Source organism: Cricetulus griseus (assembly GCF_003668045.3).
Source record: "Cricetulus griseus strain 17A/GY chromosome 1 unlocalized genomic scaffold, alternate assembly CriGri-PICRH-1.0 chr1_1, whole genome shotgun sequence".
NCBI classification, from domain to species: Eukaryota; Metazoa; Chordata; class Mammalia; order Rodentia; family Cricetidae; genus Cricetulus; species Cricetulus griseus.
The window spans coordinates 157,590,575-157,734,753 of NW_023276807.1; the positions used below are offsets into that span (position 1 = coordinate 157,590,575).

At 45.2% G+C, this 144,179-nt stretch overlaps 1 protein-coding gene across 5 annotated transcripts; it reads left to right on the forward strand.

Moving 5' to 3' along the window:
- The first annotated feature begins 10,522 nt into the window (after positions 1-10,522).
- Shroom3 (shroom family member 3) lies at positions 10,523-114,302 on the forward strand. 5 transcript variants are annotated; one of them, XM_027388436.2, is made up of 11 exons: positions 10,553-10,673; positions 28,031-28,188; positions 73,885-74,016; positions 87,044-87,175; positions 92,133-95,346; positions 99,615-99,688; positions 102,114-102,962; positions 104,115-104,615; positions 107,256-107,406; positions 110,918-111,190; positions 113,261-114,302. In XM_027388436.2, the coding sequence occupies exons 4-11, from the start codon at positions 87,117-87,119 to the stop codon at positions 113,627-113,629; spliced, it is 5,490 nt and encodes a 1,829-aa protein (XP_027244237.1). In that variant the 5' UTR covers positions 10,553-10,673; positions 28,031-28,188; positions 73,885-74,016; positions 87,044-87,116; the 3' UTR covers positions 113,630-114,302. The 5 variants fall into 5 exon arrangements, with proteins under 5 accessions (XP_027244235.1, XP_035308448.1, XP_027244237.1 ...); XM_027388439.2 differs by lacking the exons at positions 10,553-10,673; positions 28,031-28,188 and adding exons at positions 54,661-54,856; positions 83,643-83,947; XM_027388434.2 differs by lacking the exon at positions 28,031-28,188 and having other exon boundaries at positions 10,523-10,673.
- Positions 114,303-144,179: the final 29,877 nt, after the last annotated feature.

Consider the following 144,179-nt stretch of genomic DNA (forward strand, 5'->3'; position numbering starts at 1 on the left):
CTACCAGCTGAGCCAGATCCCAGCTATGTGTATGTCCATTTTGTTGACACTGAAGCCTTTAGAACCTAGCACAATGCCTGCAATACAACAGTAAATTGTAGTTTTGAGGCAGGGGCTTCTTGTGTAGCACTAGCTAATCGAGAATTCACTCTGTAGTGAAGGCCATGAACCAGGCTTTCTTTGCACAAATGTAGGATTTTTTTTTTTTTTTCCGAGACAGGGTTTCTCTGTGTAGCTTTGGAGCCTGTCCTGGAACTAGCTCTTGTAGACCAGGTTGATCTCAAACTCACAGAGATCCGCCTGCCTCTGCCTCCCAAGTGCTGGGACTAAAGGCGTGCACCACCACCGCCTGGCAACTGTAGGATTTTTAAAGACATTTATTTTTATTATATGTGAATTGACTATTTTGCCTGTGTGTTTATATGTTTGTACTGTGTATTTGCCTGGTACCATGGAGGCCTTGGAATTACAGATGCTTAGGAGTTACCATATGGATGCTGGTATCTAAACCTAGGTCCTCTGCAAGAGCAGCAAGCACTTAGTCACTTAACCACTGAGCCATCCCTCTGGGTCCAGACTATAGAATTTTTAACTCAGCTGTTGCAAGACTTTTCAAACAGACCAAAAGTTGAGAAATTGCCAACATGATGATCTGAGATTTTTTTCTATATAATTCCTAGCTCTGTGTACGGGCCTTAGCTAGTCACCCCTTTCTGTTTGCAAATGTTAGGGTCAAATTCTTTAGGGGACACGTTTTCTCTAAAAACTTCCCTTAGACTTTCTACCAACTTTCAGTTCTTGGAAGTGGAGCTGGGAGTCTCAGGAGGGTGATGGCCTCCTGGAGTCAGGAGTGGTGGTGAGTAGGGCCCATGAGTAGCTGAAGAAGCAGTTTAAGAGGGCCCTTAAGCAGACCATTTAGAACTGTGGGTCACAGCCCAAGAGCCATTTCCTCAGGGTCTTACAGCTGACTTAGCTTTACAGTCCTAGAAACTGAACATCTGGGTCTTACAGACATACTAATAGACACCACCTGGGCAGACAATCTTTCCAAGATTTCCTTCTCTATCAGTGCTCTGGACTCTAGGGACAAGGATTTCAGAAGAATGTTGCAAACTCTGGAGAGTCAACTGCCCCAATTTCTCCCTGACTCCAGCACTTTTTCAGCTATTGGTGAATTAGTTGGATTAGCTGTTGAGTTCCAATGGGCCATTATGTGTAATTTGCAAATTGCTATAACACTTACAGGTAATTAATCCTTTAACAGATCTTGGTAGAATAGCCACTGTGTGGTAGCCATGGGGAATGGAGTGGTAAATAAGATAAGAGAGGTAGGTGTTTGTTTTCTTGGGACTTAGATTCTCATGGAGGCACAGAATTGAAAGCAAATAAACAAATGATGAAGACAACTTCAGATAGAAGAAAGAGAGAGATTGGGCAAGATGTGCTAGTGGTAGAGGAGGAAAGTGGCTGGTTTTTTGTTTTGTTTTGTTTTTTCGAGACAGGGTTTCTCTTTGTAGCTTTGTAGACCAAGCTGGCCTTGAACTCACATAGATCCACCTGCCTCTGCCTCCCGAGTGCTGGGATTAAAGGCATGTGCTACCACCACTGAGGAGGACAATGTCTGAATTGGAGCTTAAATAATGAAAGGAGCCAACCACATGGAGATGTTGGGTGTTCATGACTGCAAAAGGTCAAGAGAGGGGCTGAGATTTGGGAGCAGTCTTAGAATGCTAAAGGCCATGAAAGGATAGTGAAAGCTCTATGAACAGGAAGTGTGTGGTAGGGACTCCTAAGTGTAACACGTGGCCCTCAAAGGGTTTTAAGCAAATGAATGATACTGATATTACCCATTCTGTTTCAGGGGAATGACTCTGAGATCTCACTTTGGGAAATAGACTGTAGGAGGCTGAGTGTGGAAGCAGGGAGGGAAATCAGTTAGGAAGCAGGCACTCTAATTCAGGGAGGTGATGCTTACTTATTTGCTCTGGGATGGTGCAATGGAGATGGCCTGAAGGGATGAGATTTGGGCTGATAAGATAACTGACAAGCAGATGGGTTGAATACAGGGATTAGGGGAAAGAAGAATGGGGACCCTGGGCTTTATCTGAAAGTTCTGGATGATGATGGAACCTGGGGTTAAGATAGGAGAAACTGGAAAAGGCCTGTTTGGATTGGGCGCTCTCTCTCTCTCTCTCTCTCTCTCTCTCTCTCTCTCTCTCTCTGTGTGTGTGTGTGTGTGTGTGTGTGTGTGTGTGTGTGTGTGTGTGTGTGTGTGTGTAGCGGGGGGTGTTAGTTTAGTGCAGAATGGAGAGAGATCCTATTTAGGTATAATCTGTTTGATATACCAATCGTATGACTGTGTAGGTGGTTGCATTTGAGAATATAGAAAAAAAGATAACACTGAGATGAAAATGAGTCACCCACATGTGAGTAGCATTTAAGGTCCTGAGACTGCAGATAACCATCTGAGAAAGCAGGAGAAGATGAGAAGATCAAGCCTGGGCTCTACAGCCGGGAGACAGGGACTCAGCCAATTTAGATAAAGCCATGAGTAAGTTGGGAAAGGGAGGAAGTGTTGGGGGAGCGGTAGCATTTTGGGAGTCAAGCAAAGACCATTTCAAGAAGAAAGGCCTAGTCATCCATGACTGTGCTGCTGAGGAGGGCTGAGGTGAACACAAATCATTGACCTTGGCAATGTGGTGGTGACTGGGAAGGGCACAGCGCAGAGAACAGGAGCTGCCAACACAGGCGAGTGTGGGCAGTCTTCAGGCCTGTGCTCTCCTCATTTCACCAGCTCAGTGTTTGGCAATGGGGAAGGTCTATAGCAGCACTGCTAGAAAGACTTAGTTACAGGCTTTTAAGTGGTTGGTTCAGACTGATACACTTTGGTTGTGGGGCTTACATTGCCTTGCAGTCACCTTGATGTTTATCCATGCAACCCTAAATGTTCTTTCATGCCAGTTTCTTGGGTTTGTTCCCTGCAGCTCCACCCTGAAAGTAGAACAAGGACCAGTAAAGTAGCTCACATTCTAGAGCTCTTGGATTTACTCCTTCAGTGTCCCTGTTTCCTTCTGTGGGAATTGTCTTTTTCTGATAAGATCACATAGCTGCCTCTAAATTCCAAGTGATCCATTTGGACTTGAAAATTTGTGATGCACCTTATGCTGAAGTTAGGGGTGGGGTCTGGTCTGTATATCAAGCAAAAATATTAATTTTCTCTCTTTTCTAATCCAATGTCACATGACAAGCTTAACTCCAATTTTTTCAAATTTACTTTATTGTGTGTGTGTGTGTGTGTGTGTGTGTGTGTGTGTGTGTGTGTGTGTGTTTGTGTGTGATATGAGTATGTGCATAGGTGCCATAGTGTATATGTTGACTATATTCTCTCCTGCCACTTTGTGGGATTCAGGGATTAAACTCAGGTTGTCACCTCTACCCATAAGCATTCTCTCTCACTGTCCCTTACATACCAAGTTTAAATGACAGTATTGGGATTAGAACCCCAGCCTGGGAGCTCCAGGCCCTGGCTGGTGTCATCTTTTTTTTTTTTTTTTTTTTTTTTTTTTTTTTTTTTTGCCACAGGCAAATAGAAGCAGGGATCCAGAAAGGAAAAGTAGGCAACATTTGATCAAGTCAGCATTGGTTCAAAACTTTATAAAATTCTTCAACAGGTGGTGGTGGCACATGCCTTTAATCCCAGCACTTGGGAGGCAGAGGCAGGTGGATCTCTGCAAGTCCAGTCAGCCTAGGCTATAGAGTGAGTTCTAGGACAGTCAGGGCTATACAGAGAGACTCTGTCTTGGGGAGCGGGTGGGGGGGGATTTGATTCATTCAGTATTGGGTTAAAAAAAGCAGCAACAAAACAAAAAAAACCTTGTATGCCAACAGAAATTGCACTGAACAAATGCTAACCCTAAACCTGTAGGTTACTCAGAGTTGTCTCTGTTACCTACTTCCCACCTGCTAAAAATCTACATGAAAATTTCATATATATATATATATATATATATATATATATATATATTATATACACTGGCTCTCTGACAAGCTTTTTGGTGTTTTTCTACCTGACAGCCATGAAAACCAGTAATTGATTGGATGGATGCCTTTATGCCTGTCTCTTGTGCTGGGTGTGGCCAAAGTAAGACTACAGAGCATTTGGTGAGGAATGAAGCCAGTCAGAGGGAACCTCATCACTGAGGTTAGAAAGGCTCAGTCATGGGTGCTTGGGAAGTGCCCCAGACTGCAATTGTTTTTGTTGTTCTAATCTGAAAATGACAACATAGATCCCAGCCAAGGACATGCCGCTTTTGGCTGTGGGTGATGCAGCTTTAATTGGTACATGGAGGCATGCCTTTGGTCTTAGTCCTCGGTGTAGGGGCCAATCAGATCACTTTCAGCATTTCTCAATGGTTAGTTTCATCTTATAATTAAGTAACAGCGATCATTTCCTGGCAGCTAATGACTGGCTAGAGGAGTTAGAAGCCTCATTAAGTTTATAATTTATCAAATTCTACATTCTCCATCTGCAGTGTTGCAAAAAGAGAAAGCACCCCGGAATTCCTAGTAGTCAGGCACAATCTCCAAACAGATTTCATGTAGGTGAGTGGTAACTTCTTCAAAGGGTAACTTTAATTTCTAATTAAGAGAAAATAATTATGTATTACATAGTAGGAACAGGGAGAGTTTTGTATGATATTGAGTCGGGGGATTATGGAAGCACAGATAGGTGCATGCTCTTAAGGCTAAGTTGGAAGGTTGGTGAGCTCTTTCCTTTTTGTGATAATTCTGTCTTTCCTGAGGGTGGCCTGGGGCATCCACTAATTCTAGCAGTAGCATCTATGTGTTAAACCTGTGAAGATTTCTTGCATGCCCACTCTCTATACCAAGCATTGTTCTAAATGCTGAAAATACACTGGGAATAAGGGAAGCAAACAAGCAAAAGCCCCAGCCATTCCTATTGAGCTGGTATTCTAATCTCAAGACTCCTGTCTTTAAAATACTCTGGAAGACTGTGTTTCCCCAGGGTTGGAGAGGTCATTCGAGATAGAAGAGGACAACCCACCCCCCCCATCTTGGTTATGGTGCCTCTGTCTTTTCATGGGTGTGACCATTCCATAATCTCAACAACTTCTGCTAATTCAAGGATCACTCACTGTTGATCTGCCAGTTGGGGACTGAGACCTGCTCTTAGAGAAGGTGGAACCTCTTCTTCTGGGGAACCTATTGCTTTTGTTTTCATTTGAGGGACTGGGCAGGAGCTGTTTACAGAGGAAACAATGATAACTGATCTCTTGATGAAAATATTGGCTCCTAGAGCATGACCCAGATACAGACCTATCTCTCCGACTCTGGAAGCCTAGAATATGGAACCCTTCTCCAGTCCTTCTGTCCTGCCTGAAGGATGTCTAGAACTCCAGAGAAAAAAGAATCCTGTGCTGTTACAGCACTCCCCCCAGGGCTCCCCTTAGAGTCAGTCCTAGGAAGCCTCCAAAGATCTTTCCCTTCTATGGTCTCTTATTTCCTCGAATGAACTTAGGCATTCAGAGATACTCCCTGGCTTCTCTGACACAGGAACAAAATATACAGCAGAACTCCAGAACTCTGCTGTTTGCTTTGTACTCTCAGCTCAGCTCTGAGCTTCTGGCATGAGACTACCCTTATCTTCATATGGAACCTGCAGACATTTGCCCTGGTACGCCTTGAGAAAGTTGTCCTTCTAGTATCCCAACAGATTCTCTTGCTGATAGGCCCTCTCAACTAAGATTTGGGACTATGATGTCTTATGCTATCCAATCCAGTCCTGTGAGATGACTCCTGAAAACTCACTTTTCTCTTGGAACACTTTGTCCTGAGCAGAGTCTGGATGTGAGCACAGCACGTGGTTGGGCTCCTCTGTTTGACTGGAAGTTGTTTTCTTCTATGGGGATTCTAACACTTCAGGCTGACCTGTATTACATTGTGTGAAACACCCTGTGATGTGTATTTGAGGAAACACTCTTTTAAAACCTTTATTAGATTTCACAACACAGAGGTAATACTGGTTTAACAAACACCCCAACAAGTAGGAATCCAAGAGGAAAAAAAACCCCTGCTTTAATGGACAAATAACTACTTAATGGACATTCTGCATGGTTACTGCTACATAAAGTAGAGCTAAGGCCTTGCCCTGAAATTAATTTTTTATTCATTTTAAATCTCTGTTCCTAAAGTGCCTGGCATTACTTACCTAAGCATGTTGAACTTTTAATTCATCCCTAGATTAATGATAATCTATAATATAGGCTTTCTTTTAAACTTTTTAATATGTGTGCATGCACACAGAGTGTGCAAGTGTGTGTGTGTGTGTGTGTGTGTGTGTGTGTGTGTGTGTTTGTAGAGGCCACTTTACTTAGTGAGGTAGAGTGTCTCACTGAACCCAGAGCTCATAGATTGGGCTAGTCTAGGTAGTCAGCTTGCCCATGGGCCCCAACTCTGCACCTCTGGAGTGCTGGTGTTTCAGGCAGGCTACCATACACACCTAGATTTTTATGTGAGCTCTTTATTTTACAGTTATTATTTTCATAAAGATTTATTAGTTTTTACTTTGTGTGTGCAGTGGCCCAGCTGATCCTACATCCAAAAACAGCAGAGATGATGCAGTCATAGACCATTGCAGCCAGGATTTCTGGGTTTTCTCAGGATCCCCATGAACTCGCCCTCAACCAGCAGGAAGCAGTTTAGAAAGAATGACACCCAAATTCCAAATGTTTGTTTTCATTTAAATGGGATTGGTTATAAATGGTAATGGTCACAGTCAACCTCTTTTCAAGGAAAAAAAAGGGGGGAATAGGATATGGAGATGAATACTTTGCATTGGTATGGATTTTCATTTATTGATACAACTTTAAGGTCAATTTTGTTATATGTATATTTTTCCTCTTGTTTAGGTATTGTGTTTATACAGATCTTTTAAAATGTAATGCATAATTAAATACAGATTATATAGTCAACTATAATAGTCAAAAATTATAATTAGGTTAGTTAGGTTTTCTAGATATACAGAGATGTATTTGAGATGGATAGATATTCTTCAAACCGTTCAAAGACCTACAGAATATATAGCATTTAAATGGCTTAGGGTTTTTCTTGCCAGTGAGACACAACTGCTCCTGGCACACCAATTACATCAGAAAGGAGGATAGGCATCGAAGATAGGCATCGAAGAAACTCAATATGGAGTTTGCCTTCAACATGGCAAGATTAGCCATTTGGGCAAGAAACTGCTCTTGCCTGGACTGTTCGTTGCTGTATAAACTGGACATGCAGGACCCACAAGAAAGTGACTGCTGAACTTACAAAACAAGATGAACAGTCCTGAAGGTTCCTGCTTATACACTGGCCTATGGGCTGAAGATGGATGCCCCAACATTACAGAGGAACTTTGGATAACTGTCCAGGTAGCGAGATGCCTCTGTCAATTCTAGAGTTTATATATTATCCTCCTGTGGTCTTTGATAGAGTTGAAGACAGATAGTTATGGTTATAGTTTTCTTTAGTTATTATAAAAGATAAGTTACCCTTCTTTTTATTTAGACAGAAAAGAGGAGATGATGGGGGAAGTGCTTCTGTGTATGTGTTTGTCCTATTGGATGATAAATAAAGTACTGTTTGGCCAATGAGGCAGCAAGTTAGGTGGGACTAGGAGTCAAGGAGGATTCTGGGAAATGTAGTAGAGATCCAGGCAGGAAGTGACATAGCAGGCAGACTATATATAAGCAAGGACAAGAAGGAAGTCATTCTCTCTCTTCCTCCTGGTCTCTGCTCTGGAGTTGCCATGTGATCTGCCAGCAAGAGAGGCACAAGTGGAAGGCATCCTCGATAAGATAAGTCTTATAAAATATATAGATTTATGATAATTAAGACTGAGCTAGCAGATGAGAAATCCTAGTTATTGTCCAAGCAGCATCTTTACTTAATATAAGTCTCTGTATGTTACTTGGGACCATAACATGGCAGCAGGGCTTGGGCGGCTTGGCGGCTAGGCTTTCTTTTAAACTTTTTTTGTTTTGTTTTGTTTTTTTTGAGACAGGGTCTCTCTATAGCTTTGGCACCTATCCTGGCACTCACTCTGGAGACCAGGCTGGCCTCGAACTCACAGAGATCCACCTGCCTCTGCCTCCCCAGTGCTGGGATTAAAGGAGTGCGCCACCAATGCCCAGCTTCTTTTAAACTTTTTAATATGTGTGTGTGCACACAGTGTGCAAGTGTGTGTTTGTGTGTGTGTGTGTGTGTTGTGTGTGTGTAGAGGCCACTTTACTTAGTGAGGTAGAGTGTCTCACTGAACCCAGAGCTCATGGATTGGGCTAGTCTAGCTAGTCAGCTTGCCCAGGGACCCCAACTCTGCACCTCTGGAGTGCTGGTATTTCAGGCAGGCTACCATACACACCTAGATTTTTATGTGAGCTCTTTATTTTACATTTATTATTTTCATAAAGGTTTATTAGTTTTTACTTTATGTGTATAAATGTTTGCCTGGTTATAGGCATGTGTACTATATGCATGCCTGGTGCCTGTGGAGGCCAGAAGAGCATCAGAAATCTTAGACAATTATAAGCTGTCATGTGGGTGCTGGGTACCAAACCTAGGTCCTCTGCAAGAACAACTAGTGTTCTTAACCACAGAGCCATCTCTTAACTCCTACAATTATTGTCTCCCCCCTCTTGAACAATGATAAGCAAAACCTTTGTGGATTTTCTTTCTAAAGATTTACATTTGTTTTTCCGTGCATATGTGTATTTCTGCCATGTGTGTGCAGTGCCTGCAGATTGCCAGAAGAGGAAGGCATTGGCTCCCCTGAAGCTGGAGTTACAGGCAATTTTAAGCTGTAAGACATAGGTGCTGTGGACCATGAGCTGTAAGGCATGGGTGCTGTGAGCCAAGCCCCCTCCCACACTACAATTATTTGACAAAATATTTTAATTAAAAATAGTTTCAAAGTTTTGAATATCAAGCACAGAGCTTCATGCCTGCAAGGCAAGTACTCTAGCATCGAGCCGAATCTCCCACGCCCTTTACAATTTTTGAGAAGGATATGCTTGGGATCCCTAGAAGCTGGAAGGAACCTCAGTCTCTGGTTCCACTTGGCAATGACAGAGTTGCCAAAGGAGAAACAAACCATCGAGCCAGAAAATTCTACAGATGGGTATTACACTCAGGGGTAGGATGTTGCCTGACACCATGAATCCCTGGGTCTGACTCCCAGAGCCACATAAACGGAGCATGGTGGCACATGCCTCCCACAGCAGCTTTTGGCAGGTAGAAGCAGGAGGATTGGACATTCATTGCCACCTAATGAGTTTGAGGCCTGAGAAAATAAATCTACAGAGAATGAGAACTTGTTTATGCTTTGAGGAGGAAACCAAGCTTTGGAAGTTTTAGGAATATCGTCAGTCAAGATGTTTCAGCAGATGGCACTGGGGAACACCCTGGCACTAAGCCTGTGAGACTGCCCTGAAAGGGAGGGTGTGAGAGTCTGCACTCAGAGCTTCCCCTCAGAGTGTCTTCCCCTCCCAGGTCATGAGGTCAGGCCTGGCAGCATTTAATGAATCTCTGCCATGAGTGGCATCTGGATAGCTCATGGGAAGTAGGCACCACCACCCAGCCCTTGCTGGAATTGGAGTAAGGTGGAGCAGCTGACCACCTGTGAGAATTCCTGCTGGAGGAGGTTAGCTGGGGCACAGTCTGTTAGCAGAGACAGCATAGGAAGCCTTGGATCTCTGCTTCTATGAATCTTATTTTTAAGTGACAATATATATATATATATATGTATATACTCAGAAATAAATTCTTCAATACTATATGTTTATATTTGCATAAGATGTTAAATAGGGCCCAGTGGAGTTTTGGGGGAGGGGTAAAAGTGCTTCTTACCCTGCAGTGCTTCTTACCCTGAGTTTGATCCCTGTATCTCACAGTGGAAGAAGAGAATGTAGTCCTGAAACTTGTCCTCTGACCTCCACGTGCGTGACTATGGCCTGTGCATCACATCAAACACACAACAACAATAATGAAGTTCTAAAATGTTTAAAAGAGATTTGGGGGGAAGAGAGAACTTTCCACATACAATTGGAAAGCAGAATCCTGGAGCAGTCAGATCATGAGTGAGGTGAGTCCCAGAAACAATCTTAGCGGCTCCCTTCTTTGGCTAGCACCCCCCCCCCCATCACAGGCAGCTGGCTGTATTTACAGAGGAACAGTCTAAGGAACCCCCAATAGTCTATTGGCTGCCTTTTACTGAGTACCTGACCAAACCATGTACAACTCACTTCTCTATAGGAAACAGGCCCTAGTGTCACAAATCCCACTTGAAAATGACTCTCTGAGGCTGACTTGGGGGTCTCTTGCTTGTTGGTCATTTCCTGCCATCCCAGCCAGCCAGCTCTATTTGCTGCAAATTGGTGATGAGGCAAGGTGGCTGGGAGGCGCACCTCCCCGAGGGAGTTGTGTTGTTTTTATAACCGGTGCCAGGTCTGAGTGCAGGGTGAGTAAGCGCCTCTTCCTCCTTTGCTCCGGCTGGTCTTCCACACCAAGTCTGCCTCTTGCACTGTTCCAGACATGGTGGGGAGGAAGGGCTGCCTGGCTCTCGTGCTTCCTAGATTTGGGACCCCAAACTCAAGAAGGCAACAGAAGTTGTAAGTAAGGGCTTTGTGGGCTGTTTCCTGTTTAGTCAGTGAGGGCTCCAGGGGAAAGGGCCAACATTCACTCCCTTGCTTCCTCTGTGGCTCAAATGGAAAGTGCTGGGTTGGCACACAGTATAAAACTGAGTGTACGTACCTTCTAGTCACCTTTGGGCTAATGTGAGATGGGTGTGATGGTCTTTTCTCTAAAGGAATGTTATTTCTGGAAGTTTCTAATTTTAAAGAAACAATGCATGCTTGTTCATTCTCTTGTTTGAAAATCACCAATAATAGATTCTGACTATTTGCTTTAGGAATTGGTGTCACTGTTTCCCATTGTGCTTATGTCAATCATGTTTGCTTTGGGTTTTAGCCACTCTCTTGTGTTATGCTGCTGATGTCTTTATCAGTTGACCAATAAAGGGGACTTTTCTAGAGAGAGTCCCACAGTTCTACAGTTCATGCTCGAGGAATTTGTCTTACAATACTCTGATGGATGAAAGTAATTCTCTGGCTCTTTGGTGTGTGTGTGTGTGTGTGTGTTCGGTGTGGTTTTTCTCGTAGCTATAATATGTGGTTGTAATCTGAAAAGGTTCTATTTCTTGTTTTGTAGTAGAATTCTTTTCAAACTTATAGTTTAGCTGAAACAGCTCAGAGAGACGCTTCCAAAGGGCTTCTGCCGGTGACTCCTACTTACCTGCTGCCTGTGTCTGACTGGCCACCAGCTACAACTAGAGCTACTATTAGTACCAGCTCTATTCAAAATAGAATCTATGTTTGAGGAACCTAGTCATGCTCATTATTCAGACCTCTAGAAGCAATGTGCCAAAACCACAGAGGCAGAAAAGCCAGAAACTGTGAGGTTGGTGGACGGACCAAAAAATAAATAAATAAAAATTTCTCCTTATAGTATTGCATTACTCTTGGGTGCGTCATGCTCTCTAGCGGTGAGCTCACCAGCCCTTGCTCCATGTCTGAGCCAGTTGGCACCATTGCAATTCTATAGATAGAGAATGGGTGACGCAGCTGGCCATCAAAGCTGCCCCAAAGCCAGTGATAGGCTGGAAATGGAACTAATGCTCCGGACTGTTGGCCAGCCTATGTCTGCCTGAGAAAATGCAGCAGAGAAGGGGCAAGCCAGAGGTCAACTCACAACTGCCCAATGTTGCTCCAATTACCATTCAGAGGCCTGGAGAAATTTTTAAAAAGTGGGTTAAACCAGAGGGCTCCATGCGTATGTGGATGGGCGATAAGGAAAAAGGAAAAGGAATTTGGGAGTCCACATCCAGCAGTGGAAGAGTATGTTGGAATATTCTTATTGAGGCCATAATGCTTCCTTCAGCTATGACATATAGTGTGTTAGATAATACAGAGTCTCCTCCATAGAAGAAGATTGTCGATGAAAGCTAAAACATGAATTTAACTCACTGATGAGGTAAATACTTATTGACTACTTCCATGAAGTAGGTCCTGTGACATTCATCTTTGGATTCTCATTGGGTGTTACATGGTAGATGGGCAGAATGGCTGGTCTTATGTTCCAATGAGTGCTCATTGTCCATGAGATTTTATCTTCAAGATGCTCTTCCTGCTCTTCCTCCCTTGGGGCAGCCTGTATAACCCAGCAAACACCTCTCTTGCTCCTCCCCAGGACCACCCACTCACAGGAAGGAGAATCTCCTTAATGATGGCAAGTGAGCACAGATGGGCCTGTGTGCACTTTTACCCAGATTGAATCAGAGAAAATCTGTCAGGAAGAAGGCACACCCTTGCCAACTCATGGGAGAGGCATTTGCATGTCACAGGCTTTAACCAAGCAGGCCAACGACAGGTGTATAATTTCTGGGCCAGGCAGTCAGAACAGATCTGCCTCCACTCACTCCGTTGCTTTAGCACCTTCCATCCCTTGTCTCTCAGGCTTGCCTCCTAAGACCCCAGCTTCATCTCAGGAAGCAAGCAGCTGGAATCTAGGAAGGGCACGCCAGACACCACTATTTATTGAATGCTCTCAATGCATTGGCCTCCAACCAAATGCAGAATTAGATTACTGTACCTGACCAGTTGGTTCACATTTTAAACAAATAGGCAGATAGAGGTGAGTTAGGTAGAAGGGAAGGTGGAAATATACTCCAGGGAGAGGCCAGTGCCGGGGAAGGAAAACCGGTCAGAGCTGGTCATTTTGAGAGCCTAAGTAGGACAGGATCTTAACGTCTTTCAGATCCAGTTCTGTGTTTTTGATCAGCTAGAAGAAGGGCTAATCTGCCCGGAAGAGGAAAGATGAGTCCAGCCCTGCGTGCTTTCAATGCTGGTCTGTCTCTTTGTCATTGTTTCCATCTCTGGGCCACCAGGTGCTTTGTGCACCTCTAAAAGAGTACAACTCCTGCTGTGGCCTGGCAATTATTCTTACTCTCCCTCATTTACTGTGCTCTTTTTCTTACTTTTTATCTTTGAGACAAAGTCTTGCTATGAAGCCCTGACTGGCCTAGAACTTGCCATGTAGACCAGGCTGGCCTTAAACACTCAGGGATCCTCCTGCCTCTGCCTCTTATCTGCTGAGGTTGGGCATGGCCCACCACACTTGGCTTACTTGCTGCCATAATTTTTCCTTTTCTTCGTGGTGCTAGGGATCAAACCCAGGGCCTTAATTTGATAAACAAGAACTGTCCCTCTGAACTATGTCCCCATCCTATTCCTGTCATTATTAATACTAGTACTGGGGATCAAACCCAGGACTTCACATGTGCTAGGTGGGCACTCTACCCCTGAGCTTCATCCTCAGGTTGAGTTTTGCCTTTTAATTTAATTCTGAATTTCCAAAGCCTTACCAATGAATGCTTGTGGAATTTAATTTATGTATGTATGTGTGTGTCTGTATGTACGTGTGTATGTGTATATATGAATACATGTATATATGAATGTATGTTTGTATGTATGTATGTTTGTATGTATATGTGTATATATGTAAGCCCACAGCACAAGGATGATGGTTGTGACTGAGTGTCAAATGAGAACCAGAGCTAAGATATGAGATGCTTTAGGAAATCAAAGTAGATCTGAGTGGTCAGACAGCCTTCCTGAACACAGTATTCTGAGAGGATGGGATTTAAGAGTGGACTAGCTAGTTGTTGAAGACAGCACCTCAGAGGTGGGATTGCTCCTGTGGAGCTTGGAGGACAGGGGGCAGAGCCTGTGGCCAGCGCAGATTCCATGTTTGAAATACTCATTGTGTGTGGGAAAATGTGGCCAGCATGAGAATAGACAAAGATGCTTGGGATGTAGACTTTTGGCAGAAGGAAACCATTGAAGCTGTTTCAATCAAGCCGTAAAGAGATAAAAGGAAAGTTCAAAAGAAGTGAGCCCAACGGTGCCAAGCAAGATGGGTTGGAGCATGCTGTGCCAGAGGCCAGCAGCCTGGAAGGAATGTACAGCAACATTCTGTACACCATGTGGTGGAATTCCAGACTAAATGAGAGATTCTGGGAGGCTGGGGAGATTGTGATAGAGGCATCATTTGTGTCTAGAATTTTCTCTCCCAGTGAGAAGTAAAATAACTATAGCTAAGCATTTACTCCGGGATTATTATATGGCAGCCACTGTCCTAAGCATTTCACATACAGCATCTCGAGTCATCTTCATGACTTTGAAGTTCTCCCATTACTTCCATTTGACAGATAAATCAACTGAGGCACAGAGAGATTTAGTAAATTGCCCTAGATCAGACAGTCCCTAAGATGTAGAGTTGAGTTTAAACAGGATGTAAGGCTGTGCAGGTCCAAGTCTTAACCACAAATACTCACTTGAACAGGTTTGTGGGAAGATTTACGATATGATGAAAGCAATTCTAAACTCGATGCATGTTATCACCACTTAGGAAGGAGATCAGAGGGGCATTTCCATACCAGCCTACCTGTCATTGTTATTAATTACCTACTCCAGCTAAGGAGATCAGCATCCTCTGGAGTTTAAAATCTAATAGGGTGATATGTTTTTGCCTCTGCCTGTATGTGTGGGGGGGTTGAGGGTGTGGTCTCTCTCTCTCTCTCTCTCTCTCTCTCTCTCTCTCTCTCTCTCTCTCTGTGTGTGTGTGTGTGTGTGTGTGTGTGTGTGTGTGTGTGTGTGTGTGCGCGCGCGCGTGCATGTGGACAGATGCCCACATTAGGTGAATTCCTCAATCTCTCTGAGATTGTTCACTGATCCTGCAGCTCACTGATTCAGTTAGGCTGGTGGATGTCCAGCAAGCCCTAGGGATTCTCTTCTCTCTGCCTCCCCAGAACTGAGGTTATCAGGTGTGTGCCAATGCAGTCAGTTTTTTACATGGGCACCCGGGATCCGAACTCAGGTCTTCAAATGGGTATAACAAGCACTTTGCCAGCCGAGCCATTTCCCCAGCTCATTTGTCTTTTAAACATTGATTTAAGAAAAAAAAAAGAAGAGTAATATTCAGCATGAAATTCAGATTTTACAGACATAATGGATGTATAGAGTTGGTGTTCCATGTGACCTCCATGGCCCCCAAATCATCATCTATTTAGAGGTAGAAATTTTCAGCCCCCCCTTTTTTGGTAGAGCCTGGTGTATTCTCAGCACTGTGTTATAGTAACCCCCTCCCTAAGGATGATCCCACTATGCTGTAGCACAGGCTTTGGTTGGACTGATTAGACTACCTTCTGCGCTGCTATGCACACCTTTCTCTTGTTTTATTTCCTTTAGAACCGCAGAGGATGTATGATGCCTTTGACAGGTACCCAGTTCCTTACCAATCAGCAGAGTGGTAGATCCAATGTGACCCAGACTTTTACCTTGAAGCTGCTCTTGTTTCCTTTTGTGCCTTAGATTGGACTCAAGGGGAGACCTGCTTCAGAGGGACCGGGTTTTTGGTTTCTGTCTAAATAATAGAAACTAGTGTTTGTCTAGTACTTACTTTAAGCCATCAAGTATCCCTAGCCCCATCTTACAGATGGCAAAACTGAGGCCTGGAGAAGCTAATAACCCATTTGCTTGGGGAGGTAGAACTAGTGAGTAGAAAGGCTCAACTTGAACTGGCTTCACTGACTCTAAAGAGCCTGCACATTTAGTAGAACATTGTTTCTTTATTGCTTATACAAGTCTCTTCCTGAAACTGATTAAAATGCAGTGGTTTCCATAGCAACGTGTAGAGGTCAATCGTAGAGTAAAAGTCAATAAAATGCTATTGACAAATACTAGCAGCTGAAGTGTGTGTGTGTGTGTGTGTGTGTGTGTGTGTGTGTGTGTGTGTGTGTGTTGTCTGAAGTAGCCCCACCCTTGCTACTTTGGCTTTCTGTAGCCCTCATCTAATGTCACAAGTCACAAGCCTAGAGTTTGATCCATTGCCCATCAGCATCCCAGAGGACCCATCCGTGAACCTCAGTTACCATCAATCAGTTGCTTCTCAGAGGCCCTGAATGATGGTTCCCAGAGGGACCCTGGTCCCTGTGCTGTTTGCATTCTAACTGGATAACATGATGGCCACAGAAAGGTGGAGTCGATCTGCATCCAGCAAAACCCACACAGAAATCTCCAAAGAGCCTACTGAAATAGCCAAGCCTTGGCAGAGGCAGCCATAAGGGAGCTTTAGTTTTTTGTTTTGTTTTTTGTCTAAGTGAGCTATAATGGCTAAGGACACAGCTTCATTTAAGCAATATATGTTGTCCTGTCCTTATCTGTGTGCTAGAAGAGACTGAACAAAGGCATGCAAACCCCCACTGCTTGGTTTCTAATACCATGAAGGTTTGCATTATTTCATTATACCAAATTCTGTTGCATCAAATTATTCTTCCTGAAATATGAAACACATTTTTTTTTTGTTGTTGTTCTCACCACTTCTGATACCAAATGTGGATCACTTCCATACCAAGAAATCCCTCTGTTCATGGCTCAGAGGTTTAGAACACTGACTGCTCTTCCAGAGGACCTGAGTTCAATTCCAGTCCCAGCTCACAACCATCTGTAATGAGTTCTGGTGCCCTTTTCTAAGCACCACCTGGGCATCCTTCAGTTCAACTCAATCCTGTCACCGTTTACCCAGGGTTAACAACAGATCCCCAGCTTAAGAGCTCCTTCTCTGTTACGGTTGGATATGGTGTATCCCTTATGTGGGATGGGATGTGGTAGCAATGGGACCTTTGATGGGTGGACCTTATGGGAATTGGAGAGGGCATTAGCCATGTGCCCTTGAAGACAATTTAGTTTTCTTGGTACCCTGTGGAGGTGAGTCGTTATAGACTTGAAAGACTGTCCCCTCTCCACATTTTATGGCTTCTTCTATTTCCTTGTAATCTCTTCCCCTTGTTCCCACCATGAGGCCATCATCCAAGCATATTAGGCCACCTGATCTTATACAGTTCAGCTTCTCAAACGACGAACCAAATACATCTCTTTAAAATGTATGCATCAGTGGTCCTGGAGAGATGGACGTGAAGCAAAGAACACTTGCTGTCCTTCCAAGCAACCTGGGTTTGATTCCCCATCACTCCTACACACCCCTGAGTCCTGAGCTGTTAAGGACCACCATCCTGCTCACATATAAACTAGAGTCCCCACTGCTCTCCCTGATGACAGTCCAGGTTGCCCACATTGCTCACAGACTGTGGCATCAAACTCAGGAACAGACAAGGACAGGCACTTCCCTTGCTCTGCCTACTGTCCTGCTATCAAGTGTGCTAACCGGGTTTCAGTCAGTTCTTCAAAAGGAAAACCAAGAGATTTTTCTGAAAGTTTGTTTTGAAAAACAGTCTTTTTTTTTTTTTTTTACCCCTGCCAGCTACAAAGTAGGGAGAAGAGAACTGACCATAGATTTTTCATTTGTCATATTGTGGTCCCCAACACACTTTTTGGTGATTGCTTTTATCTATTCATCTCATCTGTAATGGAGAAATTGTATATAAAAAATTACTGCTTAAGTTTTCCTAAGTACTGAGTTAAGACACTGACTGATGTGACAAATGCCAGGGCTTCTTAAAAGAAAGATATGGAACACTGTGGCATGTCCTTTACATGGGTAGCTCTTTGAAGTGGTTGGAGTTGTATTTCTGTGAATTTTTTGCCTCTTGCTTTGAAAGGGCCCAGTCCTTCTCCTTTACCACAGGACATGCCAGCCACTCCAGACCCGCACTAGCTTTGTAACTCCAGAAGTGCAAATGAACTGATGGAGTGGGGATTACCTCAGCCGCTTTCTTCAGCTAGAACAGTGGCCTTGTGTGTACGATAGATTTGATTATGCCCTTCACAGCAATTTCTCTGGAGAGGGCAGCATATGTCAGGGGGCGTGTATAAAGACAAGGAGAATACCTTGACACACTTGTATCTTTTTTATTTCTTAAAGGTGAGATCTCATGTGGTCCAGGTTGGTTTCAAACTTGCTATGTAGCCAAGGATGACCTTGAATTTCTAACCCTCCTGCTTCCAGCTCCCACATGCCCCACCATACCCATTTTTATAACTTTATGTAGTTCTATGAATTGAACCCCCAGCCTTGTGCATTCAAGGCAAACATTCTACTAATGGAATTACATCTCCAGCCCCAACCCCCAACTTGCATCATTTTCTGAAAAGCATGTATGTGATGAGGGAATCTGTATAGGAGAACATTACAGAAAATTATTACCTGTAAGGAAACCACTGTTAACCAATAGTGTTGGCCGGGGTGTCACATGCCTTTAATCCCAGCACTCGGGAGGCAGAGGCTGTCAGATCTTTGTGAGTTCGAGGCCAGCCTGGTCTCCAGAGCCACTGCCAGGATAGGCTCCAAAGCTACACAGAGAAACTCTGTCTCGAAAAACAAACAAACAAACAAACAAAAAACCCACAGTGTCTGTTAGTCATTCACTGAATCTAAATTTAAAAGAAAAGGACAAAATCTTAAAGGCAAGTGAATTTGAAATAAAGGCTAACTAATTATACAAGGGAATGTGTTGCATGAGAGTGGGTATATGTAATTATACAGTAATTATGCTGGAAAAATAATCACATGCCATCAGCTACTTAAATATTTCACTGGGGAAAATGAATCTATCCTGAGCTGCCACCCCTTCTGATCTCCAAGACCCATGCTGACTTTGTAAAATGTGACATGATTTCTTCTTAGAAGTGATGACCTTTTCTTGGCCAATTAAAAGACACTGCTTTGAGGGATTGGAACCCGTGCCCAGGGGGATAAAAGGAAATTGAAACTTCTCTTAGACTGAGCTAATGATGCCAGGAGCAGTTGAGATTTAAAAAAAAAAAAAGAACAAAGTCAGTTTTAAAAAGATTTCCCCAATCAAAGAGCTGCTCTCTCTCACTCTCTCTCAAACACCAGGGGAAAGCAGAGCCATTTCCAACAGGAGCATTCATTTATCTGGCTCTCTCCCTGTCACTCTTTCCTTCCCTTCCACCCTCCTTCTCTCTCTCTCTCTCTCTCTCTCTCTCTCTCTCTCTCTCTCTCTGTGTGTGTGTGTGTGTGTGTGGTCACTGTGACTATAATTACTGCCTTGGCAAGCTGTACACTCTTTAGTGTTCTTGTTACAGCCATTTGTCTGAGGTCTGCTTGGGCACAGACCTCAGTCTGGAGACTATAGATCCTGTAGGACTCTCTTCCTAGCTTGCAGATTCTCACTATGTATTCACGTGGCCTTCCCTAGATAGAAGAAGCATTGGAGGAGTTGTGGGGCTTAGCTCTGAGGTTTATGTCATTCATTCATTCATTCATTCATTCATTCATTCATGCATGCATGCATGCATGCATTCTTTTGTTGCTGGAGATCCTAGCCAGTGCTTTCATGTCTGCTGGGCAAGTAATCTCCTAGTGAGCTACAGCCTCAGTCCAAGTGTGTTTTCTTACAAGTGCACTAATCATTCTGATTGGGGCCCCATCTTCGTGATCTCATATAACTTTCTTCTGTATGTGTACACACATACATACACAGGTGTAGATGCATGCAGAGGCCAGAGGGCAACCTCAGGGGTCATCCCTCAGGTGCCATTCACATTTTTTTTTCTTTTTGAGTCGGTCTCCCACTTGTCTGGAACTTGACAAGTAGGTTAGGCTGCTGGGCCGCTGAGTCCCCAAAATTTGTCTGTGCTTCCCCATCATTGAGTTTATAAATGCTCTCAATCACCATGTTTTCCCCCCTTTTTGTTTTACATGGGTTCTGAGGATCAAATTCGGATCTTTGTGTGTTAAAGTTATCTTCCTAGCTTGGTTCCTTCCCTTGGTTAACTATTAGAGCCTCTTTTCTCCAAATATAGATGCAGTGGGAGTTAGGGGTATACACATTTAGTTAATAAGACCATCCCACAATAGAGCAGTCAGTCTAGAACTCCTGGACTTGCCAGAGGGATGTGTTTCCTGTACACTTGCATGACAACAGAAATGCCTTGAGTAGGCAGCTGGCAAGTAGCCAAGGCTAGTGCTGTGTTTTCTGCTTATCTGTAAATTCATTAGTTGTCCAAGCCAGAGCATCACAGCATAGCTTCTTCACTACAGATTTGCTGGAACTCCCTCAGGGTCAGGTTAATGGGGACCAAGAGGAATTCTCCACCATTAGCCACAGCTTCAGAGCACTCGATGTCCACCTAGCAAATCAGGCACTGGCAAAAGGAATTGACACATCCGACTCTACTGTCTCCTAACTTCCGCCTGGTTGTGGTGGCAGCATCTGTCTTGGTCATTCGTATTTGTACCAGGACTCTGAGCTACCAGACAGGACTCAGCATGCCACATGCCAGCTTGGGAATCCTAGGATGAGATGACTATTCTAGGATGAAAAGGTGCACAGCCACTGTGTGCCTGTGTATGTTAAGCAAAGACAAATTCCTCCCATGCTGCCATTTGGTTTGAACACTTCAATAGTTTGAGCTAGGTTAACAGACACCGGGCTTCTCAGACAAGAAAGATGACTCTGTGAGAAGCTAGAGATGGTTGGGTGGATAAGAAGGCAATCGGGGAAAGGCTAAAGATAACCAGCAGACACTGATCATAAATCTGCCACAAGGTTCAGGCAGGGGGTCACGAAGATGGATTAGAGGCAGGGGTCACTGTGGTGGCTTTAGAACTTAGGTCCTCATTCTGACACCTCTGATCATCCTCCTTCACCATTATGCTTTATTTTATTTTTTGGCCCCAAATATTGAGAGGTTGAATATGCACAGTTGAAAACAGTAGCTGACTGCTGTAGCACGTGTGACCGGTGACATAGTATTGTGGCTGTGAGGTCCTTGAGAAGTAGGTCAGCATCCTTTGCCACAGGCTCTGCTTACCTGTATTGTGTCACATGGCCAGTACAATTTGCCCAGCAGCTTGCCAGTTTTAATTTTTGTGGTCTCCTATGGTCCCAGGAGGTGAGGCCTTCCTGGAGAGAGGTATCAGGTTGTGAGTTTATGCAGGATATGAAACACATTTGAATTTTTCTTTGCATATTTTACATATCCAACTGTATCAACTGAAAAGCTAACTTCTTGACCCACATGGTCCAGGTGTTCTGAAGGGTTGTACTGGGAAGCAAACATGAAGCAAAATATTGGGGGATGAGGGATGTAAATATCAATAACACACACACACACACACACACACACACACACACACACACACACACACACGAAAGAGGGGTAGAAGGAGGTTAGAAGACAGGGTCATGCACCACACTCTACTAATTCTGAATAGAACTTTTCTTTTTTTTTTAAGTGTTACTTATAACCCCTCCCCTCCTTGGGTCTGATGCTGGGAAAAGAGCTAATACTATGCAGAGTAGTTCAACAAACTTAAAAACATTACCATACTATCTGGCTTCTCTTTACTCTGGCTGTCATTTCTACTGCTATGCCACTGAGCTGCTGGGCTTAGGAACCCTATATTGTGGATTTTCCATCTGCCAGACTCTACTCTAGAACTGAATTTTAGTGGGTTGTTGAGACAGGGTCTCACTATGTAGCCCTGGCTGTCCTGAAGTTCAGTATATATACCACTATGGCCTTGAACTTACAGAGATCCATCTGCCTCTGCCTCCTGAGTGCTAGGATTAAGGGCGTGGGACACCACACTGGGCTAGAACTGATATTTTCAGTGTGGGCATCATTAACATCTTAGGCTGGGTAGGTCTTTGTTGTGTGGGAACAAGGTCTGCCCCAGGTATTACAGGTTACTTAGGAGTGTCTCTAATTTCTATCCAATAGATGCCACTCCAACTGTGACAAGCCAAGTGTTTCCAGATGTGTGCAGAACACCACATAGAATCAAAATTGCCCCTGGCTGCAAACCACTATTAGAGACACATGAATATTGGTGATGGGACATCATATGTGAAAAAATCATGGGCCAGAGAATCCTATTGATTTCATTCCTGTTTTTGTTTATTGAGCCTTTGTTATGTGCCATGAATTGTGCTGGCAGATGGGGATTTAAGGGTGAATAAATCATTGTTTTTACTGAAAGACAAGAGTCATAAGTCAGCAAATTATCAACCAGTGAGGTTAATGAAAAGAAACAGTCCCCTGCAGAGGGACTGGGGATATGTGTTTTTCATGGTCAAGGGCAGGGAGTTGCTTGGAAGCAGCTGCTAGGGACATGAAAGGTTTCCTGGACTTGCTGAGCTTGCAGTGAATCTGAAAAGATAAAACGTGGGTGGAGGCTAGAACACTGGTGATTCCGAGGGAGTGTGGAAGCATAAGATAGAAACAAAGGGACTGGAGAGATGGCTCAGAGGTTAAGAGCACCCACTGCTCTTCCAGAGGTCCTGAGTTCAATTCCCAGCAACCACATGGTGGCTCACAATCATCCGTTATGAGATCTGGTACTTCTGGTGTGCAGATATGCATGGAAGCAGAATGTTGTATACATAATAAATAAATAAAATCTTTTTTAAAAAGATACAAACGAAATTAAGAAGCCTGGAGTGTATTAAGAGCTGTGTAGGGGCAGTCAGGAGAGGGGGCAGTTGACTTTGTGTGTCACTCTGTACTTAATTCCAGACCAGCTGTTCTTAACCTTTCTTATCCTGTGACCCTTTAATACAGTTCCTCATGTTGTGGTGACACCCAACCATAACATTGTTTTCGTTGCTACTTCATGACTGTAATTTTGCTACCATTATGAATCTTACCATTATGAATCTTTTTTTTTTTTTTTTTTTTTTTTGGTTTTTTGAGACAAAGCTCTGTGTAGCTTTGGAGCCTATCCTGGCAGTGGCTCTGGAGACCAGGCTGTCCTTGAACTCACAGAGATCTGCCTGCCTCTGCCTCCTGAGTGCTGGGATTAAAGGCGAGCACCACCAACGCCCGGCTACCATTATGAATCTTAATGTAAATGTTTTTGGAGGCACGGGGTCGAAATCCACAGGTTGAGAACCACTGTTCTAGACAGTGAGAGACCACAGGAGGGGCTCAGGTGAGAGTGTGCATATTTTTATTAAAACCAACTGCTTGAATGAGTACACAGAGAATGAGTGTAAGGGACACAAGGGCCGAAATAGGGATACCATCTAAGAGGCCAAGGGTTAATGAGGACTTGAAGTAGAGTGATGGAAGAGAGTCAAGAAATATTTTATAGAGTAAAAGGAAAGCGTGACACTGTGGCTATAGGAGATGAGAAGGAGCAAAGGTTAAAGGTGAGTGCCTCTCTAGTTGGCATCAGGTGCCACTGTCATTGTCTTGCCTGTGGGAAATGCCCAGTGCGTTTAGCCATTGTTGATGGTAGCACATCAACTTATCACCACTTTACAAATGAGAAAATCAAGGCTCTGGCTAGAAAGATGGCTCAGGGGTTAAGAGCACTGGCTGCTGCTCTTCCAGAGTTTCTGAGTTCAATTCCCAGCAACCACATGGTGGCTCACAACCATCTGTAATGGGATCTGATGTCCTCTTCTGGCCTGCAGGCTTACATGCAGACAGAGTACTCAGACCAAAAAAGAAAAGAAAAAAATGAATAAAATGGAGCTCAGAGGAGAAAGGTAGCTAGCACACATTGCCACAGCAGTGGCAGCTTTCTCTGATCACCTGACTTCCAGGTCCTGGTAGGTGCTTTGACTGAGTATGGTGGGTGCTGGTAGAAAGATGAGTCCATTCAGAAGGAAAAGTAGCCATGGATATGGTTGGCTGTTATGCTCGTCAGGTACCCAGTCATTACAGAAAGGAGAGACACGATTTTAATGAAAATGATGCCAATGTATTTACATATCTTTTTTCCTGTGTTCTATATCAGAGAGAGCAAATAGCTTGCCAAGCATTATATGCAAATATCACCCATGTGAGCTGTAGCTCCAGCTTCTTCTCAGGTTCTGTAGGAACAAGTGAAGGCTTGAGGCCCCTTTGTGCATTGTTCTGCTTCTATATTTAAATGTTCTCCTGGTCTCTTTAGACGCAGAGCCTGGGGCAGAGTTGTAATAAACACTTGCCAAATGATTCAGCAGTTTATGTAAGATTTTAGCCTCAACATTAAATCTTTGGCCAACAAGCTAACTTGTAGTTCTATTGTCCAAAGATATTAATAGAACTAGAACCAGGAATGACCAATAGGAAGGAAAAAGGGTAGAAAGTACTGGGTGGAAGGTAGAAACACGTGAGTGTGGTTAAGATAAACACAGATCCCTCTGAGACTTCCCTCTAAGGTTGTTCATTTAACCTTACCTTCTCCAAATCTCGACTTCAAAGCTCCTAGAATAATCAGGATATCACAATGCAGGATTTACTTATATATTTAGAAAGTATTCCAAAAGACCAGTTAAGCCTGTCTGACAGTGGCAGTGACAGGGCTCTTGTTGGAAAACTGAAGAATGATTATAGCCTGTGACCCGGGACAACTAAAGAATTGTCAGGGAATGTCGCTGGTGTTTATGACTGAGACCCACCTTCCTTCTCACTGGGCCTGGATGGAAGATTTAGAGCGCTCCAACTCCCAGCAGCTGCTTACATGTTAGCTGTGCATTCGAGGCTCTGACTCAGAAGCGAACACACAGGCTCAGCCGTGTACTCTCAGCTCACACAGACCACACTGCTGAATTGCTTGTCATCCGGATGGGACTTAATCTGGACTCAAGATTCCCGGAAGAGTGAATGCACCAGAAAGCTTGTAGGCAGTCCACTCATCTCCCGTCCCTGCTGCTCTGCTTGGGTTCTGGCTGCAGGGAAGTTGCGAGAGTACTTCTGATATATCTATGATACCAGAGTCCTCTCACCATCCCCAAGGCAGGGCTTGCTACTGATGTCTTCCTTAGTAACTACGACTGGGCAATAGCTTGGCTTTAATCATATTGAGCATACTCAGTTTAGTTTTTAAAAACCTGATTATTCCTTTTAAAATGTATCTTATCTAAACTTAACTCTAGGTAACCAGAATATTTTTCACTCGTGCCTGGATACTAGATATCTCTCCAGGTTAAACTGATATTCCCCTCTGTTTCTGTTTGGGTAACTTCCCCTCAGCCCTCTCCAGTTAGTTGCATGGTGCCTCCTAAATCCATCTCAGTCTGTTGAAACATGACTGTCTGTGGAAAATCTTACAGCGTCTTTGGGAGCAGAAAGGACCTGTGTTCACTGTAGTGTGTCCAGGGAGGGACACTAGTAGGCTGTCAAAGAATGCTAGGACTATTTGGAGGACATCTTCATCATAGGGGTGTGTCTACGGCTAGAGTCCTTTAAATGCTTCTGATCTAGACTCAGGGACCAAGCCTTAACAAACCACCAGATGGGACTTGACACTATTCATTATCACCACTGTGTAATGGAAAAGACACTTTTTCTTGCTGGGCCTCAGTGTCCCTATATCTTAGTTTGCTTCCTATTGCTACGATAAAGACAATGACCAAAATAAACTTGGGGAAGAAAGGGTTTATTTGGCTCACACTTCTCAGTCACAGTCCATCATGGAGGAAACTCAGGGCAGGAATCTGGTGGTGGGAATTGAAGCGGATGCCGTAGGGGAACACTATCTACTGGCTTGTTCTCCTTAGCTGGCTCAGGGGTAGCACTGCCAACACTGGGCTGGGCCCTCACACATCAATCATTAATCAAGAAAATGCACCATAGACTTGCCCACAGGCCAATCTGATTAAGGCGTTTTCTCAGTTGAGGTTCCTCTTCCCTGATGATCCAAGCTTGTGCCAAGTTGACAGGAAAACCAGCATACTTCATATGAAAAGGAAGAAAGGACATAACAGCTTTTTACTCAAGAGTTTTGAGAAGTCTCAGGGTTCCTGGCATGTGATAGATAGAAGTTTGCTCTCTCTCTCTCTCTCTCTCTCTCTCTCTCTCTCTCTCTCTCTCTCTCAGGATTTCACCGTGTAACTCAGACTGTCCTGGAAATCAATACATAGGTCAGGCTGGCCTCCAACTCTCAGAAGCCCACCTGCCTCTCTGTCTTCTGGGTGCTGAGATTAAAGACACACACCATCACACTCAGCAAGAAGTATGCATTTATGTAGTGCTATTGAAGAGAGAGCTCAGTCTCGATACCAGCATAAACATACATACATACATACAAACTTCACAAAATAATCTTGGGCATTGTCTGTGAGGCAAAATCATGCTGTGTGGAAGAATCAATATTTAAAGTCAGAGAACCTGGTTTGATTTTCTTTGTGATTTTCTCCTGATGAGTGGCATTCATGCTTACGTATTCATTGTGCTCATAGCCATTTGCTTTCACTTGTCCTGAATAAGCATCTCAGTTACTGCCTCCTTTTCCATCACTTGCTTTTGGTTGAGAGCCCGTACTGCTGTCTTAAAGTCACAAGGATTGAGTGTGTAGCTAATCAAGGTCCCCTTGGAGTTCAGGTTCTGTTTCAGTGGTGCAACAGTGACATCCATTGGCCTGTTTACTAATTGGAGAAGAAAGCTGTTTGACTGTTGGGCTTCTGGATACAGAAATATGAGGAGCACTTGGGAGCCCCAGGGGCAACAGGGGATTTAAGGCCGTCAAGCTGGTGGCCAGCACAGCCTCTGGTCCCCTGCAGCCTGGGCTGGTTTCAGGACCCTTTCCCAATGATGTGGTATCAGGACAAGTGCCACCTGTCTTCTCTCTGGTCCTGTGGGAGTTTTCCCTTTCTGTGAACTTTAACACTTCACTGGGTTGCAGGCAGCCAGTTTGGGTTCCACATACTGAACACACCAGCAAGGGTAATTCCCTTTACTTCTGGATCTTTCCACAGTGATAAAGTTGATGCCAACACTTGCTTTTATGGCTACCAATGGCTTTTCCATACAACTTACAATAAATCCCCACAATCCTGTAAACATTGTTGTGGGAGTTTAGCATCCATCAAACTAAGGACGGGAAGTGGACTGTCAAATGACAGAGCTCAGTAACTTACATTCACTGCCCCAGAAGGAAGGAACCCAGTCATCACAGACACTTGGGCAACAGAGGTTCCCTGAGGAGAAGACGGAATGATGAGATCAAACGAAGAAGACTTACTGGGTGGAAATGAGCCAGCAGTGAGCAAGTGCTCTCAGGTAGATGGTAAGGTGTAGTAGTACTGGTTTTCATCTCCATGGAGACCAGAACAGAAAAGACCAAGACTAAAATTGTTTATTTTTACCTACTAAGCATTGGGTTACTCAAGAAAGCAAGGAAAGATGCTGAAGTGATGGCTCATAAGTTAGTGCATTCAGAGGTCTCAAGTTCAGTTCCTAGCCAGGAGGCTCACAACTGTGCCAATAACGCTAGTTTCGGGGAGTCAATACCCTCTGGTCTCCACAGACACCCAGACACACATGGCAAACACTGGGGCACACACACACACACATACACACACACACACACACACACACACACACACACACACACACACACACACACACAGAGAGAGAGAGAGAGATAGAGAGAGAGAGAGAGAGAGACTTTTAAAACAATTTTAAGATGAAAGATTAACAACAAACAAGACAAAGTGTGTCCTGAAGACCTCTGGTCCAGTGAGTTCTAGAGAGCTAAGCAGTAACTTCTAACAATGTGTTGTTACAAGTGTTAGTCCTTCATGGATGTGCAGAACACCCTTTCTGTTCCACCTCTGTGGGGGTGGGGTGGGGCAGGGAGAAACCAAGTGAGGAGTCTCAGTCCAACTCAAAGGCAAATTATCAAACATCTCTCAATTTCAAAACCAGGCATGTGGTAATACTGACGCATCAGACACATCACATTTACACATGGAAACAAGACCCAGGGACTCAATTTCACATTGTGTCATTTCATAATAAATCTTTTTTTTTTTTTTGGAAAGGATTAGAGAATTTGTAACAGCTAATAATTTGTAACTATTGGTGATACATGAAGCCAGACCCGCCACTGACTCACTTAATAAAACTTTTTTGGATGATCCTTTGGATTAAACAACAACAAAAAGTGACTCATCTGAGGAGAGATCTCATTCATATTCCCTTCCTCCTAGGCTGCCACCTAATAGGGGAATTTCCCCAGCGAGCTGTCTTATTCAATTGTCTCTTTTTCCTTGTCGATACCCATGGCCCATCCTGCAACCCACCTCCTTTCCCTGGTGACTTCATCCTCATGAGAACTCACTGGAAAGGGTCCCATGCACCACTCCTGGTGAGTATGGAGCTTCTGAGGACAGTGTCTAAAAGTTTGCCCAAGACACCTGGCTAAGTATCAGGGCCAGGAATTCTTTCCTTCCTGCCATGCAGCTACTTGGGCTTCTGTAGGGAAACTGGAGTGCACAATTTAAAACCTCACTTGTCTTAGTGGTGGTTGTTTTGGTTTAGAAACTGCTGGGTTAGATAAATAAGAGTTTAACCTGAGGTTCTTGTCTGTGTTTAAGATCCCTACATAAACACCTGAGTGGAAACCAGATAAACCCTGGGAAGCTGTTGTGGGCTTTGGGAAGCCTCTTACAAAGTGAGAAAAGATAAGTTCAGGGCTAGCCAGAAAGTAGATGTTTTTGCATGTGAGAGGCTAGAATATATAGTGTTGAATTCCTTTTCCAACTTACTTAGAACTAGTTCTATTGACAGGTAATTTACAATCTGAAATGTTTGTACCTTCGTCCTTACAAATGAATATCTATCTACCCATCTGTGTAGTCTGATCACTGACAAGATGTAGACCATGTTCATCTCCCCAGATGGACGCCTAAGGTGTCCACGGTCCTCATTCATTTCACCCTAGAAATACTTTTACCTAGTCTAGAAGAGCAGCCTCTTCTTCTTTCTCCTCTTCTCAAATGCTGGGAGTCTTGGTATGTGCCACCATGTGTGGTCTATGAGGTTCTTGGGATTGAACCAGTCTTGGTGGATGTAGGTAAGCACTCTAGCATCCCAGCCACGCCCTCAGTCTCTCTGAACTTCGTTAAATGAAATAGCACTCTCCTGTCTTGTGTGTTTTCCACTCACCCTTCATTATTTCTGAACTTCAATCATGTGTTTGTTCATAGTTCATTGTTGTTCATTCTCCTATTGATGAACATGAGACCCGTGGCCAGTTTGGGGCAATTATGAATATTAGTGAACAAATCTTTTATAGATACATGTTTTCATTTCTCTTAAGTAAATACCTGCAAATGAAATGGGGAACCATGGGGCAGATATAGGTTTGACTATAAGAAACTTCAATTCCATCTTCTGAAGTGCTCAGATCACTTTATAAACTAGTTTCTGTTTTCCCACAATCTTTTCAACTATTGGCAGTTGTATTCCTTTTCTGTTACTGTAAAGAATTCTACCACAGACAGGGTGTCTGAAAGCAGCAGACATGTGCAAGCAAGCTAACACTTCTAGGCTAGAAATCACTGTGATTCAGTTACGGCTCTGGCTCTCAAAAAGCTGAAATCAAAGTGTACATTGAGCTGGTTCCTACCTGGAGAATCTAAAGTAGAATCTACTTCCAAACCTATTCAAGTTGTTGGTTGAGTTCCACTTTTACAGTTGTTGGGGAAAGTCTCCATCTTTTTACTGGCTGTTATCAAGGCTAACTCTGCTCCCAGAGTCAGCCTGCACTGCCCCCGAGCCTGTAAGATACACCCTGACCCTCCCTGCTTAGAATACTGACTTCTGCAGCCAGCTGGAAAATGAAAGATTTGCTTTTCAAATGGTATGCCTAGTTAGGCCAGACCCGCCTAGACAATCTTTACATCTACTTGTCGTTAGTGTTTATTTACTCATTTGGTGGGGATGAGGACACAGCATACACTCTCTGGAATCTTCTTTTTTGTTGAGAGAGGGTTTCTCTCATTTCCACCACTGTGCTATGTCCTCCAAGCTCAGGGGCCTAGGTTGCTTCTGGACAAGTTCTACTCAATTCCCCAACAACCCTCCCCTCATTCCTGCACCCTGCATCTTGCCACAAACACTCTTCCACTGAGTTCTACCCTCAGTCTGTAATTCCCCATCCTGGCAGTACCTAAATTGGTGTTGTGTTGGACAAGTATGGGCCAGGAATCTTGGCGCCATCTTTAGAATTTGGCACAACAGCATATATGTGCACTTTAACACCAACACCGCCTGCTGCTAACAGTTGCTCTTAAAGCTTAGGAATTCTGTCCAGATTGACTGTCTCTTATCTAAAGTGCTTGGGACCTGTCATGGTTTCATATTTTGGAACATTTGGATTTACATAGCAGATACCTTGAGGACCCAATAAATAATTCATTTATATTTCATATATACCTGTCATGAGACTGGGTATGCAATTTTCTACTTGTGTCATAGGACTTGTGTCATGTTGGTGGTCAGAACGTTTTGAATTTTGAAGCATTTCAGATTTTAAGAATTTTGGAGTAAGGATTTTCAACCTGAATATCTTCCTTCCCTAAGAACCATAAATATCTTGGTTTCAAGAATTATTTCTTACCATTTTTTTTGTTTGTTTCTTGCCTTTAATAATTCCTCATTTAAAGTTCACTAGTGTTGGAGATGGAGAGACGGCTCAGGGTTCAGCACTTTGGTTGCTCTTCCAGAGGACCTGGGTTTGGTTCCCAGCACCCATATGGCAGCTCACAAACATGTGTAACTTCAGTTCCAGGGGATCCTATGCCCTCTTCTGGCCTCTGTGGGTGCACAGGCCTGTGCATGTGGTGCATGTGGTGCATGTGGTGCATGTGCGTGCGCGCGAGCGCGCGCACACACACACACACACACACACACACACACACACACACACATTTTTTAAAGTTCATTAGTGTAATGGTCTTTTCCAACACAAGTTAATGATGATTAGAAAATGTTTAAGTGATTTGACCTAAATGACTTATGTTATTTTCTTGTATGTCTTTTTTTTTTTTTTTTTTTTTTCTTTCTTTTGGTTTTTCGAGACAGGGTTTCTCTGTGTAGCTTTGGAGCCTGTCCTGGCACTTGCTCTGGAGACCAGGCTGGCCTCGAACTCACAGAGATCTGCCTGCCTCTGCCTCCCAAGTGCTGGGATTAAAGGCATGTGTCACCAATGCCCTTCTTGTATGTCTTATAACTGGTTACAATTTTTTTTTTTTTTTGAGGCAGGTCTTAGGGGTCTTGCTTTGTAACCCTGGCTCTCCTGGAACTCACTGTGTAAATCAGGCCTGCTTTGAACTGCATGGGTTCTCCTGTCTCTGCCTCTTGGGTTCTGGGATTACAGGTGTGAGCCATCACATCTGGCTCTGGAAGCTGGTACTTCAACTTGGTAACCAGGATAAGAGAATTTAAAGTTGAAAAGTTCTCAGGTCGATCAAGTGAGAGTCAGAGGAGTTAGTGCTGAAAACCATGTTTCTAGATTCCTGGCTAGAATGTCATCTGCTGTCTTCAGAGGCCCTTTATTGTAAGGCATCTGCCCCTGATCCTTTGCTGACCTCTAGTTGTTGACTTAAGTCAATCTTTAAGTCTCTGGCAATCTAGGAGATACTGACAATCACACATAGATTATAGTATCTTCCCGAGTTACAAAGAAAAAAATGTTCAACTGGCTCAATGTATTCTAGCAAAGTTTATCTTTATCAGCTTAAAATGAACCGGGGCGGGAGGAGGCACTGGGGTGTGACAGGCCCCTGCTCAGTTGATAAAATCTTGGGAGTGAGTGTCCATTCTGTGTGTGACTTGTGTAGGATCGAGGGGCTCTGCACCTTTGTGACAGTCTTTGTAAGCCTTAATTTTCACAATAAATCCCAGAGGAGTAGGCTGTGAAGTCACAGAACCTGATGAGCCTTGACTAGTGTGCAGGCTCTCAGTGGTAGGTCTACGCCAGGCACTGTTTGGCCCAGACAGCAGTTTGGGTTTTATTGAGTTTTGTCCATCTCCTTTCCTGGTGTTGTCTCCTTCCCTCCCCTCTTATCTCCTCACTTCCTCTTTTATTTATTTATTTATTTATTTATTTATTTATTTATTTATTTAATTTTTTCTTTTTGAGCCGGTCTCACTATGTAACACCAGTTGGACTACAACTTACTAAGCAGACCAGGCTGGCCTAGAACTCATAGAGATCCACCTGTCTCTGTGCCACTAAATCTGGCCTCCTCCTTCTCCTCTACCTCCTCCTCCTTCTCCTCCTCCTCCTCCTCCTCCTCTTCTTCTTCCTTTTTTTTTTTTTAAAATTGGGACGTTTTATTGGGGGAAGGAAGGGAGAGAGAGACAGAGACAGAGATAGAGACAGAGACCTGTCTGCCTCTTCAGAGGACAGTGGAAAGAGCCCTCCTGTTCTTAAAGCCATCCTTCAGGTCATGAGTTACTTCTTTTTTGTGTGTTGGGTGGGGAGGGGCAGGGTGTTCAGCTCAGGCTGCCTTTGAGCTGGCGAGCCTCCTGCCTCCCATTATAAAAGCACTCAGGAGGCAGAGGCAGGTGGGTCTCTGTGAGCTTGAGGCCAGACAGGACTACGGGTGTGTATGCCACCATGCCTGCTTACATCATTGTTTTTAGTGGAATTATTTTCAAACCATGTTTTTTGTTGTTGTTGTTGTTTGTTTTAATGTGTATAAATGTTTCCCCTGCCTGTGTGTCTGTGTACCAGGTGCCTAAGAGGCCAGAGAGGACATTGGCTCCTTAGGAACTGGAGTCACAGATAGTTGTGAGCCACTGTGTGGGTGCTGGGAATCAAACCTGGGTCCTCTGCAAGAGCAGCCAGTGATCTGAACCACTAAGCCATCTCTCCCTTCCCAGCTGAATTAATTTTTAATATTTAATACTGAGAGGATAGAAAGTGAGAAAAGGAGGTCTTAAGGGAGAACTGGAGAGGGATAAAAAGAGGGTGACAGAATACATGTGACATGAGAGCCGAGGGGGGCTCCCTGGAGAATGAAGAGGGCCAGCAGGAGAAGGCAGGAGGATGACGGATAGGACCGGCGGAGTGGGGGTGGGGGTGTCAAGAAAAACAAAGTATATATGGACTTGCTATAATAAGACCCATTACTTTGTATGTCAGTTTTACAAAGAATAAAAAACCAATAGCACTGAGAAATAATAAAAAAATTTAACACTTGAATATGGAAGTATTAAAAACAAACAAACAAACAAAAAGCTGTCAATTGTAAACCATAAACCACCCTTTATAAAAGCACTCAGGAGGCAGAGGCAGGTGCTCTGTGAGCTCTGTGAGCTCAAGGCCAGCTTGGTCTACAGAGTGAGTTCCAAGACAGGCTCCATAGCTATACAGAGAAACCCTGTCTCAAAAAACCAAAACTGAGGGGAAAAAAAGACCTTACTGGCTGGGGAAATGGCTCAGCAGTTAAGAATGCTTGCTGTGCAAGAAGGAAGACCAGAGTTCAAATCCTGAGAACCCACTTAGAAAGCTGGGCATAGATAGCCATTTGCATGCTCATAACCCCAGCACTGGGGGGGGGGGGGAGGGTAAATGGAACAGAAACAGGAAGATCATAGGGGCTCAGTGCCTGCCAGCCTATCTCCAGTTCAGTGGCAGGCCTTGCCTCAAAAGAATAAGGTGGACATTGCTCCTCATACAACACACACACACACACTTTTCAGTTGTGGTAAACAAACAAGCACACTCATTTATATACTCACATGAATCTTACTGTAAATATGGCAGTTTGTAAAAAAGGTTATAAAAAAAAAAATAAATGAAGCCCAGTATACACCTTCACTCCCAGCACTAGGGAGGCAGAGGCAAGAGGATCTCTGTGAGTTCAAGGCCAGCCTGGTCTACATAGCGAGCTCCAGGGTAGTCAGGACTATGTAGAGACCCTGTCTCAAAACAACCACACAAAAAGAAAACACATTTAAAATGTACACTATGCTTATAAATATGCAAAGTTATAAAAAAGAGAAAATAAAAAGTGAAGCAGATGTGTTATAGAGAAGAGATTGTGGGAGACTTTACAGTTCATTTTGTTCCTTGTTGACATGTTTCCTACACTAAAATCAAACCCCCCCAAATGAAGACATTCCAGTGATCCATCACCCCCTGGTGTGTTTCTGCCCCAAAGCTCCTACTCCTCTGTAGTCTACCTCCTGTGCTGATTTGAGACACCTTGTCCAAATAGTTTCTTATCTGGCCTATGTACCCGAGCATGCTTGGCTCCCATTTCCTGGCAGCTGTAGATAGCAGGCCAGGTTTACACAGTGGGTGAGCTGCATGGGATTCTTGTAGTTATCAGCATTCCTATAACTTCAGAGAATACCCTTTTTCTCATGGACTAGCTTATTCAAAAATGTATGATTTAAAAGCATATTCTTATTATTGTGTATCTTTCTGAAATAGGTGAGTGTGTGCATGCTGGGGGGTCAGAGGACAAATTTTTCTTTTTCTTTCTTCCTTTTTCTTTCTTTTTTTTTTCTTTTTGGTTTTTCAAGACAGGGTTTCTCTGTGTAGCCTTAGCTGTCCTGGAACTGGCTCTGTAGAAACAGACTGGCCTCGAACTCACAGAGATCTGACTGTCTCTGTCTTCCTAGTGTAGGAATTAAAGGTGCCTGGCCCAGCTCAGAGGATAGCTTTTGGGAGTCATTTTGTCCTTCCTCATGCGTTCTGTGGATCCAACACAGACTGCTTGGTAAACACTTTGGACTACTGAGCCATCTTGCTGCCTCAGAAAGTAAAGAAAACATTTTGTATTTTTAAAGTCAGATTACTTGGAAGAGGCAGTTTGCCAGACAATGTGAGCCACACATTGTCAGAACCTTTGTATCATTTCTGTGAGGTTGTTTCTGATTGGTGACTCTTCTTCAGTTTATGTAGCCAGAATATATAGTTGACTGACAGTTGTGACTCCCAATCAAATAATCTTATTTTTATTTTAACACTCGTTATTGATCACATTTTTGTGTGTATGGGTGTTTTGCCTGCATATATGTAAGTGACCACATGCCAGGTGTCTACAATGGCCAAAAGTGGACATTGGATCTCCTGGAACTGGAGTTATGAGTGGTTGTGAGAAGTGGGTGCTGAGAAGCAAACCCAGGTCCTCTGTAAGAGCAGCCAGTGTTCATAGCCTTCCAGCCACCACTCCAGCCCCCAGTCTGTTTCTTTTGCCTCCCTGTAAGGATCCTAACAAAACTTTCAAGGGTAACAATGTCTGTGCTATTATTAAATGATTAATGACAATGGTGATGCCTAGAATCCATTCTCAGGAATTATTGTTCAGTTGATTTGGAGTCATTGCTGAGATTCTGTGATCTTTGCTTTTGTTTGTTTAATTGTAGTTAAAAGAAACACATGAATAAATACACATAACATTAGTTACTGACCCAGCCAATTTTAACTGGACAGTTCAGTACTGTCAAGTATTTTTGACCATTTACCTAGTATGTGCAAGGCCCTGGGTTTCATCTCCACACTGTCAAAACTAAGTCTATTCATAGTGTTTTGCATTAGGAATGGATCTCCAGTGTCTTACCTTGCAAGACTGAAACTTCATGCGAACTAAAAACCAACTCTAGCTCTATACATGCAATAGTCTTCCCACTTCCCCTGTCCCAGGACTCCCAACTAAGTCTTGTTTTAAAGGCTATTTTAAATGAGCCCAAACTGAAAACCATTGACCAGTATCCCCACCCTAAACAAATTCTAGGCTTTTCTAGTTGTTGTTTGGTTACTATAGTTGCCAATGCCATTCAAAATTAGGCAGGATAAATTTATTGCCCACATAATAACACAGGACTGGACTGCATGTGTTCTTGAGCAATAACAGTCTTCTGCCACGGGCCTCAAATGGAGGAATCATTTCAACTTGGCAGCAATCCTACCTGAGAGGCGCTTATTCATGCCACACTCAGCCAATGTGACCAGACGGGCATCCAGGCAAGTTCGGTTCAATTTCCTATCTCCCTACTTTTGATAGCTTATGTTTAATTTCTTGACCCACCTTCCATACCAGTTACAGGTGTGGCATCTGGGCAGGTGTACCAGGAAGCTGTGGCATTCCTGGAGCACCCTGGACCTAGGTATGGTCTTGTCAGGAGAACCAGCCACTTGGAGGAGAGAAGGTGCTGGAAGGCCCAACTGTACATTGCTATCCCAGGTGTGGTGACCCTTGCCTGTGTGTCCTGTAGACTTCTTGCTTTGTGTTCCATCTACAACAGTTCAACTGTGTTTACTAGTGTTTATGGCTATTGAAGCTTGCCGAGTTTATTATCTTAATTCCTCCCATGTGTTATCAGTTTTCCTGAGTCTGATAGAATAGCTACATTGCCCTGTTCTGGTGTTTTCCCAAAAATTGTCTGTTTTGTCCATGTGTAAAAAAGAGCAGTTTTTTTTTTGTTTTTGTTTTTGTCCCCCCCCCCCCAGACAGGGTTTCTCTGTGGCTTTGGAGGCTGTCCTGGAACTAGCTCTTGTAGACCAGGCTGGTCTTGAACTCACAGAGATCCACCTGCTCTACCTCCTAAGTGCTGGGACTAAAGGCATGCACCACCACTGCCTGGCTTTTGTTTTGTTTTTTTGAGATGCTTGGGCCTTGCTTATATCCTTCCTTTATAACACAAAATTCAAAACTTTTCCATGTTCCTTGCTGGGATAGTCTTTCTCTTTGCCATCAGGTGTGACAGCCTGACTCCATGTCATCCCTTCGATCTCTGATAAGTGCTGTCCCGAAATCCTGCACTATCAGCGCTGACCTGCCTGACCCTGCATATTACAGAAAACTTAAAGTGCACTGTGAAGTTCCAGTTAGACATTTTTATCACAGAACCAAACAGAGCCGGGTCAGAGCGTGACCCCATGGATTATGGGGAAAGAAGAGAAATGTTGGGCTGAAGCAGTCAATGATTTAAAGGGACATGTTCAAAGACCTCCAAAAAAAAAATGTGCCGTGTTCTTTATTGTCTGTGTAGCATTCAGAAATTCAGTGACACCTAGTGTTTCTTCAAGTTAGAGAAGGTTCTGGGCTCACACAGTGTAGCTGAAGATTTATGTGATTGTGTATTATAAAGATGGTTTGTGTATTTCAGCTTGCCTGAGTTAAAGATCTGCCCTCTCCTCATTTTATAGTTTTTATTGGCATAGTGATGGATTTCATAAAGTACTTTGGCTTTATTTACCTCATTAATTCTTTACTTTTACTGTGTGTGTGTGTGTGTGTGTGTGTGTGTGTGTGTGTGTGTCTGCATTCGTGTGCACGCATTGCACATGCATACAACAACAGAGTACATGTGGAGGCTGGAACACAGTCATGTGAACTCCAGGTATTGAACTCAGGTTGTCAGCAAACACCATGACTAAAGGGGACGATAAGGTTTATTTTATCTTTTAACTCCCAGGTCACAGTCCTGAGGGAAGTGAACGGGGCAGGAACTAAAGCGGAGTCTATGGGGGGAATCCTGCTTATTAGCTTGCTCCTCATAGCTTGCTCATGGTTCACTCTGCTGCTTTCTTATACACTCTGCCCAGGGATGGGAGAGCCCAGGGATGGGAGCGGATGGGCCCTCTCATATCAACTGTTAATCAAGAAAATGCCCTACAGGTTTGCCTACAGGCCCATCTGTTAGAGACATCTTCTTAGCTGAAGTCCCCTCTTCCCAGATCAACCTAGTTTGTGTCAAGTTGACAAAAACAAAAACAAAACAAAAAACTAACTAGCACAGCTATCCTGACAGACCCTCATCAATTTATGATGTACAGTGGCCTATTAGTGTGAATGAGCCTTGAGGGTGTTACTGTAAATGAAACACTCCAATCTTACCAAAACAGATACTGTTTGATCCCATTTGTACATATACTCAAAGAAGTCAGGGCCAGCCAAGTAGAATAGTAGTTGGTGAGGGCGGGACATGGAAGGATTTAAGGACTGCTTAATGGGCAAGAGAGTTGCAAGATAAAAAGAATTGTGTGGCAGAATGTTGGCCAAGGGACAGCCCTTTGAATGCACTTCCTGCCCCTGAACTGTTATTAAGGTACACTTTGTTATTTATACCCACCACAATTTATGAAAAGGAAGAGCTGTGTACATGGCAGATGTTATAATTGCCAGGTAAACCAAAATGATCATTTAATAGGAAGTTATATGAATTTCTTCTGTAGTCAGATTCACAGAGAATCATAGTGCCACACAGCGTTGCTATGACTATGTCCAAGAAGGGGATCATAACGTAGAACTGACTGCTCAAACTGACGGCACAGGTTTGTCAGGTATTGTGAGGACGCTAACAGAAGGCTCCAAGACCACGCTGGCACCACTGGCTGTGCCCACCCAGGTGTCACAAGTGACTGTGTCACACTGATGTCATTTTCCCCATCACAGCTCTTCCTCTGTTGCACCTAGCTCCATAAATTTGGCATCCTGTTTCTTAAGCTAAAAATCTGGGCCTCCTCCTTGACCCTTTCTTCTGTTCTCAGTCAAATTTAACAGACTCTCTCTGCCTGACCACTTACAGACAAGCACATAAATGTAAAAGGCCACATTACTCACAACAGACAAAAGATGGGGACAACCAAGCCGTATTACATCAGTTGGTAAATATATGAAACCAATGTTGTACATCAATACAATGGGACACTATTCAACAATAAAAAGGAACAGGCTATTGATGATTGCTTTACAACATGGATGAGTCTCAAAGACATACTTAGTGAAAGGCAGCCACTTGAAAGTCTATTTTGTGTGGTTTTGTTTCTTTGAAAGACCTAGAAAAGACAAATCTGTGGAGTTGAAGAGAGGTTTTGTCGATAACTTGGGGCTGAAGGTGGAAGCAAGAATGGGGATGAGAAATTTCAGGGTGATGAAATTATCCTAACATTGGAATATGGTGATGGCTGCAAAATGCTATTAATTTATGGGGAAATTTGATTCATGTACTTTTAAGAAGATCATGTTATCTAGAAAAGGTTTTTGATACTTCATATTGAATCATACAGACGTCTAAGGACAGATGCACCAAGGGATATGGCTGTTTAAATGGCTAAGGCAGACTGGCAGGCCCTGTCCTTTGCACCTCTCCTCTTTTTCACCCCTTCTGTAGCAGTCCTTTAACCCTGGCCTCAGCTGAGCTCAGCCATTCAACTGTTCGTTTTTGCTCAGCAAATATTCAAGAGGTACCTGTGTGCTAGGTATGAGTACTAGAAGCCTAGCCCCAAGTTAAGTGTGAAAACCAGACACAAACAACAAAAGTGGACACCAGGTGACAGATCACTGGCCTAGTGGAGTTTACATTCCAAGCACAAGGCCACCATCACCTCCAGGCTGTACTCTGTGTCCCAACCGCCTTCTGACCCCTGGCCTTGCTCATCTCCATCAGTGGCCTCTATAAAGTAATCCTGTCCCTCTGCTTAAAGACTTCTAATGGCTTCCAGCTGCCTTCAGGATAGACTTCTCACTCCATAGTAGGACCTGGGAGGACTCCTTGCTCAGGGCCTGCCAGGCCTTTGTGCCACCAGCTCTGTCACATCCTCCTTCATCTGTGGTGTCTTCCCTTCTCTGGACCACCTACCTGTCTTCTCTCAATCTCCCACAGAGTCTGTAATTTCACTATAAAAGGGTGTCATTCATTCACTCCAGGTTTCTGGGAATCAATCATTCAGTCCAGGCCTCTGGGTGTCATTCATTCAGTCCAGGTGAGGAGGCCTTCTTCCAGTCTGCTGGCCAAGATTCCATCGCAGAGCACCCTGACAGAGTAGTCAATGAAACATGCCCGGAAGATAAATTTATATACATAAAGACATAGCCAGAGCCAGGGCAAGTGTGGTGGCCCATGCCTTTGGTCCCTTGCACTTGGGAAGAGGCAGAGGCAGAGGCAGGTGGATCTCTGAGTTTGAAGCCAGCCTGCTCTACAGAGAGAGAGTTCTAGTACAGCCAGGGCTACACAGTGCAACCTTGTCTTGAAAAACCAAAAATTTTAGCACTTGGGAGTCGGCAGCAGGAAAATTGTGTGTTTGAGGCTAGCCTGGGTTATATAGACTCTGACTCAACATCAAAACAAAGGAGAAGGAAGGACAGAAAAATGGGAAGGATGGAGGGCGGGGTCTATTGTAATATACTTTAGAAAGAGGAAAAAAAGAAAAAACACCAAAAAAATTTATCTTTAGTATGGAAGCCTCCACAGCTGTATTTTTTAAGATTTACTTTGATTTTTTTCTATTTTTTAAAATGTATTTTGTGTGTCCAGGTGTATGCCATGTGGGTACAGGTGCCCCTGGAGGCCAGAAGAAGGCATCAGATCTCTCTGGAGCTGGAGTTACAAGTTTATAAGTTGCCCAACCTGGGTACTGGGCCCTCTGAAGTAGCAAGCACTCTTAACCACTGAGCCATCTCTCTAGCCCCCAACTGTATGTTTTTAAAGTTCTAAGTTCCTTTCACTCTGTACCATTCTATTACCCCAAGCTGGGTGACAGACATTTTAACTCCACGACTGATTTGGGTAAGGACAAAGAACACAAGTCACACGCACGTTTCATGGGTAGCACATGGGCACTTGCGCCCCCTCCTGTAAAAAAGTTGCTTTGGTTTCACTTTCCTTAATTTTTAAAATTTATTTACATGTGTAAGTAATTGCCTGCATGTATGTCTGTGCACTGCAGAAATGTGTGGCATATGTGGAGGCCAAAAGAGCTGTTGGAACTGGAGTGCGGATGGTTGTGAGCTGCCAAGTAGGTGCTGGGAACTGAATCCAGCTCTTCCTCGGGGAAGAGCAGCCAGTGCTCTTAACTGCTGAGCCACCTCTCCAGTCCTTGGTTTCATTATTCTTCATAAGGGAGTAAGTTTCAGTGTGTGGAGAAGAATATCCTTGGCATGAAGTGGAGCTTGTCACATACCTCATGAACATTGCCTTCATCTTAGAATTCACAGAGCTAAAGGAAGCATTAGTTAGAACGTTTGCTGCCTGTCCCTTCAGCCATCTCCAAAAGAAAAATAACTCCAAATTGGGCCAGACTGAAAAACAAATCCTTCCCAGCATTACAGTAGACTATAGAAACTGCTCAGCTCCCCACTATACTGGCATGGGGTGGGATGGGTGCAGAGAGAAGGCTTAGGGAGCAGGGAGTTGGAGTCCTTCCTCCACTCTTGCTCATTGGAATGACTATGCTCCCTGGGTCACTGAGAGACTTTTAAGTTGGAATCACATAGCAGGAACTTAATATAGACTAGTATCTCAGTTTTCAGAAACTTCCTCCATTCTGCACGAGTAACGTTAAAAATTCCTTATTGGCCAGGGGTTGAGTGACAAGGTTCCCAAGAAGACGGTTGTCAGCTCTCCCTTCTGTTTCTGTAAACTCATGTCTTTCTGTGTTTCCCTGCTTTGTCTACATATAAAGAAGACTATTTTAATGTAACCACTATGCTCCAGGCTAGAAGGCTGGAAGTTGGATGGGAGTGTGGTCGGTTTATAGCCCAGTAGCAGGATATCATGAAGGAACTGGGCTATTTCCTTTTTCCTTATTTCTTGTTCTTTCTTTTTAAGATGAAAATAGTTTTTAATTGTGGTGAAGCATATAGAATACATGTGTAAAACAGATCAAGATTTTCTATTCACTGTGTAACTCCAGTTGCCTGATTTATTGTCATTGTAAAATTAGTTTAAAAGATGGACTTTTAAAATCTGTATAATGTCCTCAACTTTTTATGTGTTAGGAAGTAAAGGTTTTTAAGTGTGTGTGTGTGTGTGTGTGTGTGTGTGTGTGTGTGTGGAGGGGTGAGTGTGTGGAGGGGTGAGTGTGTATGTGTGTGAGGGGTAGAGGGGTAGATGGGTGAGTGTGTGTGTGTGTATGAAGAGATACCTATTTCCAGTAACACTGATTACTTACTATATTTCTCTAGGTTATTGTTTTGTTTCATTGTTTGCCTACCACATATTTTTTAGATATTGAGGGAGGCAGAAATCCAGCAGCCTCTTGGTCTCTCTTTAACACAGCACTATATGGAAGTGTCTGCTAACTGTGAAGAAGAAGAACCTCCCTACTTAGCTAGAGTGCCTATGAGGATTCTGGAACACATTTCCTTCTCTCCCCACCCCCACCCTACTCCAGCCCTCCCAGCCCTCTGCTCTCCGAAACTGTTACACACCGGTCTCCAGGCTATGGCTCATACCAGCAGCTGCCAGGGGCCCCACTTGGGTTGGCTCCAGTTTCCTGAAGTCTGGCAGTCAGTTAATAAGGAAACCAAGGCTGTAAATCACTGGCTCAGACAGTTCCTTCTGGGAAGCTTCAAGGCCTGTCATGGTTTTTCATTCCTACACATGGGAAAGAGACCAGTGCTCCCTCAGACACAAACGTGACTATGGACCAAAGCAGAGTCTTCAGACACAAGTATGACTATACACCAGAGATAAACATGGTGGGTGTGGATAGGGGCGGGAGGGATGAACAAAGCGAGCTAAGCAAAGACTGAGACATGCCCTATTTAGAAAGAGTGGGAATCTTACGCTAGATTAAACAAAAAAAAGTTCATAATCTGGCAATTGTTGTATGGATAGGAGAATTCTCAGCTGACAATTAGTGAAACAGGATTTTCACCTTAAACAGATTTTAAAGCATTATTTGCCTGGTGAAGTTGGAAGTTTTAAATCTCCAACAGAACATTTGCCGGGGTTCCATTCTAGATAAGTAAGCACACTCGATCCCTTCCTTGAAGGGGCTCACTGTGACGGTGTCAAGGCCATGGGGACATACTGCAGTAGAGCGGGCAGACAGGGACAGACAGACTGAGGAACAAAGTGACATGATCCTGAGGCTCTTTAGTGTCAAGAAGGGATTAGGGCCGACAATGGCTCATCAGGCAAAGGCATTGATGACCTGAGTTAAATCTCCAGGACCCACGCGGTGGAAAGAGAACCAAGTCCCTCACATTTCCTCTGACCTCCACATACATGCTGCGGCAGACATGTGTGGCCCCATCCCCCAAGAAATGTTGAAAAAGAAGGGGTTGGACAGCAAAGGTAAAGAACATTCAGAGACCCTGCTCAAAATCCAAGTCGTTCTCAGTAACCTGAACAGTGAGTAGTAGCACCTTTGAGACAGAGTTCTGCAGTTCATCTGATTAGGAATTCAGGATGGCCATATAACTTAGTTCACGACTCAAAAAAAAAAAAAAAAATGGCTAGAGCAGGTGAGGAGAAATCTCGAAAGAATGAGGGGGGACAAAGAGGGCAACCTGTGCTTGCAAAAGCGAGGCAACGGGGCTTTGTTTGGTGATGTGGGAAACTTTTTTTCTAAAGACAGACCTCAGACTGGCTTCTAACAAGAAGTTGTATGTTCTGTTTCGTTTGTTTTGCAGTGCTGGGAACGAAACCCAAGGCCTAGGCTTGCTGCTAATTGTTCTCTTATTGAGCTGTCCTCCTTGCATGGGCTGTGGGAACCTTAATTCAACTCTACCTACATGTGCTGTATACCATGGGGCATCAGGGATGGATGGGGTGGATTCCCTGTTTTCAGAACACTGTGTGTGTGTGTGTGTGTGTGTGTGTGTGTGTGTGTGTGTGTGTGTGGGTGTGTGTGTGTAGCATTTTATGAGTATGGGTATTTTGTCAGTGTTGAGTTCTCTGGAACCGTAGTTACAGACGGTTGTCACCATCATGTGGGTGCCTGACACTGGGTCCTCTGCAAGAGCAACACGAATTCTTAATGGCTGAGCCATTGCCAAACCCCAAGAGACTTTTGTGTGAATTGTATCAGTATGCTTATCGGTGCCTTTCTGAATATTCCAAGGTTTTTTTTTTCAGTAAGAACCAGAGAAGTGCCTCTGAGAAAGGAACACACGCAGAACCTAGGAAATCGGCTAGTATTTTCATAGTGGAGACTGGGGTAGGGAAACACAAGTCAGGCAGGTAATCTAGAAACCAGGGAATGCTGGCAAATTGTAACCATCTGTGTCATTAAAGGTCCCTTGAAAGCTGTCCCCTGTAGCTGCACTAATGTAGATGGAATCAGGCAAAGTGCCCTGCACTTGGGAGGAGGCATTGCTGTTTAAGAGGAATAGATTATGGGTTCTACTCATCTCCCGTTAGATTTGTAAGTAAAATGGTTTATATATAGTTTTCTTTTGATGTTCTTGTTAGCTGTGGTCTTTGCCTACAGAGAAAAAAGGATGTGTCCACCTGACTCCTCCCTCTAAGAGATGGACACACTTTGTCCACTCATTGAAATGATTTCACTTACAACATCTCTTGAGTTTTTTTGGTTACCCAGGCTGGTGTGGGAAAAGCCTGGATTTGGAACTAGCATTCCTGTTCTCCCCTCTTCACTGATGGACTTCCAAGTTACTTTTGTTAGACCCCCGGAAAACTCAGGTATCTGGGGTCCCAGGCCACGACCTCGGTCACCCCAATCACCAGGCAGATTCGAGAGCTTGCTGCAAACTGCATGAGAATTTAACGAGCTAACCCCATGTTAGCTCAGGTCTTTCACCCACCCACCATGGTGGATGGCTAGCAAAGACAGCTCAAACCGCTGCATACAAATCTTTATAGGGTAGTGTAAGGGGAGTGTCTAGGGGTATGCACAGGCTCAGGATTGGTGTGCCTCCAGGCTTGGAGGGCTTGCCCTGTGTTGATTGGCCAACTGGTTGTTATGGCCCATAGGCCCTCCCAGGGTGGTTGCTATTCTCTGTGAGTCATTGCTGTGCGCTTGTCCGTAAAGTACACTCAGGGTCGTAAAGCATAGCACCACCAGCTAACTTCTGATTGGTTCCTTGTCACGAGGCAGGCATCTGACTTTCTAGTGTCTAGAACAAGGTCAGACAAGCACGTGTTTGGCCGTTATGGCTGCCGAAAGGGGAGCTGGTCCCTTCACTTTAAGCTGGCCTTTGTTTTCTTCTGTAAAATGGGACTGGTGGTTGCTACCTTTAGGTATTATTGTACAGACTGGACGTCAAGTATACAGAGCTTGGGCTTTGTATATGTGAACACAGTCAGTCACCTTTCTGAGCATGTCTGTCTGTTGTTGTCCTGATTTCTCCCATGAGGCAATGGCAATCAAGAGCCAGTTAGATCTGCTTGAGCATCTGTGACCTTTTTGACTCCAGCCAACATAAGCACCCTTTGGATGCCTCCCAAATGTGCTGGCTACAAGAACTTAAAAAAAAAAAAATTCTCTACCACTTTATCTTCTGGTTCCTGGGCAAGAGCGCTAAGGTATGCGGAATAACACTGACATCCGGCTTGGAAGTGGAACAGTTTCCTGGACACCTACAAGGAGAAAGTTGAGCCTAAGAACAAATAAGCTGGGAAGTAGAGAAAGACTGTGGCCAGAATCTGCATATGAAAGTATAGAGTAAGCTGTGATATGAAACAGATGAAAGGGATCCTGGGAGATGACTCCAGGAAGAGTCACTGCCAGGGCCAGCTAGAATCCCTTTTAGAGGCTCATTGCCTGCAGGTGTTGGAAGAATAGGGGCAGTGCTTTGGCTCCTTAAAGAAACCGGGACTGCCCCAAGGGTGCCGCATCCAGTTCTTCTGTTTTGTGTTTGAAAGGCAAAGTAGCTAACCCTTTAAGACCAGCAAGGATGGCAGCTTGCTGGTGGAAAGTTTTTATTTTCAAGCATAAATATTAGAGTTTACAAATGAAGTAGGTGGTAAAAACCTGATTTCACCCCTTTCGAATCAGGGATGCAGTCCATTCCACACCTCAGCTGCGATCAGTCATCACAGTCACTTTCCTCTCTAAAGTCCAAATTTGCTTTACCCCAGAAACTTTTCTTTTTAATAAAAATCTCTCTCTTGAAGTTATTTTTTCCTCACTGTGGAGGTATCCTTAAAGCACTGATCTTGAATGGCAACAATGCTGGTGGCCTTTACGTTTAAAGTGTGTCTGCATCCAAGACTTCATACATGGGAGTAAGAAAGGAAGTATAATGGGGTATATGTCTTGATGCTAAGAAAAGTAACAACAGGTCTTTTGTGAAAAGCCCAGGGTCCTGACAGGATGGAAGGATATGAAAGGCCAAATCTCTGACCACACTTCTTTTAACACGTAGCTGGTTTGCTGTTGTTATTTTGTGTAGTTCTGAAGTAATTGTTGGTGCCTTCGATGAGTCAGGGAAACAGTGAGTCACAGGTCTGCAGGCAGTGGGGAAACATGATACTTTTAGTCATTAGGACAGATATCTATAGGTCATTTTGTTATTTATCATGCCAGCTTGCCAAAGAATCACCTGCCTCCACTTTCTCCTTATATATCAAATGAGATTAGATTCAGACACCCCAGCCTGGCTTCACAACTTGTACCTACTGCCTCGGAGGCAAGCTGGTGATTTCCAATCCAGGGCACCTCCTGGCCCAGGCTTCTGTCTGTCATTCAGCTTATCTCTTGTACTGTCTTCCCACCTAGTGATCAGGCAGGTGCTCACACAGGGACACAGAACAGTAGGTCTTCAAATTAGCCAACTGGAATCGGGCCCATGGTGTTGCAACAGTACCCATCACATACACTGTTTCTCATCATTCCACAGATGACAAAGGACAACAGCAACTTACATAGTATCTCATTATCAGATTAGGTGTTAATTATGAGACATCTAGAGCTGAGCATGTCTAAGAGAAGATGTGTGGAGGTTATATGCAAAGATCATGCATTTTACACATGGGCTTGAATAGCCACAGTTTCAGACTGGCAGAGGGGTGGGAGCAGGAGAAACCTGTCCTCAGATATACCAAATGACAACCATGCCTGTTAAAAAAATGGGTGGAAAACCAATGACAGTTGTCACGGTTATTTTACCTATAAATCAGCATGTTGCCCTTCCTCCCCAAACCTATCCGGATCTTTATTTATGTCCTAAGAAGCCTGAATATTTTTCTGGGGAAAAAAATCAGAGAGTCTCAGTGGTTAAGGGCACTGGCTGCTCTTCCAGAGGATCCAGGTTCAAGTCCCAGCACCCACATGGCAACTCACACCCATCTGTAACTCTGGTTCCAGGGCTTCTGACACCCTCACGAAGACATACATGCAGGCACTACACCAATGAACATAAAAATAAGTTATGTATTTTTTAAAAATAGAAAATTTACAGTCCACACAAAAAAACATATCCCCCAAAAGACTTCAGTCTTCAAGTCTTCTAGGCATCAACAGTTAAAAATCTTCACTGGCAGGGGCAGCTGGGGTTTTGAACACTGTCTGGCTTGATCCTGTCCAGCCCTACACACTCCGCCTCCTGCTCCCCTGTGCTCACTCTCCCTACAAGGATGTAGCAGGATCTGAATGCACTTCGGTTGAACCCATGCTGTTAAGGACCTGTCACTGGTGTAGTCTTACTTTGCAAGGTCTTGGGCCAGCTGCACTGTCACCTAGGTCATATGCCTTTTCAGAGTCAGGGCCCTTCACATACCAAGAGCACTTCACCTTCCTCCAAGGGCTGCTGACTCTCATGGGAGGTGGCAGCTGGGAGGTGTTCTCATCAACACTGCTAAGAGCTTCAAGGTTGAAAAGGAAAAACACTTTCTCCAGCACAAACCAGCAGAATCAGTACCAGCTGGTGAGAGTTAGTTGTCTGAACTGCAGCTAGACTTCTACCTCTGGCTAATGACATCACACAGTGGGTTTTCATTCTTGAGATTTTACAGGGGGAAGAACGTTTACGTGGATACCATGAGTTGGATATAATAATTCCTCAACACAATCATCATTCTCTCCCCATAAAAATGCAATGATTTTAAGGCTAAAAGGAGCTAAGAGTAAACTATGCATTTGCTTTATACCAAGAACTGTTCTAAGTGTGCTAAGTGTGTGTGCACACTCCCCCCCCCCCGTGAAGTATCAGATTTAAGACACCAACAGCTGTGTGGGTCAGATCAATGCTAAGCTCCTGCCTCACAGTTGAGGCAAGCTACTTCCTCACTTCACTTGAGGGAAGTGACAAGTCTAAGATCACCTAGTAAAGGACTGCAGCCAGGGCTCCAATTGTCTGTGCTGTTTCTGGAGTCTACACTCTGAGCTGGCTCTGCTGGAATGTGATTCTACCTTAGTGGCAAAGGCCTAGGGCCAAGGTTAATGAACCCATCATTTCCTATTGGGCCTGTTCCCCGTATGCAGCAATAGGACTTCTACCACAGCCAGCCATGACACTGGGACAAAGGTTTCAGTGATCTGAATCCCGCTGATGGCATGAAGGCCATCACTGTCCACCAACTGTCTCTCTGAGTCTGTTGATCACATACCCTTTTCCTAGTTACTTACACTACCCCGTTGACCCATGATGCTGTTTGATGCTCTGGCCTCCAGACTTTCAGGACATCTCTTAACAGCCCTGGGAATATTTCCCGGACACAAACATTCTCTCCAACTTACTACATACAGACACAGAACTGTAAGGCAAGATAACCATAGCTATGTTTTTGAACTTGCAGATACCAGATACACTGGGGAAGCCCTTTGATTGTTTGCTGGGTACAAATCATGAGCCACTGGCATATCAGAATAGAAAGTTTCTTTTCTAAAACCTGAGCAGTTTGCTTTGGGAGATCTCATTTAGATAAGAGACAGACACTCATTAGCAGCTAACTCAGGGGCTGGTCTAGCCTCTAGCAACTCTGTTCAAAGGAGCCTGGACAAAGTTTAGATGTCTTTGTCTCCCTCTCACCCACTACCGTGTGTGTGTGTGTGTGTGTGTGTGTGTGTGTGTGTGTGTGTGTGTGTGTGTGTGTGTGTGTGTTGCAGAGGGAGTGAGAGGATATACCTCTGGTCTCTGGGCTGCTGTCTCCCCATGCGCATGCTCCCAGCTGGGACAGTGGTGTCTCCTACCTCCTCATACTGACCAGACCTCTGACCAGGCTGTGCCTGTTCTAAATCACTAGGTAGTAGGATGGTGGGAAGGGTGAGCTCTCCCCAGCCCAGGTACCCCAGGCACACATTTTGCTGGCTTCCACTCAATGTTCAACAGAGCCTCCAGCCAGGACTCCCTCTGTTCCCTGAGGCTCTCCTTGCCCTTCTGTGTTAGTTCTAAAAAGTTATGTCTGTTGTGGAAGAAAAAACATGCCTCTGACCACAGAAGTGGTCCTCAACCTTCCCAATGCTGTGGCCCTTTGGGTTCCTCATGTTTTGGTGACCCCAACCATAAAATTATTTTTGTTGCTACTTCATAACTGTAATTTTGCTACTATTGTGAATTGTAATGTAAATATCTGATATGTGACCCCTGTGAAAGGGTCATTCGACCCCCAAAGGGGTCACGACCCACAGGTTGAGAGCTCCTGAACTAGAGGATTCTTCTACAGCTTCTATGGGTTGTGATGATTCATCCTTGCTTTGCCAGAGAATGGCACCAGATGGGAGGAAGGTGGGGCTACCAGGAATCCAATAGAGGGAATCAGAACAACCTAGCTCTCTTCCTCTAAAAACACACACTCAATGATTACCCAATATAATCGTCGTCATAAGCCAGGGGAGGTATAACTTATTCCTATTTTTCAGGGAAAAGCTGAGCTTTGGTGAGATATGGTTACCTTGCCCTCAGCTGACATGTACTACATGCTCCAACCGCTCCGTCTGCTTTATCTCTGGATATCTCTTTATCTCTTTATCCTCCCTCCCTTCCTTCCACATGATCAGCTGTGGAGGCCAGCCTGGCTTCACTTTGAAAGCCTTGGCCTCCTGAGTGCTGGGATCATGGACCTGTACCACTACCCACAGCTTAGAAGAACTTTCTTTAGAGGCCGGAGTTTGCCACAGAGCAGGGAGCTTCCTGAAGTAACAGCTGGCCCTTCAGCTACCTGATATATCCCAAGCAGGGACTTTGCAGATGATTAGTGAATTGAAGTAGCCAAGGATAAGAATGAGGATGAATGTGACAATTCCTCATCTTAAGCTACTCTGAAACTTCCTAAATTATATTCTGCCAACTGAAATATAAGTAGAAAGGAAATTCGAGTATTTAACTCATGTCTAGAACTTGACTCTGTCCTTATCTTGTCAGATTATTTTAGGCACTGAAGTTAGTTTCTTTCTTTTTTTTAAATTTATTTTTATTTTATGTGTATTGGTGTTTTGCCATGGATGTCGGGTCCCCTATAACTTGAATTACATACAGTTGTGAGCTGCCATGTGGGTGCTGGTAATTGAACTTGGGTCCTCTGGAAGAACAGTCAGTGCTCTTAACCACTGAGCCACCTCTCCAGCTCATGAAGTTAGTTTCTTGTGTCTAGAAGTGTGCAATGTGGTTGGCAACAAGGAAATGATAAGGCAGCACGAGTGTCATTCTATGAGGATTTTATTTTCTAGACACTGTCATCCAAAATAATGGTGGAATGGACATAAAACCCAAACTGCTGGACAGTGGTGACACTCACCTTTAATCCCAGCACTCCAGAGGCAGAGGCAGGCAGATCTCTGAGAATGAGGCCAGCCTGGTGGTCCACAGAGTGAGTTCTAGGACAGATAGAGCTGCAAAGAGAAACCCTGTTTTAAAAAAAAAACAAAAAATTAAAAATAAACCACCAAATTCTCAGAATTCCACAAACACCCCAGATAACAAATATATTCATAGGCTATGCATGTCAATGAAGTTTAGAGGTCGTAAGCTGTGATCTGTCTGTCTGTATGCATGTATGTCTGTTTCTCTGTGTGCATATCTATACCACTTTTTAAATTTTAGAAATAGGATTTCATGTATCCTAGGCTGAAGTTGTAATACAGCTGAAGATGACCTTCCTCTACTTCCTCAACCTCCTGAGTTTGGGATGATAGACACATTTGAACTACATCACCAGCCCTCAACCTCTTTGTTTTTCAGTGTTATATTTCTTAATTTATATTTTTAAACGACTGTTTAGGTTGCTTTTACTTTCTAAGATAAAGTTCAAACCTTTCAATCAAGACATCCTAGAAAGAATGCTGTCAATTCTTGTCTCCTTAGTAACTTTGGATGCTGACCTGGGTGACAGTAACTTATTAACTGCCTTCATAATGTTGACAATGACCTGTCTCTTCTGACAAGAACCATCCTTGCCTGAAACTGTCCCTTGCAGTTTACACTATCCCTTCCTCTGGTGTCATTGTGAGTTTTGTTTCCTTTGCTTCTGTTTAAAGCAGTGGGTTTTTACACAGGGTCCCAAGCTGCTCCAGCTAACCATGATTGCTGCAGCAGGGGACCATTGCGGTAACCGTGTCTGTTGCTGCCCCAGTGATGAATGAACCTTGCCTACCTAGTCCTAGCCCCCTCTTTTCTTAGGGTTCTGACCTCTACAAGAGCCTACTTAGCTCTCTGGGTTACAGCCAGGTTGCATAAAGGCCTTTATGTAGGCCCTTGTTCCTGGGGCTCCAAAGAACAGAACACCTGGAGGTGCCTTTGTAAATAGGATTTAGCCAGCTGGAGTTGAAGATGCTTTAAATAAGAGGAGAGAATTAAGGAAGGAGTGGGCTCAGAGGATTTGGTTTGAGCATTATTTAAGGGAAAGGGCAGTGCTAGAGGGACCAGGAGGAGGGGGAAAGGACAAAGAGACTCTTGCAAGTTGTAAGTATGATTGGGAGTTTCCCCCTTTATATCCACTACCTATAAAATAAGTCATTTCTTAGATTTGGAGTGGCCTTAGATGAATTTCCTCACTTTAAGCTTCCATTTCAACACCCCCCAGCCCTGCCCCCAGCTGGACTAGTGGTTTAGTTTTCACATTTTGCTGTCTCTCAAAAAATTTAAAAAAAGTTTATTGGAGTGACCATTGTACCAAAAGTTGCAGTACACTCCCATGAAACCCAAACGTCATTTCAGAAAGCAGCATATCTTTCATCTTCCTAAAACTCCCTTTATGAAGCAGCAAATTTGTATTTTGAATCTTTTTTCTTGGTTTTATGCTGTTGATACTAACTCTTACATAGTCCCTAGAATACTCAAGAGATATGGATATTGCTTTCCTGAAGTGTCAGTATTCAAAAGAGCTTGCAAATGAACGGAATTTATTGTACATCTGTGGCAAGAGAAGTGTTTTATTTTATGCTTATGCAAAAGCATGCTTAAATGTATTTCTCATATAATAACTCTTATTTGAAAAAATGGGGGGACTACATTACATTTCTAAGAATTAATGACAGCCTACTTGTCAGTAAAAATTATTTTAATATTTTTAAGGCACAACATATATTGGGGCTGGTGGGATGGGGAGTTAGCCCAGCTTCTCTGGTCATTTTTGTAAGGATTCAGTCATTATGCTGACCTTGCCCCTGTCTCCTAGCAGAATGCACTCAGGCAGTACTCTGGTCAGCCCAGGGTTCCATGACTACTAGTCTGGACCCCTTTAACGGAAAGGCCCCACCTACTTATCCCCCCCCCCACGCTGTTCTCCTGGGGCAGACAGGACTTTTCCTGTCTCCCTCTTCTCTTCTGTCCTCTCTGTTTCTTTACAGTTTTTTTTTTTTTTCTCTTTCCTTTTCCCATTTCCTTTTCTAATAAAACTTCTCACTTAAGCTCTGTCTGCCTGGCATCTTGTCGCTCCGCCTCGGTCACCCTCGACTGCCATGGAATCCACCAAGGTTCCCCACACGCTTTAACATAACAATTTTGATCTACACAGATTGCTTTCCTCCTATCTCTAAAAATACTCCACGGCTCTAAATTCAGACACAAGATAAAGTATTGTTGAAGGACCCATGGTCTGATAGAAGTCCAGGGACCACTGGTCATAGAGATGAAGTACATGGTACTGTACAGGCTGTATGGAAAGTAAGATTTGGATCCAATGTGTGTTTTGAACGGTGGGTTTAAAGTGGTGTTTCACAGAAGCATAGGGATCTGTTCCACCCTCAGCAAAGTTCCCCTGAGCCGAGCATGGTGACACAGGTCTTTAATTTCAGCACTGGGGAGGCAGAGACAGGTGATCTTCGAGTTCAAGGTCAGACGGGTCTACAGAGTGAGTTCCAGGACAGATAGGGAAACCCTGTCTCAAAAAAAACCTAAATCAAACAAACGAGAAACACCAAGAACAACACAAAAGGAGAGTTCCCCTGATCCCGAGGGCTTAGCAGAGTTGATGAGGTAAAGTCAAGAAAGGACTGTAAATGCCTGGCCTAGTTCTCTACCTAGCAATTTCTCCAACTCTATAAACTGCAAGGAGTACCTTTTCTTCAATTTTAAATTCCCTTTTAATAAATGATTTAACTTTATTTTATGTGCATTGGTCTGAAGGTGTCTGACTGCCTAAAAGAGTTGTGTGCTGCCATGTGGGTTCTGGGAATTGAACCTGGGACCTTTGGAAGAGTAGCCAGTACTCTTAACCACTGAGCCATGTCTCCAGCCCTAGAGGCCTCTTTCTAACACTGGATTCCCATAAGTCATTAGAACATGAAATAGTAACATGAGCTGTCTGCCCCTGATGCCTAGCATCAGTGTGGACAACCTGTGACCATGTGGTAATGACTACTTGTGATAGATACCACATGTAAAGGAAAAGACTTTTTTATTTTATTTTATTTTATTTATTTATTTTATTTTTTATCATTTTTATTTGAATTAGAAACAAGATTGTTTTACATGACAATCCCAGTTCCCTTCTCCTTCCCATCCTCCCCTAACACCCCCCCCCCAACTAAAACCCTACCTATCACATACCCTTTCTTCTATTCTTCACCTGACTCAACGGAAAAGACTGTTTTAGAAGAGATAATACCTTTGGAGTTGGGGGCAGGCTGTCCATGGCTTCAAAAGAGGTCTAGCTGCTAAGGCTCCTGCAGCCCATAAGGATACAACAAACAGTTAAGACAAGCATAGGCAAATGGTACCAGCTGGCCAGTAAGCACAGCTCCCAGCTGCCTCCTACCTGGTTAGCTATCTATCTTTTTTCTGTGTCTGTATGCATAGGTACTGCTATATATGTGGAACCTGGTAATTTAACAACAGTGACTCTGCTTGAGTGAGAATAGAGCCAATTGAAAGCTGTACTGTTCTGATACTCTCTGGAGGAGACATGTGAAAGCAATTAAAAGTACTCTCTGAGGGGGTAAAAACTTAGCTTCCATTGAAAGAGGCTGGGCGAGCCTTTGAAGAAAGATGAAACTGAAAATAACAGTAAGGCTTTTCTTACTGTTAACGGAGCAACCATGCCATAGGTACAGAACCAATGCAAGCGTACATAATGTTTAAAAGCGTCTAAAACATACGTATACAATGTTTAAGACGTATATAATGTTAAAGATGTGAAAAGCTGAACATAACTCTCTTTATTTAACATATGGCTGAAATAACCTTCCCGTGGTCTGGGACTATGCTCAAGGAAACTAAAAGGGGCTTGGGCGGGGGTGGGGCAGCAGCTGGACCCCATCACGGACAACCCGAATCTGTCTGGTTGACCCGCTGAAAAGAGGACCCACGGGGGGGGGGTATGTTATTTTCCTTGTAATGTGAGCTTTTTAAAAAGCTGTGAACTTTTTACCTTACTTCATCATGCTTCATTTGGTCAATTACTAACTGGATGGCGGGGCGCGGGCTCCTAGACGTTGCTACTAGTTTGCGGAGTGTGCAAAGACGACACAGCGGGGTGCGCACTGACAAGGAGAGAGGGTGGCGCGTGGGTCCCCTCACTTTTAACACCACGAGGACGGCGGGGAGCGCGACTGTGCGCTCCGGGTCTTCCAGCCTCCGGACATCTTCGGTGCCATTGACATGCAAATCCATCGCTGAGCGCGGGCCAATCGCGGGCGCTTCCTAGGGGATTACCTGGTGGCGGCGCGCCGGGAGCGCGGTCCCGTGCGCGCCCCGGGCGGGAGGCGTGGCGGTGCAGCACCCGCTGGGACGGACGGGCCCGCGCGCCGGGGACCAGCGGTGGCCGCCGCAGCCACTGCCGCCTCCGGAGCGGGAGCCGCAGCCCGAACCGCGCGCCCAAGCGCAGGGCGCGGCTGCTGCCGGTTGATGAGCGCGCGCAGCCGCCGGCGATGCTCCGTGCGCGGTGGCCGCGAGGTTTGAACTTGGCGGCGGCTGGGAGCCGCGCGGGGCCGGGAGACGATGGTGAGTGCCGGGCTCGGGGGCTCAGGCAGGGGCGGGCGGGAGACTTCCAGAAGCCCGAGCTGGAGACGGTCTCCCGGGGGAGCCCGCCAGCCAGCAGCGTGCAGGTGGCGCGCTCCGAGAGGCTGGTGACACTCTAGGCCTGGTCTTTCTCACCCGGGCCGGGGACCGGTGGGGGGTGCCGGGGGTGGGGTGGGGGTCACAGGGCTGCCACTTCAACAGGATTGCTGGTGACTGACAGCGTGAAAACGCTTCAGAAGAAATGATCTGTGAAATATTTTAATTTTGATAAATTACTTCCCACCGGGTCTCCTGCGGAGTTTAGACCGCCTGGCCTTTCTTAATGTGACTGGATTGGTCCCTAGCGGAGAGGCCCCAAAGTACTTTGAGGGGCGCGCTTGCCCTTCCCCCACCGGCTCCGGCGCCAAGGCAATGATTTCCAGGGAGTGTGTTCAGCTGTCAGGTAGCATGGAAATGAAATTGCACCTGACATTTGCTTTACTCGGTGTTGCCAGAGAGCTAAAACTTCCTCGCAGTGGGGGTGGGGTGTATTCCTCTCTTTCTCTAAAGCCTTTGGCATTAATCTCCCAGCCCCCACCCACCCAATTCTAGTGTTCCCCGGGAGCAGTTAGTTGTGTGCAGAGACTGTTGACATTTTGCTTTCGGCTGGGCACCACATACATGTAATTCCCATGGAGAGATTGTTGTGAGCTATCTAGATGCTTGGGCTTCCAAAGATCCGTGCCTTTCCTATTTCTTACTAATTTTTAAAGGCTAGTAGGATTACATTCCCAATGAAAACACCTTCTCTTCAAGTAATCTCACTAGAAGCTGGCCTAGATTTCAATTAATTTCTGTGAGTCCTTTTAAAAACTATTTTTCCCCCTATGCTTGGTTTCTCTCTGGTCATGTAAGTCTTTTAAAATTCCTTTTTCCTGATTTTAAAAGTGTTATATGGTTGTTGTGGGAAAGGATATATAAAAGAGAGAAAGAAATGTAATAATGTGAATTTGTTTCCTAAGAGCTGGTTTTTCATAGCTTCCTAGTCAGTTGAGAACTTCAGCTGTAGAATTTTCCTCCTGTAACTAATCTGTTTAGAAGCAAAAAGTAGGATTGACAAGGAAATAAATTTACTTAAAATGCTATAACCAACAATAACTCATTCACATAGTTCCCAGATTGGAATGGCGTTTATTGTGGCAATTTCTCTTGAATTGATTTTCCACATCTGCCCCTGGCAAATGGCTTCTGTTTGTACAGCCTGTTTTGTAAATACATCCCTTCACCGTTCCGGCAAAATGCCAAACACACAGCTCTTTCCAGGGCTTGTAGCTAGGCTCATAAAGTTAATATTTTTATTGGTTTCTACATCAGAACTTCCTTACCAACCCCTTGATAAAACCCTGGAGAAGGTAACTAAGGGTTGCTGTAGAGAATTTACTTCCCAGGAGACTGTAAGAATAGGATAAACATCCATCTGCCAAGGATGGCTTCAGTGTAGTACTGCCTACATAAGACAGGTCACTCACCTCTGCCAACCTTGGAGTTGAAGAATTTTAAGCAAATTTCCATTTGCAGTGACCTGGGAACAAAGGACACCAAGATTACCAAAAAAATACCTGAGCCTACCTGAGGTGATGCCTTCTTGTGAAACAAAGGTGTTTTGCTGAGAATGATTTTAGACCATGCTGTGACTTCTCAAGTCTTTTCTGTGGCTTATAGAAAATCCACCAATGGTTTAATTCTGGTCTAAGGAGTTGTAGGTCGACTACAGAGGCAATTCTGGGATTTGAAGTGAAGGGGTTGATTTATGGGAAAGAGAGGTTTTCCCTTAAATGCAGGAAGGGTGTGTCATCTTCTGTAGTGAACTTCTTAGTTATTCTTGATGAGTTACATCTGGCTGTGGTTTGTTTAAGTTACCAGTTTTTGACAGATGTGTGAAAGTCGTACATACATATGGGATGTCATGTGATATTTTGATACCTGTAAATACTGTATAATGCTCAGATCTATTCAGAAAGTTGTCATTTCATTGTAATTAAAAATTTAAGCTGGTGGTTGTAGTGCACACTTTAATATCAGCACTTGGAAGGCAGAGGCAGTCAGATCTAAAACCTAGTCTAGAGAGTGAGTTCCAGGACAGCCAGGGATATACTCAGAGAACCCCCCCCCCCAAAAAAAAAATAATAAAACACCACTATTTCCTTCTCAAAACTTATTCCCGCTTTGAATATTCTCTTGGAGCTCATGGTACATTAACCAAAACCAAGTGGGCCTGTAATGAGTGTTGGAGGACCCCAGCGGTGTTTTGGCTTTGTTTGGTTCCTTCCAGAAGGTAGAATTTCATGGCTTGCTGCTCCCCCTGCCTGCCTGTTTGACAGAAGTGTGTAATTCTAACCACTGTGTGACCTCAGCTGCGATGACACCTTCCTCCCTTTCCTGAGTATCACTTGACCAGGAGCTGCCGCTTTTCTTCCTGGAAGGTCACAGAGGGGCTCACGGTCTAGGAGGGGTCATAGCAAAAAGAAGCAGAGCTAAGTCTCTGGCCAGACAGTGTTTCACCTCTTCTGAATGAGCAGTTCCCTGGCACCTCCTACCCTGGACACTCCACCTACCCCCTCCACCCCAGACACTCCACCTAGCCCACCCCCACACTCCACAGCCTTCTGTTTGTTGTCATTTTTTTTTCTTGCATGCCTCAAACTAGCATTCTTAAGATATCATAACACCAAATAAGAAAAAAACCACAATGGCCATTTATTTATTTAGCAAACATTTACCATGTGGGAGGCATCCTAGAAACTAGGGATGGGTTCCCTACCTTCGGGGAACTCATCATATATGAAAAATAAAACATGTTAATAAGTTACTGCTATTCTATGGGAGTAGAGTTCAGGGGTTAAGAACATAAGTTTGTTGTAAAGTTAAATATATACCAACCTGTGACTCAACATATTCATGCCCAGGTATTTTTCCAAGATAGGTGAAAACCAATGTCTATTTAAAAAAAAAAAAAAAAAAGACTTGTTTTGAGTATCCATAGCAACTTTACTCATGATTGTCTACAACCGGAAATAATCATCTATCTACAAACAAGAAAGCGGATAAACTGTGTCACACCCATATAGTGGAATACTATTCAGCAAGCAACAAAAATGAGCTTCAGATACTTAGCCCTTGATGGATCTCAGAAGTTTTGTGCTAACTAAAAAGTCAGATAAAAAAGAGTACACAAGCTATTTACTTACTGTACTGTGCATTAAAACCCGGGCCTTTCACGTCCCGGACAAGCACTCTACCCCTCATCGATGTTGCTAGTTCTAACCATTGAACTAATCAATGCCAGTAGAAGTCAGTGGTTGCCCAGGAAAAGGGCTGGGCTGGAAAGAAATTAGAACTTTCCGTGGTGATGAAAAGGTTTGTGTTCTGTTCTCAGAGTCACAGAGATGTTAGTGGTCACTGAACTCTGTTGAATTGGACACAGCATTATCGAAACTAGGAGAAGGACACTCTCCCTCCACCCCTGCCTTCAGGGGTGTGAAATGCAACCTTGGACAAGAGATGCCTGGGGACATTGAACAGTACCTGCACATCTCCTTAGGCTGTGGGAGGTCAGAGCCAGATAATGATTAAAAGTATTTAGCTTGGTCTGAACTCAATGACTTGTTCATATTTCTGTGGGCTTAAAGTATGAGTGACTTACACCTTTTGTTAAAGCCACTTCATTTTCTTAAGGTTTGTAGAAGGTTTTGTAGCAACATAATGACTTACCCCCCACCCCCAGCATTACATGACTTTCATTTTAGTGAAGATCTCTTTTTGTGTCTGTTTCACTGTAAAGTTCTTGCTGGCTTGATCAGAAGATCAGAGGGGTCCACCCCCTAACCAAGATGCTATTTGCAATTGATATCCCGTGGCAAAGAGAAAAATAGTTTTGAAGTGTAATTGGTATATCAACCACACACCAGGTGGCCCCCATGCCCAGGAATTGTTGGCCAAACCAGAAGAAACACCATGCTTTTTTTCTTTTTTTCAAGTTTTGGGGGTTTTTTTTGTTTATTTTTGGTGGGTCTTTTATTTTGTGTGGAATTTTTATTTCATTTTCTATTTTTTTTTTTTTTTTTTTTTTTCTTTTTGACTTTCTGGGTTTTGGTTTTGGTTTAGTTTGTTTTTTGAGAGAGACAGAACATGAAGTAGGGTGGGTTGGGAGCTGGGAGAGGGAAAAAACAAAACAAAACAAAAATACATTTATGAATTTTTTTTACATTATATGATTTTTTTTTTTTCTTCCGAGACAGTCTAGTTTTTCATGTATTGTGTTTTGTTTCCAAAACCTCCATCTGAAACTGAAGATTTCAGGTCCCGGTTGTGTTATTTCTTCAAACATTGGATCTTACTCTGGTATCCTTTAATTATTCCTCACTAAAAATAGCAACAAAGGAGTCTTGCATAAAGGCAACTGAGTGTAGTGGAAAGGATCCCAGACTGTGCAAACGAATGGTCTGGGTTTGAATCTGAGCAGGAATGCCTCCTGGTGGCTTGGGGAATCCTTTTCCTCCTCCATCTCTGCAGGTGTGAGTCTCTTCATGTGTGAAGCAGAGATAATCATACAGAGAAGCTGTGATAAGGATTAACTGGCAACAACACACATGTCAAAAATCACCAGACAGCCACCTGGCGCACATTAATTGCTAGCCTTTACTTCCTAATGCTCACTGGCAGTAGGCTCAGTCCTACTTGGAACTGCCATTCTCTTGACCAATTTGGTCTTCCTCTCATCCTTTAAAAGTGAGGAAACCCAAGGCACAGATGAGATCAGATGGCTTGTAGAGTGCATGGAGGAACTCCGAATAAGTTCCAGTAGGTCCACCAATTTATGAACCAAAATTATAGGGATTTTGGCCTAAACTTTGTGACAGCTGTGGAGGGACTGACACCCTGCAGAAGAATGGGAAGGTAAGATGTGTCCCTCAGCGTTGTCATGGTAAGAGGAACAGCCATCTATCGACACAGAATATTCTTTCTTCCATTGGCATTTCCTCAGCTTCCAGATGGTAAAGAACCTTGACCTAAAACATCAAATAAAAATAAATCATAGTAGTAGGTTGAAAACCTTATTAATGAAGACTAAGGGGGAAGATGTCAATAAATACCATTTAGACATATCCTAGTTACTTTCTGTTGTCATAAAACACTGACCAAAACCAACTTGGGAAGGGAAGGGTTTATTTGACTTAGAGGTGCTGATCACAGTCCATATCGAAGGACGTCAGGGCAGGAACCATGGAGGAAGGCTGCCTACTGGCTTGATCTCAATGGCTTGCTCAGCTTGCTTTCTATACACATCCCAGGATCACCTGCCTATGGGTGGAACTTCCCACAGTAAGCTAGACCCGCCCACATCTATCATTAATTATGGATATGTCCCACAGACATGGCCACAGGCCAGTCTGATGAAATCTGACAGAGGCAATTCCTCAGTTGAGGTTCCCTCTTCCCCAGTGATGCTACTTTGTGTTAAATTGACAAAAAACTAACCAGCACAAAACTCTTATTATCTACCCCTACACACACACACACACACACACACACACACCTGGTTGTTGAGCTAGATACACAGAATTACTGTTTCTCCTTTATAAGGTAGAGTTCCTTGGACATCTGGTATCTCAGGGCCCACTTCCTCAACCACCTAAGAGGTCTCCACAGAAGCCACCAGAATGCAGAGTGGGTAGCTCTGATGACAGGCACACTGGGCAGAAGCTAGGTGGCCAAGGGAGGGGCCCTGTGCAAAGTGTAGTCTGTGGCTCCCTATTGGCAGGAATGTCACTGTGTGTCATCTCTGGCCACTCAAATGAGCTGTGTTATCTCAGTGCAGGTGAGTTCAATCACCTGGTTAAGTGCAGTTGAGGACACCACACTCTGAAAGGAAAAAAAAGAAATGCTGAAGAAGACCCTACAGGATTAGCAGCTGTCTGGCTGCCCTGACACCCTTGAGGCCTTGTGCCAGGCAGCTTAACTGTGGGCAGACCCTGATTCAGCCTCAGCCTCACTACAGTAGGCATGACTGCAGTTAAGAGAATGCAAGACACTTCACCATCTCCTCTAGTCTTTTCCTCTAACATTCAGCCCTTTGTGTTGGTTCCCATGGTTACCTCCTCACCACTGCCAGCAGCTGAAATGTGTGGTGTGAGGAGGCTGTCTCCCCTATGGAGCCAGGTCTGGCCGAGGCCAGTGATCCACAGCTGGATTCATGACGTGGGGTCACAGTCCATTACCTTCCCCCCCACACACACACACTTTGTCCTGGACTCTGTACTTTCCCAGCCCTGACATGTCAGGGTTGCCATAGGAGGAGACCTGTGGGCTGACGGACAGCTCCCAGGGTATGTCTTGCCCTAGCCCCTCCTGGCTCAACTGTCACTGACCTGTCTGACTTTAGTCTATGGTGATTCCTGTGTGTTAGTGCCCAGAAGGCACTGTTCTGCCCAGTCAGTCGTTTCCCTGCCTGCTTTCCTGTGGACTTTTGCCCCCAAACTGTTAGTTGACATTAATGAGACCAGGAACTGGTATCAAAGGCAGGTTTTGCTTCCAGCCTAGAAGACTGAGCAGGGCCTGGAAACCCACGAGAGAGTGGCAGCTGACAGTCACAAAGGGGAACAAAACCAGCCTAGAGTGTGTCCCTGAGCTCTCTCGGAATAGTTTGGAAGCTGTTTCAGTTGCATGTCTTGGAGCTCAGTGGTGTCTGTGGGTGGAGGTTAAACCGCCTGATAGTGAAGGGACGAAAGTGGTCAGCAAGAGCCACTATGTCCACTCACTACGTCCACTCTGCTGTGGAGGGCACTGCTGGAGGAATCCTCAGGCTCACCTAGAATGAGACACACTTTTTCTGGAGAACTTTCCACCCTATAGATGCCTAAAGAAGCCCTTGGGTCGTGGCCTGGTGGGAGAAAGTGGTTAAGGAATCCTTGGAAGCTTGTTGTAGCTTAGGCTTTCTGTTTTATCATTTCTTTGTGATCCTAAATATGTTAAATATCCCTCATTTCAGAAATACTCCCTAGATTGTTGCAAAGATTAAATTTGGTGGGCAAAAATATTGTGTAAAGCACATGGTACCAATTGTATTATTTTCAAATGACATTTGAGAATGCCATGCCAAACTGGGGCCACAGATTCATCTGTCCTGCTGTGTGTTATTTGCACCAAATGCCCCTTTGTGAAATAACTGGGTGCACACAGCTTTAATCCCAGCACACAAGAGGCAGAAGCGGGTGGCTCTCTGTGAGTTTGAAACCAGCCTGGTCTACACAGCAAGTTCTGAGCCAGCAAAGGCTTAATAATGAAATTCTATCTCAAACAAAACAAAACAAAAAAGCTTTGTGGGGGTAGAATAGGGGAACTAAATGATTGGGACCAGAGAGATCTCAGATCTTAGAGTTTGGAGGATTCTTGAATATTCAAATTGTTGAGCATATTTAACCCTAAACTCTGAAATAATAATAATAATAATAACAAGCAGAATGAATCTTGGAAACAGATGCACTTGCTGCCGCCAATGGCTTAAAAGCCATGCATGTGAGCTCCTTCCTAAAACACAGTAATCCTCTGGGGCAAAGTGAGGATTAGGCTCCACTGCAGACAAGGTGGTGAGTTCATTTTTGCTAAGATTCCTCGGCTGATGCTGAATTTCACAAGGGGTCTATTTCCTCTCAATGAATGACAACCTCCATTAACATGTAAAACATTTTGTTATTGTGTGTGTGTGTGTGTGTACATGTGCACCTGAGTGTAAGTATGTACACCATGTGTGCAGGAGACCTCTGAAATCAGAGAGGCCATTGGATCCCATGGAACTGGAGCTACTGACATATATGAGCCGCCATGTAGGTGCTGGGTATCAAACCCAGGTCCTCTGTAAGAGCATCAGCTCTCTTAACCTCTGAGCCATCTTTCCTCCAGCACACACACACACACACACACACACACACACACACACACACACACACACACACACCCCATTTACATTTTTAATGTCCACCTCACACCTTTAGGCAAGTCTAGGGTTGGGACAGCTTCTTTGCTTGTAGATGGGACAAAGAAGGATTGGCTCCTGTAAACTGTACTGGGTCCCCAGTTTCCTTCCAGAGCCCAGATCCCTCCATCTTGCTCTCCTACAGGAGAATAGGGATCTCACCCAGAGTTTGAGGTGGGAGGGACTTGACAGAAAACCTGGACCTCAACTCCTGATGTCTCTTAAGTGGTCAGGAAGTTGTATCCACTGGTTCATCCTTCCTAACTAAGGCCTGGGGCTGGAGCAGCAGCCTTAACTCCTCCAAGCTCTATCTGTATCCTTGACCTTGTCCGTTTCTTTCACGCCTCCATATATAGCATAGTATATTACCAGCTCTTTGCTGCAAAACACCCCCTTATCGCTTTGGGATTATTTATATCTCTCTCCAAATGCCATTAGGCATTCATAGTCTCTCTCCCTCTCTCCCTCTCTTCCTCTCTCCCTCTCTCCCTCTCCCCCTGCCCCTCTCCACCTTCCCTTTCTCCCTCCCGCCTTCATCCATTGTGACACCACTGTCTTAACTCCACATAGCAAGTGTCCACATCCAGCTGTCACATGTAGACCATGCTGACTGACTGCAGTTAGGACCAGGTAGATTTATCCCCCAAAAGATACATTGTTTTTCCCTTTTTTGAAAACAAAGTTGTGAGGCCCACAGAACAATGGACAGGAACTAGCAGGGCCCAAATCAGAGCATAGGTCTTTGGCTCCAAGGTCTGTGTATCTTTTCCCAGAGAGCCGGGGTCAGAAACTGGAAATTCTAGCTTAGAAGGTGCTCAGCACGAGTTGATGTCATGCATCAGATGTTGTTTTATCAGGGTTTGTCACGTATGCCCCTTTCCCAGTTTTCATTCATAGACTACTGAGAGGGAGCCTTGGACTCATCCATGACAATCTCATGCATGTGGCAAAGCAGCCCAGAACACCTAACTGACCTGGTCGATTCTGGTGGTGCAATGAGCTCCAGGTGTCTACCTGTCTCCACAGCCCCATGCTGGGATTATAGATATGCAGTGCTGCACCTGGGTTTTTGCATGAGTGATGGGGATCTGAACTCAGGCCCTCATGCTTGCACTGCAGGCATTACCAACTGAGCCATCTTGCCAGCCCTGACAGCAAGCTATTAGATCAGTATTTACTGGGTGTTATTGCTAGAAAGAGAACCATAACTACACAAGGAGGAAAAGAACCCCAGGAAGGATTAAGGCTTTTACATGGTGGTTAAGAGCATAGACCTTGCCATTTGCTAGCCTCGAGCTCTAACATACGGAGTTAATAAAGACAGCTGTCTTGTCTTGAAGAATGGTTGTGAATACTCTAGGAAGATGAGTAACAATGCCTAGCTTGGCTCACAGCACTCCATAAAGTAACTAACTACAGCTTCTGTGACAGATGCTTTGCCACCTGCTCTCCGTATGACTAGTGGGTGCAATCATATACATACACCGTGCCCAACAGAGAGCAGAGGGCTTGATTTTAGTCTCCTATATTGTATTTCCACCCGTCGGGTTTCTAAGTATATAACTGAACAATTATTTGCATAGAGGGATCATATCTGCTTGCCTCCATTGCAAGTATAACATCTGATCAATATACATTCCATGTTTGGCCCTTAGTGACTATTGGCCCAATGGATGGTTGGACTGGGTATAGAAGCAGCCAGGCTCTTAGTCTCAGAATAAACCAGCTATCTTAATACGTGTTAGGTTGTTTTCATCTGTGTGCCTAGTAAGTATTCTGAGGGCAGGAACCCACAATCTGGGCATTGTGTGTAGAAAAGGGGGATGCTGGCCCTGTTTTTCCAGGTGTAGAACAATTGACCTTGGGAGAGAGGAGTACCATTTGAATCTCAGTAACATTCCCTTTTCTCCTCCCTGAGCTTTCCCTGCAGAGAAGCTTTGGGTAGTAAGTGCTTGCCACCCCTTTTCACAGAACTTTTAGGGATGTAGTGTTCAAAGGCAATCTAAGCTAAGAGATTCCAAGACTAACTGCATGAAAACGAGCTAAGGACACACACAGCTGTGCCAACTGCATAGCTTACGAGTTGTGATCTTGAGCAAGTATCTGCCCTTCTACAATGTTGTTAAGTGGGGATAAATACTTCCTGCTGTATGTGCCTTTTGGGATTTTGGAGGCTCAATAGAAGGAGGTTTGGGAAAGTGCTTCCTGAGCTATGTTGATATTTGTGTAAGATGTACAGCATTCGGCATAGACTTGAGTGTGTCACCAGTGATGGAAGAGAGTGAAGGTTGGAGGAGCACCTTCATTTTCTCAGGAGGCATTTACCTTTCCCCAGTGACATTAGTTTACCAGAAACCCTGCTTCATTTCCACGTATTTTCAGGGGTTATTGACGTCACTGTCCCCCTTGGGGTGCTATAGGAAGTTGGTGGGAGCCTGAAGAAGTGAGGGTCCAATAAGAGGTCAGCAGCCCTTTGGGGACATGCCTTTGAAGGCCATAGTGGGACCACAGTGCCTTCCTCTTTCTTTCCCTCTCCCTTGCTATCCTTGGGCTGAGGTGTTTTACAGTGACACATGTTCCTGCCATGGCATGCTGCAGTAGACCCAAGCAACAGAGCCAAACAACCATGGTCTAAAACAGCCAAAATAAAGTCCTTTAAAAGATAGCCATAGTGACAGAAGGATAACACACCATGTGCCTGATATATGTGAGTCTCAAGAAGTTAGTATTTGTTTGACAGGTATCATTCAAAGTGCTTTATACATGTCAAACTATGTATAACTATATTTCAGCTCAGAGGCTATTATCATTCCTATTTTGTAGGGGGGGGGGAATGAGACACAAAGCTAAGTGTCCTGTCCACAGGCAAAGACCTCCCAGGTTATAGAGCCAGGTTGAGGACTCAAGCAGCTGGCTCTGGAACCCCTATTGTCCATATACATTTGAGAATCTGACACATCTGATGGTTGTCCCAGGTCCTAGGCTCTGAGTATATGAAGCTAGGGGTTACAGACCCTACTAGAGGTCCCATCAGTTTAATTATAAACCCCTGAGTAGGGGCCATTGGTTGTCTTAAGCCTTTACTTAAGGTTTGGGGAGCCAGAGGGCTTGCTGAGTAGAAAGATTGAAGTCAAGGGCTTCAGAGATGGCTCAGCGGGTAAAGATGTCTGTTGCCAAGCTTGATGACCTGAGTTCAAATCCTGGACCCATATGGTAGAAGGAAATAATGGACTCCCACAAGTTGCCCTCTGATCTTAACACACATGCACCTACACCATGGCACACACTTGCACACACACACACTTACAGTAGAAATAAATAACTTTGGGGGGCTGGAATGGCTCAGCAGTTAAGAGAACTGACTGCTCTTCCAGAGGACTGGGTTCAATTCCCAGTGCCCACATGGTAGCTCACAACTGTCTGTAACTTCAATTCCAGGGGACCTGACACCCATGGCAAAACACCAACATATATAAAATAAATATAAAAAAGAATTAAAGATGGAAGTAGATTAATACTTTTAGGAGGTTAAAAGATTGGACTAGTCATTTCATTTTTTTCCCTGTTCATCCCTTTCCCATTTTTATACAAGGTTGACACCTAGAAATGGATACGCTTATAGATTAGAAAGAATCAGAAATATTAAATGCCAATGATATAGATTATAGGCATGGATCCATTTGAAAATGTTTTCAGGGCAGTAAGAGTAAACAGCTCAAGCAAGTGGACCCAGGCCTGAGATGTGCAGAGACCTTCAACCCAGGGCTGAGGATTATTTGTGGCCCTCCTGTCACTAACCAAGCCATGAGAGCAGGGTGGGTGAGCAGAAAGACAAGGCGTTTTTAAGAGCACATCAGCGCCCGCATACAGTCAGGGGATGCAGACTGAGCTGCCTAGGTCGTAAGGAATGATTAGAAAAGCAAAAGGGAGAGTAATGAAGGGACAGAGACCCAGAAGGTTAAGCCTCAAACAGATAAGTAGCCAAGGGTCTATACTGAGAGCAGGGGGCCTTTGAGAGTGTCTGGGCTTCTTTGACTCATGGTCAGTAGCCAGAAACTGAAGAGTAGCTATGTTTAAGAACAGAAGTCTGTAAAGACCAGAAGTTCTTATGTGTCCTTTAGGCACTGCAGAGTCTAGGCCTTGTCAGTCTCCCCATCCTCCTGCTGGAGACTCTGGGAGAGAGAAAGAAGGTGCTTCCCAGGGAACCCATTGCAATGACTTGAGAACATGCTAGCCCAAGACAAATGGTCAGAGAGACATGGAGCAGAAGGAGAAGGAAAAAGTGACTTGAAACACCAAGAATGTGGCTTTTAGGAAGGAAGGCAAGCTGTCACGAAACAAGTATGCATATACAACCAACATAAACCCAAAGGGAATTCCCTGGGCTCTGAGGACAGACATAGCCCTGTATAAACATACACTGCCCACTTAATTCCTAAAAGCTTTCTGGTTGCTTCCAAACGAAGACAACAAAATTGCACCAAGGCATGCCAGCCTTATGTCAAAAGTTTTGGTCGGTTTCTGGCAATGCCACTGCTCTCTCAAGAAAGTCTGCACTGAAAGTTAGAGCTCATGGCCTAAGTAGAAAGTGACCCCCCCCAAAAAAGGGGGAAACATGTTATGAACAGGCAATACCTTAAAGAGTTTAAGGCAAAGAGCTTCATCCGAGAAGTCAACGTGCACCCACAAAAGGCCTCCTACCAAGCCCATCTTGGGTGGTGCTGATTCAAAGGAACACAGTGAAGGCAAGACCAGAAGGGAACCCTGGTTTGTTGAGCATACTGCTTGCCAAGGCAGGCAGAATACATGCAGTCCCATGCAGTGATAAGCACAGTAAAGGAAATATTGGGTACCAGGAAGGAGACCGTTCACATCATCAGATAACCAGCCCGTGAAGGGGGATGCTTGAGCTGGAACCTGAAGGCTCAGGAGCAACCAGCAAGAAATGTTTCAAGTGGACAGAAAATGTGAAGTAGGGAGCTTGGTGGGCTTGAGGAAACTTGAGAGGATCTGGGTGAGATCGGGGCTTGATGAGGTTAGAAAGGTTGAAGGATGGCCAGGAGTCAACCTAGTTGGCTCCTTGAGTCTGGGTTAAGGAGCACTTCCTCAGTGTGAGACAGAAATCAGGAGGTGACCCTGTCCACTCAGTTTAAAGGTTGTGTTGGCTGCTGCGTAGACACTAGAGTAGAGGGAACAGCAGTGGGGGAGGGGGTAAGTGGCTGGTCACAGCAGGTAAATGGAGCCTGTCCTTGGGTTGTAACAGTCCATATCCAGGAGGCATGATTCTCCCATTTACCACTGTTCTTTGCATTTAAGGACAAAATAGAAAAACTAAACTCAATATAAGCCAGGAACCAAGCAGACCCGGAGAGGCCATTTTAATAGACTTGGGTTCCCTTGTCTTCTCCTTCAGCTTCCACCATCCTTCTGTAGTTTTTACAGTGTTCAAGCAGCCATGGGAACAGAATGATCCAGAACTTTATCTTCTGGTGTTGGCTGAAGCTCATTCCAGAAAGTGGTTAATGGACGCTATTAAAATACCACACAGTAAAGCAGTCGTTGTGTGTTCATGAGTTAGGGATATTAAGGGGCAGAATGTACCCGTCCCAGGAAGCAGAGAGAGATAGGTGGTTGACCCACATTTTTTGTTGCTTAAGTATGAGGAAGAAAGATGTTACAATGGCTCACTGTAGTTGATCACAATAATTTTTAGCCCGACTCGCCCTTCTCAGGTTAGCCTGAGTCCTAGTTTATCACCCATGGTTGTGATACTGTGGCACAGAGACCAGGGAATAGCAAGAGACAATATAAAACAGTCCCCAAAAGTATCTATCTCATTAGTGTTGCAACACACTAACTTATGTTTGGGTTACAGATTGTTGAACATTTATCAGTACTTCATCCACTCAGCAGATATCGGTTGGTCATACCAGGGTTCATAGTAGGGCTGCTTATCTTGGGTTAGTAGTAAAAGATGGGCCTACAAAAGCAGGCAGGTGGAAACCCTGTGGTCATCCCCGATGTGAGCATCCACAGCTAGTGTGCTGCTCTGTGTCCTGGGAGGCAGGAGGAGTGGACTCAACCTGCTTCACTCCTACTGTGTGGGGAAAGGGGTCCTGCAGGAAGTGATTATCCAAGCTGAAGCCTGAGGAGCCAATGGGGAACTGGCTTTCAGGGACATGGCCCGGAGAGGCGGGACAGCCACACCGTTTACTTCAGTATTTCACTTGAAGATGTTTTGCTGATTTCAGGAGCTTCTACAGTGTTTATATTAGGTAAAAATATTTCCATCTGATAACTTTACATTATGGACCTGTCGTCACCCGTCTCATTCATCTAGGTTAGAAATCCTAAGGCCTGAAAATCGAGGGCATAAACAAAAGTTTTTGAAACTGCTGAGTTGAAGGGAGGAAGAGTGAATAGTTGTCTGTGGTTTCAGTCCCCAGTGAGTATAATTCCGGGTGTGGTCTGAGCCAAGACACACAGCTTCTGTGCCTCTGTGTGTTCTGGAAAGTGGGTCTTAGAAGAAAAAAAATAACCTCACTTGTTGTCTCTTTCCTAAGGAGTTCTGATAACAACTCACAACATGTGGGAAAGCCTGCACATCCTTTTGCAGGAAAGACTTGGGTCAGTCTGCCTGAGGCATGTGATACCCCATCCGACTTGTGGATGAGATCAAAGTGCCTGCAGACTGTCAATTACTGCTGTGGGAGAAGTCAGCAGTGGGTGGGGAGACGGGCGGGCGTCCTGGAGGCAGCGTGAGTGAGTTAATGCCCAGACAGAGGCCCACTGGGCAGGTAAGTGGATCCGTGTATAGATAAGACAAGGAAAGACAGAAAGATAATTCCAGGGTGCTGAGTTGGTGGGCCTCCCCAAGTGCATTCTGGCACTGTCTTCCATCCAGAGCCACTGTCACATTCCTTTTCATCAGAACATATGAATTTAAAACTGTTTATTTGTTGTCCACATTATTCCAGAAGAGTTTAAGGCAGGAGTGTAGGTGCTGGCAAATGCTTCCTGGACATTCCAGGCTGATTTCTGATGGTTTCTGATGGTGTATCTTCCAGCTCACCCACTGTGGTTCTCAGACCTCACTGTCTAGTCCCCTGAACCAGCCTAGGGCAGAAGTGTGAGGGCAGAAGTAGCAGGCAGGCTGCTATGGCATTTAATGGATACAATACCTTCCAGTCCCCCAGAGAGGAGATGGGAAAGAGACTGGAAAACCACAAGTCTGTTTTCTTGGGGGCAATTTAAATACCCTGTGGGAGTGGTCGTCAGCATTTCTGGGGTAGGAGTCATCATTTGGCAGGCTTTCCGAGATGCAGCAGGGTTTAGAGAGAGATGCGGGGGAGGGGAGCTTGTGTAGAACTTCCACCAGAACATTCCAGACTCTTTAGGTATAGATGCGGGGGTGGGGTGGGGTGGGGTGAGGTGGAGCTTCCACCATAACAGTGGCATCATCTGGAATTGCAGTCGCACATTCAGATGGTTTCATTAGTCTTTCACCCAATTGCCCTGGTCCTCCGAGATGACAAGTGGCTAACTGCCTTGGCTCTAGAGGGCAGGGTCTCAGCCCATTAAAAATCCTTAAAAGATGAGGTGATCGCATGTGCCCCGCGCATTCGTCTTTGTCACATCTACTTCCTCTTCTTGCCCTGCCATTGCTTGTGACACCCACAACCTGTGGCTCTGTCTCTAGGTGTGTCCAGGATGGGGAATGGTAAAAAAAAAAAAAAAAAAAAAAAAAGACCAGAGCTTCAGAGGGCCAGCCACTGTACAGCAAGGATGGAGCCAACAACTGCGGTTTAAGTAGAAATGAGGAAGTTATTAAATGCCACAAAGATGTTCTGAAAGGCCTGCCTGTGGTTGTTTTTCTCCAATAGAGGACACTAAGGTCTAGGGGACACCTGGAAAGGACAAGTCTAGCCCTTTGTGGCAAAGTGGATGATGCCAGTGGGTGATTCGAAGGGTGCTTTGTTTTTTGAGATTACATTTCCTTGTGTGTGTATTGGGGGGGGGGCGGGCGCATGGACAGACACGGGACAGTTAGCAGGAGTTGAATCTCTCTACCTACCATCTGTGTCCTGCAAATGGAGCTCAGGTGTCAGTCCAGCAGCTCTCCTCCTTGCTGGCTCCCTGGCTGTCGGAGTGTGATTTATGCATTCATAAAATCTTTACATTGGGGTGTTGAATGGGGAGATTCCTTTAAGTCTACTTTGCACCTCAACTTAAACCAAATGTCTGTCTGTCTGGTGTTGCGAGGGTCCTGTGAGAATTTCTAAGTGAGGGTGGCTTGAATTTGGTAGGTTTTGGCCTGTTAATTCTCACCGGCCAAGGCCCTTATAAACTAGGCTTTTTTTTTTTTTTTTTTCTTTTGGGTTGTTGTTGTTGTTGTTGTAGCTTACTTTGTGTAACCTTTGAAAAAAGCTCTACAAAGTCAGAAATGAAAATAGGGTTATTAAGCACATGCCATGTGTGGGCAGTGTACTAGACAGTTAGTATACATCATGTAGAACTTCTGGAACGACTCCCCAAGACAGGGATAATAATAATAATGGCTAATTTGCTGAGTGCTTAGTATGCCCTGGGCTCCATTCTAAATATTTTACCTGTGTTATAAAAGTGTCTCAACAACCCTATGCAAAGAGTGGCGCTTTGCATCCATTTCATAGACGTAAGAGCAGAGGTGCAGAGAGGACAATGTTACCCAGCTGCTCAGGGCTCATTGCTCGTGCTCCAGAACTGTGTTTTTAGCCCTTGTGCACAGTTCCTTATTTTGTTTTCCCTACAGCTGAGGAGCCTGAGGCCCACTGTTTACTGGCCCAGTGCCATTAATGTCACAAGTGACATAACCTCAAGCAAACCTCAGACATTAAGTTTAGAGTTCTGTTGAGTACATAGACGGAGGTAGGGCTGCATAGACGTAAGCAACTGTAGAATCCAGTTTTGCGTTGCTATAATGGAATACCTAAGGTGGGCTAACTTGATAAAGAAAAGAGTTTTATTAATCTCCCAGTTCTGGAGGCTGCAAGCCCCAAGTGGGGCAAGCCTCTTGGCTTGGTCTCTGGCAAGAGCCCTCAAGGCTACACTGTATCCTGTTGGATTGCATCATGGCTGGGAGCACAGATCAAGAACAAAAGGCTACCATGCAAAACCGGAAGGTAGATGATGTTTCAAGGGCCAAGTTTATCTGTACAACAGCCCACTCTTCCAAGGGCAGGACTATTAATGCCCCCTCCTCCCCACTATGCGATACTACATCTTATACGTCCTACTGCCCTGCAGAGGCTGTAAGTCCCTGGGAGACACCTTCAAAATTGAGCTAGGCCACCACTAAGGTAAAGAGAAACACTGTGCCTTAAGAATGGAAAACCTCAGGCTGGAGAGATGGCTCAGTGGTTGAGAGCACTGGCTGCTTTTCCAAAGGATCCTGGTTCAAGTCCCAGCACCCACATGGCAGCTCACAGCTGTCGGTAACTCCAGTTCCTGGGGACCTAACACCCATGGCAAAAATACCAATGCACATAATATAAAAATAAATAAATTTAAAAAAGAATAGAGACCCCCCAGCTGAGCCCTGAGCCCCTCCCCAGTACCCTGGGATAAAAGTTCTTTTTATTTGTGTTAGGATTCGAGAAAGATCGTTCTTTGACTTCATTCTGTGTTCCAAAATAATAGGAGGCCAGATGGCCAGGCTTAATCTCGGCAGCTGCTTGGTAATCCTTCCCTTTTGGCCAAGGCATATGCAGAGGCGGAGCAGCCTTCCCCTGCCGCTCACTCAAGCAGGCCCAGTAGTTGGATCTCAGAGGCTTAGAAAAACCCTTGAAGACAAACTGCAAATACCACTTTGAGGCTGATCAAACCTACTTCTAGGGGGCTGATGAGATGGCTCAGTGGGCCAAAACACTTGCTGCCCAGAGTTGGGTCCCAAGAATCCATGTAAAAGACCAAATGTAGGGGGGCATATCTGTAATCCCATCCCTCCTCCTGCAGGGAGAGTCTCCTGGGCTAGGTAGCCCGGAACACACAGAACAGTAGAAAGGAGAGAATCAGGTAGAAGACGAGCGATTCACCAAAGCTGTTCCTCTGACCACGGGAGCCATGGCAGGCACACACCCACACTCATTTTTTAATATACCACACACAATAATAGCAATATTAAATAAAAAATTTAAACTAGTTCAAAGCTTGAAGCAGGGAGTGTGATAAAGAGGAGACATTGAGGGCGTCAGGAAATACGCTGTTCCCATGGCAGAAGGCACTGGCAATGTGGGGCTTCATATTTTCCTCTAACTCCCTGGGAGTATGGAGGATAGGAGTTACAGGGATGGTGTTCCCCGCCTGTGGGTGGGAGGCTGGATTGAAATGGATGCACAAAAGGCTTGCCTTCCAACATGGTAGAAACTAAACAGTCTGGAATAGTTGCAGCCCAAGAGCTGTCACATGTCCCTCCTGAGCTGCCACCCACCGAGCAGAGCATGGGCCGTTGCTTCACTTGGAGATTATGCCCCTCACACAGAAGCTGAGAAATGACTTGGTTTCAGGGAAATTGCGATGATGGTTCAGATCAGTGAGTTCAATTTTTCAATTGTCTGTCAACATCGGAGTCCTAACAGTTAATGTGGCTGAGATATGGCTCAGTGGTGGAGCATTGTTCAGCATGCACAGAGCCCTGGGTTACCTTGAGGACTGCAGCGCTGGGGCCTTGTGCACGCTGGGGGAGTGTTTTTATCTCTGAGTTACACCAAAGTCTCAGGACAGCAAAATGTAAAAACAATTACTGCATCTTTCAGCGAAACAGACAGGAAGGGTAGAAGGACCTCTGTGGATTTGCTGTCTTTAGGGTGGAGAGCTTGGGGTGCAGACTGTGGATCCTGTTTCAGTTCAACTGTTTTGTTCTGGCTCCGGTCCGTGTTCATGTATTTTCCGGCGAGATTCACTTAAGCTCCTCCCGGTGAAGCCCACCACACTCAGCTGTTTATTGTCTTGTTTTTAACAGAGATGTGTGTGCAGACCCGGGCCATGTAGATCCTGGTGCCTCTAACTCCCTCAGCTCAGAGCGACTTACCTGCGGTCCCCAGCACCGGAAAGCAACATGGTCAGGAGGGGTGAAACTTCGGCTAAAGCAGAGGTAAGAAACATGGAGGTCGATGCTGAACAGTGTGGAGGAAATGACTGGCCCACCCTCAGGGTCAAAGACACAGGCTGGTGGGAGAGGAAAGGGGTTGGACAAGGGGGTCATGTAGGTTAAAGTTCACAAGCATGATAATCTTATTTGTTTTAGGCCTGAACACTCAGTCCTGAAATGATAGCAAGTGCTCTACCACTGTGCTATTAGACATGTGAATTTTGTACTTGTATAGTGGCATATGCCTTTAATTCTAGTACTTGGGAGGCAGAAGCAGGTGAATCTATGAGTTGAGGGCCAGCCTGGTCTACATTACAAGTTCTAGGGCAGCCAGGGCTAGAGAGAGAGAGAGAGAAAAAGAGAGAGAGAGAGAAATTGGATCTGTGTCAACCTAGATTTACTTGTTTGGATTTTCCTGTTTAAGATATACAAATACACATTAATGTATCTGTTATGTTTTATGTAGTAAGACAACACTTGTATTTGATGTTTACCTTAAGAGTCTTTAATATAGTCCATTTTATGAAAGATACTCGAAAATAGTTTGAACATGCCAGAGGGCCAGCGAAGCCAGCTGCCTAGAGGGTGGGGGTAGGCCAGGCACAGGCTGAGCTTCTGGGAACTATCCGGCAGGCTTGCTCCCAGCAACAGGTGGAGGCAGAAGCTCTGAGGCTGTTGCCTCTCCCTTTGGTCACCTCGTGTCTTAACAGTGCAGAGAATCAATGTAATACGGGCTGTGTGAGTGAGTCCTGTGTCACTGGCAGAGCCTAGAGGCTAGGAAGTTGTCATTTGAGCACCTGCTGCTCTAACCTGGGAAGATCCTGACACTGAGACAATTAAGGACACAGAGTTAATAGCAGATGAGAGCAAGGGAAAGGAGGACAGTTGACTGCTGTTGGGCCCTTGGAGACACTGGTAGGACTCTTGGCCACCCTGGGAGAGCAGAAAGAGCAGAGACAACAGCAGAAAGAGACAGCCTGCTGGTTTAGAGTAGGAAATCAGGCTGGGTGTGACAGCACAGGCCTTTAATCCCAGTTGGGGGGGGGGGCAGAGACGGGTGGCTTATCCGTGAGTTTCATGTCTGTTGGGCTACATAGGAGACTGTCTCTACAAGAACGGGAGAATGACAGCCGATGTTCTCTGGCCTCCACATTCATGCATGAAGACACATATATGCACGGAAAATATTTTGTGAGCAATCCTTGAAAAGCTAAACAAACCAAATGAACTTAAATATATCTGTTTGGTAGCCTAGCCATAAGTAAACCATTTTTAAATCTGGCCAGAGATGCTGGGTGCTATATTTCTGTAACCCTTGCCTCCTTGGGGAGTCCAAAAATGCATAGCTGGCAACACAGCAAGCTCCTTTGTCAAGTCACACCAGCATAGTCAGCAGTGCTGTCTGATGGAGGGAGAATGGCAGGACCAGGTGGAGAGGTAGTTTTCTTCATAAAGTCCTGAGCTTAGGGTGGGTCGAGGGGGCAGAGGTCATGGGGGGGGGGGTGCTTGTCTAGCATGATGCAGCCTGGGTCTCATTCTGAGCACTTTATAGGTTGAGCATGTTAGCATCTTAAATCCCAGCACCGAGGAGGCGGAGGCAGGAGCATCAGAAGTTCAGAGGCATTCTTAGCCTCATAGAGAACTTGAGGTTGGCCTAGGATACATAGCACCTGTCTTAAACAAAAACCGTCTTGAATTTGATTGGGTGTTGCATATATCACCACTGTTCAACTGAGGGTTCACTCTGTGTGCCTGGTCTTGTATATATGGGTGCTTTGTCTCCATAACTATAGTTACAAGGCTGTGCTGTCATACTTCCTAATCCCGTGCTCCAAGGTCACCCAACTGTGCTGTGACAAAATGCCTGCCAAAGCAGCTTAGGGAAGAAAAGCTTGTTTTGGCTCACAGTTTGAGGATGCAGCCTGCTGTGGTGGGGGAGGCCGCAATGGGGGCAGCTGTAGCTGTGGCAGCAGGAGTGGAGGAAGCTGCTCACACTGCACTGGAAGCTGAGAGAAGCGAATGTCCCTGCACAGCTCTCCTTTTCCTTTTCCTTTTTTTTTTTTTTTCTTTTTTTCTTTCCATTTTTTTAAATCCCACCGGACTGACAGTTTGGTGTAGCCCTTATTCAGGGTAGGTCTTCCTTTCTTAGTTGAACTTCTCTGGAAACACCCTCGTAGGGGTGCTAGAGGTGTATCTCCTAGGTGACTGCAAGTCCAGCCAGATGGACAGTGAGGAAGACTGAACTTAAAAAATTGGAGCGACTCTCATCCATCCAGCTATATTCATTCAGATCCTAACTCCTAACTGCTTTAGCTTTTACTTATTCTGAAATCACTGTATACTCATAAAATAGTGCTAGTAATTTCCCAAACCAGCTACCCAGTATAAAGTATAAATATACTTTTCCCTAATGTCAGTATATTTATAAACACAGGTATCAAAGTAAACTGGGCACTAGTAATTGGTAATACTACAGACATTAAGACTTTAGAAACAGCCAGGTGTTGGTGTCACACGCCTTTAATCCCAGCACTCAGGAGGCAGAGACAGGCGGATCTGAGTTCAAGACCAGGCTGGTCTACAAGAGCTAGTTCCAGGACAGCCTCCAAAGCCACAGAGAAACCCTGTCTCGGAAAAAAACAAACAAACAAACAAACAACAACAACAACAAAAAGACTTTAGAAACAGCAGATTACCAAGATTAGCCATTTTCTACCCTGCTAGCCTTTTCTGCTTAAGAATGCTACTTTGTAGTTTTCACATTTCCTTGCTCGTCTCTTAATTTGTAACACTTTGTTAGTCTTTCCTTGACTTTTGTGACTCTCACATTTTTTAAGAACAACATTTGTTTTTGGAGAGAATGACATTGTCCCCTGTGCTTGCATAGAAGTCAGAGGACAACTTGTGTGAGTTGGTTCTCTCCTTTGACTATGAGGGTCCTGAGGATCACACTCGGGTTGATGGGCAAGCACCTTGACCCACTGTGTCATCATCCCAGGCCTGAAGCCTGTGCACCCCAGGTGATAGTTGCTAGATTGTTGTTTTATCTTCACTAAAGATTAAGCCTTGGTTATCATGCCTGCTTGTCAAATGCTTTCCCTGGAAGCCTCATCCTACAGCAATGACCTTGCTGTTTTTTAAGGGAAGGGGCCAGTTATTATATAGAATGCCTTCGATTTGGAGGTGTCTGGTGTTTTCTCATGGTGAAGTAGAGACTTAGGCATTTTGGGGAGAAATACCATTCAAATGATGTGTGTCTTTTCTAGTGCCTTGCATCAGGGTTCACGTGATGGTGATGTTTCGTTACTGCTGATGGCAACTTTGGCAATTTGGTCATGGTGAGGTCCCCATGTTTCTCCACTGTGAGGAGCACTGTTTGTCCCTTTGCAATTCGTGATTACGTTGGAGAGTAATGTTGAGGCTATATGTAATGCTGTTTTTTTTCAAACTTCCTTTTCACTAACTTTAAAATCTGTTGATATTATGTATGACAACAGGAATGTTCTAGAAGCTATTCTGTATTTTCTTCATTCCTTCTACGTTTATTCATCAGAATTCTTCTGCAAGGAACTACTTTTTCTCCCCCCACCCACCTATTTTTCCAGTAATTGATTTATTTCAGCAAGGAGTTCATATTTATTTTATCTTGTGGGTGATAACCCCTAGGCTTCTGTTATTTATGTTGTTGCTTCAGATTGTCTCAGTGCTGGCCGTTTGAAGTGATTTCAGGCTGGCTGTGCTCTAATCCCATTTCTGAAACATACAAAGGCTTGAAGTACCATTATTTTGATTGTACTGGTACATAAAGCAAAAAATGATGTGCTTATCTGTGGAGTCAAACAAGTATTGAGTCAGGAGGCTACTCGTGGAGGCCAGTACCATAACTTTGAAAATTGGAAACTTCTAGGGTCACCTCATGGACCAAATACTAGAGTTCAGAATTCTACCCAGCTCCTTCTTCATTTAGCAACCCAACTTTCCTTCCTCAGTGTGCATCAGAAATCCCATTCCCCATTGTGCAACAGCAATCCTATTCCCCAGTGTGCAACAGTGGTCCTAGCACTTTGGAGGCTGAGACTGGAGAATTTTGAGTTCACGGCCACCCGAAGCTACATCCTGAGACCCTGATGCAGGGAGAGACATAGAAGGAGAGTATTTTGCCTTTGTTTGTTTGAAGTTGGGTCTTAGTATGTATCCTAGGTCAGCCTAGAACTTTTGATCCCCTGGCCTTTGCTGTGATTTCAAGTATGAACCACCACACCCAGTGGGAAGAATGGAGACTCTTTAAGATCTGTTTCCCTAAAAATCTGGGTTAGGGTAGTTAGTAATGAGTCGGTAATGAAGACAAGTTATTCTAGCTTACAACCAAGGATTTTCCACTCCAGTGCCTCCCGGTTCCTTCACCAGTTGCCACCGCCATTAGAGTAACTATCCAGGATCAAACTATATACATTCTCATACATACATACTCATACGGACACACACACACATACACACACACACACACACACACACACACACACACACACACACACACACACACACGGTGAAAGAACAAACGGCACAGACTCGCCTCCAGTGCCAGTGCTTCTGCACTTCCTAGTTCTCTCAGTGGGGCATTTTGTCCCCAGCTGCCGTCTGCCTGCTCTCCAGATAATGTGTCTCAGAGAAACTCCAATGAGACCTACAAGAGCTGATGCTTCAAAAGCAGAAGCAGTGAACATCCCTGGTTCACAAGCGGTGCTCCGCATGGGGAGGAGGCTTCCTGGCTTTCGCCTTGGATGCATCCTCCCCTGACCACAGAGTCACAGTTTGGCATTTCAAAGCGGTGTGCTGCGCACCATGATCCTGGCTCTTCCCAGGAAAAGTACTAAGGGACAGACACCCTTCTCCCCTCCGGGGGCAGGTGTTGGATTTTGATTGATCCATTTATGCAGGTGACTGAGAGGTAGAGTCCCTGCTTGCTCTGAGCTCCAGAGGTTCCTGCCCTTTAACTGCCGGCTCACCTGCTTGGGACGTGAAAGCTGCGGAGCCCCACCCCTGTGGGCGGAGCATAGCCCAGGGGGTGACTTAGCTCTCTGCCCTGCTCCTGAATTGGTACCAGATTGGCCAGAGGTTGCTCTGTGCTGCTGTGTCTCTGTTTGCCACGAGGTAAGTATACACCGCACACCGTTGGGATGAGATTCTGGAGCTTTCATTGTAGGGTTCTAACTCAAGAGCCCTTTTCTGGTGTCTTTTTGATAGTGTGTTGTATCTGGGTCTTTGCTTTCTTTTCTTGCCTCTTTTTTTGGATGGGGTGGTGGTGGTGGCTGACTGTTTGGTATTTTGTTTGTTTTTTTCCTGAGACTCTATAACCCAGGTTGTCCTGGGACTCAACTCACTGTGTAGGCCCAGCTGGCCTGAGACTCAACCATAATCATCCTACTTTTAGCTTCTCAAGAGTATCTATTTTTAAGGAAAAATAAGCAGCTACCTGTTAAGTCCAGCCTACTTCTCATTCTTATCCAACATCCTACATGCTCCAGTGTTCTGTCAGGGCTTCTGTCTGGGAATGTCTACACATGGGGCTACCCAGTTTGTCATGGCTCATCTGCCTATACTGTGTTTTTATGTCATTCAGATCAGCAAGTCATCTGTTCCTCCTTCAGGTTCCCCTGAAGCTCCCAGTGGTCTTTCAGAACTGTGCTTCCAGGAGGAGGGACTGGGCCAGGGGACCAGTTGCCAAGTTCTCAATGCTCTGTTACCAGCCAGTGTATAAAGCAAAGGAAGTTTTTTGTTGTTGTTGTTTTGTTTTGGGGTTTTTGTTTTGTTTTGTTTTGTTTTTGTTTTTTTCGAGACAGGGTTTCTCTGTGGCTTTGGAGGCTGTTCTGGAACTAGCTCTTGTAGACCAGGCCTGTCTCTAACTCACAGAGATCTGCCTGCCTCTGCCTCCTGAGTGCTGGAACTAAAGGCATGTGCTGTCACCACCCGGCGTAAAGGAAGTTTTTAAGTTTCATTTTGTCCTGCTTACCTTAGCTGCTGCTGCTGCTGCTTCTTTTTGTAGATCAAGTTTCTGATCTACATAACTTTTGTCTTTTCCTATGACAATTTCTGTTTGTCTGAAAGTGACTACTTTTTACTTTGTTATAAGAGCCTTCTTACTGTGCTATGCAGGGACAAACCCTTACTGCGCAGTGCAGGATTCGTGTTTACCTGGTATCTGAGGGGATGTTGCATGTGATTCTTACCTTTGCTCTTCCGTGGGTGGGTTTTCTCCTTCAGGTGTCTCTCAGATGTGCTAATTCAAAAAATTACTCTTATAATTGCTTTTATCATTTATGTACATTTCCAAGTATATATAATGTACATATAAGTACATATAATGTACTTTGACCATATTATCCCCGTTATCCTCTCTCATTCCCTTAGAGCCCCTCCTACTTCCATGCCTTTCTCTTTTATATATTCGTGGACCACTGCATTTAATTGGGGTTACCTTCGTGAGTATGGATGCTGGCCTTGGTTGATATTTTTCTGTTTGATTTTCTGTCGTGCAAGTTTCTGCTTCTGTGAAGCCTTTTTGGGTCTGTCCCACTTGGGTCCACTGAGCCCTGACGTGTGTTTGGGGGGGATTTCTCCCAGTCATAGTTCCAAAGATTCCTAGAGTTCCCTTTTCTTTTTCTACTCTAAGCTCCCCATGATGTGGGTACCACATCTCTGTGACTCTCAAGCTCCTTGGATGCTCTGTTCTGCTCTTGGTTTTGTTGCCCCCCCCCCTTCAGGCTTTTTCTCCTTGCTCTTAAGCCTTAAGGGGTTCTATTAAGATGCTTATAGGTTTGAGGTTCTTTTTTCAACCAGGTCCAGCCTGTGTGGGAACTCTCTCTCTCTCTCTCTCTCTCTCTCTCTCTCTCTCTCTCTCTCTCAAACTCAACAAGGGCGAGGGAGGGAACCTCTGAGTATCATCTGTCTCAATTTTAAGGAAAAGATCCAGCCCTCTCATTAGTTTTGAAGTCGTCTTTGTCCATGAAAGGACATCTATACACCACTGCACTCTGTCACCATTGAGAGCTTGGCCACTTCCTTTTCTTTCCCTTTCCTCACAGCCTTTGGGATTCTGCTTTTACCCCGTGTGATTGTGATTTTAAAACTCTGTCAATCACACTTGATGCAGTGCCTGCCTCCACCAATGCTTTGGCTCACAGTGTGCTGTGGAAAAGAACAGGTGAACGGAACTGTCTGGGTAATGTCCTAGGGCCCTGGCTGACCTGAATATTGATTTTTATTGTGATTGCAATTCATTGCCATGCCACATAAATGGTAAGAGAAAAATCTGAAGTGCGCACATTCAGAAATGCCCTGGGTGCCAGAGACCACAGGGCTGGTTTTTCAGGTTTTAGCTGGCATTCTGTCCTCTGAAAGTAAATGAGAGATCACTCCTATTATCCTCCTGAGTGGCAGGTTCTGTGTTAGCCAGCTGTGACGGTAAAATGCCTTCCCGCTTTAACATTTATTATGGAAATATTGGTAGATAAAGAAGGAATGGGAGCTGGTGTTCCAGAAGTTTCCTACTTTTCAGCTCCTCTGCCCCCAAATCTAGACTTTTTTTTGGTAGGGGGGTGGTTCCAAAAAAACTTTATTTTGATAAACTTTTTTTTCCAGTATCATTTTTAAAGAATAGATTCCTTGTAACCATTTATTAAATTGGTATTTACCTTTTTTCTTATTTCCTTATTTTCTTATTTGTATTTTCTTAAATGGGGAGAGAGACAGTGAAATAGAGAAAAGAAAAACCCAGCACCATGCATCATATATCAGATTTACTCTGCAAAGGAACTCAGCTTCTTCAGTGTTAGGGGTTTCAGATACTGTTTTTATTTAATGTAGTAGTGTTTGTTCTCTCTCTCTCTCTCTCTCTCTCTCTCTCTCTCTCTCTCTCTCTCACACACACACACACACACAGGAGGCACACACACAGGCACACACACGGGCACACACACGGGCACACATGGGCGCACACACACACACGTGTGTGTTTGTGTGTACACGAGTGCGCAATTGGACATCTATAAAACATTAATTAGCTTGAGTTTTAAATATTTTGGTTGATATTTGGGCTCCCTCAAACTTCCGGACTGACAGTCTCTGGGTTTGTACTCAAGAGATTTTCAGCTGTGATGACAGAGGGGCTCCCTACCCAACCCTGCAGGTCCCTAGGTGTGTGGGAGGATGAACCCGGTCTTCCATTTGCCCCACCAAGCTGCCCCTGCTTTGGCTGCTGGTAGATGTCCTCTGGGAAGGACCCAGGAGAACCCAAAGGGGACACAAGGCATTCCCATTCTTTACCAATATCTCAGCCTCTCCAAATTGGGAAGAATTTGCTTGTGGTTTCTGTGTGTGTCTGCCTGACTGATGGCAATCCAGTGTGGAAGCTGATTCTTCCTGTCAAAGTTCTGGCCTAGTAGGGAAGAAAATTCCAAAGTCATTACCTCTGATGCCTGAAAACGTTGGTAAAAACCAGTCCCCTTTCCTTTCTCCACAGAGTAAACCATGCCTTAGTCCATGTTCAGAGTTGAGAGAGAGACAACTGGTTTATGTTGTTCTACTATCCTATCATAGCTGTATTTGAAAGACAATCAATGGAAAATGTGAACACTACTGCAGATTATGCATACTATAGAGTTTGTATCCATTTGTCATGACTTAGGTGTGAAACTTACACCTAGGAAGATCAGTTGCTCTAATTTCTCTCTCTCTTATTCTCTCTCTCTCTCTCTCTCTCTCTCTCTCTCTCTCTCTCTCTGTGTGTGTGTGTGTGTGTGTGTGTGTGTGTCTATGTATGTCTGAGTTATGGGTAGGGAGCAGGATTTAAATATTGAGAAATAGAACATTTTGGCATCACTTACTGTTGACTTACTAAGGAAAAAAAAAAAACACAACCCATTGCTAATCCCTCTCTCTTATTGCATTATTTTGTGTTAGTCCATAAACACATTTCAGGATGGAGGGTGAGGAGGAATAAACTACATAGCAGGGAAAGAAATATGGAGATAAAGTGGGTTAGTGTGGTAAACACAGCACAAGGAAAGAGTATTACCTTTTCCGCTAATTTGTGGTGTCAGTCATTGTCTGGCTGCTAACAGACTTCACTCTTATGATTCAGTCCGAAAAGCCATGTCCCCAGGGTACATTGTGAGTGTGACTTTTAAAAAGAATGTCCCCTTTCAGAAAGGACTATATGCTACTCTGAGGTTGTATTACCTTAATAAATACCATTCTTCCCAGCAGTCCACCTCTTTGGTTGTTTTGGTCAAGTTTGAGGTGGAACCCTGGGCTTTGTGCATACTAGATTGGCTCTGTAACAGTGGCCACACACTCACACCTTTCACAGAATGGGATGCTGGGAAAGGATGCATAAGAAATTAACCATTGTGATCAGTACTGGGGGAGAGAAATGGAATCTGGAGGGCAAGGCTGCACACTGGTTTATTTTTTTCTTAATTATGTGATTTATTGTCTATTCAAAAGAATACTTAAAATGAATATGGGGAGATGCAAATTATTTGTTAAGTTTAGTTATAAATCCACATATAAGTAAGGTAGTCTTTGTATTAATGTGAATACATTTTTATATGTGTCCATTTTTAAAACAGATGAAGAAATAGCTGGCTACAGTGGCATACACCTTGGGACCGAGGCAGGGGAAATAATTTGAATCAGTGAGTTTGGAGTCCTCTAGGCAAGATAGTAGAATGCATCTGAAAACAACACAAAGTAGAAGAGGAAAATTATCAGCGTCACACAAGAAGAACCTTAGCTTATGGTGTTCAGCAGGGGTATCATGAAGACCTCAACCGAAGGCTGCACTGTTCTTTCTGACAGACAACCCAATACATCGTTGTCATGAATTACTTCCCTGTGGTCAGAATGTGGAGTGTTTTGGTGGACTTTGTCTTCTGTGAGTAGATGGGTCAGTCAAAGGGCTAAGACTATGGTCACGTTGATTCTGTGGTGCTAGCAGTCTGAGTCTGATTGTGCCTTGTACATGTGACTAGTGTCTGCTTGACAGCTGTACCTAGAAGGCCATGGCAGCCCAGTCGGCAGCTCATGGGGAGCCCAGCAACAGACACCCTCCAGTGCTCACTTTCTAAGCTACAGTTGTCACCTTCTCCATTTATCTAACATATAACAGTCCTCTGAGGTCATCTGGAGGCCACTCCACCTCTGAGTCTTGGCTCCAGACCCCATTCAAGTGAACTTGATGCTTGTGTTCAGATGTCTTCAGAATTTCACGTGATCTGAATCCACACCATTGGCTCTTCTGGCCCTGGCTGTGGCCATACTCTTGTTTTGAATGTTCCAAACTTATTCTTACCTCAAGGACTTGGCATCATTTGTTCTTTCTTTACTAAACATCACCCACAACATACACACACTCTTATCCTGGCTGGTAAAATTCATTCACTGTGCTATTGGCAGTATCTTCCTAAAACTTCAGATTTGAGCATGCCTTCACCCCGCCTAAGGTTCTTGATCCTTAACCATCTTTGGAGCTGAGTGGGTACAGCTCATTACAGTGAGGAAGGCATGGAAGGAAGACCAGCTCTTGTTCTTGGTCTGAGGACATGAGGAAGCTGCTTGTTACTTAGGTACCTGTCACGAGCAGAGATCTCAGGCCAGAAGTGAGGCTGGCTACAATTACCCCTCAAGGTCCATCCCATAGCAACCCACTTTCTCTGACTGTCTCTTGAAGGTCCCACAGCCTCTCAACAATACCATAAGCTGGGGCCGAGTGTTCAAACACGTGAGCTCAAGGAGGACATTGCACCCTCAAGCCATAACACTGGCCCACCAGTATGTCCTATTATAACCAGAAGGAAATTCAAGGTGAAAATTACTACTTACATGTACTTTAAAAAACCCAAAGCTCATAACCAGTGTTACCTGTTTCAGAAACCAGATTAGAACCCAATTTTCCTTTATTGGGCTAATGGGATGAAGGATAAAACAAGAGACCAAGAAAAGAGCAAGTATATCCGAGCTCGACCAGTACCTCTCTAGTTCCCATGAGGGTCTCTTGAGCCTTTAGGCTCCCCACTGCCCCAACACTGAGCAAGCTCTTTTAGAGGGGCAGTTGGAGAGCTGTAGGCTAGCACAGCATCTCAGCACTTGGCACTCTTGTTCCTAGTCTTCCTCGGACCTTGGACATCAAGTTCCCCAGAAAACAGGCTGCCGTTTCACCCCAGTTACTCAAGATGGCTTGGCTTTTGCAGCTTCATCTACAATTCCTAGATCATCACAAAGTTCCTTTAGCTTTTATATAAATTCCAGGCAGGCAGTTCTACTGTTTGGCCTCTGTTTACCCTTCTGGTTTCAGGCCATAGTCAGTGCCATAGCAACTCCCTGCCTCGCCACTGTGGCCACACTCTGCTTACTTTGACCACAGTCAAACTTTGAGACCAGTCTCTGTAATTACTTTTTAGATTTTTAAAAGATAGTTATTTGTGTGTACACCTGATAGAGGAGGCACATGGCTCAGTCGAAGGTCAGAGGACAACTTTGTGGAGTTGTTTCTCTTTTTCAACCTTCATGTGGGTTCCAGGGATCAAACTCAGATTGCCAGCCTTGCACAGAAGTGTTTGCCATCTGGCCGGCAAACTTTATACTTATTGACTCTTGATACTACATAAATGATCTTAGAGCTGGAAGGATGGTTGGGTCAATATTTCCTCCTACCCATTCCCATCTCTGCCATCGTCCACCCTCAACTTCTTTCTCCCTGTTTTTGCCCTTCCTTGTAGGTAGATCTGTCTGACAGGCTTGACTGTCTGACCTCTATTCTATCAATTCATTAACAGCAAATTAGTTATGTCATAATAACTGATATTAATATTTATTGACATGTGACTATGGATCAGCTCTATTATATAATTTTAGTCTCAAAAATCAGATTAAAATGACTTGAGCCTCTGACTAGTTTCTCCAGGTTTTAGGTGTGCAGAAGCTTATGGACAGGAAGTGACTTCCACAGTTGGTTAACAACAGAGTCTGGCTGGGAATAAAGTCTCCAGGCACCTGGTCTAGTAGTATTCTGGTATGCCTAACAAATGGAAGTTCACTGTTATCATTGGATTGGGTTTTCCTTTCCATTACAGACGCTAATTTATGCACATAGATGAGAAATGGTTAAGCTTTTAGGGCTCAAGTGCAAGTATGAAGGGTTGGGATAAGTTCCATCATTATTTTCATCTTATCAAGTTTCTATATCCTGAATTGTTTCTGAACTACAGAAATGTTCATTCCCCTGCGGTCTCATAGTTCAGAAGTTGTCAGCATGAGATGCCTGGAGGATCACTTCACTCTTTTGCCAAAAATATTGCACAGCAACTGTCCCATGACTGTCTTTTGTAGTCCCTGACTGCTCCCTGAACTCATTTTCAGTCTGAAGGACACCCACTTTTTCCCTTTGGCTCCATCAGATCTGTGTGTTTTAAGGGTGGATGCTTAAAAGTTGAAGTCACCGATGTAAAAATGAGAAAGTCTTTTGGAGAACATTTTGTTCTCGAGACCGTGGTGTAGAACATTCATTGTCAATGTAGGGCAGCCTCTGACTTTCATGCAGTTCTTACCCAGACAGTGCAACAGCAGCGCCGTCCACCCAGAGCACTTGAAAACCCCCAGGAAGCTTTTCAGGATGCTTCTACACAAAGTCCCTTGGGAAATAGGAAGGAATTTTGCTGTTCCTGTTTTTCTTTAAATCTGGAGGTCTGGAAAGAGCAAGGCAACTATGTTCTTACATTCAGAAGGCTTAAAAATGCCAACATGTAGGAAGCCTAAATAAAGTTATACTATGTGGTCTGAAGTGATGTGAGACTAAGATGTAAACTGGGGTGTCTGCTGAGCTGAGGGCACAGTGATCAGAGGAGAAGTAAGCAATGCTTGCATCTGTGATCCCTTGGGGCCCACGTCTCCGGGCCCCTTAGCCACTTTGCTCATGAGGGGACTCGGCTGAGATGCTGCTGATGCTGAAGGGTCCCCTCCTGTGTCTCCACAGATGCAGTGAACCTGCCGCTCGTCCTCACTCGTGGCACACAACCAAATGTGGAGAGAACCAGCCTGATGCCAGCATGATGCAGATATCTCAGGGCACGATGGGCCCTCCTTGGCACCAAAGCTACCATTCCAGGTGAGTAGCTACGGCTGGCTACAAGGCTTTCTCTCCTTCAAAGGTCATGTTCTCCCCCCAAATGTCTTTTTTCCTCATCCTCTTAAAATGTTAACCATGTGGGTGACTCATCCTTCATCACTTCCTGAGCTAGACTGTTGAGAGAAGGCTAGAAATAGTTTGATCATGGCTGGTCATTTGAGATATTTATGGAACGAACCATTCCCAGTCAGCTGTTTCCCATTATCTATTATAATCCCATATTTAAAAATTTGACAGATTTCTTTCCTGGGTGCTTCAATATCCTGTCTGCACAATTCAGCTGAATTGAAGATATTGCTTATATTTAAATGGTCTACTTAATTTTTCTCCTCTGTCAAAGCAATTTATCTTGCTTGGCCCTGCAGCAGAAACAACTGAGATGGAGAATTTCTCAGAGATAGGTGATTTCACGAAGTCCCTTCAGTTCCCTCTTCTGCATGCAGTACTATTTTAAAAAATATAGAAGTTGCCGGGCAGTGGTGACACACGTCTTTAATTCCCAGCATCCGGGAGGCAGATGCAGGCCAGTCTCTTGAGTTTGAGGCCAACCTTGTCTACAGAGCTACTTCCAGGACAGCCTGGTCAAGGCTGCACAAAGAAAGTCTGCCTTGAAACAAACCCTCCTCCCCTAAAAAAAAGAATACAGAAGTTTACCCTGTTTTGCAGAACAAGAGGCTGAAGTATGCATGAATTAGTCTGTGTATGTGGAGAAGACAGAGCTATATGCAGGTTCTGCATATAGCTGCTAGGTTACACTTGTGCTCTAGTGACTCTGCTGCTGTTCAGGTTGTTCAAGAATGAACAGAGCCGCCTGGCGGTGGTGACTCACACCTTTAGTTCCAGCACTCGGGAGGCAGAGGCAGGCAGATCTCTGTGAGTTCAAGACCAGCCTGGTCTACAAGAGCTAGTTTCAGGACAGCCTCCAGAGCCACAGAGAAACCCTGTCTCAAAAAACAGCAACAACAAAGATTGAACAGAACCTCCACGAGTGCCAAATCCGAAGGGGTTTATTCCAGAAATTGGGCCTTACACATCTGAGAAGAGCTGGGAAAAGGGGATCCAAACCCAGACCCTCAGGCATCCTGAAGAAAAGACTTAAGTCAGGATTACCCACCCCAACTGCATGCACAAGCTAGATCCTGAGGAGTCAGGCTCTACATAGTATTGTCATCACTTGAGTCGTGCAGAGATGGGGCATTTCAAACCTACATAAAAATGAGATGCAGGCAGTGTGTTAAGGAGAGCCACTAGGAGGCTTCTGGAAGGATTATTTAACAGATGGTGGCTGCACTTTGGGGGGAGGGTAGGACTCATTTAGAGCCCTTACAGATCCAGATTTGCTCAAAGGCAAATGGTAGAGTAAGCATCAGGCCACAGGAAGAAGTGATTCCTAGTTACTTCCTATAGGCCCTCCTTCCCCTTTTTGTAGGTTTCCCAGTCTCTCTCTCTTGTGGGGGGAACGGGGGTGGGGTTGTTCTGAGACAGGGTTTCTCTGTATAACAGTCCTAGCCTGGAACTCACAGAGATCCACCTGCTTCTGCCTGCCAAGTGCTAGAATTCAAGACATGCACCACCACACCTGATGTCCTTCTAGTCTCTTAAAGTTCATACCATCTGAGCTGTATGTTTCGGAGAGTGGGTTTCCTCACAACACACCCTCTCCACAAAGGACACTTGATTTACAGAACTGTCATGTGTCAGGGCTTTGTAGTGTGAGCACCTGATGGCTTGAGGTTTTGGGTGTGACCTTGGTGTCACTCTCACTCCTCACCTGCTCATGAGCAGGCACACACTTTGTTTCTGGCTTCCCTTTCTCTGACATGAAACTAATGACACCTATGTCACTGGGTCATTGTGAGCATTAACTAAAGGAATGCATGCAACTCCTAGTGCACAGGAAACATTCCATACGTGACGACTATAATAAGAGGCTGAAGACACAGTGGTCTGTGAGACCTGCTAAATTTAGCATAAAGCAGAACACATGAATGCCACTGAGTGGCAGAATCCTTTATAACCTCCCAGCACCCCACCTCCATCTTAGCTTTCTTAGGAAGCCCCAAATCTGAGGTCATACTGTGACCTAAGGAATATATTGACCCTATAGCAGAAATCAGACCCTTGTAGTCAGTGTGTGGGACACCCTGCTTACAGGGACTGTGGTGGGCTCCACAGGCCTCAGGAGTGGTGGCATCAAAATTCAGTAGTGTTCCGAAGGCCACACTGCCTCTCTCCCCTTGTCCTAGCTCCAGTAGGGGGTTAGAGAGGTTGAACTGTGCTTGTACTGTGTCTGCCTCCTGGTCCTTAGATGCTGACATAGCTATTGAGCCAAAAGCACTGTGGCAATAGGAGAAAAACAAGTACAGATTACCCGGAATGCTGCAAGTCCATGTGCCCTCTCCCACCTTGGTCCAGGCACACCTCTGCAACTCTGTCACAGGACATTCCCTCCCTCTCAGTCTACTCAGTCTCATAATGGCAGCTGCAGCTGAGAAAGAACTGCTGGTGGGTCCCTAGGTTCACAGTGGCATCTGATGATCTAGGGTGCCAGGTTGGTTGGCTGGCTTCCCTCTGATGGCTTGAATTTAGTTTTCCAATCCCAATTTTATGTCTGTGTTCAAGGATCTTTTTCTCTTGAAAGCAGGAGAGTGAGGAGAGGGGAGGAGCAGGAGGGACAGAGGCAGTGAGGGCAGTCAGTTTTAACTGTTTTGTGAGTACGGCTGGATTTGGAATTGCCCTGAAACTTGATGTTGGCTGCTTTCTGCCAGGCCCGTGCCACTTTCTCTCTGCTGTCTTATGAAAGTGCCACCGAGTGGTTCTAAAGTATTAGAAGAGACTGTGAGGACACGGGGTCTCTCTGAAAAGAGGCTGAAGGAGCACTATCAAAACACTAACATACAGGACTCACTGAGAGACCGGTTCACCTGGCAAATGCGAGCACCCCCATGCCTCAGGTGGTCTTAGTGCTGGGCATGCTTTCTGAGGAAGATAATGAAATGCTTCACCTTATAATACTGTTTTCCAAAGAGTCTTCCATGAAATGAAAGTTCCTTATGTATTCCTTGGCTGAAAGTTTCTGGAGTCAAATAGGTTTAGAAAACTTTGCTTCGTGTCTTTCCCCTTTGGAACAACAGATGAACAATAGTTTATGGAGGACTCAGAAGTCTAGCCGTAAACAAACTTGTTTAACTTTAGCCCAGTGTTTTACAAACAGATTTGATTGTTTTAGGAATTAAGGCTCTGTGATTACACATCAGGAAAATTTTCATGTACTTGTCTTGTGCTTTTCACAATGTATGTTTTGAGCATTTAAAAATTATTATTATTTTTTTGGCTGGGTGGTGGTGGCATAAGCCTTTAATCCCAGCACTTGGGAGGAAGGTAAATCAGTTCTTACTTAGGCATTTCATTTTTAGATGAGTAGAGACTGGAGCATTTATAATAGTGAATCACACTGTTTACCATAAGGAGATTGCTGATTGATTCTTGTTTATTTAATATGGCTTCTCCATAGGTATATAGTTTTCTTTTCTTTTCTTTTTGGTTCCTCACATATGCTAGGCAAGACTCTACCACCAATCTATACATCGTGTGTGTGTGTGTGTGTGTTTGGCTTTTTGAAACAGGGTTTCTCTGTGTGGCAGTCCTGGAACTTGATTTGTAGACCAAGCTGGCCTTGAACTCACAGAAATCTACCTGCCTTTGCCTCTCAAGTGCTGGGATTAAAGGCATGCTCCACCACCGCCCAGTTCCCCAAATATATTTCATAGCAAATTTTTATTTGATGTATGTAGGTATTTTGTCTGCATGTACATCTGTGTACCTCATACATGTATAATGTATGGCTGCCAAGGCTGCCATGGCCAAAAGACGGAATCAGATCTCTTGGGATTGGAGACCGTTGTGAGCTGTCATGTGTGTGCTAAGAATCAAACCCAGCTGGTGCTGTTAACTACTGAGCCATCTCTCCAGCTCTTTATAGTCAATTATTAGAACAGTTTTAAGACCATAGCAAAATTGAATGGAAACTATAACGATTTACTCCCTGGTCCCCACACGTGCATGTTAGACTCTCTGATTATCTAACAAAAACACTTTTTTTTTTTTTTTTGAGGCAGCTCTCTGGGGTACAAAGGGCCAATATTGAGACTCTTTCCTCCCCAACCCAGAGGAGCTTAGTAATACAAAGGTCTTGCTCTTCTGAATGCACACTGAGGATGGCTTTGGTGTTGGAATCCCAGCCTAAAGGACCTCCTGTGGCTAAGACTTCCTTCCCAGCTTCACTTTCTCTCCCTTTCCTTCTCTTCTCATTGGCCTTTTCTGGCTCTAATGTCTCCTCCTGTATTTCTCCTTTCAGCTTTGTGTTTAGCTTCTCCCCACAAACAAATTGTCCCTCCCAGTGTTGAGATTCAGGAAGGTTGCCAACGCCTAGCTTTTGACTCCTTAAAAAGGAAAGATATTAACTAAAATCATACGCATGTGTTCCCCAAGTCCCCCAGCCCTTCACATGCCTGTTTGCTTACTAAGCTTTTCTCGATCTCCTGCACAAGGATCTATAATAGACAGAAAATGTTCTCCTCTGCCATTCTTCCTTCTCTTCAGTTTTCCCCCACTCACCACCTTCATTTCTGGGCATGTGCAAAATGTCACTTACAATGCAGCAAGTCACTGCAGTGTGCTGCCTGTGCCTAAGGCCACCCCTTTCTTCTAGTAAGCCTGAGTGATTAATTAGAGGCTCATAAGGCTACATACAGCATTGGGCAGTTGATCCTAGTGACGACACAGGGATCACAACAAGCCCCAAATAAGGCCCTTTTGACCCACCCTTCCGAAAATGGAACATCTTGCATAAGAGCGAATTTATAAGCTGAGCCCTGTGTCTGTGAGCCCACTAACCTCCTCAGCCGACTGACTGCTCTGTCTCTTGTTCTCCCAGCTCTTCTACAAGTGACCTCTCCAACTATGACCATGCTTATCTGAGGCAGAGCCCTGACCAGTGCAGCTCCCAGGGGAGCATGGAAAGCCTGGAGCCTAGCGGTGGATACCCAGCCTGCCATCTCCTTTCTCCTGCTAAGTCCATGAGCAGCCTCGACCAGCTTGGCCACCTCCATAATAAAAGAGACTCAGCGTATAGCTCCTTCTCTACAAGCTCTAGCATTCTAGAGTACCCACCCCCTGGTGGCTCTGGCCAAGAACGTTCAGGTTCCACAGACATGATTTCTGCTCGAGGTGGCCTCCTAGAAGGGATGAGACAAGCAGACATTCGCTATGTCAAGACAGTCTATGATACCCGGAGGGGAGTATCGTCAGAGTATGAGGTGAACCCTTCAGCCTTGCTTCTTCAAGGTAGGGATGCCCACGTGTCAGCAGGTATTCAGGGCTGTGCTAAATGGCACAGCGTTCCTCGGGGCAAGGGAGCACCCTCCCCACCTTGGAGCCAGCAGTGCCCCAGCTCTTCAGATACTGCCACTGACAACCTGCCTCATAAAGTGGGTGCACCCATGCCCCCCACTCGGAGTGACAGTTATGCAGCCTTCCGGCATCGCGAGCGTCCCAGCTCCTGGTCCAGCCTTGATCAGAAGAGGTTCTGCCGACCTCCGACAAACTCCTCAGGCTCCTTGAAAACCCCGCTCATTGAGGAACAGCTGCATACAGTCCCAGAGAGGAGTCCAGAGAACAGCCCCCCAGTGAAACCTAAGCACAGTTATACCCAGAAGATGCAGCCTGGCCAACCCCTACTGCCCACTGGCATCTATCCGGTACCCTCTCCAGAGCCACACTTTGCCCAGGTGCCTCAGCCTTCTGTGAGTAGTAATGGTACAGTCTACCCTGCACTGGTCAAAGAGAGTGGATATGCAGCTGCTCAGGGAGCTTGTAACAAGATGGCTACCTTAGATGAGAATGGGAACCAAAACGAAGCTAACAGGCCTGGGTTTGCCATCTGTCAGCCCCAAGAGCATGAATTGGTGACCCCAGGGGAGAGAAATCCAGAACCCACCGCCAAATATGTCCCCTACAAAGTCCACTTTTCTTCAGTGCCTGAAGATGAAGATTCCTCCCTGAAGAGACACGTCACACCTCTCCAAGGCAACAGCCCATATCCCAGTGAGAGAAAGAACACCCATGGCAGCAGACCTTGCTCGAATCACCACAGCCTCTCATCTCCTCAGGCCCAGGTCTTGCACGCGGGAGATGACAGGAGGCCTTCCAGGCTCCTTCAGCCCTTTGACGTTCAGGAAGATCACAACGCCAACCCCAGGCAGAAACTGGAGAGGGAAGGTCTAGGCCAGAGCCAGTCAGGCAACTTTGGCAGGACCAAGTCGGCCTTCTCCTCTCTCCAGAACATTCCAGAGAGTCTAAGAAGACAAAGCAGCCTCGAGCTCGGAGGAGATGCCCAGGAGGGTTACCCAGGTGGCAGGCCCGCCTGTGCCCTCAACGCCAACGTGGAAGAGCCTGGCGGGAAAGCCGGGCCCGACCACAGGAGCTACCAGGACAGGCCCAGTTCCCATCCAAGGCCGGAGGGGAAAATGAATACAGTCGCAGACTCTTTGCAGGGGGCAGACTCAAGGTCTGAAGAGCCCCCGGGCCCACCACTCCTGCAGACATCGGGTCTGAACCAGAGGAGGCTCAGCTCCAGCAGCAGCACCTCTGCCCCACAGTACCGGAAGCCCCACTGCTCGGTGCTGGAGAAGGTCTCCAAGATCGAAGAGCGAGAGCAAGGGCGTCACAGGCTCCCGAGCGTGGGCAGCTGCTCCACGTACGGCCTCAACTATAGGCCCCACAGGACCGGCCCGACCTCCAGCCCTAACGGCGGCGGCGACTTTGAGGATCCAAAAGTCAGCACCCACGTCTCCTCCGAGTCCACGGAGCAGCTGCGCCCCGGGGAGCAGAACTTCAAAAACGGGGAGTCCAGGCTGGAAGAGACTTCCTGCTGGCAGCCGTGTGGCCAGCCGCTGAGGAAGGCTGGGGACGGCCGGGGACCTCCTGTCCCAGGAGGCGCTGAGCCCCCGAGGCCCGACGCCCGCCTGCTCCGCAGCCAGAGCACCTTTCAGCTCTTCAGCGAGGCGGAGAGAGAAGCCTCGTGGTCGTCGGAGGACAGGCCCAGCACCCCGGAGTCACCCCTGCTGGACGCGCCCTTCAGCCGAGCCTACAGGAACAGCATCAAGGATGCCCAGTCCCGCGTCCTGGGCGCCACCTCATTTCGTCGCCGAGACCTGGAGCCGGGCACCCCGGCGACCTCGAGGCCCTGGCGCCCCCGACCGGCCTCCGCGCACGTGGGGATGCGGAGCCCCGAGGCCGCGGCACCCTTGTCCTCGTCCTCCCCGCACACCCCACGGGAGCGGCACAGCGTGACCCCGGCCGCACCCCAGGCCGCCCCACGCCGAGGTGCCCGCCGGCGCCTCACGCCCGAGCAGAAGAAGCGCTCCTACTCGGAGCCCGAGAAGATGAACGAGGTGGGGGTGTCGGAGGAGGCCGAGCCCGCGGCCTGCGGCCCACAGAGGCCCGCTCCGCCGCGCTTCTCCGGGGAGAGCACCGTGGCCGACCGGCGCCGCCTCTTCGAGCGCGACGGCAAGGCCTGCTCCAGCCTCAGCCTGTCCGGGCCCGAGCTGAAGCAGTTTCAGCAGAGCGCCCTGGCCGACTACATCCAGCGGAAGACCGGCAAGCGGCCCGCCTCCGCCGCCTGCCCTCCAGAGCCCGGGCTGCGCGAGCGCGCCCAGAGCGTCTACCTCCAGCCGGGCCCTGCTGCGGCCCCCGACGGCCCCGGCCTGGCTTCGGCCTGCAGCCTGAGCTCGCTGCGGGAGCCCGACGCGCCCCGCAAGGAGCACCCCCACCCGTCTGCAGCAGCCACGGATGCCCCGCAGGTGCCCCGAGATCGCAGCAGCTCCTTCGCCAGCGGACGCCTCGTCGGGGACCGACGACGCTGGGACCCTCAGCCCCCCAGGCAGCTGCTCAGTGGAGCGAACTGTGGACTGAGGGCCACCCAGAGACCGGACAGGGCCCCTGGTAGCAGGCCGCCTTCCTGGAGCATGGTGGCCGCCAACGCTGGGAAGTCCAAGTCAGCCGAGGACCTGCTGGAGCGCTCTGACACCCTGGCCGTCCCTGTGCATGTGAGGTCCCGGTCGTCTCCCACTGCAGACAAGAAAGGCCAGGTAGGTGCATCCAAAGCCAGCTGGCCTGGGGCTGGCCCTCCGACTCTTAGCGTTAACAGGCACTCCTAGCATCTCTCCTTTGTTCAGTTTTTCCTTTTAAATGTAGGAAAATAATATGGCTGGTTTATTTTCCTGCAGTTTTCTCGAGCTATGGGTGTGTGTGTGTGTGTGTGTGTGTGTGTGTGTGTGTGTGTGTGTGTGTGTGTGTGTGTCTTTTTAGGGATGTAGTTGTTTTATGGTTGTTTGTGGTACTGACAGTTAAACATTGCATGCGGAGCAAGTACTGTAACCATGGAGCTATACCCACCCAGCCTCTTCTACTTTTTCTTTTGAGATAGGGTCTCACTAAGGTGTCTAGGCTGGCCTGAAACTTTTCAGCCCATCTCAGAATCCCAAGTAGTTGGAACCAATCTTTGCCACCAGGTCTGGCTTTTGATATTTTATGTAGCATTCTCTCTCTCTCTCTCTCTCTCTCTCTCTCTCTCTCTCTCTCTCTCTCTCTCTCTCTCTCTGTATGTGTGTGTGTGTGAGAGAGAGAGAGAGAGAGAGAGAGAGAGAGAGAGAGAGAGGAAATATCCTATCTCCCAGTGGATTGAAACACGTGTGCATACACAACACACACACACACACACACACACACACACACACACACACACACACACACACACCCTTGTGAGAGAAAATGCTGTATCCTCCCAGGTAGTTTCTGCTCAGAACTGTCTAGGAATACTCTCTCCTCAGTGTAACTCCCACTTAAAAAAAAGTTTATAGAGGCCATTCAAAGCCTTCAGTGTTTCTTCCCAACAGGTCATTAAAATCCATGGGTACAAGATTTTTTTCAGCTAATTTTACAGCAGTAGTTTACCCATGGCAGTCCAAACAGTTTGTTCTTCTCTTCTAATACTATAAAGATGATGTGATTATATATTAAGAAAAAAAAAAAGGCCAGGTGTAGTAGCACACACCTTTATTACCACCACTCAGGAGGCAGGCACATCTCGGAGTTCAAGGCCAGCCTGGTGTACATAGTGAGTTCTAGGACACCCAAGGTTATGTAGTGTAGAAAGACCCTGTCTCTAAAAAAAAAAGAGGTTGAAAAGCATAGGCAAGAAATAAATCTTCTCATGTTTAAATGTCATTATTCTGTCTTGAGGAATTGGTTGGATGACTAAATGCTTTGTGTCGTCCGTCTCTCCCACACCCCACAATGTTTCATAAGCTGGTCACATGGGAAATAGATGCCAAGTGAGGTTTTAGTTTGTTTTGGAGAAGTGGTAAGGTTTCTTCAAATCCCAGTTAAGTACTTTGTGTTATTTGCAGAACTGTTTTTAGAAAGGTAACTGAACACAGAACAGTATTTAGATGTCCTTCTAATAAAGGGGCACCACACTTAATTGTTATTTAATTGGGGACTATGAAGCCAAGGGGGACATTCAGGATGAGAGACCTGCCTTGTGCTGCTCCTCACCGACACTCACATTCTTGAGCTGCTTCCCAGCCCAGCAGCTAGTCCTGGCCTGACTAGAGATGCTGCCGGACAACTTCCTGTGTGCTCTTCATCTTTAGCCTTTTGTGGTTAAAACAAAGCAAGGGGCTTGAGGGGAGGGTATAGGTTGGCAATAGAAAGCCAGCAGGAGCAAGGCCCTGGGTTTGGTCGCCAATACCAAAGTGTGTGGGGGGAGAGTGGACAAAATTATTCTTACTGCATAAATACTTGGGTTATGGAGTCAAGGTGAATTATGAATTTTAGAACTATACATTCAAGTTTTTGGAATTGTAAGTTTAAAGAACTCTCATCTAGGTTTTTTGTAAAGATTTAGTTAATGAAGAATTTTTCTTCTAGCTTCAGTGAACTCAAGCAAGGTAGGTAACCTTGTACAGACTGAGTTAAAACCAAAATCCTGTAGAATTCATTTCTGGCAATGTCTGAGTTTATGACACCTGCAGAATATGATTTGTTCTCACTAATCGGATGCTGGTAGTACAAGATTTTATAAGTTTTGTTGTGGGTGGGTGTGACTGTGTGTCTGTATGTGTGTTGTCTCTCTCTCTCTCTCTCTCTCTCTCTCTGTGTGTGTGTGTGTGTGTGTGTGTGACTGTGTGTGTGAGACTGTGTGTGTGACTGTGTGTGTGTGTGTGTGTGTGAGAGAGAGAGAGAGAGAGAGAGAGAGAGAGAGAGAGAGAGAGAATGTGTAGGTACTGGGTATTGAACAACTCTACAAACATCTGACAGTCCTTCTCAAAAGTCTGACAGTCAGGTACTTTTTGTCTCCAAAACAAGTCATCATGAAAATCAATTCCCCTGAGTATAGTGGTTGATAATTTGGAGGTCTGAAATGATAAATGCAAGAGGCCACTGTGTTGAACTACAAATAGCCTGAGAGCTTTGCTCCAAAGCTTGACAAGATGAGACCTCTCCCTCGATTCCTGGGTATTCTCTCCGAAACACACAGCACCATTGCTTTTTCCCCTTGTATTCCTCTTTGTTTGAAGAGTACAGTTGCAGAACAAATGACTGTTAAGGATGGTGCCAGGAACTCAGATGGGTCCTAGTCCTAGGCTACTCAGGTTAACTGTTGGCAAAAACTGGCACTCGTGTCAACAGGGAGGGTGGTGGGCATGTGGTGGGGCGAGATTTATAGGGCTGTCAACAGGGAGGGGTGGTGGGATGAAACTTAAAGGACTATAGTCAGTGCATGGAAGTCATCTTCAAGTGTTCAAACCTGATCGCACCCATTGGCTGCATTTAACCCACTGAAATTCCACAGAAAGATCTTGGGCTTTGAAGCAGTCCTGGCTTGAATCCTAGTTCCTCTGTTTAACTGTAGGCAGTGTTTGTGAGCTGCATTCACGTGATTGGTTGGTATGTACATGTGTACTTATGCATGCGTGTATATATGCAACTTTCAGTGGAAATGTCAAATAGATAATATTCCATGCAAGATACTCAGCAAAGTGTCTGGCACACTGTAATATACGTAATAAGGGAATTGTGTGATTATTAATGTCTGAGCTCCCATTCACTTCATCTGCCTGTGATCACCTTTAACTCTTGGGGAGCCGCAGTGGAGAGGAAAGACAATACTGAAAATTGAACCTAGGTCCTTATGCATGCTAGGCAAATATTCTACCATTGAACTCTATCTCCATCCAACCTCTGACTGTTTTGTTTACATGTGTATATGTTTGCAGGACGTGTGTGTGTGTGTGTGTGTGTGTGTGTGTGTGTGTGTGTGTGTGTGTGTGTGTATGCATAGAGGCCCAAAGTTAACATTGAGAATCTTTTCTTCCCCTGGGCTAGTGGTAGTTCTCAGTTGAACCCAGAGCTCATGAGTGTAACTTACCTAGGTAGCCAACTTTCTCTGGGACCCTTGTCTCTGAAGTGCTAGAATCACAGGCAGGCCACTATGACCTCTAGGGATCTGAACTCCAGCTCCCACTAAGCACTTTGTCCACTTGTTATCTCCTCAGCCAGCAACATTTGAGTCTTCATTACCTATAAGTTCCTCTTCTACCCAGTCAAAAACATGGATAAAGAATTATCCCATTAGATGAGTAAATAGTAAGTTACTAAAATTAGGTTCATATATGCATTCTCCTTTCCTACCTGTGTCTTATTACTGTAAATAATGGAAAACTGATTACGTTATCATCTATAGCAACAGTGTCTTCATCATGACCAGATAGATCACCTGGGACAGATTTTACACCATCAGTGTTGCAGTATTAACCCTTTCAAGATACTGATAGCTACTCATAGTGAAAAACAAACGAAAACTACCCTGAAAAGCCACTGATAGCACATAACAGGGAGACTTGGGAGAGTTTACTGTCTCCTATTTACAAATTAGATTTCTATTTAGAACACTTGCAAAATTGTAATTTTTCCTGTTGTCTTTCCTATTTCCCATCGCCACCTGTTGTTACTCCAAAAGTTTGACCCATGAAATTCATGTCATTATCATCATATTTGAGTATTGCAGTGGTTGTTAACTCCAGAATAATCCTTCTTGGACATCTCTTCCTTGACAAATGTTCTTGTGAGGGCAGATGCCTGCGGAAGTTCTCATGCTGACCCACTTCTAACCTTGGGGCTATCTCCTCACCAATGCCTGTTGCCAGCAGTCTTCCTGGAGCTTTGGGGACTCCTCGGGAATGTCTGTGAGAGTGCTGCCTTGGTGCCTGAGCACAGTAGGTCACCAGTATGCAGGCTCCTTCCCTGTGCTTCCTGCATCTGCCTCAGTGTTGCCCTTTTCTTGTGCTTCCAGGGTGTGCTCCTGAAAGAAGACAGTGGCTTTGGTTTTGTGAAGGACCCGTGTTGTTTGGCTGGCACTGGATCTAGGTATGTATCTTTTTGTGGCAATAGAAACAACAATGACAAAAAAAAAAAAAACCCAAAAAACAAAAACAAAAATGTTGATGAGGGTGATAAGTTGGAACCCTGTACACTGTGGGCATGTAAACTGGTGGCAGCATAGCAAACAGCATGGAGGACCCTGAAAGCATTAAACAACTGAGCCAGCATACGATCCACCAATAGCAGGCCTGTGTCTGTATCCCAAACTGAGCCAGCATACAATCCACCAATAGCAGGCCTGTGTCTGTATCCCAAACTGAGCCAGCATACAATCCACCAATAGCAGGCCTGAGTTTGTATCCCCAAGGATTGAAGGCCGAGTCTAAGAAAGCCTTGCGTGTGAAGTTCACAGCAGCTCTGTTTACTATTGACAGTAGTCAGAAATAGTCAAGGACTCAAGTCTCCATCAGGGGAATGACTACATAAACAGAACGTGGTAAACACAGCAAAATATTGTTCAGCCTTAAAAAGAGAAGAAATCCTATCAAATATGAACCTTGATTATATTAGCAAAATGATATTTTTACCCTAAAATTATTCCTGAGAAACAGAAAAACAGTCACCATGAAGAAGCTCAATCGAGTGAAGCACTGGACTTAAATCCTGCTTCCAAAGGGATTTAATGTTAATGTGATAAGAGAGACCAAACATAAACTAAAAATGCCCAAGTATTAGCCAGCTCCTTATCAGCTGTTGTATCTTTTTGTGTTTATAATGTATGTCTAGAGGCTTTTAAAGGGGACATCATAAACGCAGAATAGTACAGCACCCAGTAAGGAGCTAGTCTAATGCTTGACGCTCACCAAACTAACATTAAATCTCCTTGAAGGCAGGCTAGGTGGCCCGTAGAGGATGCTAAGTATTATTGTTTGGTTGGTTGCTTTTGTTTGTTTTGAGAAAGATTCTCACTCTGTAGTCTAGAAATTTGCTATTTAGACCAAAAATCTTGCCTGGACCGTTGAATCCTGCCTCAGCCTCCGTTGTGCTGGGGTTATAGGTGTGCATACCACACCCAACTAAGACATTAAATTTAAAACAGTTCCTATCCTCCAATCTGGAGAGTTGCTGGGCAGAGGAAACACCATTCTTTCGTCTGACATACACCAACAGGATACTTTCTGCCAGGTGCCAGGGATGCCAAGATGCATGAAGAGAAGGAAATATCTTTTCCAGAGGCCTTGCCTCTGAATCCACAGAGGAGTGCAGAATAGCCCATGAGAGTAGCAGGGTCCCTAGTGAAGAAACTGACTCAGTGAAGGAGGTCTGTGATGGGGAGGGAGAGCAGCTACGTCTGAGAGGGAGAAGCTCTGGGAGACTCTTTACTCAGCCATCTGTATCTAATAAAAGTAAAGGCATGCACATGGCTGCAATTCCCTGCAGCCTGCCGCTGTATTCTGTGGTATCCTTGCCTGACACTGTAATGGTTTTGTGGTGGCCTGCTACTGGGATGTATGAGAGAGTCACAGCTTCATCTGGGGCCTCCGATGGGTGAAATGAAAGGTGTCATTTGCTCTCCAGGTTCCCTTCCATGGCCAGCTGGGGAGCTACAGATACAGAATTCATAAATGACAGGATTTGCTAGAGATTGTCTTTTAATCCACACATTAACAATTGCATCACAGGTCCAGGCCAGCAGTACTCCAAACTCTTTCTCCTCTTTCCTCCCCTGCACTCTCTCCCATCCCTGTCTCTTCTGTCCCCTTCTCTCTCTCTCTCTCTCTCTCTCTCTCTCTCTCTCTCTCTCTGTGTGTGTGTTGTGTGTGTGTGTGTGTGTGTGTGTGTGTGTGTGTGTGTGTACATGTATCTGCCTCTGATTTCAATAACAAAGGTGTCAGGAGTTGTTGGTTGTTTGGTTTCCTTGGTGACTATAGATACTTAAGGCACCTCTAGGCCCTTGCTCATTGTCAGTCTCCTGCAGAGGTAACTGAATTGGCTGCTTAGGTGAGTCTCCTCCTTTTTATCTGTTTATTCATTTTTGTCTCGGGGAATGAGGACACTGAAAAACTCAGGGAACAGAGATGCTATATCAGACCTTCGGACTCAGCCGCCATACAAGTTCTCCCCAGGCAGGCCCTCCCTTGGGACAACAGTGAGGCATCAGTCTTTCTCCCAGAGCTTGAAGCAGCTCCCCAAAGTGGTCCAAAGAGGAGCTGAAGACATGTGTTCCTTGTTTTCCTTCATGTCCCACAGCCTGTCCTCAGAAGCCATCTTACATGTGTGTGCTGGCAGGAGACAGGTTAGAGAAGAAGGGTCGTGCTGACACTGCCTGCAGGGCACTGTCTGTCTGCTTTGTTTAACTTGGTCCAGGGAGAGTGTTTGGCTTCTCTGGAGTGAGGGTCCTTATCTGTGTCTGATGCCCAGGGTTTGCCCTTTTGGTAGAGCTCTGACCATCCTGTCTGCCCTGTTCCAGGTCTATCAGTTGCTCAGACAGAGCCCAGAAAGAGCCGGCATTGCCCCTTCACCATCCTACCCCTTGCTGGAATGGCTCAAGTTCTACTCTTGGTTCTTCAGCTCCTACGGAATGTTCTGGCACCCCAGACCATCCGAAGCAACTTAGAATACCTTGCCCTAGGCCGCTTTCGGCAGGAATGCAAGGCCACTTTCCAGATGCCAAAGCTGCCTCCATGGCCCCGCTCAGCTCCCCTCTGCCATCTCCTGCCCCCTCCAGTTACCGGTCACAGCTTACCATGGATCATCAGACTGAAAGGAGTGGGCAGACAGGGCGACTTCCGTCTTCCACCCCTGCAGTGACCCAGCCTCCCAGCCCAAAATGCCATGAGTTCAACAGCCCAGAGCATGGGCTAGAAGACGGCATATGGAGGAGGGCATCACTGCCCCAAAAAACACCTCCGCCCTGGGTGAAGTGGGCCCACGCAGTCAGAGAAGACAGCCTTTCAGAGGACACCTCAGTACCTGAGTCTGCAAACCTGAAGCACTATCAAAACCAGAGTCTGCTAAGTTCATGCAGCACTTCAGACCCAGACACTCCAGGAAGGATCTCTCTCCGAATATCCGAGTCAGCCCTGCAGGCTTCCCCGCTACCTCGGGGGGACTATGATGATGAAGTGTTTGTGAAGGACTTGCACCCCAAGGTTACTTCAAGTCCCACATTCGAGGCTCTTCCCCCACCTCCACCTCCGTATCCTCTACCGAGCCAGGAAACCCAAGTGAATAGCTCCGATGACTTCCCTCCTCCTCCTCCCCAAGCTATGCACAAGGCACTGCTAGACAGTGAGGCATACAAGGAACCCGGCAGCAGGTGAGTGAGCAGCCACAGCCAGGGCAAGCCTTTGGCTGAGGGGAAGGGGTCAGCCTTCACTCACAGGTGTTCACAGCCAGGGTTCCCAGGGCATCCTTGTGTTGCTCACGGGAGAGCCCTAAGATAAAGAATCTTCATGCTGGTTCAACTCATGAAGCTGCCACCACCGTTAATTTGTTTGCCTTGGGGGACTAGCTCTTCCTGTGTGCTGAGAAGTAAGAACTGAAAGAGCCAAGACCCTCTCCTCTTGCCTGAGTTTCTCTTTGATCAGTCAAAGAAATAAATAGAATCCAGAAATGCTGTTTTATTGCTGGCAAAACAGACAGTGAAGAACATGGCTTCTGTCTCCTGATACTAAACCCCAGATTAGGTTTCCTGTCTGTGGGCACACTAGCAAGGACAGCTAGCAGTCATTGACATTTAGGGGAAGCGGTGGAAGCCAGGCTAAGTAGGAACAAGTATTTCCCAACACATTCTCTGAGACTGGTGATTGCTCATAGCAGAATTCTCTTTGGGGTCCAGTGAGATGGCTTAGTTAGTAGGACCACTTGCCACCAAACCTGATGCCTGAATTTGATATCCAGGACTCTCATGGTGAAAGAAGAGAACTTGTCCTCTGACTTTCACATACATACTGTGGGTACATATGTTCTTCCAAATAAATATATGTAAAAATAAAATAAATGTTAAAAAAAAAAAAAGGCACTCTCTGGGCCAAGCTTTTAATCTCAGCACTCAGGAGGCAGAGGCCTGTGGATCTCTGTGAGTTCCAGAACAGCCTGGCCTATGTATAGAAACCTTGTCTGAAAAACAGACATAAAAAATATCTGTGCGGTAGCATCTTCTAAATGCCACAAAGATCACTCACCACCACTATTTTCTGTCCATCGTACCTTCTAGAAAGTTCTTGAGCCCAATAGCAACACTTGTCAAAACTAGATTGCTAGTGAATGTGTCTTGGGCCCAGCCGTGGGCTCAGGAGAAGGCCCTTTAGGGACCTGTGCTCTGGGAGCACACCACAGCTTTATCTCCTCACACCACTCCTGATTTGGGAAGCTGTAGCCCTGATGAGAATTTCTCCTTCACATGTTGTGTCCTTACCTTCAGCTTTTTATTGACTCTTCTCTTAACCACACTCTTTTCTTTCCCTAGTAGTTCCTGCCGATTTCCCAAGGTGACAGTCACAAGGGACGGGCACGTGCCTGGTGCAGTCCATTCAGAAGGTAGTCACATAACGACTCCCAAAGCACCTCAAACTTCAGCCACAGTTTCAGAAGCCGAGTCCAGCACACCTTCCGATGGGAATGGGAATGCTCAGCCACAGCTCGCCAGTTCTCTTGACAAGCAGGCCTCTCCCAGCCAGACCCAAAGCCTCACCCATGAGCCTGTCGGTAGAACTCAGGATCTAGGCAAGAAAATCCATGCTGAGCCCCAGAAGACCTCGGAAGATATCCGAACAGAGGCTCTTGCCAAGGAAATTGTCCATCAAGACAAATCTCTGGCAGACATTTTGGACCCGGACTCCAGAAGGAAGACAACGATGGACCTGATGGAGGGTCTGTTCCCCAGAGATGCTAATGTGCTTAAGGAAAGTGGCGCAAAGAGGAAAGCATTTGAAGAAACCCTCAGACAGACAGGGTATGAAGTCAAGAGGTAAGTCCCCTGCAGTGCCCCCCAGAGAGCCTTACAACTAAACTCCTTCTGTGGGGTCATGGCATTTTGGAGTACTTAAGTAATGTATTCCTATGACCACAGATCATTGAACAAATGTGACAATTCCATCTGAGCTTAAGGGAGTGACGCTGAGGATAAATGCCCAGCAGTGAAAATGAGAGCAGTAGGAGTCACCATCATTAATACCCACTGTTCATTTTCCACCTTTATGTAAACATTGCCTTTCATCGTAACAAGCACCTCTGAGAACTGGCAGCTACCTCTGACACACAGAGGTGTGTTAATGTCTTCTTCCACCAAGGCCCTAGAATGTGTGAGTGGAAGGAAGCCATTGTATTTGAACCCTGACTTCCTTGTCTCTTAGCAATTATACAGTGTTCCTAATTCAGCAAACACATGATTGCCAGTCCTGTCCTGTCCTGTCCTGTTCCTGATCCTGTTATGCTTTCAGGGACCTCCTAGGCTCAGTGCTAAGAAGGGAGCAAGGAGATGTGGGCATGTCTGAGGCCTCCACAAGAACATGGACAAGTCTTCATGAGAAAGAGAGGGGCCTAGCCAGGCCATGTCAGTGCACACCTTTCATCCCAGCACTTGCAAGGCAGAGGCAGGTAGATCTCTGAGTTCAAGGCCAGCCTGATCTACAGAGCAAGTTCCAGGACAGCCAGGACTACACAGAGAAACCCTATCTTAAAAAACCAAGAAAGAAAAAAGAGAGAGGGGTGTAGAGAAATAGATGTATATAGGACATTCACTTTGAGGCATCAAGGTGAGCATTTGCTCAAATCCTGAGAATTGAGGTCTCGGTGGGAATGCCCCCCTGGGTGTGCTGGGCCCCTTAGCCTCTGCTCTGTGAGCAGTTGTGTTTCCCATTGCATGGATTTCTTGAGTTATTCTAAGATTTTCTTACATACTTGATTTCATTAAAGACTGTTGGGGAAAAGTGGGTTTTATTTCCGTTTTAATTTTCAGTGAAAACTATGCATATTGACAGACTGGGGCTCAGCAGTGAGTAGCTTCCAGACTAAATACAAACAGAACATTTCACCCAAATATGGGCTTGCAGTTTAGAAACTTCCTGCTGAGTCTCTGAATCAGTAGTAGGAACGCTGTTTCACTGGTGGGAGGGAGAAAAAAAGCCGTGTGCTCACAGCTCTTCTAACTCAAGGCCCCACGGTTACCCCATCTGTCTCTTCAGCTTCGGATTTGGGGAGTTGAGGCTTAGGTGTGATCACTTTCCCAGAGTCACACTGTAGCAAGTATCACTGAATACCTGCAGTGTGCAGGGCAGTCCACTGGGCTCAAGGATGGGTCTACCATGCAGTTTCACCATGGTGTGTATAAATAAATGATCATGCTGCTACCTGGCTACTTGCTGCACAAAGACCAAAGTAATTTCAAAGTGTATCCTTAGAAAAAAGTTACCTTTGAGAATTTGGTGGCGAGATGGTCCTGCTGCACTCAGCCATCTTTCTGAAACCCCCAGAAAGACGGCATGCGCCACCTTCTGGTGAAAACAAGCAAAGTCTCCTCCTGGCAAGACTCAGTCAGATTCTTGAGGACAGGAATACAGGAGGTACCCTGAGAGAAGTTGCAACACTTCTCTGAAGGCTTTGTCTGATTCCCCAATCAGCCGGCTTACATGTAGATATGCCGATTAGAGGAAATGGGTAAAATGTTTGTATGTGTGGTCAGAGTTAAATAATACATGATTGAAGAGTTAAAAATTTCCCTCCAAGATAACCTAACTTACTTCTAGGAGTAATTTCTTCATCAGGTGGTATCTGGACTCTAAACTGAGTTGAGGTTGTAGTGGTAGACTTGATGGCATGCATGAGGACCTAGATTCCATCCCCAACTCCTCAAAAAAAAAAAAAAAAAGAAACAGACTATGAAACAATGATGGTAAAAACAAATGCATGAGATGCTGTTTCTCAGTTCCCAGGTTTTTTGGACAACTTTGAGCCTGCCACCGTGTTTTACTTTAATTCCTTTTCTAGCTCTAGATCTAGCTCCTCCTCCTCCTCGTCCCTCCCTCTTCTTTTGAAATGCAGTAGCCTTGGCTGGTTTCAAATTCTTGATCTTCCTGCCTTTACCTCTCAAGTACTGAAATTACAGACAGGCACCACCATACCCGGCTGATGACTAGGTTTTGTACTAGTTCACTGTTACCAAACCAGCAAGCTCTTGATTTCACAGGCTTGTGGTGTGGTATGGTATGTGGCTTGCTGAAGGTGAAAATGTATGTATTCCAGAGCAGCAAGATCACAGAGGCGCACAGAGGGACAGGAGTGACTGGTACTCTGGGGTTGTGCGGCACCTTGGATGTACTTTCACACTGGTCCACACTGTCTTTCTGTGAAATGAGGCATCAGAATCCATCACAAGGGAATAGAAGCCAAATGACTCGGAGCCTGATTCCCACTCCCATCTCCAGCGCTGCCCTTGGGAGTTTTCCACCCTCGGCTCATCTGATTTTAGGGGCCCAGCACATAATCACTCATCAGTAAATAATGTGTTCATTTGTCACCATTTCTGGGAGAGACTTAAGTGGAAGTTTTTGTGCATTTCTGAAGGACCGAATGCGGAAACGCTGTTCTGACTTTGTGCCGTGTGTTTCAGGAGCGATGACAAGGAAGCGGTGGGTATGCTGGTCAACTGTCCTGCCTACTACAGTGTGTCTGCAGCCAAGGCAGAGCTGCTGAACAAAATCAAAGATATGCCAGAGGAGGTGCCTGAGGAGGAGGAGCAAGAGGACGTCAACGAGAAAAAGGTAGAGTGGGACGCTTGTTCTGCTGTTCCCCCAAGGGAGTGAAGTCCTTGAGGAGCACAGTTGCCAGCCTCTAAGGCAGGGAAAACCTGTCCCATCTGATGGCACTTGAGAGCTCTAGGAGGTCTCCTGTGAGTGGATGGGCCAGGTAAGTCGCTGTCATTCTCATTTTGTAAATGATGAAAGAAGGCTTCAAGAGGTTGAGTTATTTATTAAAGGTCTCACAGCTGGAAATGAACCTCAATAAGGTTCCTGGCCACTGGTCTCGGCCGCTGGTTGTAGTTTATTCAAGAGGAAAGCTAGAGGCTCTTACACCTCTGCTTAGGGAAAGAGGCCAGCTGTTCAGTCACTTTGAGGAGAGGTAAGGCTGACCTTTTTACAGCCCTACCCCCAGCTCTTTGCAGTACCTCAGAGACCTTTAAAGTACAGGATTGAAATGTAATTGTTAGCATTTGGTACTCCTACAGAAATTGTAAATGTCAGACATTTTTAAAAACACCCTGCTGTTGTCACAGCCTCCCTACATATATACCATGGAGATGTGGGCAGACTGTGTCTGTAGGGCAGAACGCCCTCCACATTGCCTACAGCCCTCCATAGACCCCAGGCATGCCTTCTGCAAAAGGAGTGAGCATGCATGTGTGCTCTAGCATTGCTGGTGCCAGGAGGGACTTGCATATGTCATTCTACTTACTGTTCAGAACATGCCCCAGGCCCTCTCCCAAGTGTTCTGGATGAAACCACAAGCACGTGGACTCCGCCACCCCTACCATCCCCGCTACCCCCAGAAGTGGAGAGACTCGAGGGCCACTCCATCAGATTTTCCCTCTTGCTGCTTCAGCATTGTGAGTTCAGGGCTGTGTGCTGCAACATCCATTACAACACATTTCTCCCAACGAAAGGTTTCTCATTCTGATCTCTGCTGACTGAGCCCATTCTGTGGGTCTTGTGCTCAGAAATCAGAGTGCTCTGCCACTGAGAGGAGCCATATATACGCCATCCCATGTGTTGTGACATCTTCAGCTGAGTGTTTTCCTTTGTCCTGAGCATAGATACCTCTGCATTACAGTAGCAAAGCACCCAGCACTTCTTATCTTCATTTTTTAAAGATTTTATTATTTATGCGCATAGGTGTTTTGCCTGTATTTATGGCTACCACATACATGCCTGGTGTCTGTGAAGGGCAGAAAAGACTATCAAATCCTCTGGAACTCCATGTGTGTGCTAGCAATGGAACTTGGATCCTCTGTGAGAGCAACACGTGCTCTTAGCAGCTGAGCCATCGCTCCAGCTCCTCATTTTATGTTTGAGCTGCTTTTTCATTACTTTATAGGATTAAGTCACCCTCTCAGGAAGTAAATTAGCTCTATTTAGTTCCAGTCCTTGTGTGGGCTGTACAGTTTTGTGTGCTTCCCTAGTCTTTCTTTATCCAATGTTCCACCAATACTTTATTGGCACATTTAATAGTGAAATGAATGACAGCAGCATCAAAAACTACTGTGCTCTATTGCCCTTGAAGACAGCTGTTGCCATGGGGTCCCAAGAGGCAGCTGTGGCTCCTTAGCTCTCTGCCTCCCATTTCTGTTGCACTTCACTTCTGGAGTTCCAGGTTCCCCTCTTGCCTTGCTTCCTCATTCTGAGAAAAATTCCTTCAGAATAGATCTGCCTGTGTGTCTCCAGGACATTGTCATTGCTGAAGGTTGTTTTCACTGGGTACAGAATTCTGGGCTGCCCATTCTCTAGTCTTCCATTGTGTAGACATGTTGCATTCTTCGTTACTGCTGAGAAGTAATGTCCAGCTTTAAATGTGATCTGCTCCATCGTGGCTTCTTGCCTCCCTTCACCACATGGCCGTGGTGCTCGGCTATTATCACCTTGCTGTGGTGGTGGTGTTTGCTGAGCTTCAAGTCTATGGACAGGTGCCTCTCACCACAATTAGGGTGTTTTCAACCACTGTTTCAATATTTTTATGTATTAACTTTAGTTATTTTATGCATAATTAATATTGTCTTAGGAGCCCAGAAAACAGGAAGTGTCTGGTATGTTTGGTTTCCAGTGTGTTCACACAAGCTTTATTTTGAGCTTCATAACATCCCTGTGAGGTATTTGAAGGTGGTCACTGAAGTCTGCACCCTGGGTTTAAACCTGGCTCTGCCACGTACTGTATGGGATTGGGCATGGTCTGTACCCTCTGTTCACCTCGCTGTGCCTATCGTTGACACTGGGATGATGACAATACTGTGTTGTTGGGTTGTTGAAGCAGTGGTTGAGGCATAAGACATGGTTCTGCCTGGCACAGAGCTTGAGCTGAGTGATGAAGACATGATTGCAGGCTTTAGGCAGGTGGTATGGGTAGCTGGTGGCACAGGTCAAGTGCCTGCCTGACAGTGATCATGTCAGAGCCAGCTGCTGACTCAGTCTGTGTTCATCGGGTGGTGAGGGGGATGGAGAGGCCCAGCAGGATGTTTTGTGTGCAGATGGTGAGAGGGGAGGATGTGTTGAACTATGTTTAGAAAAAGAATCCATAGAAATAGCATCTCACACTGCCTGAGTTAACAGTTTGCCAGATGAGAAGCCAAGTGGGTAAATGTCAGAGGTTTACAAATTAAGTAGCTCCCATTGGACACTGGTATGTAGTTACAATCTCAGTCTCTCCCCTCCCTCCCTCCCCCCTTAGACACACATGCATAGTGTGTGTCTAAGGCTCGTGTGCCATGGCATGCTGCAGGTGACCATTAGAGCAGCTTTGTGGGTCACTCTCGTGTTTCTACGAGCTCCAGGAACTCAGGTACTAACCCTGCATGGCAAGCCTCTTAACCTGATAAGCTGGCTCTCTGGTCCTGTGTTTTCTTTTTGAAAAATATTATATATAGTACTTATGTTTAATGTACGTGTGCTCAATAGTACATTTGGAGATCAGCCGACAACCTGAGCAAATCTGTTCTCTCTGAAGTTCTGGCATCGGGGTTTGTAATGGTTTTGTGAGGATAACCCTGATATTGCACGTGCCTTAGGTGGGCCCCTCACCAAGTCTCATGCTCATCTGTTCCATGGGGAATATTGGAGACTGCTCTGTGTGGCATATAGCACATATGTCAGCTATACTCAGCCTCCGACTGTGGGCAAGAAGCTTCACTCCTGTTTGGTGGCTTCTCTGTAAGAGAGGATGTCTGCCCTGCCTTCTAACTCATGGTTTTGTATCCAATAAGAACACGTCATGAAAGGACTTTGAATGAGAATTTAATAAACCAGTGGGAAGGGCAGAACTGCAGGCACCATGACACAGTAGGGAAACATGTGAGGCAGTGTGTAATCAAGTGTTGTCAGGTGAATGCTGAATAGGCTCAAGGAACAGCAGTTGTAGACGGACATTCAGGGAAAGGCCAGAAAAACGTTCTAACGTTGAGTCATTAGTCCTCGTAGAGCAGAGACACTTTTAGCTGAATCTTAAAGGTAGGATGGGGTTAGGAGGCTGCTGGCTCATCTTTGCTATGTGGCTCTCCTGTTGTTCCAGGCTGAGCTCATCGGAAGCCTCACCCACAAGCTCGAGACCCTCCAGGAAGCCAAAGGGAGCCTGCTCATGGACATCAAGCTGAACAATGCCCTGGGAGAAGAGGTGGAGGCCCTGATCAGTGAGCTCTGCAAGCCCAATGAGTTTGACAAGTACAAGATGTTCATAGGGGACTTGGACAAGGTGGTCAACCTACTGCTCTCACTCTCTGGACGCCTCGCCCGAGTGGAGAATGTCCTTAGTGGCCTAGGTGAAGACGCAAGTAAAGAAGAAAGGGTATGTGTCCTCTGAGCCTGTGTCCATAGAGGGGAGACGTTAGACACAATCCCTTCTCTCAGGTGACAATCACTGTGGAGCTGAGCAAGCATCTCCTGTGCAAGATGCAGTGCTGGCAGTTAGGGAACTAGATGCACAGGACCCATGTGTTTCTTCTCAAGGAGATAAAGATGACGTCAGATGTTTGAGAGAGAGGATAGACAGACATGATGCTAGACAGATGGCTGAGAGAGGAGAGCCCACAGGACTATTGGGAGAAGGGGCAGGCCGCCCTCCAGGGAATCTGCATGAAGGGCCAGGCCGTGGGCGGGTACACTACTGGCATGACTCCACTGTATGTTACCTGGAAGGACAGTGCTGTTGTGACAGACCCTGGGTTTCATGCTTCATATGGAGCCCTGGATCCATACCATGCTGCATCAGTTTCCTCTGAGAAACTAAGAATATCAGTAGCAAATAAATACCCAAATCCAGCATATTCATATGTCATGGGATAGGGGAGAAATGTCCATAAACTTCAGAATCCCTAGTTTATCTGAGACACAGGTGGGAAGTATATGGCTTGTTTAATTCAATGTCTCTGGACTATATTGGGTCTTTTTCTGATTAGGGGAAAGAACTATGAAAATGGAGGTAGTTATAAAATTCACTCTTTTTTGGAGACAGGGATTCACTGTGTTGTGTAGCCCAAAATTCAGCTTTTAACTTTATACTATTTCTTAGGCATCATAGAAATCTTATGGGGCTGGAGAGATGGCTCAGAGGTTAAGAGCACTGACTGCTCTTCCAGAGGTCCTGAGTTCAATTCCCAGCAACCACCTGGTTGTTCACAACCATCCGTTATAAGATCTGGTGCCCTCTTCTGGTGTGCAGATATACATGGAAGCAGAATGTAGGATACATAATAAATAAAATCTTCAAAAAAAAAATCTTACAAGCTAGCTGGATATGATGGTGCATACCTTTACTCTCTTGGAGAGACTGAAGTAGGCAGATTGCTGAGTTCAAGGCCAGCCAGGGCAACATAGTGAGACCCTGTCTCAAAAAGATCTAACAAGCTAATTTGGGGCAGAGTCACATGAGCCTTTAATAATTCTAAAAAGTCTGAAAAACTATTTAATTAAAAAAAAAATACTTGGGCATTTATGGTGTGTCTGCATGTTCGGTGCCAGGCTGTGTGGAGCATCTCTAGAAAGTCAGAGGTGTGAGTCAGCATCCTTGGTGAACAGACTCGAAATCCTGACTCGAGGCCCAGAAGTAGCTGAGGTTGGTGGGCTAACTCTAGAGAAGGGAATGTGTTCCTGTTGTTACATTTGGGGGATCCCAAAGCTTGTACGGTTGTTTGTTTCTTAAAGAACCAGCTGGAGATCCTGTTAAAAAGATTTCGCCAGGCAGTAGTGGTGCACGCCTTTAATCTCAGCACTTAGGAGGCAGAAGCATCTCTGAGTTTGAGGCCAGCCTGGTCTATATAGAGCAAGTTCCAGGGCAGGCTCCAAAGTTACCCAGAGAAACCCTGTCTCGACCCCACACCCCCAAAAGGAAGAAAAACAGACTTCAGGGCAGGCCTTTTCTGCAGAGGTTTAAGATTTTTAGCTTACTTATTTTCGTTTTATACTAATGAGTGTTTTGCCTGTGCAGTACCTGAAGAGGGCATGGGAATGCTATTACTGCCATGTGGGTGCTGAGAATGGAACCCAGGTCCTCTAGAAGAGCAGTCAGTGAAATGGACCACCACACCCTCTCTGCAGCACCCTGCAGAGTTTTTGATTCAGTAGATGGAGAGGTTGCTGAGACTCTTTCTGGTGTCCCCAGGGGGGCACAAAGTACTCAAGAGAACCTGAGAATCGACTAAGTATAGACCTAACAGGGTCAGGTTGTTACCAAAGCCACTCAACCACCGTAGTATTCACATAGGATACTAAACTTGAAAGCCCTTGTCCCTAGCCTGGTCCACAAAGGCACTGTTGAGTAGAAAAGGGGTCTGCAGTCCTGAAGAGGCTGCATGCAGGAGCCTGGCCCATTTGCTTCCCTGTGTTTTTGGCTGACTTCCCTGTCGCTTTACCCTGGCAGAGCTCTCTGAATGAGAAGAGGAAGATTCTGGCTGGGCAGCATGAGGATGCTCGTGAGCTCAAGGAGAACCTGGACCGGAGGGAGCGCGCAGTGCTGGCCATCCTGGCCAATTACCTGTCAGCCGAGCAGCTCCAGGACTACCAGCACTTCGTGAAAATGAAGTCCACACTCCTCATCGAGCAGCGGAAGCTGGATGACAAGATCAAATTGGGCCAGGAGCAGGTCAAGTGTCTGCTGGAGTCACTTCCCTCGGACTTCAGGCCCAAGGCAGGGGCCATCTCCCTGCCCCCAGCCCTCACCGGCCATGTGACTCCCGTGGGGGACTCTGTATTCAGGGGCATTTTCCCAACCTTGACCTCTCCACTTTAACCCTCTCCTGAAAGACCCACCCAAAAGATACCACACTCAACACTATTTAATCTAAAAGATGTCTCACTGCAACTGCAGTTTGAACTGTGGGTTACTGGGGGGCTTCTGGGGTAGAAGTAAGAGACTGCACCCTGAAAGAAGCCCATCTTTCTCCTCCCTTGCCTTTCACAGTTGGTCTCCTGAGCTTGCATGCGGCTGGGGCCTTCCCGCTCTGTATTCGTTCTGCAGTAAAAGGGGGACATTCGTGACACTGACCTGATGGGAGGGGGTTTGACCGTGTAGGTTTTCACAGGCTGAAGCAGCAGAGACCAGTGTGTGCCACCCTCAGGACTGTATCCACAGTGGCCTTCCTTGCTGGTGGGCAATGCACCCTATCATCAGGGTGCAAATACCAGTCTTCAACGCAAAGCCTTAAAAAGACACACACATTAAGAAAACTGTAAAACCTTGAACATTTTTGTTATTTATATTTTTAAAAATGAAAAAGATCAATATGTGTTTGTGTGCTAACCACTTATTTGATTCTGTTTTGTGGTGGATGTAGACAATTACGTGTGAGCTTTGTATTTTATGAAAACCTTAATGAAGAATTCCAAAGATAGTCAAATTGAATATGGAGATTTTTGTGGGTTTTCTTCTGCTCTTGTCTGATTTTTTAAAAAAAAAAACTCTATATGCTTGTGTGTATATATTTGTCTATAAACATGCTGTGTGGGTGGATGTGAGTGCCACAGGATTCGTGTAGAAGTTAGATAAATTTGTGGGTTATAGCATTGAACTTGGGTCATCAGGCTTGTGTAACAAGTATTTTACTCATCTCTCCACCTTTGTCTGATGTTTATAATTGACCAGTGGCCACTCTATACTTGTGTTAACTGGGTGAGAGGTCCCAGGATGATGTTCTGTGTGGCCCAGTGATGACTCCTTAGGGTTAGTGTTAGTCCCCTGTCATCTTCACCAGTTTACTGACAGAGACAACTGTTCTAAACCTGTAAGTAGTAAGTCCAGAGTCTAAGCCTGTTCAAAAGTGAATCTATGCTGCTGTCCCATGCAGGCTGTGGGCTAATCTAATCGAATTAATTTAGTGAGCTACATAATCAGGCTGTTTTGATATTTTTTAAAAGTTGGTTTTCCTTAATGTCAAACCTGATTTCTACTGTCATAGTTTTGTGAGAACATGTGAGTGATTCTGAGGCCCAGGTCTATTAAAACCTGAAGGATGACTTCGATGAGAACATATGTAAGGGGTTCTGTGGCCTGAGGTTTAAATCTATTCATTAAACAAATCAGATGAGGAAGGGGTTATGGGCCAGGAACCAGGCTGTGCACAGCCACTGAGAGGGAACACGCCCCACAAACTGTTTTTGCTTGTTGGTAATGTAGAAGCCACCAAGAGGTTTCTTGCCAGCAGTCAGCCAAAGCTATTGCTTTGTTCTGTGGAGCTTGTATACTGTGCTAGTGCACTGACCCAGGGAGGCCAGCATTTTCTCAGGGTTGGGTTCAAACGCTTCTCTCTTCATTCAGAGGGGCCATCATGACTCAAGAAGCCAGACAGAGGCTTCAACAGCCATACTACACTGCAAGGTTATTTTGAAGTTAGTACAGTATGCCCAACTGACATTTCATCAGATGCGTACCACTCAGAAACCCAAAAGCCGTGCATGTGGGTAATTGTCTTTCTCAGCAAATGTCTACAGTTGTTCTCAGTAAAAGCCGTGGAGGAACTCTGGGGCTCCCAGGCCCCCAACACAGTTTAAGATTAATTCATCAGGGATGGTGAGGTGGCTCAGCAGAGTAAGGTGCTGGCTGTCAAGCCTGACAGCCAGCTTTGAGCTCTGCCCCTGGAACCTGAAAGATGGAAATAGAGAAATAATTCCTGAAAGTAGTCCCCTGAGCTCTTCACATATGCTATGGCATGTACTCGCACACGCGCGCGCGCGCGCGCACACACACACAACAAGTAAATGTTAAGAAAACATGCTTGCCTTGCAGGCACATGTTCAAGCCCCAGAACCCATTAAAGACAGCAGGACATGGGAGCATGCACACAAAACCCCAGCATTAGGGAGGTGGGATCCCAGCTAGCCTAGCTCATTTGGTAAGTTCCAGGCCAGTGAGAAACCCTGCTCCAAAACACAGAGTGCACAGACAGCAACTCACCCCTAAGGCTGCCCTCTCTCCACATGCTCAAGTGCAGACACTACAGGATTTGACTGTGGTCAATCCACACACTCTGCCTTGTTGACTTTTCTGTTTTAGACATGTCAAACAGTAACTTCACAGCATTGCCATCTGTTCTATTGCTACAACCAACACCCTTCCCCTGTTACAAGGAAATGAGTGAGGTACCCAGTGGGACTTTGAAATCTGATTCTTAGGGGAATGTAGCTTCATTGATGTTGGACTTGACCCCATGCTTTGAAGAAACTCTCGCTAGAAATCCTGTGTGTTTATCCCTTTGTATCTCTCTTTTCCCTTTCTCTCTCTCTTTCTTTCTTTCTCTTTTTTTCTTAATCATTTACTGTAGAAGCTTCTAACAGGGTCCACTGCTAAGGCAATGAGAACAGTAGTCACAGCCACACCATCACTCGGAGTTTCAGAACACGTATGTGTCAATGTTCACTCACTTTTTTTTTTCTTTTGAGACTCACTTCCCAATCACGTTGGGTGTGGAGGTGTTGCAGTGTCCTAAGAATACACCAGAAACCTGGAAGTTCCAGGAAAGAATGTCCTGTGACCAACTCAGGAGGTTACCTAGGATGTTCCCAGCCTGTCACTACAAGCTAGCTGACTCAGCCTCCCTCAGTGCTGTTTTTCTTGTGTTAGCTGCTTCATCCTAAAGAATGAGGAAAGGGCCTCTTATCTAAGACACCAGACACAGTTTCCTTTGTACACTTTAGGTTTCACTCTGTACAGCTGGTTTCCAAACAGAAAAAGTAGCCAGCTTGGGCCAAATCAGTAGCTGCCACTGAGGAGAGGAAGCTGGGCTGGGTTCTGCCGGTTTTCTTGTTTCTGTCTTGTTAGTATCTGATGGAAACTCACCTAGTGTAAAAAGGACATGTATGCAACTGTACTTAACAGATCTGTTTTAAAGTGTATCTGTTGTTCAAGAATTTCATGTATGTAAACTATATTTTTTAATTTTATTCTCCCACTCCCCGCCTCCAACTCTCTCCCTGAACCCTCTCAACACAATCCCCCTCTCTCACAATTTCTACGTCCCTTAAAAAAAAATCCACTTAATCCAATTAGAGCTGCCCGAGTGTGCATGGGGGTGTGGCAAACACCACTAGCCACACCCTCAAAAAATGACTGCCCCCACACCTGCCACCATCAACAGCTCGTAGCTCCTCAGCTAGGAGTGGGGTCTCAGGAGTCCCTCACCTGTCCATGCTGAAGTAACCAAGCATCTTTCATTAAATTACTGGTTTTGTTTTTCTGGATACTTAGGAAAATACTGGGTTTTTATTCTTGTGTTTCCAAATTCATTGCTCTCTTGTTTTACTTTCCTGGATACTACTTAGTTATAGCATGCTAATTCAGAATTTATTATTATTATTATTATTATTATTATTATTATTATTATTAGAGAAACATAGGTTTTATTCACATTACTAGTAGAAAGAAAAAAGGACTATCTGAAATTGCTTTTTAATTTCCAGCAGTTCTGAAGTGATCAGGGTACATGAGGACCTTGCCACACAGAAATCAATGGCAAAGGACGTATAGCTACTTTAACGGAGGTGAGGCATCAGATACAATGAGGACCACTTTCCTCTCCGATTTTGTCTACAACCTTCCTTACAGGAGCTCATTTGATGCCAGCTCATGGTTTCTCTATTGGTAGGCTCACAAGGCTATCAAGAACTTGTGAAATCCCAGATTTTTAACATAAAAATCACAGAAGTTCAAAGCAATGACATACTTGCTCAGTTTAGCTATGCTATTTATATTATTGTTACTGTCTTCCCCTGCTTTGATGTCACCCCAGGTGGTGACTGGGCTCCCTGCACCCCATTCACTCCTCCCTAGGTCTGTTTTACATTTAAACAAACTAAGCCCTGGACTAGCTGATTCGCAATTGTTTGTTTTTCCTAAGAATCACATTGTCCTGAATGAAAGGATGATCACCGGCCTCTTTGATATTCCTGCATCCTCTCAAGTCTAGGCCACATGTGAGTTACACTCATGACAGTCTAGCTATTGAAGCAGAGTGTCCATTCGCTTTGAGAGTGAAAGGAAAATAACCCTATTCTCCTTAAAGCTAGCAAGGAAAAACAGCAACTGACTGGCTGGTGCTGCATTTTATAAATTCCTCTCTCTAAATGGGAAGGCAGCCGGGCACCAAGGGAAACATCAACACCGCTGTTGACTTATACAGTGGCCTGAAAGAAGAAGTGCGGCAGAAGGACATATTAAGTGACCAGAAATAAGTGGCCGTGGCACACCAGGAAACTGTGAGCACCCTAAAACTGAAGAATACTCAAGGAAAGTCAGACCTGAACAGATGCCCCTCCCTAAGGATGCTTAGACCTTAGAGAACTGGACTTACCTCACACAATAGGGTTTGCCTGAGCTATACCCGGTTGCACTCCCCAGGCAAGCAGGAAGCAACCATCCACAGTGCAGACAAGCACAGTCTACCAGCGCAGATAACAGGAAAGCAGGCCACTCTGGGAGCCCACTGGGTTTCAGACAAGCAGAATCTTTCAGAGCTCAGGCTTGCAGTCAGGAAGCCCAGGAAAGGGCTACCACCAGGCTGAGGCTACAGGGATGACCCACATTATGAGATATGGTTGGGGCTGAAAACTACACTGACCCTGTAGACAGAGGCACAGATAGCAACAATGCAGACAGGCTCCAACTTACAAAGAGGTTCAGTTTATAACTTTCCAGCCTAAGAATGGTACAAAAGTATACTCACTCAACTATTCTGCTTGTTACTTTCAGTACAGCATTCAATAAACTACGTGAGCCAACACTTAATTATGAATAGGGACTGTTAGATGATTTTTGCCTTAGCGTTCTGACCATGATGAAGGTAGGTTAGGCTGAGTTAGATATTCGATTTTAGGCGCATTAAATAGATTTCAACTGAAACCACATTTTCCATTGTTAGGGGTTTACTGGAACATTTTAATAGGGGAGTGCCTACAGTCCTCCTACCTCGCTGCTCTAGCGCCCTCTCCTGAGAAAGCCGAAAATCACGCTCACCTAAAAGGAGCGGTCCATGAGAATGAGTATTAGGAACTAAGAAATAATTTATTGAAAACTGCCACAAATATAGTTTTTCCTGTATTATCCCTTGGCTTTATCTTCTGGAGTCATACAATTTTGTACATTTTGATCCCTAAGAACCATTTCCCAGATGATAAAGAACACAGCAAGGCTTATCAGGTAGAAGCCATGTTTGTTGAAAGAGCAAGGGTCACAAAGAAAGCAGTTTCCAGTCTGTTTTCCAGATGAACTTTATACGATCTCTACTGCTCAAGTCTTTAAGTCAGCAGATTCAGACTAAGGGCTATTACAAGTATGCAAAATCATATATCTGTCAATCGTTGTCTCTCAGCTGACTGTGTGTCTGTGTGTGTGTCTGTGTGTGTGTGTCTGTGTGTGTGTGTCTGTGTGTGTGTGTCTGTGTGTGTCTCTCTGTGTGTGTCTCTCTGTGTGTGTGTCTCTCTGTGTGTGTGTCTCTCTGTGTGTGTGTCTCTCTGTGTGTGTGTCTCTGTGTGTGTGTGTCTGTGTGTGTCTCTCTGTGTGTGTCTCTCTGTGTGTGTCTCTCTGTGTGTGTCTCTCTGTGTGTGTCTCTCTGTGTGTGTGTCTCTCTGTGTGTGTGTCTCTCTGTGTGTGTCTCTGTGTGTGTGTGTCTCTGTGCGTGTGTGTCTCTGTGCGTGTGTGTCTCTGTGTGTGTGTGTCTCTGTGTGTGTGTCTCTGTGTGTGTCTCTGTGTGTATCTCTGTGTGTGTCTCTGTGTGTGTGCCTGTGTGTGTGCCTGTGTGTGTGCCTGTGTGTGTGTCTGTGGGTCTATGGGCGAGTGCCTGTATGGGTGAGTGTGTCTGTCTGTGTATGGGTGTGTGTCTGCCTGTGTATGGGTGAGTGTATGCCTCCTTCTGAGTCTCTCTGCATTTTTCTCTATTTCAGTTTCTATAATGGTCATCATCATGTTCTTTCATTCCCAAAATCATTACGATTTTCTGTCCAGAAGCATGCTAAAGTATGTCTGGAACTTTTCCTGATCTGTAGTGTTGGCTGTCATCATGTTCCATATTGCTGGCTGTGTTTCATGTTCTTACTTAAAACTGAGGAAACTTTGCCCACACCAAGGCATTCCTTGGTTAAAACCCTTAAGGAGGTATTTATTTTCATACTGAGAATAACAAATCCTTTTCTTCCATGTTTCTCTTTGGCTTCCTTTCAAACCATATTTCCTAAGTCTTTCCTAAAGATCCCACTGAACACTCCTTGTTCTGAATACTAAATATTGAAGAAGTAGAAAGATTTAAAAAGAAATTGTAAACCAGGCATGGTGCCACACATCTGTAATTACAGTCCTCAAAAATAAACAAAAATAAAAAGTAAAGTCTAATTGTAAAGGCTTCTTGCAAACATTAGTTCCAAGCAAAGAAAGACTTCCTCAGAGAAAAGGCAAGATGGAGTGTCACCATCTCCTTCTCTAAGGAAAAGGCATAACAGTTTTTTTCAAGCAGAAGAAAGAAGATGTTAATTGCTAACAGAAGATTGCTTGAAAGTGTAAAAATGCCAGCAAAGTTAACTAGTCAAGTCCAAAGCACTAATGTGTAATGACCAAAGAAGACAAACATGAAACATGGGAAAGGAGAGTGTTTCCAACAAATACCGGGAAGAGAGTGGGATCCTCACATGAAGAGGAGTAAAAATGGCCCTATCCAATACCTCAGAGGACACTCAACTTGAAATGGACAAAACTTATAAAGTCTAAAGCTAGAGAACTACTAGGAAAAAATAGAGGGACGCTCCATGGCACATGGCATATTCTTAGATATGACCACAAAACAGACACTGGAAACAACTAGACAATGAGATGTATCCACCACAATGCTCTTCAGTGAAGGAAACAGCCAAAGGAAGACCCAAGATTGGGAGAAAAGAGCTACAGATCATGTACTGGATAAACAAGGACCCCAGCTAACTCAATTATAAGAAAGCAAACAGATCTATTCAGAACTGGCAGTGGACTTGAATAGACAATTCACCAAAGAAGATATAAAGATAATCAACAGACACATTAAATGCGCAACTTTTTTAATCATAAGGTGTATGGGTAGCAAGATGGCTTGGCTATGAAAGTGTCTGCTATGCAAACGTAAGGTCTGGACTTCAGCACACACAGCTGGGCAGGTGCGATGTTCAACAGAGACAGGGCATCCCCAGGCAAGCCAGCCAGGTCAGCAGAGATCTCAGTTTATCAAAAGGCCCAGCCGTGGTTACTAAAGTAAAAAAGCAACAGAGAAAGACACCCAACATCAACCTCATGTGCATGAATACATACAAAGCATGTGCTCACTCCTGCGTGCGCACGTGCTCACACACACACACACACACACACACACACACACACACACACACACGCGCGCGCGCGTGCGCGCGCGCGCGCACGCGTGCTTGCAAGTGAAAACAAATTCAAATTACAATGAGATATTTCCTAACATCTGTTATCTGGCTAGTTAAAAGCTGTTATCAAAAAGATGGGAAAGCCCAGGCCTGTAATTCCAGAACAGGCTGAAGCAAGGGAGTCTGTCTGTGTATCTGTCTGTCTGTCTGTGGTCACTTTGCACTGTGACCTACTTCATAGGGAGGCCAGAGAACTGTTTCAGGGCCTGCTTCAGGGGACAATGTAAAGAGAAATGTCAGAGTGATGTCCTACTTCTCCTGTTCTCAAATGCCAGGGGGCCAAATTTATTTGGGGAGAGTGGGCTGGACCCTGTCACATACGTTACAAGTGAATACATAAAAGATGCATTTTATGTGACTGATGAATACAAATCAGCAATAAAAAATGATTTTTAAGATCTTAGACAAAAGATGAAATAGCAGTTTTTCAGAGAGAGCTACGAGCAGTTGGGTACATAAAGGTGAACACCCTTTAAATGCCCAGGGAAGCGGGCATTTAAATGTCAGTGAAATTCTGTTTTACTTGCTAGAATAACTGATATCAGCTTTGGTGTGTCAGCAGGGGAAATGCTCAGCTGGGCAGCGTGAACCAGTCTGAAGAACTGTTTGGTAGTTTGTGAGAAAAACAAAGCATTTATGTTCTGATTTAGCAACCACACTTGGAGGGAGTCACTGCAGAGAAATGGATGAGCAGGGCTCCCAGTGTAATGACTTGATGATTCACTGGACTTTATGATGAGTGTTCAGGAGAACCTGCACTTCAAACTCGGGTCTGCTCCCAGACCACTGCTGTCCTTGCAAGACGCTGGGCTGTGGCAATGACCTGCCACCCCCAATCACACTCTGGTCATGGGATCGCCACTTACTGGGCAGTGCTGAGAAACATTATATCTATTTTTTACTTACATTTTCCACTTTGCAATAGTTTTTTTCTAGGCTACAATTCCATTGTAAGCTAAGGAGCAAGAGCTTCATAACAGCCTTTAATAGCAAAAAAAGAAAAAAATTGGAAAATCTGAGGGGCTAGAGCAGTGGTTTGCAACCTGGGGGTCATGAGGCCTTTTTGGGGGTCACATGACCCTTTCAGAGGGGCTTCATATCAGATATTCACATTAGGATTCATAACAGTAGCAAAATTACAGTTATGAAGTAGCAGCGACAATGATTTTATGGCTGGGGTCAGCACAACATGAGAACTGTATTAAAGGGTCACAGCATTAGGAAGGTTGAGAACCGCTGTGGTAGAGGGGTGGCTCAGCATTCCCAGCATCGATATGGTAGCTCTCAGCTTTGTCACTCCAGGCCCAGAGAAGCTGATGTCCTCTTCTGGCCTCCAAGGGCACTGCATGCACAAAACTAAGGGCTGACAAGATGGCTCAGGTAGTGGTGCTTGCACACTGGACTGATAACCTGGGTTCAATCACTGGATCCCACTAAATGACAGGAGAGAACCCACTCTCGAGGGTGTCCTTTGGCTTCCATCGTGCCTGTGCCCCTGCACACACAGCTACCCACACAGGTGCACACACAGAATGAAATAGTGACATAAAATGGACTACATGCAAAGCCATTGTGTCAAGCAAAAGACATCACCCCCCCACACACACACACACAAAATACACTATATGACCTTCTTCAATGGTAGAAATGGGAAAGAAGTTGCTGGTGGCGGGAGGCAAAATTGACTATAGAACTGAGCAAAAGGGAAACTCTGGGATGATAGAGACACTGTGCATTTTTGGGAGGGGGGTCATTCTACAAAACCCCAGAAGGGTTCCCTCCCCTCCTCCATCCCCTGAAGCCTGTGTTGTGAAAGACATATTCCCTCAGACCCAAAGGAAAGGAGTATCTTAACTTTAGAAGGCGCAGGGACACTGAGGAGAACCCGGACAATCAGGCCTGGCTGAACTCCCACTCAATCATCTTCCCTGTGACTACCCACTCCTCATCCAACTAGTAGGAAATGCTCGTTTTGTCTGTTTCCTTGCATCTTTATTTCCTTATGGAGGCTCCTTGTTACATAAAACACATATCAAATAAATATGAAAGTTGGTTTTCCCTTGTCATTTGTATAATGGCCTTACCCACAGATCTGAGCCAGGCAGTGATTTTCTCCCTTCCCATTGGTATACGGAGGGCAATGGGGCTTTATCCTGTGTCTATTCACTGGAGAGCCTGGAGATTGATTCCACAGTATTCCACGGGAGTTTATTATGCTGCTTTCACAAATAAAAAGCATATTAGCTGAAATAAGACAGGAACTTACGACCACCAAGATGTATGTGGACATCCAGGAGAAGTGGATGGCTCTGTTTCAGGATACTGTGGGAGTTTGTGGTTCCTTCTATAACTCTGCCATCCCCCGTGGCCAAAGACCACAAGAGAAGAAAAAGACAAAGCAAATTCCTTTTTAAAATGTGAACCCCAGCTCAGTGGTTAAGAGCACTGGCTGCTCTTCCAGAGGACCCAGGCTCAGTAGGGCAACTCACAACTCCAATCCCATGGGATTTGACACCCTCCTCTGGCTTCTGAGGGCACTGCACACACATGGTGCACAGATAAGGCAAAACAAAACAACAACAACAACAACAACAACAACAACAAAAAACCAAAATCCTAATACATGCAAAATAAAAATAGATAAAAATCTCAACAGATTTTTTTAAAGAAGGATGTGAAGCCCAGAGAGGAGAGTCATAGTCTAGTTGGTAGAATGCTTATCTAGCATGCATAAGGCCCTGGGTTCAATCCTCAGTACCACATGATGGCATAGGTCTGTTATCCAAGCACTTAGGAGTTGGAGGCAGAGGAGTTTCAGCCACATCTTCATAGAAGGTTTGAGACTAGCCTGGGCTACACAAGACCATGTCTTAAAAAGAAAACAATAACACACACCCTAAGTTCAACATAAATTTTTATTGGCTTAGACTGGTATGGCCAGACTTGGACAATGTCACCTCTCAGTGTATGAACACATGTGTAGGGACAATTGCGTGGGAAGTCCCACGCCAAATATGTCAGTGTGATAGTATAGGTGAATCGTTCCATGCTTCCCATGGTACCAACTATAAAGTCTATATCAAACAAAGAAATCAACCAACCAAAACCACCACCTGAAAAAAGATCTAGGAAGGCACCAAAAGCTGGACAAAGGACTTTCAGAAGGTATTTTTGATTTGCAAATCTTGTGTTCTGGGTCTTTGGAGAGATGGTTCTGCAGTGAAAGCGCTGGTCACTCTTCCAGCAGACCTAGGTTTGATTGATTCCCAGCATCCACATAGCAGCTCACAACCATTTGTACTTCAGTCTCAAGGGATACAACGCCCTCTTCTGCCCTCTATGGGCATTACATACACATAGTGCACAGACATACATGCAAACAAAACACCCATTCACATAAAAATAAAACTAAGAAAAAAAAGTTAAGATTCATGTATTTATTATGTATACAGTGTCTGCATGTAAGCCTTCAGGCCAGAAGAGGGCACCAGATCTCATTGTAGATGATTGTGAGCCACCATGTGGTTGCTGGGAATTGAACTCAGGACCTGTGAAAGAGCAGTTAGTGCTCGTAACCTCTGAGCCATCTCTCCAGCCTCAACAAAGGAATTTTTTTTAAAAAAGATAAGAAATCCAAAAATAACTTATGTCCTGAGGGCAGGATATAGTCAGCATCTTGAGAGACAGCTAATGATTTAATGGTGGGAAACCCTACCATTCCTGGGGCCTGAAGACATAGAGGACACTTAAGAGACACCAGGAAGGCCTGAAATGAAAGATGGCATCACAGACAGCTAGAGAGAAAGAAATAATAAACCCTGGGTTTTAACTCTGCCCAAATTTCTTGATCCTGAAACAGTGCAATTTTTAGGGCCATTTGCAAGGAAGACCATCTAAAAATACCACTCTGGACTGATGGGGTTGTTCAGCCAGTAAGAGTGGGTACCATGTAAACCAGGTAACTGAAGGTCAACCCCTGAACTCAGGACAAAGTGCAAGGGAGAAACTGACTCCCTAAAGTTCTCCTCTGTCTTATACACATGAGCCATGGCACATCATGCATACACACAATAATAAAACTTTTAGAAAATGTATCAGAACTGAATTGAGCTTTGAGCTGTTGCCTAAGAAATGGCTGGTGAGATGCGGAGTAGCCAGAATTCACACTTTTAATGGGCTTGTCCAACATTTACACCGTTCTGAAAAAGCTCCCCACAGTTTCTTCTGAAATAGTCCCAAAGAACTATCCAGCAGACTCAAAACTCTCCAGGACATAATATTCTCATAAATACATATGCATCAGATTATAAACTCCCCTTGCATGGGAAGCAGCAAGAATATGAAAACTGTCCCGCGCACGCTCTGTATTTCTCGCCAGCAAGAAATCATACACGGGACACTCGGATCCTTCTGCAGGAAAGCTTTAATGCATCTTGAGAGGAGAGCATAAGCTTACCAGAGCGGAGACCCTGAGCTAAGAATCCCGTCCCCTAATAAAGGCTGGCAGCCGCCGCCTGGGACGTGTTACCCTATGATTGGCTGCAGCTCATCCGGCCATATGACGCCACGGAATAGGCAGAGATCAAGGAATGGAAAATTACCCAGCGCCTGCGCAATAATCTTGTTTACATTCGGTGCCTGCCGGATGCAGGCGCCATCTTGTAATGGAGAATGCAGGGACGGCTCCCTACAGATCCCCCTTTTTTATTAATTAATGATAAGGCTTTATATTTTTACAAGCAAATAGGTCACCCAAATGTTGAGGGATAGAGGCAGAGGTTGTACCTTCCCAATCAAATATTAAGACTGTGTACAAGAGTCGCCATCAGGCTGTTAGCTTGACCCGAAGCGCTCTCGACCTGTCCTCTGCCGTTTTTCTGGGAAAGGGAGACTAGGGCAGGCAACCCTTATGCAGGACAACATGCCTCCCAGAGAAGCCTGCATATTGGGCAACTCTCTGTGCGATGCCTTGCTCGACATCCCTCATGGGCTGCTCAAGCCAGGCACTCTACCCTGTGCAATGAGCCTAGGCTCCGGGTGTGCAAGAGCTGTCTGGCCAGCGGCCTATTGCTTAAGCATAGTTAGCCAAATATCAGTGGAAGCCCCTTGTTCCAAAGCTACAAGCGCTTGGGCGATAACCACCTTGTCTCTCTTAGTTTGAGCCCTGAGCCTACAGACCAGCCAGAGAAGCAACATCAATCCGCAGCAAACGGCTGCACCAAACAATCCCACCTCCACCCATTCCTTAAAATAGGAGACAGCTGAAGCAATCCATGATGACAGTCCCTCCGTCAAGGACAGGAGTTAATCTGGATAATAGCGGCTCTCAACTCCCGGGGAGAGGGTGGAGTTCCGACTTTTGAGGGTCCAAAGGGGCTCTTCGGGTGAGTCTTTTCGGGATCCACAGGGGATTCTCTTCATCCTGTGGAAAAACACATATCGCTCCCCTGGATCTTATGAGAATAGGATCCGGGCCTCTCCAAAGACCAGTTAAGATATCTTTCCATTTTACCATTTCCTTTGGCCTTTCAGGTTCTGAGATGTGGCACTTGGCCGCAGTATGGCCCTGAGCATCAATGTTTAGAAAATTAAGGGTAAAGAGTGCCATGGATATTGTAACTCTTGGCACCGAGGGTAAGGATGCTCCCATTCCCTCCTTTTGTTTGATTAAATAAGACTTAAGTGTGCGATGGGCACATTCCATAATGCCTTGTATAAGGTAGGCCAGTTAGATGGGTAATTTCCATCTGTAGAAGTGCTGGAACTTTTGAGAGGTATAAGCCGGCCCATTATCTGTTTTTAAGAAGCACATAGGTGGCTAGGTAAAGTCTTATTTCTGTAATACAGCTGAACTTCCTTAAACAGTAGCTTAACTTCTTTTTGAGGCAGGTTTTTTTTTGTGTGACTTTGGAGCCTGTCCTGGAATTCGATCTGTCGGACCAGGCAGGCCTTGAACTCATAAAGATACTCCCGAGTGCTGGGATTAAAGGCGTATGCCGCCAACGCCCAAAACTTAAAGGCGTGTGTCACCAACACCCTGAGCTTAAAGGTGTGTGCTACCAACATAATAGATTAGCATCTTTTATAAAAACAAGAACTTTACATTGTCAGGCTTTGTTTAAGAATAATTCTAAATTGAAGCTCTTTAAGTAAAAACATTAATAAAATTAAACATTTGAAAACTGGTTTTAAAAAGAAATTTAAATTCCCTTAAGGTCTTTCTGTAATATATAGAAGCATTAACATTTTAAATCTTAACTGAAAAACTTGTTTCTAAGATGGTACCTCTAATTTCCATGCGGTCAACTTTAGTCAAGATGGCGGTCTAAGTATCCTTTTTTTAACTTTAGCAAAATGGCTACCGTCAGTCATGTGACCAGCTATAAAATGGCCGTACCAGGAAATAGAACATTTTAAAACAAGCATACATAAATTACTTGAGCAACTTTAGGATATGAGGCTTTTCCCAGGCATCCCAGGCCTCCAAGCAGTGTTGAATAACATGCACGGCCTTTTCCCCTATCAAAGACTGGGAAAGCCATCTGTAATTTTCTCCGCTCCTCTGATGGTAAAAAGGAGTCGGTACCAAATAGTGGGGGTGCTGATGGAAGCACACCCGCTGGCATTTTTGGCAGCCGATATCTATCTCCTATTTTCTCTCCCTCCATTTTTGTTTCTTTTTCACCTAGCTGAGCTGTTTCCTCTAAAACTTTATCTCTTGAGCTTTTAGAGTCATCAGAGCTATCAAGATTTAAAGCTTTAAACTTATTTACAGAATCATCTAACAAATTATTCACTCCCTTGTCAGTAGACATTCCAGGAGGTCCTTTTTTCTTATTTGTTGTTTTTTCTGTTAACAAATTATTCACTCCCTTGTCACTAGACATCCCGGGAGGTCCTTTTTTCTTATATTTTATTGTTAGGCGCGCCCCATCTCTCACCACATTCGGTTTCTGATATGTAATTCTGGACTTCTTTAAGATTGCTACAACAGTGAGAAAAGTCAAAATAGCTCCTAGTAAAAGCATAGAAGCCTCTATATTAACCTCCCACAATAGCAACATTCCCAAGCCAAAGTCCAGAAAAATCATACCTCTCCGAATTTACCACCCTGCAGTTCTGAATCCGCCTCGTTAGAGGGGTCTCCGAGGTGCTGGAAATGTTCACATGTTCCCGGGTTTCGGCACCATATGTCCCGCGCACGCTCTGTATTTCTCGCCAGCAAGAAATCATACACGGGACACTCGGATCCTTCTGCAGGAAAGCTTTAATGCATCTTGAGAGGAGAGCATAAGCTTACCAGAGCGGAGACCCTGAGCTAAGAATCCCGTCCCCTAATAAAGGCTGGCAGCCGCCGCCTGGGACGTGTTACCCTATGATTGGCTGCAGCTCATCCGGCCATATGACGCCACGGAATAGGCAGAGATCAAGGAATGGAAAATTACCCAGCGCCTGCGCAATAATCTTGTTTACATTCGGTGCCTGCCGGATGCAGGCGCCATCTTGTAATGGAGAATGCAGGGACGGCTCCCTACAGAAAACCAATAGCAAACACTGTCCCGGGCATAGTACACATGTTGGAATTAGCACAGGAAGACTTGAAGGCAGTTGTCCTACTGTGTACTCCGTAAGGTAAAAACAAAAAGCAATACCAAAAAAAGCTAGGAATAGGAGCACAAAATAAGTGAAAAGCTAAGGAAACTCCAAAAAAGGAGCTATGCAAAGGAAACATGAAAATTTACAAAAGTGAAAAACATAATATTCAAAATGAAAAGCCTGCAACAGAAGGGATGTAAAAGCAAACTAGAGAGGAAGGAAAAAGACAACAAACTTGAAACAAACTAATAGAAATTATCCAGTCTGACAGAAAATAATGAGGGCTTTATAATATGATGTAGGGAGCCGTCCCTGCATTCTCCATTACAAGATGGCGCCTGCATCCGGCAGGCACCGAATGTAAACAAGTTAATGCGAGCAGGCGCTGGGTAATTTTCCATTCCTTGATCTCTGCGTATTCCGTGGCGTCATATGGCCCGATGAGCTACAGCCAATCATGGAGTGAGACGTCCGAGGTGGCGGTTGCCAGCCTTTATTAGGGGACGGGATTCTTGGCTCGGGGTCTCTGCTCTGGTAAGCTTATGCTCTCCTCTCAAGATGCATTAAAGCTTTACTGCAGAAGGATCCGAATGTCCTGTGTGGTTCTTGCTGGCGAGGCGATAGCGTGGGACAATATGATATATTGAGGGTCTGACATTGCCATCTCTCCACCAAAAGTTAAACATGGAATGTTACAACTACAACATCAGTTTGTAACTTAAATGGGAATTTGATAAAACATTCAACAATCCCAAAGAAAACAGTGAAAACAGGGAATTAAAAACAGAGGAGATGAACAGAAACCACCCAGCCATCCTAAGTCCAACCTTGTGAGTAATTACACTAAATTAGAAAAATAAATATTAGTTATCTTGCCCACATGTATGGAATTGCACTACTTTGAGGAGGTCAGAAGGGGGTGCCAGATTCCCTAGAACTGCTGTTACAGACATCTGAACTACCTGGTGGGTGCCTGGAATTGAATCTGTGTCCTCTGCAAGAGCACCAAGGGCTTTTAACTTCTGAGCCATCGCTCTAACCTTTAGAAAAAATTCTTTTGAGTCAGGGTCTTGTTTACCCCACGCTGGTTGCCAAACATTGCCCTCATTGCCTAAGACTTTGATTCTTCCTCTGAGCCTTAAGACTTTGATTCTTCTTCTCAGCCTCCTGAGTTCTAGGATTACAGGTATGGGACACCAAACCTGGTCTGTACTTAGTGCAGGGGTTCACACCAGAGCTCCATGCCTGCTAGGCAACACACTGCCAACTGGCTGCAATCCTGACCCCATGCCACTACATTTTAATTTTTTCTATGTGTCGTTTACATCATGTATCTTGATCCCATTCATTTCCTGTCCCTTTGCATGGGCCCTCGATCCTGCACTCCACCCCCCAACAATACAAAATTTAAGAGAAAAGGAAAAAAAATAAGATAAAAAGGGAAAAACTTTAAAAGTCTCATCATGGAAGTTCCAGAGTGACACCATGAGTCACACCATGAGCCCCATTGTCCATTTATCTCTGCTTGCAAGTGTTCATGGCAAAGAGTCATTGGTCTGGTTTGAGGCCCCTGGTCTCCACTACACACACTGTCGATGCTGGGCCCTCACTAGGACTCTCCCTGGACACCCTGCTGGCGCCCTGTGTCATGGAGATCCTGCAGCTTGGGGTCTGCAGATCAGGTCCCTTCAGGTGCTCCAGCAGAACATAGATGGGGTGGATGTTGGGACAGGCCAAGTCATATCCTTGTGTCTGGGCCTGGGCAGCGGTACCCTCATCAAAAGGGTGATCCCTGCAGCGCTGCCCAGAGTGCGGAGCAAGCTTTCCTGTGTGTTGCTGCTGGTCAAGGGTTCAGCTCCCTCACCATCTTAGCCTGCTCCCTTCCTCTCTCGTCTCTTTAGACATACCTCTGCCTACAGGCATATTCTGACTCTCTCTCCTATGAAGCACCATACCAGACCTCTACTCACACCTTGGCCAGTACTGCAAGGTAACAGGTGGGCCCATGTTCTCCCCACCCCCAGAGCCCAGAGTGGGCGGCCCCAGTCCTTCCTGTAGGTCTTCTTGTCCCACTCAGGTTGTCCTGGTGGTGTGCTGGGCCATGATACTTCAATCCCAAAGAGATCACCATAACCCCAACCCTGGTGGGGGATCAGGGTCAGGGTCAGGGGTTAGGATTCCCCCATCCTGTCCCATTGTGTTACATTTTAATGTCAGTTTTTCTAGATAAATTAAGAGGCAAGACTTAACTTTAGTTTTCTATGATATATTCAAATATGTATATATAAACTAATAGGTTGAAAGTAAATGAACAAAGATAAGCTATGGTATCAATAAGTATTCCACTGAAGAGACTATGGTAATATTAGAAAAAAAGATAAACTTATAGATTAAAAAATTACCATAAAGTAGTTATTTCATAATGATGAAAGTGTGGATTCACCAGAAAATCATATGTAAATATGGATTTAAATACTGAAAAAAGTACACAAAATTTTTTTCAGAGAGCAACAAAATTCTATGATCTTATCTCTTTCACTGCTTTACAGAAAAACTAGATCAAAAACAAAACAGGCAAAACCTCAGTAAGGACACACAGGACTTGAGTTAGACCAACCACCTCCACCTAAATGATACTTCCATAACACTGTGTTATGAAGGAGGCAACTCTTCTGACAGCATGTGACTGTAATCCCAGCACTTGGGAGTCTGAGGCAGGGGACTGCAGCTAACCTGAGTTACTCAGTAAGCCACTATCTCAAAAGAACAGAACTGAGTTGATAAGATTACTCCATGAGTAAAACTGGTCACTGTCAAGCCTGGCCACTTGGGTTCAGTCCCCAGGCTGCACAGGTACAAGGAGAGAACCAACTCCTGCCAGTTGTCCTGACCTCCACACACATGCCACGGCACACATATCCTGTATACATACACTGTCTTTCTCTCTCGTTTGCAATGACTAAATGTTTAAAAACCCACCCAAATGAGTGAATGAATTCAATGAAGTGTAGGGTTGGGGTATAGCTCAATGGAAAAGTGCTTGCCTGCCAAGTGCCTTCCAAGGCACAAAACAGTTGACTATGGGCTTAAACTTAGAGGCCAAGAAATAGTTTTGTCATCTCACTGGTCTCCCTGCAGAAGCAGGATGTCGAGGGACTTGTTACTGTTTGGAGTACAATGGTGGCACACATTGTGCCACCTTCAGAGTCTGCCTGCCGCTTCCCTGCCAATCACAAGAGAGAAAAGTGGAATGTCAAGGCCAAGAAGCCATGTGCTGCCAGGAAGGATGGAAGACTACAGTCATCCTGTGAAAGAGCAGCCTAGACCCAAGAGAGCAGCTTCGCTCACTGCCTCCAGCTCATGCTGAGTGCGCCAATAATTACTCACACAGTAAACATTCTGCTTTCCAAAAAGTTTTTGATACAGATTTATGAAACAGACAAGAACTCAGAAATAGGCTAGTACTTAATTACTCGTTTGCTCTTCCAAAAGGGTACCAAAAGCAATTAAACAGGAGGGAAGATTCTATATATAAATAAAGCTGTAAAAAAAAAACAACAAAACAATGTCCATATGAAGAAAAAAGTAAGCCTGGTCCTTCTTAATACCATTCACCAAAGTAATTTTGAATGACTCATAGATACAAATATAAATGCTATAGTCATATGGTGCATTTATGGAAAACATGAGAGATTATGTTTGTGACTCAGGAATAGAAAAAGCACTGGTTACAGAAAACAAACACTAAATTTCATCAAAATGGAAACTTCTGCTCATCATTGGGTATCATTAAAATAACAAGGCAGGCCACTAATTGGAGAAAATATTCATAAGTTATATATATAACAAATAAGAATGTCTATAACAATTGAGACAAGCAGCCTTTCAAATTGGCCTTTGAATGAACACTTCATGAAGGCAGATACACAAACACAGTCATCAAGCAAACACATGTTCACCATGGTTAATCATCAGAGAAATGAAAATTTAAACTACAATGAGTCATTACTACAACCCCATGGAAATGGCTAAAATTAAAACCACTGATTTCGGTGGTCAGGGGTGTGTCATAGAACCCTGACTAGGGGTGGAGAAGGATTGAAGAAAGGACAGACACATGTACAATAGAGGCAGAATCACGTGAGAGATTCCTAACCTGTCACAACGTGAAACACCATCAAGTTTATTGTGAACAGCACAAGGGAGGGAGGGGCTGGCTAGTCTCTGGAGGTCTCTGGAGGTGAGCACTCCAAGGCTGTAAGCAGCTGGGAGGAGGAAGCAGTAGTTGCTAGTCTTGGCTCACACTAATGAATCATTCATGAACACTCAGATTCGGACTTCCAAGAAAGCTTTGGCATTTCTCTTGAGCCCAGGCCATGTGGGCAATGGCCTTGCCAATTTCCCACGGTCCCAAGGCCTTGGAGACCTTGACACAACTTTGCCCCTGTCCACAATGCACATTCACCCCCTCAGGGCTTCCTCCACTCCCTACAACTGACAATCCTAAATGAAAGCCAGAACTCAATGCTGGGCTGGTGGGAATATAAAATACTTACCAACCATATGTTCCATATTCATATTGCACATTCATATTCTACCTATACATCTCCAAGGTAATTCCATGGACAGGTAGACCTTGAGAGCTTTAAACAAACAAATGCTTCACTCCCTTGATGGATTCTGAAGATGATGGCATTATTTGGAAGTATGAAACAATAGGAGGTAGGGTCCAATTGAAGGATACAGGTCACTACATCCCTGGCATCTTTCTGAATTTTTCTTTTCTCTGCTTCCTGCCCACCATGAAGAACATGATGCTCTGATTCACAATGGGCCCCAAACCATGGAGCTGAGAGACCATGAACTGAACTCTTAGGAACCAGGAGTCAAAATGACCATTTCCTCTGTCACTTGTCAGATATTTGGTCATAAGGACAGAAAAATAACACAAGCCCCAAACTGGAAACATCCCAGGTCTCTACCAAGACTAGGAAAATCATTTAGTCCATCCCATAATGAAGTATGACTCAACAATACCAAGACATTAGGGCTGAGGTTCTAATTCAGGGCCAGAGAACTGATGTGTGTGAGGCCCTGGCTTAAATTCCCAAGACTGCAAGAACAAAAGAAAAAACACATTGATAACTGATACAAACAAGAATGAACCTCAAAAATATGAAAGAGAGAGGCCTTTCACACAAGAGTAAAGAGACTATATGTTTTCATTTGTAAATCAATGTATGGTAGGAAAAAATGGAATTGTCTCTGGGGCAACTGGGCAGGGAGTGAGAGGGCAATTCCATAGGGTTGATGGTATGGGGAGGGGAGGAGAATATTCTGCACCTTGGTAAGGGCTTGAGTTATACAGATTTGTGTATTCATCAGAACTCAGTGAAGGCTGGGCTGTAGTCAGTGGGAGAACAAGTGTTTACCACATTGGAGCTCTGAGTTCAAATCCCACCAACCATCATCTCAGGGAACGTAAGATGTGCATTTTATTATTATACATGAGAAAGCTATATCATGTGAAAGAAAAATATAAGCAAATGTCTCTAATGCCATGCACAGTGAAGTATTTGTTAGAAATAAAGTTTTTGAACTGCCTAAAAAGTTACATGGACAGAGGAATGGATGGATATTATAGTAAATATAATAAAAAGTATAGGGTAATATCTATATTGTGATTAATACAGTGGTTTGTTGTAAAATTCTTCCAACTTCATGTGTATTTGAAATTTTTTCCACTAGTAATGTTTTTGGGGAAATTTAGTATATACACTCAAGATGTGTGCTTTTTACTGAATTTAAATGTCATGTAAAAACAAAGACAAAAACCAAACCCTAAACAAACACTGAAGTCTTGTTAATTGCAGGCTCCTGAATAAAGAAATATAGGTTATTTTCTAAAATAAAGTGCATCAATAATTAAAAAGGATTGACCGTTGAGTAGAAGAATGGATAGTTGCATTTATGATAAAACAAAAACAATGAAATGTTGGGGAGAATTCAAGTGCTGAGTATATGTGTTTTAATACAAAATTCTTTTACCTTTATCATGTTCTATGTTTCTGGTATGTTGTGTGAACCTCAGGAAGGGTGAAGGGCCTCCACATCTACGCAGAAAATGGAAAGATAGACACTGGGAACAATTAACATCCTACCTCAGAGGATAATGTCTACTTGGCAATAGAGGTTTTTCTCACTCCCATTCCACTTTCCTTCTCAGTTGAATTTCATGCTTTTAAAAGATTTACGTGTATGAGTATTTTGCCTGCATATACACATGTGTACTGTGTCCATGCCTGATTCTCCTCAAAGGCCAGAAGGGGACACCAGGTTCTCTGGACTTAGGGGCAGTTACCAGCTGCCATGTATGTGTGCAGGGGAGGGGGAGGGGGGCTGCTGGAACCAAATTCAGGTCCTCTGCAAGAGAGGCAAATGCTCTTTATTGCTAAGCTGTCTCTCTAGCCTCAGATTCTATCTTAAAATACATACCACATGTATTTATTTAATGCACGGTTACTCATGCATCTATGTGTGGGGGCGCATGCTGAAGTCAGAGGGCGACTTGCAGAGTGGAGTTCTGTCCCACTATGAGTCCCAGGGAATCAAACTCAGGTAGTCAGGCTTAGCTGCAAGCACCTTCATTGCTGACCCATTTTGCAGGTTCTAAATTCCCTCCTTAGTCATTCCTTTAACTCTGAGTCATGTTGAAACTCAGGTAATTGATCATTCTTGCTGTTTCTTTTGGCTTCTCCTCCAGCCCCCTGCACTCCGTGTTCTTCTATTCTCTCCCCTCACTCGAGGCGCTCATGGCTTGTACTGTATGTAGCTCACAAACCCAGCCCTAACTTGACTCACAGATCTCCTCACACACACCTAGCTGACCCAGTGACTGGGCACTAGGCCAGTGCTAGGCAAGACTAATTTCAGACTGTTACTGTCATCACAAAGCCATTTTCCTCTCTAACTTTCCATTGCCAAGAACCACCATTCTTCCTTCCACCTTTGAAATGCCTCTGCCGAAAGTGCTTAAAGAAAACAAACATTATTTCTGTTCATCCCAGCCCTACAGTTTATTACAATCTACTTCCTTCTTTTCCATCTTTAGCCCCAACCTGACCTCCCACACCCAGCACCAACACAGAGCAGTTCCAGGTGCTTAGCAATCAATGCTAAGTGACAGGAAGCAGACACTACAGTTACCTTTGGGGTTACCACGGAGACACCCACCCCTGATGTCTCATGGCCTCTTCTGGCCCAGCAGCATGACATTGCTGTGTTCTCTTTTGAACACTTTTTTGAACCCCTTTCCGGGAGCTGGCTATGTTCCATTTCCCCATTTCCCTGGGATAGTACTGATTTACACCTGTTGTCACTGTTGTTTTAGGGTTTTTATTGCTCTGATGAAACACTATAATAGGAAATTACCAATACGGAGTCAGGTAGAAATATAAGGGTATTTAATAGGGAAAAGCCTTACTTACAGAGCAAACCAGCCAGCCGGTCGTAGTCTGTACAGCAGTACAGCAGTACAGCAAGAAGCAAAGAGAAACCGAAACCGAAAACGCAGACCCCCTACTCACTCTGACCACGCCCTCACAAGCCTGCCCAGGTACTCCTGTAGCCAGCCCCTAAGAAGGCGTGGCTACAGCTTCCCCTACAATTCCCCTTTTAGTCTAAAAGAGGATTAAAACTTAACAGTATAAAGGTAAAATATAAGAAGATATAACAATCTGCTTATGTCACCTCCTAACTATCTATTTTAACTAAACCCTAAAGTCATCTGAAAGAGGTGTCCAAGCCTGAACACCTCCTTCCATACCGAACCATAAACAATAGGAAGCTATTCCTAACTAGGTATATACACTATCCTAAGTGACAACAATGGGGAAAGGGGGCGTAGCATTCTCTAAGTTACTTTTTGCTGAAATGGGACGATGATAGTCATGTGGGGTCCTGTAGAAAGAAAATGTTAGTATCCACTCCATGTTAGATGAGATTCACTTGATTGAAGGTCTCGCTTGAAATCCTCAACTTGATTGAAGTCAGTACCTGAACCTCTGGCTGGAGTGTCAGTTGAAATGGAGCAAGTTGGATCCAGTGCAGTTGAGGAGGTGTGGCCCATTTTTTTTTCCAGGGTGTCCAGGGATTGCTGTCAGGCAGGTCTTTATTGGCTGTGTGGGACTCACGAAAACACAGACCCCCTACTCACTCTGACCACACCCTCACAAGCCTGCCCAGGTACTCCTGTAGCCAGCCCCTAAGAAGGCTACAGCTTCCCCTACAAAACACCATGGCCATAAGCAACTTGGAGAGGAAAGGGCTTATTTGGCTTATACTTCCCCATCACAGGTCATCCCTGAAGGAAGTCAGGACAGGAACTCAAGCAGTGTAGGAACCTTAAAGCAGGAGCTGATGCAGGGGTCATGGAGGAGTGCTGCTTACTTGGCTTGCTCCCTTGCTCAGCCTGCTTTCTTGTAGAACCCATGACCTCCTGCCCAGGTATGGTTCCTGCCCTCCCCAGTGAGCTGGGCCCTCCCACATCAATGCGCCACAAGTTTGGCCACAGGCCAATCTGGGGACCTTTTCTCAATTGAGAGGGTTCCCCTTCCCAAATGTCTCTAGCCTGTGTCAAGTTGACACATAATTAGCCAGCATAATAGTATAATTCTCAAGAATGCTATCATTCTTTAATGCTGCACTCAAATGTGGACTGGATTGGCCAATAAATTCTGTGCCCATCCTGCCCACCCTAAGCCATGCACAAACATTTCTACCATGAGCACTTGTCTTAGGGTTTCTATTGCTGTGAAGAGACACCATGACCAAAGCAACTCTTATAAAGAAAATATTTAATTGGGGTGGCTGACTTACAGTCAGATGTTTTATCTTTGGATTCAAGTCCAGCTTGATCCTAGTCAAGCCAGGGCTGCATAGTGAGACCGTGTCTCCAAAATAGCCAAAAAAGTTCTTTGAGATCAAAGATTTCATTATTCCCACTTTTCAATCCATACTCTCCCTCCGGTTCCCAAACAGAGTAAACTCACTCAATGCTTGAGGATATTATTATCCATTCACACCTTTCCTAAGTACCGGGCTGGAGGACCAGGAAGAAGCATCGGTACCTAAGATTCGGAAGAGCCGGATGGGGAAGCTGGCAGCATGGCGGTGTGTCTAATCAACCCTAAGCTGCATGTTTGGTCAAGTGTGCACTCCTGTCTCTGCCCCCACCTGAGTATTATTCTAAATGAAGATACCAGAACACAGGGGCCCCTTTGTGTCCACACACACCTGAGGACAGTCACCAAGATTCACGAAGCTGAGACTGGTGATCACATCCACACCTGTCGAGCCTTGGTAACCAGCGCACTTTGAGGACTCCCTGCTCCTAATTACATGCAAATAAAAGCAAAGACACCCCAGCCCTAAGCCAGGGTTCCTCAAGTCCCAAGTCAAATGTTCCCCAGTCTCCGAGGTTTTTATACTCCTTCACTCTTGCATTATATCTCTTTTCACCCCCAATCGCAAGATGCCTTATCTGTTTACAACAAACAGCCCACTCAAACCCATAGTTTCCAGTATCCTATGCCTTAGTCTGACCATCTATGAAATGGGTACAATAACTCACAAGCTTATGTTGAGGAGCATATTATTTTTACATTTTTTTTTCGAGACAGGGTTTCTCTGTGGCTTTGGAGGCTGTCCTGGAACTAGCTCTTGTAGACCAGGCTGGTCTCGAACTCACAGAGATCTGCCTGCCTCTGCCTCCCGAGTGCTGAGATTAAAGGAGTGCACCACCAACACCCGGCCTTGATTTTTACATATTAAACAATAGATAGTCCCTGACTGGCGACTTCCTAACTTTATGATGCAGCAATATGGATTCAGTAGAAACTGTGCTTTTACTTTTGGCCTCTCCCTGTGCTGATAGTACATAGTGTAGCACTCTCTTAAGCAACTATACACAAACACAAAAGAAAACAGTCAGCTCTTTGCAGTGCCCTATGATACTATGTTTAGCAGATTAGGTGTAGCAAATGCACTTCCTTATTGTTGCCCATGCTGCCTTGAATGCCTGAGATCTGCCCATCTCAGCTATCCAAGTAGCCAGGACATCCAGGAGCACAGCATGCTCAGCTTGTAAATACACATTATACATTTTTCACTAATAACGTTTTTAGCTTTCTGTGAGTTTATCAGAATGTAACCCACCCCAAGCAAAAGAGCAGGTGTGTATCTACAGGAAGCATCTAGTCAACTGGGCTCTCACAATACTTATTTAGAGTTATTCCAGGTGGGTGTAATAGAGCCTTGAGCGACACACACAATTGGCTCTGCCCTCCTCTGGGTGCCCAGAGCTTTCCACAACTTAACAGCAATAATAAACACAAAAGCATATGACTGCCCTAAACCGCCTCTGCACTGACTACCCTCAGGACTGTCTAAAACAGGTTTCTTTAGTAGCCACTACTCTGGTAATTCTCTTCCCAAAGCCATATCTGCTTGTGGCCCAATGGCCAACTATGAGCCTGTTACCGACCTAGCTTCTCTGTTGCTGTGATAAACATTGATCAAAAGCAGCCTGGGGAAGAAAGGGCACATTTGACTTACAGAGTACAGTCCATCATTGAAGAGAGCTAATGCAGGAACTCAAGGCAGGAACCTGGACAGGGAACTTGAGTAAAAACCAGGAAGAACACGACTTCCTGGCTTCTTCTCTATGGCTTCTTCAGCCTGGTTTCTTATAAAACCCTGGATCTTGTGCCCAGGGATGGAGTCGCCCACAGTGAGCTGGACCCTCCCACATCAATCAAGAAAATGCACCACAGACTTGCTTACAGGCCAGCCTGATGGAAACAATTCCTGAATTGACGGCCCCTCTTTCCAGGTGTGTCTCAGTGTTCTCTAGCTGTCAAGACATACCATGACCACCAAAACTCTTTTTTTCCCCCTCTTGAAGATTTATTTATTTATTACGCATACGGTGTTCTGCCTGCATGTATGCCTGCAGGCCAGAAGAGGGCACCAGGTCTCATTACAGATGGTTGTGAGCCACCACGTGGTTGCTGGGAATTGAACTCAGGACCTCTGGAAGAGCAGCCAATGCTCTTAACCTCTGAGCCATCTCTCCAGCCCCTGCCCACAGAAACTCTTACAAAAGAAAACACTTAATTGGGGCTGGCTTACAGTCTCAGAGGTTTAGTTCATTTTCATCATGGCAGGGAGCATGGTGGCATGCAGGCATGGTGCTGGAGAAGTAGGAGAGGTTTATGTCTGGATCCACAGGCAGCAGGAAGACTGACTCTGGGTTTGGCATGGGACTTTTGAAACCTCAAAGTCCACCCCCAGTACACCTCCCAATCCTTTCAAATAGTGCCACTCCCTGGTGACCAAGCATTCACATATGAGACTCTGGGGCCATTCTTATTGAAACCACAAGCAGGTGACTCTAGTTTGTGTCAAGTTGACAAAAACATCATACTTACCTCTTGGTCCCTGCCTGCTGGCTGCATCTGGGTGGGTCTTTCTGGGCCCTCTGACCATATATCCTTGGAGACAATACAAGGGAATGATGTTGGTGGCATTGATAAGCTATGGTGGTGGTCTGGTCTAGACACCTACCCCAGACCCTCTGACTCCTCCATTCTTCAGTCTCCTCAGGTCCTCTCACACAGCCTACAGCCAATTCTTGCAGGTTTTGAGCCCTTCTCCTCCCTATTAGCTCACTCTTGGTAACCAAAAGCTGGAAGAGCAAACCACCATTTAAGTATCAAGTTGTCGCCCTCTTGAGCCTTTCCTCATCTTCTCTATCCCAGGCCTATAAATGTGTGAGGATGGGAGAAGAGGTGGCCTGGCAGGTGTGGACGCTGCAGCTGAGAGAAACAAGCCTACTTATAATACCACATAGTGATGCCTAGAGAAAAGTGCTGGAGATTCCAGTGCTTAGGGAGCCCCTTTTTAGATCTTCACCCTCACGCCTCACTGCCTGCCTATAAGCTGAGCAATGTTGAAAGAGGACATAAGGAGAACGGGGACAAAAATAGTTCTGGCAAGGAGGCAGCCATGGGTACAGGAAGCAAGAGGGATTATAAACTAAGCCCTAAGATGTTTCTTACATCCCACCCTCCCTTCTTGCCTTCTGCTTCCCATCTCTCTGGAACCAAAGTGCTTTAACCACAGTCAGCAAGGGACTGGTGAGATAGCTTAGGAGGTAAAGGCACTTGCCAACAAGCCTGTCAACTTGTGGAGGGTGGGAACTGATCTTGAAAGGTTGTCTGTACTCTGACCTCCACACATGGGCTGTGGCACACACACATACATATAAATAAATAAATTTAAAATTGGCAAGATCTGGAATGCTGATAAATGATTTCAATCCCAGGTTTCAGAAGGGCGAGAAAAAGTATTGCCATAGGTTTTCTGCCAGCCTGGGCTACAAAAGTAGTACCATACCAGCCAGGACTATATGGCAAGAAAGACCTGCTTTGGAAAAATATATTTAAAAATTAAAAATAAGCTGGATACGGTGTTACACGACTTTAACCCCAGCACTCAGAAGGCATAGGCAGATTTATCTCTGAGTTCAAGGCCAGCCAGGGCTACACAGACAAACCCTGTCTCATAAAACAAAAAACTGAAAAATAAAAAAGGCATTTGGGCAAAAACTTACTCCATACCAGCCACTAGACTTCATTGTGTTCCTGTCTTTGGTATTTAGTTAAAACCTTAGATGTCAGCCGGGCGTTGGTGGTGCACACCTTTAATCCCAGCACTCGGGAGGCAGAGGCAGGCAGATCTCTGTGAGTTCGAGGCCAGCCTTGTCTCCAGAGCGAGTGCCAGGATGACAGGTTTCAAAGCTACACGGAGAAAGCCTGTCTGGAAAAACAAAACAAAACAAAACAAAAAAAAAACAAACAAACAAACAAACAAACAAAAAAACAAAAAAAACCCCAAACCTTAGATGTCCATGCTGTATCCACATTTCCTAGTAACTTTTTTCTCCCATAAAACATCAAAAGGACACAGCCTGTTACATAAACTCAGGCTGCAGCCTAGCATTCTGCTCTCGCCTTACATGAGGAACTCATGTTTATGTGTTACACAGATTTCTAGGAAACCAAAACCAATCAAAGCAAGTCAAAAAAAAGTTTAGACAGGCCATTGATGATTATATCTACAAGCTGCGACAAAATCACTTTATTTTTAGGTTTCTATGAAATGCATTTCTGATGTATTGTCATCACTCATACTAAATTCGTTACAAAAGCCCCGCCCGCCCCCACCTCCTGCACACCCTCCAGGGTGCCTCGGATTCCGAGGGATCATCATGATTGCAGACTGTGTAGCTTTCTAGTCTTCAGCTCTGAGGTCGTTCTGGAGTCACAGAGGTGTCAGCAGGGGTGAGCTCATCCAGCTTCCCAGAGGGTAGCTTCTCGGGTTGTTACCCAGCAGTCTCTGGGCACGGTCCTTCTTTCCTTGTGTCCCCTTCCCTCCCGGAGAAGTCCCAAGGCCAAGCAGTCCTGAGAGTCATTCCAAGCATCCAGCTGAGCCTGCACTTTGATCAAAGACCACCCTCTCTCTCGGGGACCCTGCCACCCTTCAGTGTCCTGGGGTCTTTGGGAGGGAGGGGGAACTCAGTCAGCATTTTCTTCCTGGTCTTGCTTCTCGGGTCAGTGACCCCAGTGGAAGACGCTGAATTCTCCTTTGTCCCGCAGTGCAGTGATGGAGCAGGGCAGTCAGGTAGTGGGAAGCCTGCTTTGAGGTTTACAAGGGCTTCTGGAAGGAAGCTGTCTGCAGGGGCTGGGACGGCGTGGGGGTACGGAGAGATGGCCGGGGCAGGGAGGTGGAAGCTGGGGGAAGGCAGATATAAACCTTGGGTTTCATTGGTTCCCGGAGGAGACAGCTGTCTGTTGTGACTCTCTCACAGGTCCTGATGTGCCTCTAAGTCTCTGCAGAGGCACCTTGCAATCTGCTTGCTAGATTTAAATCTTTAACTGTCAAGAACCTGGCTTTTTGTGCCTTGATTTTTCTGACCTGCTTCACCTCCCGCCCCCCCCCGCCAGCCCCCACGAAGGTAAATTATTTAAATTAAACCCCAGATTTCTTTCTGTGATCCCAAGAGAATGTCCCTCCTCCCTGTCTCCTGTGCCAGGCTTCAGATGACCACACCACCTCTACTTTAATATTTTCCTGGCTCAGTTCTCTCACTGCCTGTCCAACCATCTGACCTACGTCTTCTCAGTCTAATCCTGACACTGCGTCCCTGGACTCCATTCAGGGGCTGTTCCTGCAACTGTCTCATTAGGGAAAGGTGGGGAGAACAGCCTTGTGTGGAGCCCACCCCCACCAGAGACTTTCCAAAGCCAAGACTTCTCAGGTCACTGCCATTTGCTGAAGCTTTTGAAATTGATTCTTTAAAATTTATTTATTTTTATTTTTATGTGCATTGGTGTTTTGCCTGCATGTGTGTCTTGTGTGATGGTGTAGATCTTGGAGTTACAGACAGTTGTGAACTACCATGTGGGTGCTGGGAACCCAACCCAGGTCCTGTGGAAGAGCAGTCAGTGTTCCCAACTGCTGAGCCATCTCGCCAGTCCCTGAAATGGATTTTTTTAAAGTTGAGAAATGTCGATATCTCAGTAAAGTACTTGCCTTGCAAACATAAAAACCTGAGCTAAAGCCACAGGACCCACATTTTAAAAGCATATATGGTGCTGGTGCCAGGAGCCAGAAACAGGACTATGTGGGGTTCACGGGTCATCTAGTCTAGCTTAATTGGTGAGCTCCAGGTCACTGAGTCTTGTCTCAAAGGAGGAGGATGCTATTCCTGAGGAAGACACCTGAGGTTGTCGTCTGGCCACCACAAACAAAAGTACACATGCACGCACACACACACACACACACACACACACACACCACATAGACAAAAATGAATAATTCTTAAAAATTGAAAAATGCCCTCTTATGATTGGAATGTACAGCCTCCACCAGGCCATGTGTTTGAATGCTTGCTTTCCAGTTCATGGTGCTGGTTTGCAACGGTGAGGAAGGTGGGACATAGCTAGAGGAAATGAATTGCTAGGGGTTGGCCCTTGAGGGTTGGAGTCCAGAGCCATGCGCAGCCAAGCATTGGGTCTGCCCAGCCACAGATCTCTCTACCCTATGGCATTCCCCAAAACAACGGTCTTCACCTTCTCAAACTGTGAACCCAAACAAATTCTTCCCCTTTAAATTGCTTCTGCCTGGTATTGTGTTATAGAGACAAGAAAAACAGCATGCCACCAAAGTGACACCAATCGTAG

Coding starts and splice junctions, on each gene's coding strand:
- Shroom3 (XM_027388434.2), top strand. CDS start 10,597: ATGGTGGGGAGGAAGGGCTGCCTGGCTCTCGTGCTTCCTAGATTTGGG. Junction 10,674..73,884: donor TCAAGAAGGCAACAGAAGTT/GTAAGTAAGGGC, acceptor TGTTTTTAACAG/AGATGTGTGTGCAGACCCGG. Junction 107,407..110,917: donor AGGACGTCAACGAGAAAAAG/GTAGAGTGGGAC, acceptor CTGTTGTTCCAG/GCTGAGCTCATCGGAAGCCT.